Source organism: Acomys minous (genome assembly GCF_964271855.1).
Source record: "Acomys minous genome assembly, chromosome: 1".
NCBI lineage: Eukaryota > Metazoa > Chordata > Mammalia > Rodentia > Muridae > Acomys > Acomys minous.
This window is the reverse complement of record NC_140483.1, coordinates 26,962,513-27,106,691: the sequence shown is the minus strand read 5'-3', so window position 1 is coordinate 27,106,691 and position 144,179 is coordinate 26,962,513. Positions and strand designations below refer to the sequence as shown.

Sequence of the window (144,179 nt, the reverse complement as noted above, 5' to 3'; positions counted from 1 at the left end):
CCTAAACTTACAAGAATCTTCATTTAAAACCACAAAATGCTTCTAAATCTATGGTACCCCATTTAAAGTGGTACTGTTTAATTTGTTTTTTACTCACTTATTAATCTTATTCCACTAAACATAACAATCCTCCTAAAAATCTGAGTCTTTTCCTAAGTTAAAAAAAAATGCCTTCTATAAACCTGCCAAAAATCAGACCTGGTTTGTGTATTTTAAAAAATGCTTATTACCTATGTAACAGAGTGTAGGTGCCTATGGAGCCCAGGGGGGTCAGACTTGCTGGAACTGTAGTTACAAGCAGGTGTGAGCCATTCAACATGAGCTCTGGGACCTGAACTCTGGTCCTTTGGAAAAGCAGTATGTACCACCTTCTATCCCCTCTGTACTCTGGAGTCAATTTACCTATCAAGCTACTGATGCTGCCTCACCCACATATTTACAGTACAAAGCTATTTACACTCCGTTTTATTTAAAAAAATCCTGGTGATTGCTTCTTCCCCTGTTTCAGATTAGATTCTTCCTTCCAAGGAAAACTACCATTAGAATTTGCATCATCCTACCACTGTTCTAGTCAGACTCACTGGCTTCTCTTATAGCCCATGTACCCCCTCATCCCTGCATCACTACTGAGACTTCTTTCTATTGAAAATGTACTCTATTCAGCCCACATCACTGCTTATAAAAATTCTATCTAAAAGATAGACAAAATATTTACCCCATAAAGAATTTCTTAGTTTTAAAGCCATCGCAGTAAAGTAATTTGATGTTATTTGTCTCTAATCTGATCACACATCGCTCTTTGAAACCTTTTTCAGGCTTCTTAGAAGTCACCTTATGTAGTCTAGTACCTTCACACATCTTACTCGAGACTAAGGTAAGGACTATTGTGTCTATCTTCCCCACATTTCTCAACCTACTCTTGTATTATACAAGATCTGATCATATTTTTTAAATATAAAAAGCCCATTTAATTGAACTATGTAGGAAATTCTAAAGTGATGTCACAATATAAAACCTCACCTCTTAATAGTTCTATTGCCAAGGCTTTGATCAGGATGGAGAATTAAATACACATAATTTATTTCTTGTCCCCAAAGTCTTTTGAAAAACCACAGTCAAATAATTAAATTCTCTACAAAAGACGACAACATTGTAGGAATAAATGAAGGAATGATGACTTAAGTCACTGCTTTTGTAGCTCACAGAATAGGCATGAAAGAAAAAGATCTACCTGGTGATTCAACTATCACAACTTTAGATAGGTGCTGGACTCCAGGACATGCCCACACCAAAGAGCAGACAGGGGATGAAACATTTCCCATGTACATATGACAACCTGAGCTCCATCTCTGGATCCTAAAGTGGGAAAAAAGAAGGTTCTCTTATCTCCACATATGGCCCATCCACATCCTTTATGCACACAGACAAATAATAAGAAAGGGCTGATGCAGGTTATATGGGGCTGAATTTCTGTTCGAAGAGCTGTTGATCCCTCTAACACCATGCAAGGGAATGAGCTGACTGCTCTTGACTTGAGGATTCTGCCTCCAACTTACCAAGCTCCTTTGATGGTTCCCCTGCAGCAAAGCCCAACTAGCAGATAGTTCCTGCCTACTTGGTTTTGAAGCCTCATTTCTAAATATAAAGATAACCAAGGAGAACCAGGCATTCAAAGGAAGCCTGCAACAAGAAAAATGCCACAGAAAGAATTTATAGTCCTGAAGAATGTATCCCAAAGATAAACCAAGGAACAAGGGCAAAGGAACAGCCCTAACCCAGAAAATTGATCATGAACTGTGAGGTAACTACACAGGACATGGCTTCACTCCTCACCCTACCAGGCTTCATCATGGACACTGACAATGACTATAATTTGGGTAACATAGCAACTACAGGCCAGAGTGTGGACAGATCCAAAGCCACAACTCCCTTTGCCCAAGCTTTCTTATAGTAATGACACAGCCTACTAATGAGGGCTCTGCATTGAGCCTTCTTGTTCAGCCTCTGTAGGTGATCTCATCTACACACTGGGCTCATCAGACTCTCAGAATGTTCTATACTCAGTTCTTCATTCTTTGTCATTATGTTTCTATTCTTTCTCCCCAGCTCCAGTCCTCAAGCAAGATCTACTTATTTTTCTTTTTACCAACCTAAAACCACCTACTCCTCTCTGTCTCTGCTGCTACCACCCTAGTCTCTCATTTGTTGCCAGTTCATCCAATCATCATAGGCTCCACACCTCCTTTCTTATCTCAACACATCTGAAAAAAACCTTAGAGAGCTTTAAGAAACCTAATATATTTTCTTTCCTACTTGGTAAAATTACTATTCCTAACAAGGCTTTCTTCATTTTATTTTACTTCTGCTTCAGTTCTTAGCTTTCATATTACAATTAAATAGTCTCTTTGACCATTCATTTAAAAATATTTTATTAATTTATTCATATTACATCTCAACTGTTATCCCATCCCTTGTATCCTCCCATTCCTCCCTCCTTCCCATTTTCCCCTTACTTCCCTCCCCTACAAATGTGACTGAGGGAGTCCTCCTCCCCCTGTACATGCTCATAGGGTATCAAGTCTCTTCTTGGTGGCCTGCTATCCTTCCTCTGAGTGCGACCATTCATTTTTATAGTCTCCCCTTCCACACACTTCTTGATTACTTCAGCACTTACTACAAACTAAAATGTCAATTTTCTTCAATATGGACTGCACGTATCTTTCCTATGTTAGCTTCATGAGGTGGGGCACATTAATTCTTGCTATGTGCCTTCAGCATAAGTGCCTGGCACACAGAAAAGATGTGCAGTAATTTTTGTTTGGCTTTGACCAGGTCCTGGCTGGCCTGAAACTCCCTATGTAGATCAGGATAGCCTTGCGCTTAGAACACTCCTTCTGCCTCTGCCCCTGAGTGCTGGGGCTAAAGGTGTGTGCCACTATGCCGGGTCAGTGCTTGCTGATTAGAGAATGTCTATACTGTTTAGTTAGCAGGTCAAAGACTCTAAGTTAACCCACAGACAGCCTGACAAGAAACACTAGAAAAGGACTGTTACTAAAATTTAATATCTGAGCCTCTAAAATAGTATGATCGTTACAACTTTACTACTAAGTCTTTTAGTAGGTACTTAAAGGTTTAAAAATGAGTCATACTGACCTACATGAATACTTCCTAATTAGTTTCTATAGTTTATTAACCCGGAACTCCCTCGAAATCTCTTACTACTTTTGAAGTGCCCTGTGAAAGACAGAGGCATGTGGTCCCAGTGCTTCCTCACTAAGCTGGCTGCAGTACTATGTCATCAGTCTCTCTGAACCAACCCTGTAGCACAGGCCCACAGAAAGGTCCTATAGTAAAGCTACCTTAGTCTTGTTGAGCCTGCATTTACTTACTTTACATTGTATTTCTCCTAACTTAAAGACCCATGGACTTCATCTCCCACAGAAAGATAGTATACAGTTGCCATTAAAGTGTATAGAAATAATTACCTGACCTACGCTTACATAGTGGGTTTAAATTTTTTATTTTGTATTTTGTAACTATGGTTGCAGTCTTTCAACACTTTGGCCAATATTTAAACATTTTAGGAAATATTGTATTGATCTCTTCTGGTAAAGTGAAGAAAGGCCAGCACAGAAACATGCACCAAAGGTCAGTTATTTGGGAAGAAAATCCAAGACAACACTGGTAATCTTTTTAAATAAAAATGTTTTATCAATATCAGTGGCACAAAGGATAATACCGAATATAAATATAGACACCAAATACTTCTGAATGCAGTTTCAGAAATACTTTGGCCAGTAACTGAAGTAACTGCATTGAGTCTTACACACTTTAAAGATCAACAATGACAACAAAAAACAGTAGACAAGATTCTACACTGACAGTAGAGAGGACATAACACTAAACCCAATTACACTGCAATGGAGAAATTTCTCGGTCTCTCATTCCAAGTCTATATCTTCACTGTGGAGCGCAGAAAAAAAAAAAAAACTGCATGGAAGAGAGAAAAAGGGAACAGAAGCACCTGAGACTAAATTTAAATCATCCTCACAAAGAGGACAAGCACTCCAGGTAAAAACTGAACTACAGACTTACTGAGAGCAAACCCTTGCCTGCAATAAAGCTCCTGTGCAATCAGGGAGGCAGAGGGAGGCAAATTTCTGTGTGTTTGAGGCCAGCCTGGTCTACAAAACAAGTCCAGGATGCCAAGGGTACACAGAGAAACCCTGCATCGGAAAAACAACAGAAAGAAATAATCTGTATAGGGGTGGTAGCAGAAGAGCCCTTTAGCTACTGGGTGATGGTGATGAGGAGCCAAAGGAATAAACTTATCCTTTAGGACCAAACAAAATGGAATATCGGCTGCCTTCCATCTGTCATGTTAGTGAACCTGTACACTGGTTGCTACACTAACAGAAGAGGGAGCCCTTGAACTGAACTTGCAAATCTGTCAAAATCATCACCCAAGAGACAAAGGAAACAGCAGGCCTCATCCACAGAAAGCTATTAGAACACACAATAAGTATCAAAACACCTGTAACTTCCAAAAATCCATGGGAAATTCTAACACAAGAGTCCATACAGAATTAAATGTTCTCACACAAGCATGTGAGGACATGGAAACATACTCTAAAGAAAAATTTAAAACTAAGAACAATTTTAAAGATGAGAAATCGAACTGACTAGACTAAGAAATCAAAACAGAAGAAAATCATAAGTAGATTACAAAGTTCCCAAAGAAACACAGATTCATTTTGAAAGAGAGGCTAAGGAAACTGCCATGAAAGTAAATGATTAAAGAGTAAACAGAGAAAATAACCATAGTGAAAGATAATATAGTAGCATATATTATAGATTTCCTTAAAAGAAATTAAGCATGGAAGAAAAATTTCTACCCCAGAAAAATCTCTAGAGACAGATGCTAATTTTTCATCCTGAAATGGTTTATCAGGTACCTTGTAAAATGTAGCTCAACAACAAACTGAAAGGAGCTACTAACAGGATGGAAGGCAAACAGTGAAGTCTTTGAAGTCTCTAGGCTAAAAGGCCACACAGTTAAAGCTAAGAAAATGGTAAGCTTTGCAAAAGGAATACACAACACAATGGAGTTGTATGTTTCAGGAATTCACAGACACAAAGTATGACTATGGCAATCTTAATCATGCAAAAACCAGGAGATGCCTTGTAAGTCTCTCTTCAACCTATTATACACCAAGATTCACCAAATTTTTTCATGTATAGACATGTTTTAAGAGCAAATAGCTGAAAATTACAGAGTATGGGAAGAGGTATGGAAACATAGTAAAACACATTCTCAATGGGTGCTATATAAAGTGGACGAAGAGTTAACTGAGAGTAGGAAAATTTGCAGGCATGCAAACACATGCCTCTATTCCCAAGGAGTATGGGAAGGTGAGGCAGAATCATCGTGAGCTCAAGGCTCATAGTGAGACAACACAAGTCATCACTGTAGTGTCATCACTGCCAAGGCCCACGTGTCAACAGTCCTCAGCTTAATGTTCCTGGAAGATGATAGTTTATACTGGAAACAGGGTGTAGGGTGTGGTGGCTCACACCTGTAATTCCTGCACTCAGAGGCAGGAGGCAAATCTCTTGAATTTGAGGCCAGTGTGCTTGACACAGTGATTTCCAGGACAGCCTGGTTTACACAGTGAAACCTTATGTAAAAAGGAGGGAGGTTAAGTTAGAGGCCTTCAGGTAGTTGAGCCTAGGGTGTGTCTGTTAAGACAACTGTTGAACACCAGTCCCTGTCCCCTCCTTCCCAGTGAGTTCCCAGTAACTTCCCAGTGAGTTAAGGCAGGTTTGTTTGTTTGGTTTTTTTTTTTAACCACATAACACTCCCTACTGCAAGGCACTGCCCAGACACAGCCACAAAAGCAAAGGGGCCAACTGATCACAGAGTTGAAGCCTCCAAAATCAAAACACCATCCCTTTCTCTATATAGGCTAATTATCTTGAGTGTTAATTATATAACAGAAAACTGACTAGCCAACAGTCAGTGTAGACAGATCTTATGGGTAAATTCAAATCCTCCAATCTCCAAACAAAGGGAACAGAATATTCTCATGTGCTCACAGGACATAAATTTGTTTATATACTAAGTTATCCAAAAGCCCATTAACCTAAGTTTTGATATAGCAATCAACATAGTTTGGTCTTAATTCAAAGACCTATAACTTATGAAAATTAACATACAAGGAAGCCTTTAATATGCTAATTTAAAAGCCATACATTTATTAGAGTTATCAGAGAATGAAATAAACAGTTTTGCTCAAAATGATATTTCAGAATCTATAGGATGTAGCAAAACACTGTAACTTTAGAAACTGAAATTTTGAGGCTTCCTCCCTTGCAGGTATATAAACACTTAAAAAATCTATTTTACTATGTATAGCTTCCCAGAAATATACCAATTACCAAATTTACTCCATTAAAATTATGGAGCTTAATTAAACCAAGTTCCATAGAAGAAAATTTGCAAAGAAACTGCCCCCCACCCACAACACAGCAATAATAACACCTACAAAAACTAACCCAAGTCACTTTTGAGAAAATTCCTGTGATTCTATCCCTCAGACCAGGAAGGACAGGAGTCCTGAACTGTCCTGGTTCTACCAACACTGACTCCATTCCGTGCATACCAAGACGGTTCACATAGTAAGACACACATTGAGCAGATTTCTCACAGTCAGTCCCATCTGCCATTGGAAAGAACAGAGCCTATTAGAGAAACTGCATCCCAGGGTGGAGTGAAGCAATCAAAGATGAAGCTGGAATGTAGCAGAAAGCAAAAGGCACTCAGAGCAGGTGCTGGGAGAAGGATACAGAAATCACAGGAACTTCTACAGGCCACATGATTTTAGAGCTTAAAAGTAAGTTCCAATAACAATATGATTCACTGAATGACACAGGAATTCAAGTCTATACTCACATAAATACGTGAAAAATATGAAGGAGAAAAGAACTTTATTGTAGAATGCTAGCTAATAAATGGCAAGGAACAATAGAAAACCATGGCTACACAGCATGGCGGGAACCCTTCCAATTAAATCATCACTGGATGCCAGAACTGGAACTTGACACTTTAAGGAATTACATCTCTCTGCAAAAACACTTTATTTTTTTATTTTTTGGAGACTGAACCCAGGGCCATCTGTTATCTAGGCAGCACTCCACTGCTGACCTACATGTCATTATGAGGTAGGTACACTAAAGTAACAGTTCAAAGGTGACTCAACAGATCTACCTTAGACAAGTGTCTAAGTTCTCAATATCAGGAATGGGGCAAACTGACAAACCATACCATGCTTTCAAGTGTGACATACTGAAAGACATAGCATTTTTTTGTTTTGTTTTGTGGTATTCCTCCTAAAATGTATAATCTTAACTTAGTCATCAGGAAATATAAACCAACTCAAATTGAGAAACACTTGATAAACTAACTGGACTTCACTCTTCAAGATCATAAGAGACTAAAGTCACAGGAGTGGTGGTTCGTGCCTGTAACAGCAGCACTTGAGGAGACGGAAGCAGTGGGATCATCAGTTCCAGGTCAGCCCTAGCCACACACATGCGCAATAAAGGTTACACCAAAGTACTTGCAAGAGACATGCAATGTGACTCAGGACCAGACTCTAGATACTGCTTTCTGTATAAAAGACGCTATGGAAGAACTGGCAACCTATGAACTTCAGTTTAGAAAATAGTACTGTGTGTCATGGCAATATTCTCACTTTAGTAATTATACTACTGTAAGAAAATTACTGTTCTTAGGAAATATTGGCATACCTGGAAACAAAGAAGCAGGGTGACTAGTTTACTCTCAAGTGAAATAGAAAAAGTACATTTAGAGACACATTATAATGAAATGTGTTAATGTTAATTAAGGAAACCAAGAGAGTACTGTTTATTTTATACTAATCTTTTAACTTTTCAGCAAATCTATGATTATTTCAAAACAAAAATAAATATTTTTGCCAACTTAATTCACTATGTATTGCTTTGCATAAATTATATATGATGAAAGTAATTTAATAAAAATAAAGTCTTAATCTAGAAACAGAGAAATTCTAACTGGTAAAGATTAGTCAGTTTCTTTGGCAGGGATTTTTTAGTATATATATTTCCATTAATTACTGCATGCTAAAAAATATTAAAAATGGCATCTAAAAGTAAGTTTTCCCAGGCTGCAGAGCACCTGTAGAAGCCCTGGGTTTGGTTCCCAGCAACAGAGAATCTAACACCTTCTCCAGGCCTCCAGGATTACTAGGAACTCCTGTGGTGTACACACAGGCAAACACTCATACACATAAAAAAAATAGTTTTAGACATTTACAAGGTATAACTGAAAAGTACTCCACAAAAGGCAAATAAATAAACAAAACACAAAGCCTAAAACCTAGTCCAAGCTTATTTCCGCAGAATGTAGTTAAAAAAGGTATCAACATCAATGAATTACAAAACCTTTCTCAATACCTTGTGTTGCTAGAATAGTCCCACATGGCCACATCTAGGAGGCTTCGAACCCAGGTCTTAGAGGGCTCCTTGAGGAATTTCTGCTGGTAGATTCCCACTACAAGGTCCTCTACAGTGAGAAGCTCCAGATCTTGCTTGATTTCTTCAATTAGTGAATAGAAAAACACAGTGAGTGAATTTGAGCATTCAGAGCACATATCAAGACAAAGTGTACACTGTACTTCTCGCGGTGACACAGGTTCTACTCACCTGATGCCCGCTCCATGCGCTTTAAACACCAGTTGACTCTGGCTCTATCATCAGACTGTGGAAGGAAAATCACTACTTGTTATTTTTCACCTATTTTGAATTATTTTAATTAACAGTGTCCTTTTAAATTGGTGTATACAGGAAAGAGAGACACTAACTGAAAACTATTTTAAAAAGCATACATTAGAAAAACACTACTGCTATTATTAACATTCTTTCTCTTCTCTCTCTCTATATATACATGCATATACATATATATGTATATGTGTGTGTGTATATATGTATATATATGTAGTCTATGAAAGGCAAGTGAGACAGGGTAGACCAAGAGAGAAGTCAATGTTCAGATCATGTGATCTGGTCATTGTAATACAACTTAAACACGTTTAAGGCCCAATTCTTGACTACTATCCTAGAGGATTTAGATAAAAAGCTTTTCTAAATATCACAAAACAATGGGTAAGAGAATGTAACAAAACCAGCTTTCAACAGAAAGTAATCTTATGTAGCATGTAATCTTGTATATATACAAGAATCCACTTGTTGGACTAGAATGATATTGCAGGTATTTAAAAAGGGCTTTGGAAAAAAATACTATTTTCAGCTTCTGTAGCTTCCAAAATTAAGATCTTAAAGGCTATACTAGCTATACAAAAATCAATTCAGAATGTTGTTTTAAAATACACAACCAACAAAAAACTGAAATTCTTTTAGTATTTTTCAAGTCTTCTGGTGTTTAAAATGAGAAATCTTAAAAGAATGTCTTACTGGATATTACCTTGCAGTAAATAGGTGGCCAGTTCCCTGGGTTTGGATGAATAAATTTATAAAGGTTTTGTAACACAGTTGCTTGGTCATGCCCAAATTCAAAGTTTGAAATAGGAATCTTGTGACTAGAATCACCTGAGGGAAATAAAGAGTTGGAAATTCAACCACTGAGCAAGACAAGTATTACCAGCTAAGTGCGGGACAGGAGGAATACAGGAGGCCAGCAGTGGGTGGCTCACACGGAAGCACTGTGCCAAGCCTGGTTCCCATCAGATACTTTACACCCTTTAAACCAAAATCCTATGGTTACTCTAGAGGGTAGGAAGCACATATATAAATTAACAAGAGACCACAGAGACTCCCCGAGACTAAGTTAACAGTTAATCAACAATGGAGTCATTACTTGAACCCATGATTCTTATCAAGTCTACAGTGTTTGCACTATTCCCATGATGTTTTTCAAAAATGTTTTGTTAAAAGAAGGCTAGAGGATTTCATAGTAGTTGTATTTTTAAAATTTTTCATGTGTGTGTGTGTGTGTGTGAACACACATAGTTGTATATGTGGATGTTTGCCTGAACAGGGGCTGCAAAAGCATGTGTGTGCATGTGGAGAGCCTATCAGGAATCATACTTATCTCTTCCACCTTAATGCCTGAGGCAGGATCTTTCAAGCAAATCCCAAACTTGCTGATATGGCTAGTCTCTGGGGCTCCACTGTCTCTGCCTGAGGCTGGAATACAGACAGGCACTAGGCACTTAGGTAGCTTCTGGGGATCTAAACTCCAGCCGTCACACTTGTGTCACAAGCACTTTAACCAGTGAGCAGTTTCTCTAGCCTCTGCTTTTTTCATTAAAAAATTGTAACAAAATTCAGAACACTTCTCTTATAAAGACCTGGCCGGGGGTGAGGTGGGGGCAGGGGGTGGGTAAGGGACTGCCAATGGTACTGGTGATGTTCTGTTTTCAGCTGACTGGTGGGTACACTGCAGTTCATTAATATTCTACACTGTAGGTCAGAGTTTTTGGCTGAAGATGCATTTGAAAAGCTGATGGACCTTTCATATAGAAAGCTGTAGTAAGGATTCAGAGCTTTGCTTTTTTAAAAGTAGAACTTCTCTAAAGAAAAATCATTAACCAGTGAAATGAACAAGTCAAGCTCTTCTGCCTCAAGTGAGGGAAGAAAGTCAAGCCCTCTTAGTCCCAAGCTCAGATAGAACCTGAAGCACCTCTTTGTGAGGAAATTAAGTGTGCCACTAGACTCCATATTAAAATGCCTTTCAATCCTGAAATTCTTTACTGCTCTAACATGATAAACTGTAATGCCCATGAAGCAGTCACCTGACTTCACTTACACAATGTCTTTGAAAAGTATTTATTTGGGAAGGAGGTACATGTGGGTTCCTAGGGATCAGACTCAGACCATCAGCTTTGACAGCAAGCACTCTTACCCACCGAGCCATCTTGCTAGCCCTGAGAAATCTATGAGCACTGTTCCCTGGCTACTACTTGAACAGAGCACATCAGTATGTAAATTTAGCTTGGTAGGTCTTCTCCAAATCAGTACAATTACATTAGCACAGGCATTTTTAGGTACTCTGTCAACACAGCTGTCACTCTAACCGTCATTTATCTTACTTAATTGGCACATTTCCCAGGGTTATTTAATTGGCAACTTAAAACACACTTAAATTGGCAAGCTCCAAACATTTTAAGTTTGTCTGAATGAGAAACTGTGCTGTTTCAATTAGCTGGAATAATAAATTAAGAAGTCATTCCCAGCTGTGGACTCAGCTCAGCAGTAGTGCCTTTGCCTAGCTGAACAAAGACCTGCCTGGGTTTGATCCTCAGCATGAAAAAAAAGTTTTGGCTTTTAGTAAGATATAGATAAGATAAAGACAGCTTTGAAGAAAGGAGTATACCTTCTGTTAACTTGTTTAATGTGGCAGTACTGCAAAAACATGCAATTAAATATTTAAAGTTTTTTTTTTTTTACCATTATCAAAACAGCAAAGGCAAGCCACTGATACTCTCAATGAGTGAGTTGACACAGTGCAGGAAGGCAATGCATTAATTCAAATGATGAACCAACTGAGATGTTTTCGAGTTAAAACATGAAAATTAAATCAGAAACTAGGCACAGGCTGACAATGAATTCTCTGTCGCCCATGCTTGCTTCAACTGTGAGACCTTCCTGCCTTAAGTCTTTCATGCTCCTGAATTACAAGCATGAGCTGCTGTACCTGGCTCCGTTTATTGTTGACATAATGTTCTTGTGGACTGTGTACAGTTTACTCTGTTCTTTCAAATGCTGATCTCCCTACTCCACTATCTGGGGACATTGGATTCTGATATTTATTCTAAGTATCTCCTGTTTCAAGTTTGTGTAAACATGTCACCATTTTTCTCTGTCTTGCCAATAAAACCAACTAGCCAACATTGAGCAATAACAGAGAATAGGGTAGGACACCCTGACCCAGTGAAGGGAGGAGGAAGAGGAGGAAGGAGAGGGTGGAGCCATGAGGAGAAGACCAGGAAACACCAAGAGAAACGAACCAAGTCTAGGAAATGAAAATAAAGCAAGTGTAATGTGGGAAATCTGAATGGGAACAAACTATACAAGCATGGAGGTTTAAGATGGAGTAATTACTGCGCAACATTGTGCTATAGACTAATTAAATAGATTCTGGTCTCTCTGTGTGGTTATTTGGGTATAAAGCTGGTTAAGGAGTAACCATTGATTTTTACTAAAACAGTAATTCAATATTAAATATTAATAATCATTCAATAATTTATAGATTTTTTAAGAAGACATTTTTATTTGTGTCTATGTGTATGTCTGTATGTCCAGCTCCTCCACTTGTTTTTAACTACCATCTATTTAGTAGCACAATGACCTCAAATAATGTAACTTGTGAGGAAGATTATAAAACATTTTTCCGTATTATAAACTTCTTTTACTATTAAAAATATATGAGGTAGAACTTAAAAAAAGAAAAATCTTGTATATTTTTGGTTGTGAGCCTAGCCATTAATGGTTGCTCTTTTAGAAGACCAGGGTTCAATTCCCAGCACTCACATGGAGGCTCATAACTCTAGTCCCAGGGGTTCTAGAAGGATAGGCTCTTCTGGCCTCTGAGAGCACCAGACACACACATGATGTGCAGATACTCATGCAAGGCAAAACACCTACACACATTAAAAAACAAATCTCTTAAACTCCTTAGTCTACAGTCTACAATTTTGGTTCCTGGGCAACAACATATCCACATTACTTACACACACACACACACACACACACACACACACACACACACACACCAGACAAATTCAAAATATAAAGAAGAAGTACCAAAATTCTGTATTAAAAATAACAGCACTACAGAGCCAGAGGCAAGTCAACAGGTAGGTAAAAGCATTTGCCTTGTAGTCGTGGCATCTGACTTCAACCCCTAAAATCCACATCATTTAACAACAACAACAAAGCTGGATGTGGCAGTGGGCATCTGTTATCTTAGTACACCTACCTCAAGATGGAAGACAGAAGCAATAGAATCTGCCAGAAGCTCAAGATCCAGCTGGCCTGCTTCACAATGGCAGAACAAGAAAACATGCCTAACAAGGTGGAAGGCAACAACTGACTCCCCAAAGCTGTCCTCTGATCTGCACATGTGTATGGTGCGCTCTCTCTCTCTCTCCTCTCTCACACACACACACATACACAACTAGATTATAAAAGTTACAATATGCCTGTTAAAGTAGGCTTAACAAACATTTCTAATACTTCTACAAGTTAGTTAGCTATATTATAAAGTTAAACTATACAGGCAGTAATTAAATGGTCCCTTAAACAACATATTGAATTAATCTCAGTTTAATGTGATAATGTCATAATTTTCATTTTAATCAAGCAGTAAAGTGCTTAAACCCTTGTTTCTATGAGTTGTCCTCCAATTTTAGATAAGTTTAATCAGTCAAACTTTTTGGTTGCAAAAATACTTAAAAGCCTAATTTCCTTACCCAAACCTCAAAACTGAACTCTGAACTGTATTATTTTTAAAGCATGAATTCTAAGAAAAATGTTTTAAAATAGACACTGCTTATAAGTGGGTCTATGTCTGGATCACCTGAAACTTCTCATGACTTTCCTAAGAGCCTGGGCACTATACCAACAGCTAACCTTGGAAATCCATGGATATGTAGCAATAGGGAAATAAAATCGTATTGCTTTGGGAAAAAGAGAGCTCATACATACATACATACATGTCAGTAAAGGTTTTACAAGTTTTTGGTGGGGGGCCCAGCTCTGTGGCAGAGTGATCGCCTATCATGTGTGAGACACCAGTTCAGTCCCCAATACCAGGAGTGTGCGTATGTGCAGGTTAAAGGTTTTAAGGATTGTTCCCCATACCACCCCCCCCCCTGCCCGCAGTTTACACTTTCTAAGTTAAAGAAGTCTTAACAGGGCTGCACACACTCAGTCCCTCTTATCCCAATTCCTTTATACTTACTTGCAGCCTGGCAATGGAATCGAAATCCTCGTGGAATTTCACCTACAATACAAAGTGTTTTGCTGAGAAGCAGAAATCTGGATGTTCACTTACTTGTGCTATAGTAATACTATGCATGATGATCAAGTGTCAACGTAGGTTATTTTATGTTAAAATACAAAATTAAAACCTCCTAGTGTCATTTCTTGTTTTGTTTTGTTTTCTTTTGTCTTAGTGGTGGTGGCTGTTTGAAGATATGATAACTAAAAATAATATTTATGTATTTTCCAAACTACTTTTCACAGCAAATTGTTCCTTAATAGGGAAAGAAAACTCACTCCAAAGAGCTTCTATAACTAGGGGTCCATGAAGGCTTTGAGGTGGTAGAGCCTGTGATACTGCAAGCATACACAAAAGTTTCATCGAAGAATGTAACTAGCATGGATCCTCTTGCCTTAGTCACCCTCCTGTGTGAGTGCTGAGGTCAAAGGCTTGAGTCTCCCCTGGGTGAATGTTTTGCTTTTAGTGGGGGGTAGAATAGTAGAAAGGAGATGGCTAACAATGTTTAGAGTACTGGGTTACCTCCACACTGCTTCAATAGTTACTACATAAACTTTATGAATGAGCTAACTGGTGGTTACAAAGCGTATCAGATTCAAACTAAAGACTACTGCGGTGAAGGATGGGACAGTGAAAGAAAAGAAAGGCATAAAGCAGAAATATCCCAAGATGTATATGGTATTCTATCCTTGACTTCTAATGTTCACTTAAGGGAACTGCATCAATCAACCAGCCACGTCAACATCTAGTTCTTGACTGTTGGGTACTTAAGAATTCTGTCTATGTACTCTTTAAGAACTCAGCCATTACTTCAGCTTTTAAGAAAACTACTACTACTAAATAGAGCTGGTTTTTAAAAACTATACACTTTAGGATCTATCAAATACTGGCTACTTACCTGGATGGATAAAGCTGTGGAAATCTGCCATAATACCTTCCTGGAGGGAGTATTTAACACAGCCAATTTCACAAGGGAGGAAGCGCTGTTCACAATGAGGAGGTAGCTCACCATGACTAAAAATGTTCAGAAAATAAAAAATGCCTCCAAGGAGAGCTGAAAAACAAAACAAAACAAAAAAACCCCAAGACTGTTAAAACCATTTTTTGTACAGGAATGTGTTTTTTGTATTTGTTAGTGAATTACAAAAGATAAAACTGAATTATGCCAGATAAGTAAAAATTTTATAATCACATTAGTCAAGAATTTTAAGTAGCAACCATTCTTTACATAAAGTAACAAAATTACTCAGTCCTGCAATAGCCTCTACATAATTCAGCAATAGAGTAGCATTGGATTTCAGCAATGACTGACGTTGTGACATATGCAGCAAATAGGTTTGGGAAATAAAGTCCAACAGAGCAAATGAAATAGAACTGTAGCTATAGAACTTTTAGTTCTTTGCTTTTGTACTTTCTGCTAATATACAGAAGACCACCTATAATATAAGGGAAATATGCAGTACTAGTATTGGCCACTGGCCACTTAAGACCAATGTTAAAAGTCTGTGTTAAACAAAGGCAGAGCACAATAAAACCAGCTGGAAGGAACAGGAAAGGCCCTTTATTAGCCATGTTCTCTTCGAGGGCAGTGCAATGATTCATCCTTCATGCCTGCCCATCCCAGAATTCAAATTCTTTTTTTTTTTAATTCAAATTCTTAATTGGAAAATAATAACAACACATCTTTATGGGTTACCACAGGGTTTCAGTATTTATAAATTGTAGAATGATTAAATCAAGCTCATTAACATATCCATCAATCCATACTACTTCTTTCTGTAGTCCAAAATTTAAAGTCTACTCTCTTGCTAGGCTGTGTAATAAATAGGTCTATAAATATCTATAACCTAAGTGTAATAGGTAAAAGAAATCTAATTATGCTTAATGACGTATGAAGTGGTAGAAACTAAGAAAGATTTTTGTTACAAAAACTTTTCCAATATTATTTCAACAAATTCAAATTAGTTAATCCAGCATTACATTGGTGTATTAGTGTTTAAACCCTTATATCCAATTATTTTGAAATGTAAGATCAAAATGAACAAAATACATTTTGGGAGTGGGATGCACATGAATGGATCTGCCCTGGGGTGAGGCCACTCTTTAGTGCCATTGCTTACGAGCTATCTATGTCTATGAGAGATGAGACTTGAGGCTTGCTAATCAGGCCAGCCATCCCCAGCAGGGAGTATAAACCAGCACCACCACCTTTGCTGTTTATATGAGTGCTGGTCTTCACTGCTGCAGGGCAAACACTTTACTGCTATCTTCCCACACCATACAGAAACCTTTTAAAAACTTGCTCAATATGTCATCCAAATTTGAGTACAATATTTTAGGAATACTCTACCTTGATCACTTTTTATAGATAAGTTTGACATATCAGGGGGAGAAATGCTTGGTTTTGGTACAAGCATGCCTGGTCTTCTCAGTGGTGTAGATATGAGTTTCTGAAAGTAAGAGAATCACCAATCAAACACTTTTTTTTTTTTTTGTTTTTTTGAGACAGGGTTTCTCTGTGTAGCCTTGGCTGTCCTAGAAGCTTTGTAGACTAGGCTGGCCTCGAACTCACAGAAATCCATCTGCCTCTGTCTCCCAAGTGCTGGGATTAAATGTGTGCACCACCACACTCGGCTCCAATCAAACACTTTTAAACAGAGCTATTACTGAATACTTTACTTCCCATATTTAAATACAACGAAGTAACCACAAAATAGCCCATGGACTGAGTCAGCATTCCCTCAAGATCAATGAAGACAAATTTATCTTCAGTGATATCAGCAGCTAAAAGCAGACAACAGCAAATCTGTAAATAGTATGAACAGGAAGGTGAGTGGTAAACAAATGACAGCTGAAAGTCATTTGCTCACTACTGATCGTCTCATTTCACTAAGTCACTGTCAAACACCAGGCTGGTGGTCAAAATGTTTTTGAAAGAAAACAACAAAACCACAAACCCTGTAATGTTGTTTGTGGTTTTCACTTAAAAGTAAAAACTAGAACAAATTGTGTCTCCAACTGTCACAATATATTTAAGTTTGAGGAGACATTTGTATAAAAAAATATGTACAGACAGGTGTTTTCCTGCATGTATGTGTGCCACATGAGTGAGTGCAGCACTAGTGGAGGCCAGGTGAGGGCATCAGACTCCCCTGGAACTGCAGTTACAGATGGTTGTGAGCCACCACGTGGGTGCATCGACTTTAAAATGGGTCCTTAACCAATGACCCATCGCCAGCCCCTTGAGAAATGTTTTATAAGAAATTACAATGACAAGAAAAAACAAAGCTCACAGCACAAAACCTCTTAAGCCCACCTGAATCAAGCCATCAACTTCAAACATAAATCTACTGTATTTCTTTTTTTAAAGATTTATTATTATGTATACAATGCTCTGCCTGCATGTACACCTGCAGGCCAGAATAGGGCATCGGATCGCATTATAGATGGTTGTGAGCCACCATGTGGTTGCTGGGGATTGAACTCAGGACCTCTAGAAGAGCAGTCAGTGCTCTTAACCGCTGAACCATCTCTCCAGCCCCAAGCAACCATATTTAAAAAAAAAAAAATCCCGTAACTTTTGACTTTCAGTCCAATGTCACTAATTTAAGAATGAAATTCCAATATGTACAAATAATAAAACATAAGGGATAAAGGAAAACTTCATTAATTACCTTTCTGAACAGTAATGAGCAGAAAAAGAATTTCTATTTAGTACTTTACTATTCTATCACGCAGGAATTTGCCTAACTTCGTTGCCTGTATGCTCTGCAAACTTTAACTCAGGTTTTCACTCATATCTTACTCTGATATTTAAAGGGTTTGTTTTGTGTTTTTGTTTTGTTTTTTTTAAAGGCGCCTAACCGTTAAGAGTTGAAAGGAACTCTGGGAGGCCATTTAGCGTAAGCCTTGACCACCAGCCCTCCTGTCCCCCTGGGGTCTCTGCGCTACTTGGAAGCTTCCCGAGGGCGCCTCGGGCTCCACCTTGGCTGGGAGCCCACAGGCGGGGCGGGGGGGGGGGGGGAGCTACCCTTACCTGCTTCTCTGAAGGCCCAGAATCCTTTCCCTGGGCGGCTCTCCATTCTCGAGCCATTTCTGAATATTTCTCCTTCTCATCTTCTCTCAGGAGCTTTGGGAGAAGAGGGAGACAAGAGAGGGAGGTGGTGAGGCGTCCGTTCCACGCCCTGGTTCTGGAAGGTTCTGTCGGTTGGTCCGGCCCAAGGTTAGGGCGGCGCCCCCCCCCCCCGACGCTGTAAGCCGCGTCCCCACCACGCCCTCCCTGTTTCCCAACTGCCCGCAGCCTCACCGCCCAGTCGGCCGAGCAGTAAGGGATGGCGTCTGCCACACGGGCCACCGGCAGGCCTCGCCGGCGCAGTTCGGGAATCTTCTCCTGCACAAAGAAATAGTAGGCATTGCGGCTGGCTCTGCGGTTGGGCATGGCGTCGTAGGGCCTCGACGCCCTCCAGAGACACAGCAAGCAGCCGGCGCCCTCGCCGGGCTCCCGCCCTTAGTAACTGAGCCGGGTGGCTGCGCGCGCATCAGCCGTGTGCTTGGCCAATCAGGGCGCAGCGCGCAGTCGCATTGGCCCCCGTTAGGGGAGGGAAAAAATAAACAGCCTGAAACTGGAAGATTCCACCTCGTGCAGGAGGCGGAGGAGGCGGGGAGGGGGAGGAGCGAGGCGTAGGTGGGGAGCGCCGGGATTGGCTGGCTGGAATGCCTGGTAGGTGGGGATTGTCACGTGGAAGGCCTGGTGCTTTTTTCTGTTTATTGTTGCGTAGTACGCCCAGTTAGTAGAAAGAGGACCCGAAGGCGGTTTCAGTTCCCGGGTGTTTCGCAGCTGGAAATTGAAGCGTGTGCAAAGCACTGAGATGGAAAAGATGGGGACAGTAGGGTGTTTCCAAGACAACAATAATAAACCCAACGTAGTTTAAAACTTTTGTTACTTATTAGCATTTGGGGAGCTGAGGATTGAATTAGAGCCTTCAATGTGCTAGGCAAGGCCTCTACCACCAAGCTATATTCTCAACTTCTTCCCCCAATTTTTTTAAAAAAAGACTTATTTATTATGTATACAGTATGCATCAGATCACATTATAGATGGTTGTGAGCCATCATGTGGTTGCTGGGAATTGAACTCAGGACCTCTGGAAGCTCAGTCAGTGCCCTTAACCTCTGAGCCATCTCTCCAGCCCCCCTTCCCCCAATTTTTAAAGTGCAGTATACAATTAGTCTTAACAAGAAAGCACAAGAGGCTGATACTTTAAATAACGTCCTCGAACAAAGTTTTATAGGCTTTCTCATAAGGTCTGGATAATTTTGGCTGTCAGTTGCACTAGCAGGTGGCATTTTGGGAGTTATTGTAAAGTACTTTTCTCATAAGCTGCCTAATAACGGCTGACTCCAGGTTGAGCCTGTGTACTTAGTAATATTAAGTTCTCATCCTGGTTCAAATAGTGCTTGATTCACTTGGGTTTTCTCATTGTATTTCCCAACGAAATTTTTTTTCCTTTTTTAGTTTACTAACTTTGTGGATGTGTAGCATGTTTTTTTTTAAGCACTTGAAAATTAATATAAAAAATTCTATCTTCATAACCACATTTTTAATTGTTTGCTAATCATGTTGCTAGGTTTTTCAGGTATTGAACCAGCCTAATGTTTACAGCACACACTCTTCTTGCTGACACTTAAAAAAAAAGTTGTGCTTTCTCAGTAAATATAGAATTGGTTTTTTTTGTTTGTTTGTTTGTGTGTGTATGTGTTTTGGTTTTTTGTTTGTTTGTTTGTTTTGCAGTTTTTAGGGATCAGAGGAACATCTGAGTGAATGGCATCCTGAAAGAATGTGCTTTGTTTACATGGGCAGGACCTTGTCCCAAGATTTCCAACTGGTGAGAAACTGGCAGTGTTGTTACCCGTACAGGCCAGGCTTCAGAAATGATGACGCTTGCCTGGAGAGTGCGAGAATGAATGTTTTTTAATGATATACCAGTGTGAGCAACTATTGTGACTCCTTCCTTGTTGGATTTTACAGTCGAGACAGTTTACTTCCAGCGACCTCTATGGAGCTCTGCTCACTGCCTCTTCTGTAAGTAATAGTCACACTGAGGTTACAGATTGCTGAGGTTCTAGGTTTCAGCAGGTTAGAAAACACCCACCCAATCCCAGCTTCACTTGTGTGTGTGTGTGTGTGTGTGTGTGTGTGTGTGTGTGTGTCTGTCTGTCTGTCTGTCTGTCTGTCTGAGTGTGCCTGTGTCTCTGCCTCTGCTTAGGAAGGGTTCCAAGCCATAGAGTGATTGGCAGCTTTTCTTACTAAATATTGGTATTAGGGTTATTATTACCTCACGAAGTGAATGTCCTTTTTCGAAGAGAATTGGAACTGAATAAGAGATAATTACTTATCCTTTGAGAATTTGGTAGCTTTTCTCGTTTGCAGGGCAGCAGGGGGCTGAACCATGTCAGTATCTGGCACAGGTTGTCTTTGCAGTTTTCTTCAGCCATTTCCTCTTAGAAACCTATGTTACATTTGGGACTGCAAGTATATTGGTATAAAATTTAGTGAGGATATGAGGCTACTGAAACTTTCATAAATATTGATGCGGCATCAGCTTGATAGGATCTTCTTATCCTTAGCTGCATGACTCAGCAACTTCGTTCTTTGCAGAGGAATGGACTTACACAAAGGCCTGTAGATGAATTCATAATAGCTCTGTTCATGAAAAGCCCCGTACCAAATGACTCAAATCCAACAACAGTTCAATTGGTAAATCACGGAGTATGATATGGTAGACTACAGAGGAATAAAAAGAAATGAGCTAGTCTTGACAGTTGATATGAATTCTGAAATGTTGCTGAGTGGAAGAAAGCATATATAAAAATGTGCATTCTCTATGGCACAGAGGCTACAACCCTTGAGAAATGTGGGGAACCATGTTAAATTCAGCCATGTTAGAAATCCTGTACTCAGGTTACATGCTGGGATCTTTGAGTTGTTGACCTTTGCTGACGTAGTTCAGGCTATTTTTGGATTATTTACCTTTGAAAAGAAATAAGGAAATTCTTACAGGGAACTACCCAGAGGATTAAGAAAGTTCTTATAGGGAACTTCTCAAAGGATTGTATTCTTGCCTGGGGGCTAGGGGAAGTGGGATTGTTATAGAGCTTGTGGTACCCTTGCTATATAAACCGTACTTGCTTTTTAATAAAGTGGGCCTTGATCGGAATCCATCTTGGCCTCATACCCCATGTGTCTCTGTCTCTTCCAATTCGCACCCCCTCTTTCAGATGAACCCTGGCTTGATATATCCCGTGGACCAGGACAGAGAAAGGCAAGACCATAGTCAGCAGCCTGAGACCTGGGGTTAGGGGAAGGAATACAACGAACATAGAAACCTTTGGGGTGGCGAACTATTTTGTCCTTTGCAGTGTGGGTGGTTATAAGCCAGACAAGCAAACTTAATCAAATTGTAGTTTGAGACATATGCATTTTCAAAAGTTATTACTTTATGTGTATTGGTGTGTTCCCTGCATATATGTCTATGCACCATGTGCGTGCCTGGTACCCTTAGATGACATTGGATCCTCTGGAACTGGAGTTACAGATGGCTGTGAACTGTCATGTAGGTCCTGGGAATTGAACTTAGGTCCTCTGGGAAGAACAGTTAGAATTCCTAATCCTTGAGGCATCTCTCCAGCCCCTACATTATGTGTATTTTATTCTGTGCAAACTATACTTTAATAAAATTTATTTTACAGATTGGCATAAAAATAAATTCAACACTTATTTATATTTTTAAAAATTATATAACATCTCCATTTTTCCATAATGTTATGTAAACTTTCCAAGTCTTCTCTTTCTTTCTTTTAAAGATTTATTTATTTATTTTATGTATATGACTGCTCTGTTTTCATGCATGCCAGAAGAGGGGATCAACAGTTGTGAGCCACCATGTCTGGGAATTGAACTCAGGACTTTAGGAAAAGCAGCAAGTGCTCTTGACCACAGAGCCAGCTCTCCAGCCCCCCAAGCCTTTTATTAATATATGTTAAACTGTTTTATTAATCATTTAAATAATCTGAACTTTGTTCTATTGAGAAACATTTTTCTTTTCACCCCTTTCTGCTTTAAATATATCCATCCTTTCTTATTTCAGCCTGTTTTACATTTCTTTTTCTAGTTTCTGGAATAATATATTTTATTCTTTTCAATGTCTATTTTTATAGGTTTATTTCTCTCACTTCTGCTTTACTTGGATTGATCAGTATTTCTGCTCTACTTCTCTGCTGACTTCAAAGTTACTTACTTTGTTTTTCTTCATTCCATAGATAGGGTGTGGGGGCCAGAGGACAACTTTCAAGAGTCGGTTCACATGTGGGATCTGGAGATTGATTTCAGGTCATCAGGCCCGTACAGGCTCCTCTTTCTGCTGAGCCATCTCTCCAGCCCTCTCCTAAAAGGCAGCATAACAGATCCCTTTCTGACCCCTTTCTTGTGCTCAGTTGTTGAAGGGAGCTGTTACCGAAGCAGCCATCGGGATGACCCAATGGATGGTCATCCTGGTACCCTCACTGCAGAATGCTACACAGATGTCTTGAGGCAACTACATTCCAGCTGCAACCCTGGCCACTGCTGTGGTCACAATTTCTTCTTCAGGAGGGCTCACTCCAGCACACCTGTGCCAGTTTACATCAGTAATAGGACCATCAATCAGCAATGACAAGGTTTCTTTTCCTGTGTCTGTTCTTGCTCAGGATGGGAAGGTTATTGGTGATTCAGAAGAAAAAAAAAAAGCAAGTTGTGATTTGATGCTTTGGTAAAGCTTAGGTGGGGTGAGAAGCACAGGTTAGGCCGTGATTGGAAGAACGGCAATCTACGCATAAGCACGTTACACCCATCACTGGTGACCTAAGCAGGCTGATTTCCAGATCTTTGGAGTTCACTGCAGCATTGAGCCCAGTGAGGCTCCTCTGAATGGCCTTTGGCTGGTACGTGGTCTTTATCACTGATATAATGGGCAGAACGAGTTTCAAGAAGAGCAGAGTCAACAATAGCAACCACAGAAAAGAGGCCCAGGTGAGCCACTGTGAGCTGAGAGCCCTGGTACCCAGGCTCTGAGACACATTATCAAGAGGCCACCGAGAGTTCCAGATAGTCATCAAGGGCTGAAGCTACATAAGCTAATACTAGGAAGAATGCTGGAATGATTGTGGTAAAGCCAAGCTCAGTCTCTAGAAGTGTCTGAAAAATCCACCAAAGGTGAAAGAGTCAAACGCCAGCCTCTGAGCATTGGTCTTCTAAGCCCAGAAAATTGCTCATTTTGAGCACACCCAACAATAAGCCTTTGTCACTGAAAGACTGGAACCATAACTGTTTTGGGGCTGTCAGTCTCTGCTAGAAGCCTAGTCTGCAAGCCTCCAGAACTCAGGCCCAGCCATATCAGAGAGCTGCCTCCTACTCCCTGCATTGGATTTGGACAAAGCAAAAAAAGCCCATAGCCAACTCCTTCTGACAGTTTCAAGGTGTTGTGGGTTTAGAAAAAAAAAAACCAATATTGATAAAGGATCAACATACAACAAAGTGAACATATCTAAAATATGAAGTTTGAAGAGTTTTGACATATGTACACTTGTAAATCTGTGCCTGAAAGTAAGATGATAAAGAATATATCCATCTCTATCTTCTCCTCACCCCCTCATACTGCATGAAGATCCCACAGTTCTCTACTAAGTTTTCCCTCAGTCTTTTTCTGTCTCATTGTGCATGCTTTCCTTCCATTGCTATGTCCTCATGTTCACTCATATTTTCTTCTATATCTGATGCTAGTCCTACCAGTATATTTTCATACCAGATTATTCTGTTTCTATCAGCAAGAGTTAATTGAATCTCTTAAAAAATATCTTCTGTTTCTCTGCTTAGCATAGCCATTTATTTTTTTTTTACTTTCCTTCATACAGAATTGAGTTATAATATATAGAAGGTACAGTAACAACTAATTGTCCTTGTCTACTCTTTTGTCATCTGAGTCATTTCTGGACCTGTCTCAACAGGTTGGTTTCTTTTACATACTAAGTAGTGTTAATACCTTATGTCTTTGCTTGGTAATTTTTGATTGGATGCTGGTCATTTTGCTTTGCTAAATGATGCCTATTTCTATATTCTCCTGCTTTGCTCTAGGGCACGGTTGGTTACTTGGAAACAGTTAAATGCTCACTCTTGCTCCTTCTGCTCTGTGCTCTTATGCCTTGTTATCTGAGGGCAGAGCAACAGCTAGGACCAATTTTCCCTTCTACTAATGTGACGCCCTTCTGAGCACTCCACCTGATGGCCCATGAATCTGGAGGCTTTTCCATTTTGGCTGACAAGAACACAAACTATTTCCAGCCCTGTGTGAATTCCAAGGATTGTTCCTTCTAATCCTTTCAAGTTGTTCTTTCCCTGGCACCGTGTAGTTTCCTCCCACACAGGCAGTGATCAGTATTCAGCGGAGGCTTCAAGGGAGATCCTCACCAGAACTCCAGGGTGCTTTGGGCTTTCTTTTTCTTCATGCTGTTTCCTCTTTCCTGGTACTCTGCTGGCAAACTCTTCTTGCCCTGGATGACCTGGACACTTGCCTCCATTTTCTCAACTCGAGGAGATGCTAGGGTTCTGAGGGCTGCTTCTTCGTGCTGCTCCATTCTGGGTTCCCCCACCCTGCAGCAATCGGTGCAGCCACAGAGCTTGTTCTTTTCTGGTCTGTCAGTGATAGCCACCTTGGCTCCCTGATGTCCAGTGCCTGAAGTCATTTCTATTCCATATATCTGGCCAGGGTTTTAGTGGCCTCAGGCTGTTGGATAAATCTGTGTTCTCTGTTACTCTACCTTGATCCAAATTACTTTCTTTTATTTTAATGCCTAAAAAAAATAGCATTTTATTTAATTACTAAATTTTTAGATAAGGTGGTCAGGACAGAACACCCTGAAGAGTGGGTGACTTTGAAAATGGCAAAGAATAGAAATGAACAGAGAGAAAATAATTCCAGGCAAAGGGAGTGGGCGCCACAGAGGCTTAGATGATAAGGGTCTGGCCATGTCCTCGGTACAGAGAAGCGCCTGCTTGGGAGTGGTGTGATGATGCTATTCAGGTGGACGAATGAGATTGGAAAAATGAACAAGGGCTTGGGCGTGGCCATTAGGAAGCCTTCAAATTGTAATCTCAATAAAATGGTCATTCAAGGGTTTTATTTTACTTTATTTTAATCAACAGATGCATACATTTATTGTATATGCACATGCTATTTTGATAAATGCACACACCATGAAATGACTAATTGAGCATATATATATATATATATATATATATATATATATATATATATATATATATATATATATAACCTTGTTACTTATTTTTTGTAGTGAGAACACCTTAAATCTCTTTCTAAAATTTCATTTATTTGTTTGGGGGGAATGTGCATGTGCTATAGTGTATAAGGAAAACCAGGACAACTTGTGGGAATCCATTCTCTCCTTTTAGTGTGTGGGTTCTGAGGGTCAAATGCAGGTGGTCAGGCTTGGTGGCAAATGCCTTTACCTGCTGAGCTATCTCTCTGGACCAGAAATCTATTATTATTTACATGCTTAAAAAAAAAAACAAGTCATGGTATGATGTATAGTTTAAGGTCAGTGTCACTGCTATCTGGAGAATGACTCAGAGCGGTAAGGGTGAGGGCACGTGAGCTAGCTCCTTGGTAAAGATCCTAAGAAGCCTAGTAACCTGAGTTCAACCCTTAGAATCCACATGGTAGTAGAAAAGAATTGACTCTGACAACTAGTCCTCACACCTCCATGTGTGCACCGCGTCCCCTTCCCCCAAATAAAGATTTATAAAAGAGCAGGAAGAATGGGCACTGTAGGGCTGGAGAGATGGCTCAGTGGTTCAGACCCCTGGCTGCTTCTCTAGAGGACCGACATTTGACTCTCAGCACTCTCACGGCTTCTCACAACCGTCTGTCCCTCCAGTCCCGTGAATCTGATTCTTCCGGTCTCTGGGGGCACACACAGGCTACACAGACATACATGCAGGCCAATACCTATATATATATATATATATATATATATATATATATATATATATATATATATATATATATATAAAATAAAAAATTTAAAAAAAGAATGGGCAGGGTAAGCTCTGTTAAGAGGTTCCTTCAGGCATCAAGGGATAGGAGCTGTGGGGTACCTGAGTGGTAGGACGCTTACCACTGTTCCCGGTGTCCCCAGTATCACGAGGTGCAGAAACGGAGTCTAGGTGAATACCACATGAGGCAGGACGGTCGGTCACAAGCTCAAGTCCACTGGAATCGCTTATGGAAACCTAGACTCAAACGTTTCAAAGTTGAAAAATGACTGAAAATAGAGCTTAACGGTGAAGTTCTTGCCTAGCATGTGTAAGACCGTAGGATCCTGAGGATTCAGTCGCCAGTCCCCAGAGGACTTAAGAAAGACTAGGTGCAAGTGAGCCTAGATGGTGACCTAGAAGAGAGATGCACCGGGGGATGCAAGGGATGGCTAGAATTGAGTTTCAGAGAAAGAAAGAAAAAAAAAACCCAACAACTTACAGATGTAAGAACAAGAGAAATGGAGTAACCTAAAGGTATATGGTTGGATAACCAAGTGCAAGTAGCACTTTTACTATGTTCTGGAGGTGGAGGACCAGGGTCAGGGCGGGGGAAGACAATGCTGGTGCCAAGGAGGGGCCAAAACACTACAGAGCTTATTGTATGTGCTCCTCTCATTCTTTGGTATTTTTTTTCCCATTCTTAAGTCCCAAATAAACACAACAACTTGATCTAATTTTCAGCCAGATCAGTTATGCTATTCAGAAATCTTACAGGGTGGCCGACTTTGATGGGGGCGAGCTGGGGACTAAGGGTTTCATTATGATCCCGTTAATTTCTAAATGCCAATTATATATTCAAGTGAAGATAGTCAGTGGGCAAGAGGCCATGTAAGCTTGGAGTTCCGGCCTTGAGATAGGAGCTTGGAAGGAGGCCATATAAAGATGGTATTTAAGCTGGAAATGGATGAGATAATGCAAAGAGAGAGCGGAGGGGCAAAAAGAGAGAGTAAGAAGACCAAAGATGGAGGACCGAGGAGCACGAGCATTTAGAAGTCATAGATAGAAGACCAGGTAAGGGTGACTAAGGAGGAGTATAGGGAGGAGTAGAAAGGAAATTATGAGAACCAGGAGATGAGTGACTCCAGTAGGCAGCGGTCCGTTTACTCAATACAGGCAAAATAAGAGCCAGTTCTGTTACAGGCAAAGGAATAGGTTGGATAAAAACAAAGGTGATAGTGAGGAAAGTCGGCAATAAAGAAATAAACAAGTATGTTTCTAATTAGATGTCAGAACATTGTTTTGGGAAAGTCTGACGAAGAAAAACAGAATAAGTGAATAGTAACGGACAGAGCCTGAAACTTCAGGAAAGCCCCTGGATGAGACCGCAGAGCGTGAGCAGACTAGAAGCGGTTGGAAAGCCAGACCACGAAAGTCCTGGAGACTCTTCCAGGCAGGAGGAGCAGCAAGCATGCCGGTGAGATGGGAGTGATGGGCAGGTTTCAATAGCAAAGCCACTCTTACAGCTAGAACAAGGTGGAAGGTATGGACATAGGCTATTAGGTGTGAGTGCATGCCAAGCCATGTGAGACTTACACCAGGAAGACTTTGATTTCAGTCTAAATGAAGGAAAGCCACTGGAGATGTGGGTAGGCTTTTTTTATTTTTAAATGAACATAGAAGGTGTAATTTTCAGCTAAGTGTGCTGAAAAGCACCTGAGGACAGTATAGTAGTTCTTGGGAAATGCTGCTTTGTATTAAATGCCTGATACTGTTTGTGTACAGCCTCCATCCTGCTCTGATAAAGTAACAGTTAATGTCCTTTGAAAGCTACTATACTGGCCTGGCCTAAACACTCCGTGAGAGTTATTCCCTAGCCCCCTCACAACTGTCAGGAACAGATTCGTTCATTAGCTCTGTTTGTAGACTGGGAAATTGGAGCCTGGAGTAGAAACCTGACTTCTCCAGCTGGCGTTGCTCATGACTGAGGTCTGCGGGGTCCCATGACACTGCAACACTCTCATATCAACATGTGTATTACAGACGCTCTGGGATGTTTGTGATCTGAAATTTTACCAAAACAAACCCAGGGATTTCTGAGTCCCTTCTAGACGTTGCCTGAATGTGTTCATGCACGCTGAGTAATGGACCCCAAGCTCCTCAGTTCCTCCTGCAGGCTGAGTCTGTATCTCTATGACCTTCTGTGGGTCACATGGACTTTGCCTCTTGCATTGTCCTGTAATATCTCTCTCAACTCCTACCCATGGCGTACCATGGCCCTTCCAAGCCTTTCGAAATACACTCCCCTGTGGAGAATGCCTGCTTTCTCTCTCCTCAACTCTTCCTATAGTCTGTGGCCAGAAACACAATCTGCCGAAACACAAGCCTGATGTCCCTCTTCTTAGAAGTTCTCGTGAGTTCCTTTGCCTTGAAGTGCAGACCTGGAAACCCAGTTTCCCTTGTCTGATCTCAGCATTGTTGCTCCTCGGCCCACGTGAGCACGTGCTTGGGAAGCAAGGCCCACTCTCCCCTCTGCTTGCTGCTTATGTCTCTGTATCTCTGGCTTCCCTTCTGCACTAAGAGGTCCTGTCCCAGCGATGCTTACGATTTAAGATCGGGGGTTACCTTTCAATGAAAATGCTTCTGAGCTGCACAAACTGCCCATTCCCTCTGTTTTTATCCCCACACCATACCTGATACATTCCCTAACATAATCCCTGTCACACCATTGAATTTGCACCCCTCCCCACACACGGGCTGTCATGCAGCTGAATTCCTACTCATCTTAAATTTGATTTCATGGAAGAGAGAAGAAGAAGGTAAAGGGAAGGTGACTGTGCTGGAGCTGCTGGGGATACGTATCGATCCTCTCCATGTGTAAGGCATCTGGAGTGGGTGAAGATGGGCACAGTGCACACACTCGTACAACACATCCTCACCCCACATTCCAACACCAAGTTCCAAGTGGAGGCTCTATAATACTCCCTTTGCTTATTTCAGCTGCTTCCTTTCATGAAGCTCAGTTCTCTGCCTTTGTGTTACGTCTTACCTGATCCCTGCGTATGGGGAACAGAGGAAGCCTTGCGTGAATGAATCCCTGAGTGAATGTATGCTGTTGACATTGGCATGGCCGTGCCAAGGACCATAGCCTCAGACCCATGGGAAGATTGCAAAGCCTTCTCCCCATAACCCAAGCTGAGGCTTAGAGGGATGGTGCCCCGGCCAGCGGGGTTCGACTAACGCTCGGGAGGAGAATTCTCCTGTATAGGGACAGAACACAAGACACGAAGAAAGAGAGCAAGTCTTTGATCAAGCTCTCAAATTTTATTTTTCAGGTAGAAGGTTTTATAAGGCAGGAGGCAGGGAAGCATGTTCCTATGGCAACCCAGCTGCAGGCTATCTCAAGATGCAAGGAATTCCAAGCAGGTCACAACGTTCTGCCACACCAAATATTTTGCTATCTTTATCTAATCTAACTGCTAAACTACAACAAGGTGACTCCGTCTAAATTTTATCTTTAATTTAACTGCCAAACCACCACAGGGTCAGCTGGTTTCTGGTAAATGACAGGCTGCTGGAGATATAGGAACCTAGGCTCTGACAAGATGGCTGAACATTGGCCATATGGCCTGTCCCCAACAGGATGGGAAAACCTTCCTTTGGTCCATGTGTGGATATTAACAGTGTGTACAGAAAATGTCCCTCATAGCTTTCTCTCCATGGATACTTACAGCTAAGGACTGCTCCCCTATTGAGACTGCTCCTACCAAGGCCAGACCTTGTAGCCCAATTTCCCTAGTCTGACCCCAGCTCACCTTCAGCTGGGATTGTTGCCCCCCGGGCCCTTGTGAACACACACTCTGGGAAGCAAGCCCCACTCCCACTCATTTGAGCTAAGGCAGTCTTAGCTCCAGGAGTAAGCCACAAGTCCTGCTTTCTTGCGTATCTGTAGTTTAGAACCCAGCCTCTGTGTCCAGCTGTATATAATAAACACACTGAGGTTGCACTGTGCTGAGGTTTCTCCATCTGAGAGCCCAATCCAGCCCATCCAACATTTCTGTCCACGTGTCTCTCTCTTCCCTAGTGAGTCTGACCTTGGAGCTACCCTGTATGAGGCATCTACCCATATTCTGGGGGTGAGGTCATCAGATGATGTATTTTTGTAGCTCACTTCTATCCCTTGGGTTCTTTCTGTCTGTGGCTGAGGTCAGGGAAGGCCTCTAGAAAAAAATTCTTAGGCTTCTGAGCAAGAACCCTTCACCTTAATTGTCAAGATCCTAGTGCACAAGACCCTAAAGCACGTTGGCCTTGTGAAATCCAACTGGCCAGGTCCCCCTTTCTTCTTTTTCCATGGGGCTGTCAGACGCCGCCTGCTCACTGAGATCAGAATCACTCTGTTCCCCATTTTGGGAGTTGCCAATGTTACCCAGGTTTCCAAAGATGTTAATATTGGAACAGAAATAGAAACGCAAGCCAAAATCAGAATCAGGGCTCATAACAGAGAAATCGCCTTACTTCATCTCTGGCCCTGTAAATTACAAACAATTTATGGGTTGAAGTATTAGTCAAAGTGTTCCCAGGGCTTCAAATCCTCATAATTAACTTGATTAGTGGATCACAATTGAGACATAATGAGAGCAGGTGTACATTTGGGAGCTTTGTATCTGGCTAAAAATACAGGCCTGACAAAACACCTGCCACTCCTCTCTGCCTTTCCCTTCCTCCGGGGAAGTCCCAGACACTGAATAAATTTTAGGAGGGGCATATCTTTAGTCAGAAATGGTTCCACTTTGTAGAAATAACAGTGTATAGAAAATTATAAAGAAGGTCTAAATGAATTAAAATATTACCTAGGGATCATCTTTTTTGTTGTTTTTAAAAGGTATATTTTCCATATTTGATATCACACTGCTCCGTTCTCCTTTTCTGCACATTATTCTTGGGTGGACCCTTTTGGGAAAAGTATTCAGAGAGCTCTTTCACATGGAGTGGGTTCTGACCCCAGGTAGACCACAAAAGCATCACTTAATTCAGCATCCGGTATCGCCCAAATTGGGCATCTGAGACAGCAGGCTCTAAGATGAAACATAGCACCAACACACAGACTATGGCATATTCTCCCAGTCTTTTGCTTATGATATAATTACCTCTGTTCTTGGCAGTTGACATGGAGGGCGCCATGAACTTTATATTTACAATGCTGGTCTTTAAAGCTTTTAAAAAGATGAAACAATGTATCCCCTATTTACAAAAGAGCCTCTAGATTTGAAGTGCTTCCATTTCCAGTAAAGCCCTTGGTTTAGGATTTTTTTTTTTTTAACTCAGAATTCACCGGGGTGATTTTGATGGTATGAGGGTGGGGAGAAAAACAAACCCAATAGGTGGCAAAGAAAAAAAAAACACGGGTGGGCCACACTTAGGGTCTTTTTTTTTTTTTTAATATAAGCTTTGAAGTCCTACCTCATCTATTCCTCCTGGAATAAAGATCAGAAAGAGGCAGAAATACGATTTTTATCTGTGTGCTTTAAAAAGACCCACATTAAACAGGATTCGTGCGCATGCATGCCTGTGTGCCTGCAATGAAATCACGTTTTAAAGAGGATTCAGCTGCATTATTTTATAACCATGTCTTCCTGTGGTGGCTCACGTCTCTACTCTCTGTGTCCTGATTTCCATTCTAAAGTATGCAGCTTTGAAGAAAGTGGACTATTTGTCCATCCCTTCTCTCCACCAAACCCAATCCTAGTTTGTGACTGTCTGAGACCCCTACTCTGGTCCACTGTAGGATCTTGTTCGGACATGCTGGGCTCATTGCAGGAGGAAGTGTGACATGTTGGGGGGTTCAGGCCCCTCCTTTTGTTGTAACCAACCAATCTCTACCGAGAGTCCTGCTCTGCTTGGCTAGTAGTGACAGTGAGGATTTAGCCACAGCATGGGCTAATGTGCAAATATGAACAACTTTCTAGGAAAAGAAAAAGTATTACTTCTTAAAAGCTAAACTTTATTGAAAGTACTCAAGGAAGGGTTTAAAATGCAGATTTCCAGGTTGCATGGTGATTTTGATTTTTATTCTTTTTAATTGAATGTGGAATCTCCCTTTTAAGGAGACTCTGTGCAGAAATTCTGCTGTGCTGAGTGCAAAAAATTAAAGACAATGGGTGCCTCGCTTTTTACTATCCACTGGCAATATGACAAAAGTAGCCCCATTGTCACAGCATCCTCTGCTCTATCCTTTAGGCTGTATGCTCTGGATCACTATAGGTAGCATTAATGTTTTCATATCAACTGTTTATCACCTTGATAGTGATTTGCATTTGGAAGGGGCACATAGTTCAATTTAGACTGTAGCCCAGGGCCCCACCCAAGAACATTTGAGATAGACCACTATGTCTAGTTGTAAAATAAGCATGCTGTATGATACACTGACGACAGTTTCTGGGATGACAGACAGGGCACCGGCATCCTACACTTACTGTGTTATAGCTATTTGGCAATACTCCTGATTCCTGTTGACATATACAAAGGGACATACTCTGAGCACATAACCAAGCTTCACCTCTGTGAGCCTTCACGTCTCATTCAGCCCATCTCCCTATTTCCTTTCTGGATAAACTTGTTCATGTGTCTGTGTCTAAGTTTTGCACAAAATTCTCAATCAGGCATTTTATGTACATACATAGGCATGCAATAAATAGCAGTGCATAATGGAAATACATTGATACTTCAACCCTTTCATGTAGATAAACTTTTTGCAGTGGAAAGCATACATTTTCCCAGGAGACCTAAGGTCAAATTCTAGCTCTGCCATTTACTGGCTTCTTGATCTTAAAGGCAGTAGCTACAATCTTTATGTCCAAGTTTCCTCACTAGGATTAAACGAGGAATCTTGTACAACATCCACAGCCATGCCTAGACCCTCATAAGAAACCTGCAGGTGTTAAGTGCCACTTTTATTTTGAGTATTCTGAGTGCTAAAGATTTCTCTCATAGAGCTTATTAGTCAGTGTTCTTAATGGCATACATTAGAAATCACATTCAAATTAAGTGAAAAGACCATTCATGAAAACGTAGTGAGTGGCTCTAAGACTTACTATGTATGAGTGCTGAAGATACAGATGCAGGCGACTGAGCTGGAACCCAGAGAGGCTACATTGGGACTGCAGCTCAGGTCACACCCCTGCAGTGTGGCCACCTGACCTCCATGCACCACCTCTGGCCCTGGCTCCAGATGTTGTTGCTACCTCATGGCAAAACCAATTCTCCAGTGTCCCTGCTTCTTGCTCCACTTGCTCCAGATGTGAGTGAGAGGTCACCCTGCCCGTGCTGGGGCCAGGGCCTATGCTCCAGCTTTGGTGGTCAGGAGGTGACTAGATTGTCTGGCTTCTGTATTTGGAACTATTCCGATATGCAAAAGCATCTCCCAAGACAAGTTGTGGCAAAAGGCCACCATCCTACCTGTTCCACACACGTCCCTGTGTGCATCACCCCCACTTTCACATGTGTCATTCTTAGGGTGAGGGTATTTCTGCTTCAGGTATTCAAGGTCTCTTTTGGGTCCCTCAGGGCTCTCTCCCTTCCTATAGCCAGAACATGGGTGCCTGCTTCTTAACCACCACCAACCCTGAGCAGCCCAAATCTTGTCTCATCTTTCAAGTGCCATCCTCAGGACTAACGTGCTCCTTCCCTTTTCCAGGAGGTCCTTTCCCTAAGTCTCCCAAGGCTCAATCTCTACAGTGAATATGCATTATGCCACTTACAGTTTGGGCTTCCCCCTCCTGTGGGCCCCAGATGAGGCTTCTCAAGGACCCCGCCCGTAGCCTTAGGTCTTAGCTCTAGGAGAGCCTTGTTATGTATTTGGCAATCCAAGCACTCATTTCTCAGCTCTTTCTCAACATATTGTGACTCCTTTCCAATAGACAGGAGAGACAACTCCATTTTAAAAATGGGCATAACCCATGTAAATGTGTTCTGCAAGTGGCGAATATATAGGTGCCATTTCACTCTCCTTTTTACTCATTTTCCATTAAAAGGCCCTTAAACCACACATGTTTTATCAGAAAGAAATGTTGCATAGTGGGTTTCTCCCTTTGGAGTCCACTTTGGCTGAGTCCTCTTGGTGGGCGAGGGCACAGGAAAACACACACAACAACAACAACAACAACCCAAAACACTGTTCTGCCAAAAGGAGTTGCTAGTCTAAGCCCCAAGAGAAGTTATGCCAAGCCCTTGTAGGCAGTCCCTATCATTCAGTACAGGTGCAAGGCGGTGAGCATCCGCAGACATCGAGTTCCAGCCTGCGAGGTTGCCCGAGCAAAGCGCGGGTGGCAGCCCTCACACGGTCCGCCCTCAAGGGTGGACTTCGCTGCTCCGCGCTGACCTGCGGGGCCCCAGAGGCGGCACGTGACCAAGAAACTTTGGCGGGCGGCGGCGCAGGCGGAGGCGCGGCGGCCGAGCTCCCCCGCGCGGCGAGCTCTGCTGCGGGGAGGCGCTCGCCCCGCGCGCCGCGCTGCCTGTGCGTGCGGGAACGGCCCCCGCAGCCCAAGTGGACTCTGGAGCCGGCGGCAGCGCGCGTCTCGCAGGCGGCGGCGTCCAGCGCCCCGGTCCGGCTGCTCGGCCAGCCCCGAGGGCTGTGGCGCCAGGGACGCGCGGAGCACCGCGCTCCGCCGCCGCCTGCTGTCGCGAGGTCATCAGGTCCTAGCGTGCCAGCAGCTGCCCACTTTTCCTACTCTGGATCTGGATGGGAAGTTGGGGAAGATGGGTAGGGTCATGTTGGGGTGGACCGCTGTCTTCTGGTTCACAGGTAAGGGTCGGTTGCTACAGCGACGGATAACTTTATATGTATTCACATAGTGGTGGTCCACTCCACCCCATTTTCCTCTTTTTTTGACTCTTAAAGGGGCTTAGCCTGCATGGGTGGTGGTGGTGGTGGTGGTGGTGGCGGCGGCGGCGGCGGCGGCGGTGGTGGTGTGTGTGTGTTGGAGGAGGCAGTGGAGAAGCCCAATTGCAAAGGAGCTGGATGGAGATGCAGGTGTTGACTCACTAGACCTATGAGGCTGTTCTTAGGATGTGTGTTTCCCCTCCCGACCATGGTTCTTCCTCGCTCTTTCCTTGAGTTTGTTAGGCTCTCTGAGCCCTGATCAGAGACTGGGGAAAGCTCAGAAGGGGTTGATTCATTAGGAACACTTGTTTTCTGGAGGCGGGGGCAGGGGAGTGTCTCCCCAGCTACTTCTCTACAGAAGGAGGGAGACCGAGGGTCATTCTCTGGGGCTCTCTGGCTGCAGGGGAAGGGGTTTGGGAAGATGAAGAACAGGCTTGATTGGTCCTGGAATTTAAGGCCCCATCAGTCTCACTGGAGCCATTTGGAGAAGATAAAAGACAGCAGATCAAACGCCCCTCCCCCCAGCAGGCTAATTTGTATGGCGGTTCAGAGGTACTGAACTTTGGTGGTGTCTCTGATGCACCTCTTCCTCCTTTTGTGAACTTTCTTCCGTCTGTCTTCTGGTTTTAGAAGAGGCCCGTGTTTGTAACGCTTTGTCTAATTCTGGGTAAAGGAACAAGTGGCCCTGGGGTGGCCACCTCAGAGAGATTTCCCAGAGCAGCCCTGCTGAAAGATAGATGGGACAGGGCTTGGCGTGGGTCAGAGGCAACCAAAGAGATAGAGTGGTCTAGGAAAAAGAATAAGGCGTCAAAAGGTCACGCAGACAGGATCGGGGGAAAGAGAAAAGAGCAAAGAGCAGCAAGAAATAAAAAAAAGTTTGTGTCCTCTGGGGTATCCACCAGGTCCAGGGGTGGGTTGGGGGATAAGAGGGAGTGGGTAGAGATCAAGACCCTAGGGAAATGGGAACCAGCTTAAAAACACCCGGAGTAAATCACCCGAAGCAGGAGAAAAGACATTTAAACAGAAAGAAAGGCAAATGCTCCCCCCCCCATCTTCTTTTACCTTCAGGATGAAATTATCAGCTGCCTGAGCTATTTCCCCATTGCAAATGATAGGCCCTAACCCTCCTCTTGCCCCCCAGCTGGGATAAGGGGGGGGCACCCTCAGCAGAGTTACCCTCTTATCTTGACTGCTCCGAGTTCATCCCTCCCACATTATTCAAATATGAATCATCTAATTCCAGGGTTTGGCTGATCCATGCTTCTCCTTCCTCTGGCCCTCCCAGTGCTTTCAGCCGCCACCCTACGGATCCTAACTCTGTCTCTGTCTCTGTTGCTCAGTTGCCATCTTCAAGGGGGGGGGGAGATTGGGGCTTGCAGCCAGGGCCATGGCTTCTCTGGAGTCAGGCGGTCATCTTAGGAGGGTCCATGAGTCAGAGGTGCTTTTTTGGACCACCCACCCCCTACTGGATCTGCCCAAAGAGGAGTACTCTGGGACCCACAGAGAGTGGGAGAACAACATATGGTCTCCCTAGATGGCTAACAGTTTCTTATGAAGTGAAATCCTATTAGTGGAGGGACCACAGGCAATCTAGTTCAGCCCACCCCTCCCCTAGTTTATAGAAATAGAAGTGCATATCTGAGGTTGTTGGGGGCGCAATCTCAGGCCTCCCAGACCCCAGCCAGCCTTATGTGCGCCAGCTCCACCTGCTTCACTGGGCTTCTTGCAGGGAGGGCTCTGTGGCTTTATTTTTGTTTGGAGGGAGGTGCTGGATTGTCTGCGCCTTCTGCCATCTGCACCTGGAGAGCTGGCTCTTGCCTGGAAACAGGCAACAGGTTACTTATCCGTGTCTCAGCTGTCAGATGGCAGAGGTGATCTGCAAGTGAGGCTGACCCCTGTGATGTCATGGACTAGCCACCCCCCTCCCCACATGCCCTGACCCTTCCCTCCTTCCTGATGTCAGAGGCACTGCTGGACAAGGCGCCTCTCAGCCTCTGCAAAGTATAAGGAGCTAACAATGGCTGCCTGCCGGGGAGGGGGTCTGAAGAGAGACGAGCAGTCAAAAAGCTGGGGAGGATTTAGAGCGTACAAGGAAAGGTAAGAAATGTCAGTCCAGCCCAATCAGTGAATTCTTTCTTGAGACATGGTCAAAAGGGAGGGAGAAGGGGGAAAACGCAGATTAAAACTGAAACAACCAAGGACAAAACACATTCATTCTCTTCCTCCTTCCCTCCCTCCTTCCTTCCCTCTCTCCCTCCCTCCTTCCCTCTCTCCCCTCCTCCTCCATCTCCTCCTCCTCCTCTCTCTCTCTCCCTCTCTTCACTATTCTACTCCCCTGTTTCTGCTTTAAGGCAGGCTGAGCAATTTCTAATCAACACTTCGGTTCTTTCCCTTAGGCCGTAACAGCTCTCTCCTCGCTGAAATCCAGTACTCCTTCCTGCTGTGTATTTAGCCTCATGATTTCTTATTGTCATTGTTAGCACTACTTCCTGCACTAGATTGCTTTTGTTGTTGTTGTTGTTTTGGACAAAACAAGAAGCTTAGCAGCTGCTATTTTAGCAACAGGTGCCATCTAGCAATGAGACTTGAAGGAGGGTTCATTCAGTCTTTGTTCCCGAGCAACGGTGGTGACATTTCGTCATCTTCCCTGGCAGCAGAGGCTGCGAGGAACGACGCCGTGGCTCCGCTCTGGAGACTCTTTCTGTCGGCACTCTTTCATTCACGTTATCAACCCATCCTGAAGGCATGGGCTCAGTTCACGTGGTCTGCGTGCCGGGAAGAAAGCGCCAACAGACACAATCCTTACCCTGAGAGAAGGGGTCAATCTAGTCGGTGGGTGATTCCAACAAGCACTCAGGTTATGTTCTGACGGTTGATGGACCCGTAAGAGCCACACAGGTAGCGATGGCACACAGAATAGGCATATTCAACCCAAAACATGGGATTCCAACCCAAACTGACTCTGAAATGAAGAGGTCGTGGCCGCACTGAGACCTGATTTTCATGCAGTCAGTGGGTTATAGCCATGTCCTAGGTATTGTGCTGGGATTAGTGAAATGAGTAAGACACAGCCTCTGCCTTCAAGGAGCCCTGTCCAGAGGCAGAGACACCGGTTGTGGGACTGAGGACAACAGTACTAGCATTGTGCGAAAGCGGGTAAGAGAAATCTTCCCTAAGAATTGTAAGGTACCTCAGAAAACCTCCTAGCTCAGTCTGGAGGAGGAAGGGAGGGATTGAGGCATGGGCTGTCACCTGCACCCCTTTGTTGGCTGATGACTATGTAAGGATAGTGGGTATCGCAACTTAGAGTGTTATTAATCCCACGAAAAGAAGACCCTCTTTCAGAGATTGCTGGTACCTCAGCTTCCATTATCCCCTTTCATGTCCTGTCTGGTGCCTACGCTCCCTTCCTTCTGTGTTCTGCCTTCTCCCACAGAAGCGACATTGCTTATACCAAAACTTATTTAATACTTTGTCGTCCCCAGCCCCACACTCACCATTGCCCCACCTGGATGTTCCTTGCCGGATTAGAAGAGGGTGGCTATTTCAATACCCTTATCACTCCCTTCAGTTAGGACACATCAGTCCGTTGAGTGACAGATTTACAAAGACTTGAATACTGATGCTATATGTGTTATTATAAGCTCTGGGCTCCTATGTGCTAGTAGTTTTACTCTAGGTACATAGTGCTTTGTTAGCAGTCTTAGTCCTGGAACTTGGTGGATGGAAAGATCCCTGACCTGGGAGGGGAGGGTTGGGTTCAAGGACTAGGTCTTTCTGGGCAGGTTTCTGTCTTGGTCTTATGGTCCGTTAGATGGGTGATCTAGGGTGACTTTATCTGTGTGATTCTGAGTCTGGACTTTTTCTCCATTTAATTTTGATGACCTGGATACCAAACGTCAAGAGTGACCGGTCCATTCATCCTTTGATAATTCTCCCAGTGAAGGAAACTGAGATAATCTCAGTTTTTTTTCAGTGTTTTTCCATCCTAATTTATGATTAGAATGGAAAAAAAAAAACGCCAGCTAGGGAGGAAGATCTATTGTTGAGATTTTCAGAAGGACCAATTATATTTTTACATTTTTGGAAGATAGGGTTGGATGATCTCCAAGGGGACTGATAGAGTGAGGCGAATACTTTGGACCAGGTGGCCTGAATCCAGGCTAGCACGGCCCTGGAATATCCCTTCGCTTTGCAGGATGCACTTATCTTTTCACACCTTTTGGCATGAACCCTTCCTTTGCTATAGTCAGAAACATACAGAGAGGTAATGGCTTGTGGTAGCTCACTCTTTGTGCTATGATGTTTTTCCCTGTGTTGGATGGCTTTCATATACATTAATCTCATTTGATATGTAAGGTCATTATCACCTATTTATGCCCAGGAAGGCCAAAGTTCAGAAAAAATAAGGGACTTATATGTCCCTGGGCTTTTATTTATTACAAAGTTCATGAGATACAATGTGTTACTGCTTTAGCATAACCTGGCTGTTTCAAGTGCCAGAATCCAAGCAGTCATTCTGTTTTGGTTAAGATGCATCAAGCTATAACTCCTGACTTTGGCGAATATACATGGCGACTATTGTGGCATCTTGGGGTTTTGGGTTACAGTTTTTGGAATTCAGGAAAATAGTGCAGGGGAAATAAGAAAACATGGCTGTTGGCTTTCCCTAAATTAAGTCCTGAGGTGTGTGTGTGTGTGTGTGTGTGTGTGTGTGTAGGGGGGAGTGTATGGAGAGTACTCCAGAAAGGGAAGAGCTGTGTCCCGGGGAAGGAGCAGACACTGGTGAGCATTTGGAACTAGGCGTTGGTGTTATACACCCAGGAGCCATGCAAGATGTGGCTGTGCTATATGCATGCTCAAAATCGTGGCTGCTGAGATAGGTTTTTGGCTCTCTGAAAATGAAAGAAAGCATTTTGGAAGACAGGAGTTCTTTAAGGGCCAAGAAACAAGAAAGAACCCAGAAGAACATGCTACTTCCTCTGTCTTCCTTCCATGTCTGGGGCTTACAGGATGCAGTGCTTCTGGCTCAGGAGCAGGGCCCTCTTCACACTGTTACCCCTTCTGTACCCGGGCTTGCCAAGGGGCTGATACAGAGGCAATGTGCATGTGTTGTATGCATGTGTGCATGTATGCACGCTTGCACTCATATGCGTACATGCATGTTTAGGGGTAGGGTTAGAACTAACTGACTTGGATTTATATGCTAAATTAGTATTTTATCTTCTCTCCTTTGACTTTGACATGGAAGGCTAACTCATCTCACAGTGCTAGTTAGATGACTAAAAGAAACCATGTAAAAACTCGAGAATAGTGTTGGGCCTGTAGTAATAACTAAGTACTTCTCGTGAGCCTAGTTAGGCATCTTCCTTAGCATTTTGATGTAGCATCAAGAAATAAATCTCAATCGCTCACTGTTGTTTATCTTTATTTCTTAATCATGTCACATGGAAGCTGTGGGTAGCTGTGGGTAGCTGATGTTGGTAGGCTTGGTGGACTTGACTCAGTACCAGTTGTCTTTCCATTCCAATGATACCCAGTATGGAGGAACAGGCACTAACTGGTTATGATGCTCCACAGTGGAGGGCATATGCTTGGGAGGGGGGGCCTTGGGGGGGGGGAGTACAGAGGCTGTGTGTAGCACCAAACCACACAAGTGCCTTTAAAACTTCTATTGGACATGCCTTATGACCTATCTGCTCATAGGAAAAGGAAATCCTGTGGCCCAGTGGGTAGTCTGTGGAGTTGGAACGGTACTTGTGCCTGGAGAGACCAAGGTGAGATTGGAGAGGGAGCGGACAGTAAAATCTACCACCTGGACTAAGTCAGCTGACGACTGTAATCTTGTCCTTACTATGTAGCAGAATCTTTAGGGAACCTGCAGAATGGAACTATTGCTAACAAAAGCCCCAGGTGACTGAATAGGAGATTCTCAGGCAGTGAGATGTGATTCTGCTGTGCTGTGACTGCAGTGAGAGCAGGAAGCAGCCTGAGGAGACAGCGATGCTTGAGGAGTTAGAAGGGAAGGAGTGCCACGGGGGACAGAGAGATGTGCAGAGGGAGCAGGCTGAGCAAAGGCCGAGAGCCAAGGGAGGACGTGATGTTTCCTAAAAACTGCAAATATTTATCTGTGGTTGAAGCATTTAGTGCTGTAGGAGCAAAGACAAGAGAAATCCCTTTGTCCTTCAGAAGGCTAAAAGGAGTGTTGAAAAAAGAGTCAGAGCCAGGGGAGTGCCATGATCAAGTGTGCATTTTAGAAAGAGCATTTGTGCTCAAGGTAGGGAATAGATTAGATGTCGGTAAGGAACCCTGTAAGGGAAGATTCTGTGTGATACAGAGATATAAGAGATAGATCTGGGGGGGCTGGAGAGATGGCTCAGATCTTAAGAGCACTGGCTGCTCTTCCAGAAGTCCTGAGTTCAATTCCCAGCACCCACATGACAGCTCACAACCATCTATAATGAGATCTGAGACCCTCTTCTGGCATATGGGCATACATACATACAGAACACTATATATCTATAATAAATAAATAAACCTGAGAGAGAGAGAGAGAGAGAGAGAGAGAGAGAGAGAGAGAGAGAGAGAGAGGAAAGAGAGAGAGAGAGAGAGAGAGAGAGAGAGAGGAAAGAGAGAGAGAGAGAGAGAGACAGACAGACAGACAGACAGACAGACAGAGACAGGAAGACAGATAGAGAGACAGACAGACAGAGGGACAGACAGAGGGACAGACATGGACAGACTGACATGATGGTGGAAGTCGGACTGGCTGGATGCAGAGGTTGAAGGGAAAGGAATGTTAGAGATGTGTCCATATTTCTAGCTTGGGATTTCTAGAAATACTATGCGTGGACATGAATTAATATGGAAGGGGAAACACATAAGGGGAGGGGCATGAAAACCCCTCCACTCTCTTTCTCCTGATTATATTCTAATCTGGGCTGCTATAATTAAGGTACCCTAAAACATACTATATCAGTTACTTTATGCAGTGCCGGGACAAAACACCTGACCGAGCACCGTAAGGAGGAATTTGTTTTAGCACACAGTTCAAGGCTTCAGTAGGGAAGTCATGGTGGCAGGAACCTGAGACACTGGCCACATTGTGTCTGTTGTCAGAGGCAAAGGGAGATGAATGCTTGGACTGAGCTCTGTCACCCTTTTATGTAGTCTCTCCAGCCTATGGCATAATTTGGTCTTTAGGTTGGATCTTCCCACCTCCCTTAACATCATCTCAATAATTCCTCCCACACATGTCCCGGAGTCTTACCTCCTCAGTAATTTTGGGTCTTATAAAGTTGATGATCTTACCCATCACACATGGTAGCTAATATAAAGCACTTTATTTTTCCTCTCTCATTACGGTTTGAATCTGTGGGGCTCGGGCTACCATTTCCAGCATGTGATTCCTAGCTGTAGGCATTTCTTCGGAAGAACACGGAAAGTAGAGTTGAAGGCAAACAGCTTGCTAGCAGAGAGGTGACCTAGAAGCTGTACACCTTACTTTTTTACTTCTTAAATGTAGACACACGGCCACAGTTAGCTGCAAGAGAGTCCAGGAAATATGTAGTTCCTCATGGTTTGTCTAGCCAAATGAAAACCCGGGATGTTCTATTACTAAAAGAGAAGAAATAGTTGTGTCTCCTTCTTTAGCAGGATGAACTTGGATGTGCTCGTGTACTACCAAAACAGAGACTAAAGCTATGTATTTGGGCTCAGGGCTCAGGGGGAGATCTAGACAGGAAATACAGACAAGTTGATAAAGGTTGATAGGGGCTTTCTTACATGTTCCCTACCCTGTCGAAATGGCTGATGTTTGACCCACCTGAAAGGTCCAGGGTGGTTGCTAAGGTCCCTCTGCACTGCAGGATAAAGACTGACCCTTTTCAGCACTGCTTTGGTCCCATGGGAACAGCACACAAGCCAGCTAGACATCAACCCTAGTTCATTTCAGATCTTTGGATGATGAAACAAATCAAATGGAGGTGTCTGTTTTTTATCTGCATAGTGGTGGCAGAATGGGAAAGCATGGCCCAGCTGGGGGCATAGGAAGTTTGCTTAATGAGTGGCAAGCGCTTTGTACACAGGCATTAGAGCCATTAGCAGCAAATAATAACCAGGCCATGAGCAAGGCCTCCCTGGGTGTCATTGACCACAGTCCTATCTGAAATGGAGACATGGTGTTATCCCTTAAAATTTTAAAAAGGAAAACATACTAGAATGCTAGCAAAAATAAATAAATAAATGTCTTAAAATGTTTTACTTGGTATTCCCCTGACTAATGTAGATAAAGGATTCAGGAACTGAGGTAGTAAAGAAGAGACCCTGGTTCTAGCTGGTTTAAGCACAGAAGAAAGACTTTTTTTTTTTTTGAAAGAATCTGATACTTAGGGAGCCAGTGGGAAACTTAGAGAACAAAGCTCAGAAAGTAGGCAGGCATTAACATGACGTCTACTATTCTTAGCAAAGACTTTTTATTTTACTTTTTAACCTTCGTTGATCAAGAAGATGGCTTCTACTTCCAGAATAAAATCACCAAGCTGCGTTTTCTTTGTCTTTAAAGGTTGAATGCGCAGTCTTACTTGGCTGGGCTATGGGGCTGGCCCCACTGGAGATACGTGCATCCCTTCCATTCATTTGCCTATATTTAGAAAGCCTGCCCACTAGTTGTCTCTAATAAAAACTGTTTTGGGAGATCGAGGCAACATGTTTAAGGTGTGAGGCCGGACGTGGTGGCGCACGCCTTTAATCCCAGCACTCGGGAGGCAGAGGCAGGCGGATCGCTGTGAGTTCGAGGCCAGCCTGGTCTACAAAGCGAGTCTAGGACAGCCAAGGCTACACAGAGAAACCTTGTCTCAAAAAACCAAAAAAAAAAAACATGTTTAAGGTGTGAAAACAAGTGATACATTTCTTAAGTCTTAACTTGAAGGCAGGAGAAGGAAGGCTTGAATTGCCGTATTGGACGAAGACGCACCTTAGCCTGTGGGGTGCTCTGGGGAACGAGAAACTCGTGGAGTCTGCCTTGGAGACTCGAAGACTTAAGGGATGGGTAAGCTTCATACAAAACCTCCAAAGGTGCTTGTCAGTGACGTCAGTGACCTTTAGCGGCGAGTTTGCTTCCCTAAAATGGGGGTGCGCTTATAGAGCCGCTGCTCAAAGATGCTGGAAGAATAGCTAACAAGTGGGGAATGGGAATTTGACTTGAAAAAAATAAAAGGGGGTGCTAAAATAAGAAGAGCTCTGCTTTAGAGTCTGCTTTTGTTACTTGCAAACACAGTTTGTCATATATAGAATTCCTTTCTTCACATGAGAATTGGGGCAGGACCCTAGTTTGCAGGCACTGTGTGTACTTGGAGATGACGTTCCCCATCTGAAAATAAACCAGGAGGGTTGCTACTGTTTTGAGCTGTCACTACCCACTTTTACTTTTAGGCAGCTGCCTAGGTGTTGGCCAGAATCTGTGCTCTGCACTGAGGCCCACCTGCTAAGAAAGATGTTCAGACTCACGGGTTCGTGTGTGCATTCATTTGTAGATTCACTCCACGTTTTCTTAGACCTAAGCTACATTCTATGGCTTTGCTATATGTTGGAGTTACAGACTCAGTGAAATCCTGGCAACTAACCTCAGGGACCTTAGAGTTGAAAAAAAAAAAAAAAAGGTTTGGATTAAGTGTACCAAGATCTGGAATTTGTCTTTTCTTTGTGTTGCTAGAACTTCATGAAGTGTTTTGAATGCATTTTGACAGAATTAAAATACTCTAGGTCAAAGTTTTCTGGAGACCAAGGGGACAAAGTACATGCAAGAAGAGTTTAAGAGTGATGATCCCTCCTTTGTGAATGTAGAAAACTGTCTGTGATCTTCGACAGCCCTGTAGTGCTCCCTTTAGTCCGGGATTAACTTTTTAAAGGAGACCTGACTTTTACAGGTGTGTTCTGTGCCACACCCACTTCCCTGCCCCCCTTCACTTATTTCTTTGTCTTTTATCACTTTCTTCTGCCTCTTGTCAGTTTTCTGGAATGTCTACCTTAGTTTGGAGGGTGGAACAGATTCTCTGCCTCTAAAATGATTACGAAAACTAAGTTGCTATCAGTGCCAGAACTCAGGACATCAGCCTTCCTACTGTGTGCTGGTGGCCCTCTCAGAACATCAGCCTTCCTAGTGTGTGCTGGCACCCTGCTCAGAACATCAGCCTTTCTACTGTGTGCTGGTGCCCTGCTTAGAACATCAGCCTTCCTACTGTGTGCTGGTGCTCTGCTCAGAACATCAGCCTTCCTAGTGTGTGCTGGTGCCCTGCTCAGAACATCAGCCTTCCCACTGTGTGCCAGAGCCCAAGCTCAGAATGCCTGTCCTCCCACTGTGTCCCAGTACCTGTTTCTGTGTTTGCCACACTCCCCGCCCCCAGTGCTTCTCTATGGCCCCAGGAACGCCTTTCAGCCACGTGCCCTTATTTTATAGACAGTGCATGAAGAATGTATAGCTGGAGTACAATGGGACCAATCATGGATAAGATCTGTCTTTAAGTTTGAGCTTGTATATGTGTCTGCCATGTGTATGTGGGTGTACCTAAAGGCCAGAAAAGGGCATTGGATCCTCTGGAGCTGGAGATAAAGGTGGTTGTGAGCTGCCCAATGTGGGTATTGGGGACTGAACTCAGGTCCTTTGGAAGAGCAGCAAGTGCTCTTAACTGTTGAGCCATCTCTTGAGACCCATGGATAAGATCTTATATCATACCAAGGCATTGGGATTTGGGGATTTTATCCTGGAGAGAAAGAGGAATGAGTAGTCTATAAAGCAGGAAACTGAAATGCTTAGATGATAATGTATTTTTAAAAAATACTCTAGAAACGGTGTGACATGTAGATTGGGCTAGAAGTAGGGGGAGATGCTCAGGACACAGTTCTCATACCCAGGTGGCAAACACTCCCTTTATAAAGTGATGGTTAAGAACTTCAGAGACAGTCAGCCTGGGCCTCAGGCTGCTTGTCACCTGCCACCCTGATATATTAAGCAAGGTATGCATATTCTCAGAGCATCAGTCTTTCACATGTAAAACGAGCATGGCAATAACGTCTGTTTTATAGGCTTTTGAAAGAATTCATTCAAATGCCTAGGAGAGGGGCTTAGCACATGACGTCATACAGCTATTATCTGGGAGGATGAACCAGAAACTTGGTTATAGTGGGAACAGAGAAAATTCAAGTTTGAGAGGTAATTACACTTAGACTAACTGAAAGGGGTCAAAGGCAGTGAACGAACCATCAAAGCTGAGGCTTTGGCCTGGCCTGTATTCCTTACTTTTGGCTTGCTGTGACCACAATTAAATGAGGGCCAGAACATTTTATTTTAGCTCATAGTTTCACAGGGTGTCAATCCATTGTGGGAGGGAAGGGACAGAATCGTCACGTGACTCAGATGTGACTCAACTATGCATAAAGCGTTATAAAAAACATGCAAAACCCTTTAGAGAAGTGGCTGCTATGGGGATCTGGGGAAAGAGAGTTGAAGTTCAAGGTAGGGCGACCAGGTTGCAAATTAGCACGCCAAAGAGGGAACAGTTTCTGTATGAGGCAAGCACAGGGTAACAACAAGAGATGCCGTCAAGTGGGCACAAGGAATCCAGCCTCTCACCCTAGGCATTAGGGTTAGGGCCAGAAGAGAAGTTCTAGATCTTTGTCCAATTCCTGATGAGTTGGAAATTGAATGCTACTCACCTTTCCACTGGAAACCTACAAAGTGGAGACAGGGACTGTCATTTTTTAGCCTTAAATCTTAACAGCTGTGGTCCTCAAAAGTCTGATAAACAGACACTCAGAACTCCTGGCCCTGTCCCTTCAATTAACCCAGCTCTGTCTTTAGTACACGGTCCCATTGCACCTGCATGTGCATCTGTGCCCATAGAGTGTGCATGCATGTATACACACACACACACACACACACACACACACACACACACACACACACGGCACTAGCTAGTCTGACTTCAAGGACATGCACTAGTGAGGTGATAAGCATAGCCTGACACTATCCCTGTGGAACTCCTGACATATTCCAGCATGCGTGTGCATTTTCTGCCTGCACTTCCCTTTTCACAGCCAGCATCTCATGGCTATCTGCTCTTACCTGGCTTGGGGACCACAACTCCATGGAAGCCAAGATACTTCTTGATAGTCATAGCAACAGCAAAAGCGGTTGCATACCATCAGTGCTTAATATATATCAGCTGATACCATAAGTATTTAAGATAAAATGTCATCTAGCCTTCAAACAGCCCAATAAGACTGTTACTATTATTATGGTTTTACTCATGAGAAATTTGATGCTCATGGGTTGAGTAACTTGCCTAAGGCCATGTAGCTGGTTCTAATTTAGGACTTGACTCCCAAATCCAGGCCTTTCACCAGCATGCTGCAGAAAGGCAAATGTTTCTGGGAATATATTTCTTATTCTTTGGAGCATGAGTTTGTGTGTCTGTCATGGAAGAAGCTGAGATCTGACTAACCTCTATTAATAATTGATTAAGAGAGTTCAATGGCTTGGCTCACTCAAATGGCTAATCTCATTAACAGAGGACACAGCTGCTGAGGATGGTATTCTCAACAATCATCTCCTGAACAAAAACCCAAGCTTGATACCCTCTTTAAAAAAAAAAAAAAAGAATAAATAACATTTAAATCCTCAAGAAGGCTTTTATGTAGCACTCGTCCCCCTTGCTGATTTTATTTACTCCACAGAGGCTGGGAACTACAATTCTCCCAAGTAGAACCTCAGCAGGGCACAGAGCAGGGAACTAGCCTGATCAAGTGCATGATGTGTCCTGAGAAAATGCCTGCGCCTCCTTACCCAAACCCAACCGTTATTAACTGAATTTCCTTCCCCTCTCTGTTTCCATTTATGTCACCTGGAAAGCTGGGATGGGAATAAAGATGTGAAGAATTACAGGGCTGAAAATTGGTGCTGTGTAACTTAAGGAGCTACTGTAAAGCAGCGTACTTTCCTATCGCAGCTGTGCGAGTCAGGGAGAGTGGAAATAGCTGCATCCACATTGGGGATGGGAGGGCGCAACTGAGCTTCCAGACGGAGGCTGTTTGCCCCCTGATGGAGGCTGATCTGCAGAACGTGGCTATTATCAAGCCTGGTGGCGGGAGACAGCCATTGAGGGCCAGTAGCATCAGAGCGGGAAGTGAGGACAGATGGTGAGGGGGAATTGTCATGACCCTCATGTCTACTCCTCAGTGAACCTCTGTTGAGTCTGCTCCCTGAAGGAGCCCAGTGAGACAACATATTTGTTAGTGTTGTGCTCCCTGGGGGGTGGGGAGGGGGGAGAAGATGAGCATTATGACACTTACTAGGTAGGTGAGGAAAAATGGATCTCAGATTGCTACACAGACTTCAAGGCCTTGCCACTGGTGTGTCGCCAGATGATATTCCAAGCCCTTCCTGCTTGGTGCCAACACTATTTTAATATACGTTGCAATCTATGAGTCACTTACTACTTTTCCTCTGCAAAGCCCTTGAAACTCTCCTACTAATAGTCATGTGTTTGCTCATCCATTCCTTTATTTATTCATGGGCAGCCTCCAAGCGCTTGGCTGGTCCAAAACCCGTGCTCACTACCAAATTCCATGGGCTGCTAGGAATCAATTTCTCATAACAAGAATGAGGCCCCGTGTTTACTACTGTGCGTTTCATGGAGGAGGGGTGATGGGAATCAGGAGACACGCCCACACCTTGTCCTTGTTAAGGCTGCCTTCGGTAAGGGGGCGTGTTCCTAAGAAGTGTGTGTTTGTGACTGTGAGGGCGAGCGGTTTGCGCTGTAGACAGGGGGAGAAGGCACTCAATGAAAAGGGAGCCTTTGTCACCTACCTCAGGTCCATGCTGCAGTTCTAAAGCAAAGCCTTCTGCCCAGTGCGGGATGTGGTGGCTCACAGGCAGGCGGATCGCTGAGTTCGAGGCCAGCCTGGTCTACAGAGTGAGTGCTGGGGATGGCCAGGGCTGCCCGGGGAAACCATGGCTCAGAACACAAAACAAAAGAAAAGCCTTCTGTTCCAAGCTACCTGAAGCCAACTTGGCAATTCTTGCACTCAGCTCAGAAGCGTTTCCATTTATCTTCATATTCCTTTTGTCTGCCTCTCATCACAGCTCTGGCTTTGTTTCTAACAGAAGACTCTAGAAACTCTGGACTCTGCCATTTGCTTAGGAGATTCTGTTCTCATTGCTGAGAACTTCTAGACTTTAACCAATGGTTCTCTCAGGCCCTTTGCCTCTCAAACTCTCTCTCGGTCTTTCATTCACTGAAATTCTCCTTTCTCCCTGATGACCAGACCTCAGGGGACTTCTCATCTGGTTTTTGGTCTCTTTTCTTCTTTTGGTTACTCTTAAAAGTTGTTCAACCTAGTCTTTTGAGCTGAGATCTCTTTTCATAAAAAGACGTCTTTCCTCCTTCATCTCTTCCCCTTTGCTTGGTCTCCATCCGGGAAGCCAGTTCCTCCTGAAGTCATACTCTCTGCTGTCACTGTCATTTACCGTGCATTTGTCCAGCACCCACGGGCTTCATAATCCGGGCAGTAAGTATTCCATCTTTTCCTGGAATGGCATGAAAAGAAATATTCTCAGGATTGTCACGATAACTGTGTACAGGAGACTGCTAAGTACGTTGCCAACACAAAGAGGGAAGGGACAGACTGACCAAAGAAGGCGCTCTAAGAGGCCCTCGAATTGGGTTTTGAAAGATGGAAAACTATTTTCCAAGGGAAGTGATGGAAAGCATTCCAAAACCAAGGATCGTTGGGCGCAAAGACCTAGAGATGTAGAAAAGCATGGCTCAAACGGAGAAACTCTAAGTTGTTTTGTGTTTGCCGGGCTTGGTACTCAAATAGTTAATTCAAAGGTGCAAGGCTGAAGGTGAGAAGCTAAATGACAGACTATTAGGATGTCTCCTCAAATGTGGTGGTTAGTTTCAGTTAGGAGCTTGAGGATGGCCTGAGATATAGGCTCTGGCCATGCCTTCAGGGGTTATCTTGATTAGGCTGAGGGAGAAGGCCGATGCATTGTGGGTAGAATCTCCATCCTCGCCGCCTCCGCCCCGCCCCTCCCCCCAACCTGGACTGTATAAAGAGAATGTGAGCTACGCACACGCATTGGTTGCTCTGCTTCTTGACTGGGGCGCAGTGAGACGAGCTGCCTTAGGCGCCTGCTGCTCTTTCTTCCTTATCTGGACTGTAACCTGGAACTGTGAACCCGAGTAGATGCCGACTAAGGATGTGAGGAGGGAAGATGGGGTCGTGCAGGAGGTGAGGACCATGACCAGGGAACGCTGCCTAGACACGTGCGTTCTGTTTTGCAGCCATGGTCGAAGGCCTTCAGGTCACGGTGCCTGACAAGAAGAAGGTGGCCATGCTCTTCCAGCCCACCGTGCTTCGCTGCCACTTCTCCACGTCCTCCCACCAGCCCGCCGTGGTGCAATGGAAGTTCAAATCCTACTGCCAGGACCGCATGGGAGAATCCTTGGGCATGTCTTCTCCCAGGGCCCAAGCCCTCAGCAAAAGGAACCTGGAATGGGACCCCTACTTGGATTGTTTAGACAGCAGAAGGACCGTCCGAGTGGTGGCTTCCAAACAGGGCTCGACTGTCACCCTGGGAGATTTCTACAGGGGCAGAGAGATCACGATAGTTCATGGTACTGAGGCTCTTGTTCGGAGTCTAGGGAGCAGGAGGGAGGTTCAGGCGCCCCCACCCCCAACCCCAGCACAAGGGGAAGTCAACCTCTTTTCAGTTCTTTAAGGACCTGATTTTGTGGGATATGCAAAGATCAGGAGTCCTTGCAAATTGCCTGAATGACAGGGGAGGGAACGCAGACTACACAGTAGTACCCAGGGGCACACAGAGCCTTGGAGAAACCTTCCAGAACTTGACCTCCAATCCCACAGAGTGTTGTCAGGACTATCTGAAACGAGCTTTAGTGAAAGAACTTGAGGAAACAATTCTGCACCTCAGCATTGCTTTTCCTGCCCCTAGTGGAATTCCCGACAAATTCCTTTTCCTGGAGAAGGGATATGTGCATACAAGCTGCAGAGCTGTGAAGATGAATCCATTCCGCTTTCTCTCCAGCTCCTTAAAGTTTTAGATAAGAAAAGGTCACAACTTTCATGACCAGCTTGATTATTAAATTATTTGAAGAAATCAGTTTATTTCTAGGAACCCAGAATTATTTGGGAAAATTGCCCAACTGTTAGGTCCCATTGTAGATCTGGTTCAAAGCCATCAACTGTTCAAGGAAGTAGATTGGAAGTAGACCTGTTTGTGCCTGCAAACTCATTCTCTTGCCTTAAGGATAGTGGTTTGTATTATTTTGTCTGAAATAAAGCAAGCGTTTTCCTACTGCTATCTGCACAAAACAGACAGATAAAATAAGTACATAAATAAAATTTAAAAATTAAATTAAGAAAAATAAATTGCATAGATGTTCTGGAAGGATGCTCCCGTCCCAGGCCCTGTTGTTCAGCATCTTTCTTCCAGAGGACAGAGATTTAGGACCGGCTTCCCCTTTTTGTGATAACAGATGCAGATCTTCAGATCGGAAAGCTCATGTGGGGAGACAGCGGACTCTACTACTGCATCATCACCACCCCGGATGACTTGGAGGGCAAAAATGAGGGCTCCGTGGAACTGCTGGTGCTGGGTAAGTGAGAGCCAGGGCCACCATTTTTATCATAGGCTGCTTGCAATGCGTTCCTTTCCTCCCTGCCTGTATCAGGAGACTGCCAACATGATCCTCATCTTTTGCGCACAGACAGGTCTGCTGTAGGATATTCTCTTTCTGAGGAGCAGCTGTGTTTACCATGCCTTGCTTCTGGAAGGCTATGGGTCTTTCTGGAGCAGTGTCAGAAATGTTTGTTTCCCTAGTGCTCCTTCCTTTCCTACTTTCACCTTTCACCCCGTGTCTCCCTTGCCTTGTCTTTTTGTAAGGCCTTTGAAGTACGGTAGAGACTAAAGAAGAGATAAGAACCCATTGGTGTGTGAGCACCTCCGAAGATCCCCAGGGGTCTTTTCTCACTCAGTTCTCTCCACTTAAGATAATGATGAGGCAAGATGTTTGTAAACCACAGAGTCTGGTAATAAAAATGCATCCAGTGAGAAGAGCTGTTTAGAGGGGTTTTAAGTTTAACTGGAGGTGTCTGAGTTATTCTCAAGCAAATAATTTTAATCCTTATTAATATTAACTACTTCATAATGGAAAACTCCTGACTTTTCCTCTTGTGGATGCAGGAATGTTAGTGGAAAGGATCGCCTTGGAAACCGAGCGCACAACGTGTGCTTTATAAATTTTGGTTAGATTTAAAAAAAAAAACAAAACTTATATTAAACCAACACAGAAAACAAGAAAACACCCTATATCAATTGTAAGGAAAAAAATAATTGAGGATGTACCCTTTAAGCCATGATTCAGAAGACATTGCTTTTTTGTTTTCGTTTTTCTTGTAGCTTCCAAAAGTTAGCTGACAGTAATTTGTGGGAGTGCCTTGTTTGAAATGAAAATGAAGTTTAAGACTCTCCCCCTAACCCTCATCTCTGTGAGAAACCCAATACCCAGGGATAAAGTGACATTTTCTACTTAGAAGTTTTAGATTTTGTCATGACTGATAAAGCAATTGTTCTCATGCCTTAGTCTTACATTTTACAAACTAAACTAAGGCATGTATAGTCTTCCTTGTTAGAAAGCTGACTTAAACATAATCCTTAGGGCCAACATATAAACCATAACTGCCGTGGCTTGTAGGAAAGGGGAAATATGAGTTATTCAGAGGAAATTAAATGAGTAAAAATCTTACTGACGATGTCAAGAACACAGAGAGGTAAGTCTTGAGATCTGCTGTGGCTTGTTAAATCAGACAGCATCCAAGAGATACATTTTTACCTAATATCAGAACTCTAATGACCAAGTCTGCAGGAACAAGAAGTTTGTTTGAGCCTGCAGTTAGGTAATTGTGAGCACAGCTATTGGACCGAGGCAGCCATCTGCAGAGAAGTAATTGTGTGTGCAGGGAAAGGAGGCCAGGTAAAAAACCACTTTAGATAATTTGTCCCACTTCCGCAGGTGTGGGGGAAGTGGATGGAGGGAAAGCTTTGTCATCTGAGGACACACTAAAGTACACTGTGGACATTCCCCTGGATCAAATCCAATCTAACTGTGCGCTGACAAAGCCTTTCTTAGGGGCAAAAGGGCTCAGCAGCTGGTGAACCAGGGAAGGCTCAATGACAGTGGTCACCAGTGATGTGGGGAGAGATGGGGAAGAGGAATCAGCATCATTGCTCTGAGAACTGTGAACACAAGTGAGGGACTCTGCAGTCAGAGCTCTACATAAAAGCAGGACCACTAAACCCATGCACCTGAGGGGCAAGTGAAGCCCTGCTCTGCTCTGCTCCACACTAATTAGAAATGTCTACAGTGTGATAATTTACCATGGACAATTTTGGGCAAGACACTTATGCTAATTATTTGAAGGAATCAGTTTCAAATCTATGAATATTTTTGAGTGCATTAAAATACTAGATGCAAAATTCTGAGCCTTTTTCTTGACACCCCTTTATAAAAATTTTCCAAAATACTCCCACAATTAAAAAAAAAAATTAGAGTTGTTTGGTTGTTACTGTCTGCAGGTCACTTTGTTTGATACTTTATTTTTCCCTGTGAGTCTAGGAAAGCAACCTGATTTCTGGGTTCTATGTCAAAGAATGGGGTCACCTGGGAAGATTACTGGGGTTCACGGTTTACTAATTACATCATCATGGGCTAATGGTTTTCTGTGAGGCATGGCTAGGCAATTTATTCTAGTAAAAACAAAACAAAAACAAAAACAAAAACAAAAAAAAGTGTGTGGGGGTGGGTGGGGGTGGGAGTGGGAACTTAAAGACCAAGCGACGTGTTTTCAAATATTTGGAATGAAGGTTTCTACAAGAGGCACTGGAAACATACTCTGTATGCCTGGCAAGTGGGTCATTAGAGGGAGGGGAGCAGGGGGTTGGTTATAGAGGCTACTGCAGAAGCACGGATGAAAGGTATAAGATGCTAAAGCAGAACCGGAACCAGAACAGGACCCTAACAACAGTCCTGAGAGCAAAGCAGTCCATCTTGGGTAAGGGAGAGAGATGAGTATTTCTGACTAGGTGGGTAACCAGCCATCCCTTTAACTAGGAAAGGGGACCCAGGTGGAAATGCCGGTTAGACACAGAATTTAAGATGTCTCTGGACACCAACAGGGCACCCGGGCATTTGTTTCATTGGGACATAAACCAATTACGTTAAGGATGTAATGTAAGTGCTTACTTGGTCACAATCATTGGTCACAATCTTCATCTAGGTATTTAAGTGGTTATTAGTGATGGATCCATCAGAGACTATGGTTGATGGCACTGGTTCCGGTTAATTTAAGCCAAAATGAAGGAGGAGGAGGGGAGAGAAGGAGGAGAAAGAGGAAGAAGGAAGAAAAGAAAAAGGATGCATTGGAAGGTATCAAAAAATTGAAAAAAGAGAGAAAGAATATACTTTTTTGAGAAGAATTTATTGGCCCCTAAACAACAGATATCCTCCAACCTCAGTGACTTCTCTGCCCAAAAGTTTATCTCTACACTACTTGTCACAGTTGGATGCATAGTCCCCCTCCAAGTGGTGGCGCGGGGCTCTAGGCTTCTCTCTTGTTTGGCTTGGCTATGTTGGCCTTTTGCTTCCAGCTGAAGGGAGAGTGGGGAAGAGGGATGAAAACGAGAATAGATAAATATATGAATGGTCATCTGGGGCGTAAGGCTCTAGATCTAGTAATGACGTGGAGCACTTCTTTAGTCATTTTGGAAGACGATAGTGAGGTTAACACAGTAGTTAGTCTCAGCACTGTCAGAGATGCTCCAGGGTTACTACTGGCTTTATGTTGCAGAAACTGTTGAAAAATATCTCCAGGGCTTCCTTAGTAGAAAAAAAAAAACTTAAATGTCATTTTTCATTCTTGTATTTTCCCAACAAAAAAAAAATTAGCCTTAAGACAGAAAGCCCAATTGGCCCAATTAGATCAGTTGTCCACTGCTTAGCACTGGGAAGTTGGAGGTTCTTGGAGACAGCCCACCAATATAAGAAGAATGAATAGCCGGGCGTGGTGGCGCACGCCTTTAATCCCAGTACTCGGGAGGCAGAGGCGGGTGGATCGCTGTGAGTTCAAGGCCAGCCTGGTCTACAAAGTGAGTCCAGGACAGCCAAGGCTACAGAGAGACCCTGTCTCGAAAAACCAAAAAAAAAAAAAAAAAAAAAAAAGAAGAAGAAGAAGAATGAACACAGGAATACCACCCCCACAGCAAGAAAATATCAGCTGAAGTGATGCCAGCACTGTGCCCACCACTGATGTTCTTATACTGAAAGTTAAGTTGTAAGTCACAATGCTTTCCTGTAATGGGGTAGGAGAGAGGGATTCCCATCTCATTTTCCAAATTACAGAAAAATCAATGCCCTGCTCTTAAGACTGGACTCAAATTGTTTTTCTTTTTCTTTTTTTTAAAGTGTCAATGATTAAACCCAATTATTTTAAATCCCTAACTTTATCTGCTTTCACAATACCACAAGTCCTGTGTGGACTAAGATGCTACAGATTAAGCTATGTACTAAAATAAATAAATAAATAAATAAATCTGTTTGCTGCTAGGGACTGTAGGTCATGGTTTTTACTTACCCCAGGCTTGCTTCTCTGCATTTCTTCCTTAAACTCTCCATAACAGTTGACCTAGGCCTTCACTTCAAAGGCACAGTTGCTCTTGTCTAGATTGAATGCCTCCCCAGTGAGCATGCATGACTCACCCCCTCCTTCCACTCGTACATCTGAGCCTCAGTGGCTGTGGATGCGTCCTTCAGAGGTTTCAGAAATAGCCAAAGACACGTGATTCAGAGAAACGGGAGGACAACCACCGTTTCAACATTGAACAGGAAAACTATCCCAAACACCCTTTGCTGTCTTTTTGATGACTCAGAAGGTAAAGTCATTCTGAAGTTGGAAAAGCACACAGTGTTTTGGTGCTTTGAGATGACAGTGACAGATACCTCAGAAATATTTAGACAGAGTGGATGATGGTAGGGCTGTACCGGTAGACAGTCACAGAAGGTGGGAGGTGTCCAGAAATAAGCCACCTGGGGTTAGACACTGGTTTGGGATCGCTGGCAAGGATGGCCATTTGTAACCTGGAACCATGCCACTGTTTGGATAGGAATAAAGTTCCCTGGGGGCAGCTCCAGCTGGCAAGAAAGGAACTTCATCATTTCAGGAAGGCCCATGCAGGGGAGTTATTATTTTAAAAATCTAAAAGCAGCTCGCCTTGATCTTACTTCTCTCCATGTACAATATAAGGGCCTGACCTTTTCTTTCTGATGTCCCTTGACGTAGCTTGTTGTTTAAAGACCTTTAAATTGAAAGGGAGGACAGGACCCCTATGGAAATGAGGCTAAGTGTACACTCCCGCCTCTAGCCGGGGGTTAGAGTAAGGACATGAGCCAAAGTGTCCTATGTTCAAGCTAAGGGAGTCGTTCCTAATGGCAAATAGCAGGTTGGTTGGTTTTTGTTTTTGTTTTTTTCAAATTTGAAATTACAGGTGATTGAGAGAAGCCACAGAAACTCCTTGTCTGGTGAGAACAAGTTCAATCCATGTCACCTAGATACAAGGACAACAATATGCCTTTCCACAGGCCTCTCAATTATTATTATTATTATTATTTTACTTCATTTCAAAGACCCCTGGACTTAAAGATTAATTCTCCACAGAAGGTAATTCCTCAAATACCATTCACTGCTTTGTTTTGTTTTAATATCGTTTCTGTGGAAAGAAAAGACTTTGCTTACTGATCACGCTTCCAACCAAACAGAACAAGAAATTGCCAGTGCAAAGCTCACTCTTTTGGCTTGTCACTTTTCCCACAATTACTTTGATCGCAAGGAATGGAGGTTCCAGCCACCTGAGGTGTCTCTTTTGGCTTAGGTGACATGTGAATCCCAGGGGCAGTCCCAGATTCAATAAATGAGTCCTGGTGGCAGACCAGTGTGCCAAAGAGCCGGCCACTCCTTGCCTCTGCCTCCTGCTCTGTGCCTCAGCTTCATTTTTCAGGCACGTTGCCCTCACATGAAGAAAAAAAAAATCGACCTGGACCGGCCCCTGCTTCCACTTACCTCAGGAGGACAGACCTCTGTCCATCTAGTCTCTCTGCATAGTCCCTGTAACAGCCCTGCTGTTGGAGGGACTCAGTCAACCCCCAGTGGGGCTGCAGAGGGGAAGCAGTTTCCTGAAGGAAGCTAAGCAGTTGTTTCCAAATGAAGACGAAAGGAATGCCAGGCAGGCAAAAACACACACTGCTAACATTTTGTGGAATTCATCATCCATTTCTGCTTCTTTATGGGCCAAATGTAGTGCTAACTGAGAAGGCCAGAAACAGGTGTGTTCTCAGCAGGTCCTTGTGAGTAGGCACTAATTTGGGACTGACTCTTTCCCATAAATACAATGCTGCAGAATTACCTTTGTTTTCCTGTCATGTTCCTCTTTTAAAAAATTTTTTTCTTCCATCTCCTCTTGTGACTTACCCAAGAGTACAGCATATATTACCTAGACAAGTGAAGGAATGGGCGGGCATGGATTTATTTTATTTTATTCAATCTACTCACAGCCCTGTGTCTGGTATAACTAAATGTCTCTGTTCACTGCTATTTTAAAAAGCCATTAAGAGCTGAATAAGTAGTGAATGAATTTTGGGGAAGGCATATCTCCTACAAGGTGACTCCGGGGCTATTTAATGGGAATATTTCCTAAGTTGTGCAGAAATGCTCCAGCGCCGCCCACCCCTGCATTCCTGCAGTTCCAGTTTGAATCCTGTCCCACATCCCAGTGATTTCAGCTCAGGCTGTTGAGAGAGGCTACTTGTTGCCAAGGCTTCCCCTCCCCCTCCTCTCCCTCTTTGCCAGCCACAGCCTGGTGCTGCTAACCAAGGAGATTTGCCTATTAGAAGGGCCTCAGCTCCCAGAGTTCCCATGGCAACAGCCTCCTTGGAGGTCTTTGTTGCCTGCTAAAACTTTGATCTCAGAGAGTGGTTGCTGCTGTTTCTCTCTGGAAGATTTACAAACAGAGGAAGAAGGGCAAAAGAATTGGGGAAGAAAAAAAAAGTTTACTTCTGGCAGAAGAGAGAGAGAGAGAGAGAGAGAGAGAGAGAGAGAGAGAGAGAGAGAGAGAGAGAGAGAGAAAGAATTACTGAACCACACTCTGGTCATAACGTGAAGAGAACATCTAAAGGTCTCAGTGGTGCCCACATTTCAATGGCAGAGGGGATCTTGCTTTTTCATTGTTTTGGCCACGCCTGTAGCAGGGCGGAAGCATCCGACTTCAGCACACATCTGCACCTTCAGGATTCTCAGGTGCTAAGGCAGCCCCAAAGACTCCCATGAACAGAGGGACAGAAAGCAAGTGAAGAGTGCTTTTCTGAGCAATGCCCTAATCCCCCTGTTCCAACCTCTTTGTCCTAGCCCCAGACTGCCTTGGCCTAGCCTTATTTAGATGTGTCTATTGTTCTTGTTTTTATGAAAAGAAGAGAAAATGTATTGAAAAGGCAGAGGAGAGAGGAGAGCCAGAAAGGAGTTCCTGAACCATCAAATGGAGCCTAACTGCCCTTAGAAACCATAGCTAGGAGGAGAAGGGGTTTGATTCCTTCAAAGATAGAGGACCAAGCCTTTTGCTCTCTGCAAGAGCTTCTATTAGCCTCAAGAATTCATTGCATAATTCCACTATTGCTCACCAATAGACAACACAGAGTGGATCAATATTGCTCCAATTATGATTTCTATTGAAATTATGATAAAAATTTTAACGAGTATTTTTAGCTGTCTTGGGTTCCCACACAATGAAGATACAAAATACATAAATGGCATCATCTCATCCCTATTAACATTTTGTGTCTTTTATGAAGATAAAAGTTACGGTTTGGTGGCAACGAAAAAAAAACCAGCACAAGGAAAGATTAAAGCTCTGCTTGGATAGTAATTATCTAGGCCACAGATTCTCAACAGAGGGGGGCTTTGCCCTCCAGGATACATTTGGCAATGCGTGGACATCTGCTTTGCTTTTGACACATGTGGGGAGTTATAATCCAGTGAGTAGAGGCTGGGGAAGCTTTGGACCCTACTACATTACAGGCCAACTCACCGATTTTCACTCTCTTACACTCTGAATGCCAACGGTGTTAAGTAAATGTCTAGTTGGATACTGGACATGGTTCAGCGTGAACATGGCTTGGGAGCTTTAGGGCCAGACAGCCCTGTTGTCCTTCTCTGAGCTCAGTTTCCCAATCTCTAGGAATAGGAGAGGGGGGTCATAAAAATCACCCTGAAGACCCAGTGTTAAGATTAAAAATCAGTGGGTGTTAGTTCCTTCTCCTACCCTTGCCATTTTCCACGAGTCCCAGCAGTGTGTCATTCCTAAGCCGAGGGAACTCTCTTTTGGGAAATCTACGTTGAAGACTCCTGCTAAACTGTGGGTTTTCCTTAAGTAGATTTAATGGGCCATTTGCGAACTGACCCGTTAAGAAGAGACTCACATTTTCTCAGTGTTTGAACTCGTCCTCAGGGCGTTAGGCTTGGGACAGCCTGACCCGGCACCCTTCCTGCCTGTGGGTTGCCTCAGTTTGGTTGCTGTTGGAAGCCCCTATTTTCTGAGAGGATGGCCCTAAGATAACAGCAAAGATTAGATTGTATAGCTATTTGGTGATGTCTGGTAGCATTAGGAGGGAGAAGACCCATGACTTGAATTAGGGTATATCTGAATGGGCCCCGGGAAAACAGTGACAAAATTTATAATTTAAACGAGGACACACTTAAGAGTAGAAGATGAGGGAGAATTTCCAAGTAATTTATGGCGAAGTCCTGGCGCAAAATTTATTATGGTGGTTACCTGTCTCAAGAGTCTCCTGTGGTTTGAGCAAAACAGAATCCTGCTTGCCTCCTTTGGCCAACCCAGCCCTTACTGCTCACTGTCATTTCATTTATGAGAGACTTAGGGATGTACGTCTCCCTTAATCTACATGAATCAAGCACTGCGGCCCAGTGGAAGACGGGTGCCTTCACGGATGGTAAATGGTTGGAAAATAAGTCCAAAGATTTCTAACCTGTCACAGCTTTTCACTGCCCTGTGTCTTTTAATAAACCAAGGAGGCTTGGCAGGCGTTCTTCATGGGTCCCCAGTCCCTCAGCTACTGCGTTAGCGCTGGGACTGTACCTGCCCTCCCCCTCCTCCTCACACGCAGCCCGGCTCACTATTTTTGCCTCACTTGTGGCTCATCCCTGTGGGAGGAACAGGGCCTTCAATTAGCGTGCATTCCTGACCATCACGGTTGCCGTGGTTACCCTGGGTGGCGCTGGAGCAGCTAGGTCAACCTGTGTGCTCCCTTTGTGGTCCGAAGAGCCTGAGTGGGGGGAGGAGACTCGGGGCCCCGCGCTCCAGTGGGTGGTTCTGGGAAATCGGCTCAGCCCAGAGAGGAAAGAATGGCAGCCCCTCAAAGCGGGTCAAGAAAACAGTTCCATTTTCTCCAAAGCCAGCTGCCGCTATTCAAGCGTGCAGGTTTAGTTCACACGGGGACTGCGCCTCGGATTTGGTTGAATTGGCTTCTCAGAGAGGGCTCTGGGAAAGGGCCCTTGATAGAAGTCCCTTATAATACCAGAGAGGGCTGGACAGCAAGGAAAACGCAGGAACTCAAGCTGTGTACCCTTGTGCCTGCCTGCGACCTCAGGGCTTTTGTTGTTGCCATTAGGGAAAGTAGTGGTCCCTGAATATTGGATCTAGTCGGGTGTATATCTTTGTGCTAATCTGTTTTACCCAGCACAATAAAGTGCAAGAAGCCACACTGGTCCCCCAAAACTCAATTTCCTCCTTCAGTGGCATCCCACCACCCTCAATTTTGAGTCACGCTAGCTGTCTTCTGCGTTCCATCGCAGACCAAGTCAAGCATGTTATATTACTGACGATATTTTCCATCTATTCACTCTCTGGGCGTGTGGGGGGCGGGGTGGGGTGGGGTGGGAGGTTGGATCACTATAGCACTTTGCACAGGCTAAGTACCTTCCCAATCAGTTTTATTATTGTTTATTAGTTTGCAACAGCGGTGAATGCCTTTTAATTAGATCACACTGTGCTCTGATGTATCCAGTAATCATTTTCTAGTTGCCAACTATAAGAGGTGCTGAGATTTCTTTTTTTAAACAATCCCCAGCGTTTTCTACATCCAAAAATTATACTTTCATTATGTGAGTAGAGGAATTCCACAAGCACAAGCTGACTTCAGCCGGTTCCGTGCAAACACCAGGAGGCTAGGAAGCACAGTGACGTAATGGGGGTGGGGACAAGTGAAGTAAGCCCTGGTTTGGTTTTTAGTCAATGTATGACTTTCCTTAAAATTCTTAACCTCTCTGGCTTTCTACAGATATCAGGTGGGGGCTGTGGTATGTACTAACCTTTGTGGTCCTTTTCAGCCATAAAATATGTTTTAAAAATGTGTAAATAGAAGAACTCAATGCCTTCCACCAAGCTTACAACCCACTGTCAAAGAGCTGGAAGCACTTATTAACAGGTAATTGCAGAAGATCCAATAATAGGTCATCTTATAGAGAGAATTCACAGAATTGTTCTCCTCCACGTCTGTAAGTTAAAATGAACTAAAATATAAAAGACACACAAGAAATAAACACACGGAACAGTTAAATGCTTAGTTTATAAATATATGTAAAGGAAAGGGAGGTTTTCTCCACACTTGTGACAGATAGTTATAAGCTATATTTATTGGAAGCATGGTTGCCATGGGGATATAGAATAAAATCAGGCATGTGTGTGCCCCTGGGAAATTTCCAATATATTTGGTATTTTAAATAGCCATAGAAACAACCCTTAAAGCATGGCTGTAGAAACATCTTTGCACGTACATACAAGGGCCAGAGAAAGGGATCTGCTCTCCTCAGAGATGTAGGAAAGCAGTGTTTTTGGAGGATTTGGAGCGGGGAGCACAGAGGGTGGATACAGTACAGGCCTGGGGACGGCTGCGGAGCATCTGCTTGGAAGCAGATGAAGCTGAGAGATGCATTCCACAGAAAGAGGAAGCAGGAAACGCAGTGCTGGGAAGGCACATGCTATATCCTCAAGAGAAAGTTCACTCTCACACAGTGCATCGGCATGCCTGAGTGTCCTCCCTGCATTCCGGGCAGCACAGGACGGAAGAAGCTCTGTCATTTCACCCTCACGGGAGTTTCTCAACACCCCGTCTTTGCCCGTTACGTGCTAAGGAGCCAGATTTAGTCTCTGAAAACAAGTTTGTATGAGATCCAGAACTTTGCCTTCCTTTCCACTTTGAAGGCTTGAACTATCAGAACTTGAGTGGGAATATGCGAGGCATAGACAAAAGCGATCTCTTGGGGGGCAAAATTCATATTCATATTACGTCTCTATAACGAATTCTTTGAAAATACATGAGGTTGCTCTGTTTTCACTGGCATGGAGTGAGGTGGTGCTTCCAGTCTCTTAGATGACAAGATGTTCTATTGCCTGGAGTGCATCCTCGGCGATGAACACTGATTCCAGGATGCTAAATATTTTGCTGTATGTTGAAAAGTGATGCGTGCATGAGTTGACAACTGAACAGTTCCTTTATCCTTTCTATTAAGGGCCTACTGGGTTGAGTAGAAGGTTCTGTAATGAGCAACACATCAGAAGCCCAGCTAGACGTGCAGCCTCCCAAACCATGGGAATTTACTATTGTAAGGTTCTTACGGATCAGTGAGGGGCCTCCCGGTGCTAGGCTGCCGAGGGTATAGCCCCTGCTCTAATGGGCCTGCTAATGTAGGCACAGGCAAAGGAGTCTCTGCTGAGATATAAATGCTCCCCTAAAGGTGGGTTCAGTGTTCCCGGGGAGCTTGGAAGAGGAAACATCTTATTGTAGCAGACATACAGGGCTCTGTCAGAACATATTTTGGAGCCTAGAAGACCGAGTAATAAGTACTTGATTAGTGCAATTCAAATGCTTGGTTTGCTAAAGAAAGTGATGCCCTTCTACCTTGAGGTCCTTGGCTATCAAGAAAAGGAATTAGCACCTTGGGTGAAATGCCACTAAGAAGTAGGCTATGAAAAGTGCAAAGACAAAGCTATGGGATAGAGAAGTAGGAAGTGTGACAAGGACTATGTCTGTGGCTAAGGTCCCGCGACCAAATGGATCTCGGTCTCCAAAAGGCAAAGGAGATGGCTGCTTGGTAGAAGCACTTGCTGGGCAAGTGTGAGGACCAAGAATCCCTGTAAATGCCAGCTGGACAGACTGCCTATCATCCCAGCACATGGAAGGCGTATTCAGAGGACACCAGAGGGAGCTGGCTAGTTAGAGGAACCAAGTCAGTGAGTTCTAGGTTCAAGTGAGAGAACTGCCTAAAAAAATAAGGTCAAGAGGAATTGAGTAAGACATCTGATGTCAACCTCTGGCCTCCATGCGCATATGCACCTGTGCACAGATACCTACACACGCACATTTGCCAAGCACATGTGAACGAGTATATGCACATGCACAGCACACATACATACAAAGAGGTTGATAAAAACAGACATAGGAGGAAGAAAGTCCTTTGAGATTGGTAAGTCTTATGACAAAGAACCAATTAGCTAAACTGGAGTTCCAGTGTTGGTGTTTGAACTGCATGGGTGGATGGGGCTAGAGTGAGCCTCGCCGGTGACCTTGCTCGGTTCCCGCATCTAACTCCACCTGACAAAATATATACATCTTTGCTGAGTGAATGAATGAATGAGCGAGCAGGAGACATTTGGAAGTGAGCTGGTTTCCAGGAATATGTACAAACAGCTCAACTGGGGATAACTTGAAAGTGGCTGTGTGAGGAAACAGCTGGCTTTGACAATTAGGAGGTAAGATATGCAAATCGTGCATTCACAGAGCATGCTCCTAATTCAACCTAAGGAACACGTGTGGCTGTGGAGCGTATGCCAGCATGCTATGAAACTGGTGCTTGGATGTGTGCATGCACAAGCTCTTAGTGTGCTTTATGCATTTGGCTTATTCATGTGGAAATTTCCTTAAAGTAAAATGGATTTTGCAAGCTTCGCAGAAAACAGACTGCCTGCATGAAAACCGTATTTTCTCCTGATAGCTTGAGCTGTGATTTGAAAGGAGTAAATATGGCCTTCTGTCCACAGGGCCTGCTTCCCCTCTTCCCTTCAGACATTAAAGTGACTTGTAATTACCTCTCTTAAGCTGAATTCTGGAAGAATAACAGTGATTCAAAAGCGTGGCGAAGTGCTGCTGAAATCCAGGGTGTGCTTGCTGCTGCTGTTTCCATACTCCAAGATCAGATGTGGTAGGATAGGAAGAAACGAGAGTGCATTTCTAACTGACAGTAGCATTTGTTAGGAATTGTTAGGGCCGGAGCTGGAAGCAAAATGGTTTTCAGAAATATAAGATTCCAGCATAAATTCAATTTTTTAAAATGCCTTTAGCGCCAATAAAATCAGAGCCACGGTGCCAAAGCCAGAGGGCTTTGTACTTTTGTGCTGTTGATATAGTGGTGTTGTCTGTTATACGCAAACTCTTACTATGTCTTGAATTCTAAAGACATTTAATTTCACCCACTTTACTGCCAGACTCCCTCACCCACACTTCCCCCGCAGAGGAGGGGGGTAAAGGGGGCTAACTCTATTCAAGGGCATTATGGGAAACCTTTACCTCTGGGAGCATCAGCTATTGACTGTTGCTTCAGGGAAAATGAAAAGGTTGATGTAGGTGTCTCTGTTTGAGTGTCAACGTTTGTGAATTTCCTATCCATATTTCTGATGCAATCTCTCTTTAGTTTATAGTTTTCAGTTACAAAAGAAAAAGAAAAAGTCTAGAGTGCAAACTAAAGGGCTCTTCATTGTTCTGTTCTCCTATGATGCCCGTTCTGGTTCTCCAGAGGTCTTAAATTGAACATTGGTAACCAGAGCTGTCAGTCTGCATGGGGAGGGACAGGGGGAAGCAATGTTAGAGTGCCGTCAAGGGGAAATTCAGCCTATGGGGAAATCCAGATTTTGGTATGTAGTTACTGTTTGGAGATTGTGTTCTCTGTTGTGGTTTCACAGATACCCAGCTGCGCTCGCTTGCATCACCAGGTAGTTCCTATGGATATCTGAGTTTGAAATCCCATTCACTAGCCAGGTGGTGGCACACACCTTTAATCTCAGCACTCAGGAGGCAGAGGCAGGTGGATTGCTGTGAGTTCGAGGCCAGCCTGGTCTACAAAGTGAGTCCAGGACAGCCTAGGCTACACAGAGAAACCCTGTCTCAAAAAACAAAAACAAAAACAAAAAAAACAAAAACAAAAAAAAAAAAAAAAAAAAAAAGAAGAAAGAAAGAAAGAAAGAAAGAAAGAAAGAAAGAAATCTCATTCACTGAGTATCAGGCTTGAGAACTAAATATGGTGACCATATCATTAATTGTCCAAATGAGGATAATTTGCTAGTAAAAATTGGTGCTTATTAGTAATTACATGAAGACCATGGGTATAAATCAGGACTCTTTCAGAAGAAAAAAAAATGGTATATATATACCATTACAGCCCACATTTTCCATCTAATATGAGAAAACTGAGACCTGGTTGGAAGAGATTTGCATGAAGTGGTGGCAATATAAATCAATGGCAAATCATCCCCAACCACCTTGACTCTTATTTCAGTGTTTTTATGACGTAACAAATGGAATAAGTATGGAAACCATATCCTTTTTGCCTATGTGTATGTATTATAGTTAATAGCTATCACAGCCAGACGTGGTGACACACATCTGTAATCTAGGCACTCAAAAGCAGAGGCAGGAGCATCATACGTGGTGGGCTAGGCTGGGTTACATAGCAAGACTCTGTCTCCAGAAAACCCGTCAATGAGTGAATAAATAATTTAAAATTATACACCCACACATATATGCTTATCTATCATCTGTAAATAATATGGCTAATGTCATGAGGCAGCCTCCAAATTGGGAGCTTATGTAAAGAGTAAATTTATATTAAGATTCTAATTAGTCATGTGGCCCACAGTGCACCTGGGGAGGTTTTAAACACTGGTAGACTTAAGATCTGTCGAATAAACATAAGCACAATTTCTCATTTAGCTAGATACAAGAGATATATATAGAAACACCGATTGTCTCAGGGAGGGAACCACAGCAGATCTACCATCAAGCATCTGATGACTGTTATGTTAACAAACCTTGTTTATTCCTCTCTTGGTCATTGGCTATTCTATGGTAATGAACACTAAGTATGTGTGACAGAAACACTAAGATCCCAATTTCTTAAGTCCTTGACCATCTGTTTATTCCCTTGTTGAGTTTCCAAGACATATTTTTAGAGAACATTCCGGCTGAGATCGGTGTGAGTGCTTTTAATCATGTGTTGAGATTTTAGTCTCAAACTCTGTCGCATCTCTTACCTAGGGTGTGTATAAGCCTTGGAGCCACCTCTTAGTGTTTTGTGAAAGAAATCTCCTACAAAACACCTTTCTTTCTTTCTTTCTTTCTTTCTTTCTTTCTTTCTTTCTTTCTTTCTTCTTCTCTCAGACAATATACCCCTCCCTCCACTCTTCCCAGTCCTCTCTCTACCTTCTCTCTCCCCTAGATCCAATCCTCCTGTTTTTCCTTCCAAAACAAAAGCAAAACCAAACCAAAACAGCAACAACAACAACAACAAGAAAAAACCCAACCACCATGACCACCACCACCACTAACAAAACAGAGCAGGCCTATCAGGGACATTACATAACAAGTTACAATAAGACTATGTGCAAACCCTCATTTCAAGGCTGGATGAGGCCACCCGGTAGAAGGAAAAGGGTCCCAAGAGCAGACAAAAGAGTCAGAGACAGCTTCCCACTGTTAGGAGTCCCATGATAACAGCTATAACATATATGCAGAGGACTCAGCTCAGACCCATACAGTGTCCCTTGATTGCTGTGTCAGCCCCTATGAGCCCCTATGCTTAATTGGTTTTGCATGCTGTGTTCTGATTGCAGGCCACCTTTCTTAGTGCCCATTTGTCCTTCCTTCTAAGAGACCTTGCAAGCCTGAGAACCATCTTCCCATGTCAGCTGTGCAAAAATGGAGGTTCAAGAAGAGAGCTCTTCTTGCCAAGGTGTGCTATATCAGAGCCAGCCTAAAGCATCAGCCAAGGATAATATTCCTTTGGAATATGCATGTAGCTCTCCAAATGTGGACCTGTCGCCCTTGCAGGAGGCTTGACCAGGATGCATGTTACCATGGCATCCTCCTGCTCTTGTGGAGAGTCAAGGGAACAGAGCAATCAAGGAGTGATTTCTCCCTACTCACTACTGGATCCTGCCCTAGTGTCCCAGAATGCCTTTTCCCCTTTTACGTTTGTCAGAGCTCCTTTTCAGTGGACTTCCTTGTAGAAGAAGAAAAAAGTAACTGACTATGACTTCTAGGCTCAAAATGTAAAACTGTTTTCTGTGCTTGGTCTTAGCCAAAAGGCTGAGAAGCAACAGAGTCATTTTCTAAATGGGCAAAATTCATGTCAACAAGTTTTTTCTTATATGGAAGTAGGACTGTGGATGGATGGATGGATGGAAAGTTATAGTGTACTCCCCATTCATGTCTCTGTGTCTGTCTGTCTGTCTGTCTGTCTATCTCTCTCTCTTTCCCTCTCTCTCTCTCTCTCCAACCTGGACTAGTAGTATTTCCAAATATACCTCTTGTTGCATTTAGTTAAACGAGAACATTTGTTTGCCTTTACCATTTAGAGCTAAAGCCTACCAATGTTTTAAGCATCTCTAGATATGTTGTGATCCAAGTCATTAACTAGATTCATAATGGACTATCACCCTTAGTATAAGATATGGCACCGTGCTACCAAGAAGAGACTTAATACCCTATGGGCATATAAAGGGGGAGGAAGTCCCCCTCAGGCACAGTCATAGGGGAGGGGAGTAAGGGGAAAATGGGAGGGAGGGAAGAATGGGAGGATACAAGGGATTGGATAACCATTGAGATGTAACAAGAATAAATTAATAAAAAAATAGAAAAAAAAAGATATGGCACCATGGACCCGTAGAAATGTCTAACAGCTACACGTGGTTACTGAGCCCTTGAACTGACAATGTGGTGTGGATACTGGTGTTAATGAAAAAAATGATATTAAGTTAATTGTTTCTATTTATCTGTACATTCTTAATGTTATTTCTAAAAAAGCTAAAATTACCCATGCTGTTATTGCTGCAGTGCTGTCATCGGATGGTTCTGTCCTCGAGATGTTTGCCATGCGCTGAAATAAAGGATTCGGTTGCATGCCTTAGATGTATCACAGTGATCTTTTATCATTAGAAGACAGAGAGAAAGGACATTTGCTTACTTGCATCCTGATACAGCTTTCTACTTGGTTAGCAAAGCTCCAGGGCGGCAGGGATATCACAGGCCTTTCCCTTGATATAAGAGTATGGTGACCCGCTCAGAGTACCTCCTGTAAGTCAGAGTCACCTCCTCCCTCACACCTTCTAGCATCGTATTTCCTGCACAGCTCTTCCCTTCCCAGAGTGCCCGAGAAGCACCTGTTCTGACACCACTCTTGAGGTTTCTTTCGGCGCAGTATCACACAGAAGGCACTTGGGTACGTACAACGCCAGCTGTGGGTGCCATATGGAAAAACCATACCATATACATATGTACAGAGTATTTCTGAAGCCAGAAGGAGGGTAGAGAAGTGTGCAGCCAGTCTCGCGTTATCTTTTCATCGCCTTTGAACATTTTAATCATTGAGATATCTTTGAGCCGTAAATAGAATCATGTGGCTGGTTAATTCTAAGTTAAAACCAAATATGTACTTCTGTTTTGATATGGACATGGGCCTGTGTATGGGCTGTATGAAAATGCAGATTGAGTGTTTAGATACAGACGGGTTTGACTTCCCGCCGACGTGTGTGGAGAAGGCTGTGCGAAGGCACGGAGATGACGCGTGTCAGTCTGCTCAAACAGGCTTTCTCCTATGGAGGCAGACATTTCCTCTTCCTATAAATAGTCAGAGATAAGGTCCCCTCTCTGCTTCCCCACCTGGGATAGCTGCACCCTTCCCTTGGGTGGCTGCCAAAAGGTGCGTGGTGCAGTCATTCTCGTTGGCAGAGCGTAGCCTTGATGTACCTCCCCTGTCAGGGAGCATAAGGTGCAGCGGGGCCCCGCGAGGGCATGGCGTCGGAGGGGGGGGGTGCCAGGCAGGGGGCTGCGTTCTTCTCTGGAGTAACTGCTTTCCTTCTTCTTTCCCTTCTGCTTCTTCTAGGCAGGACAGGGCTGCTTGCTGATCTCTTGCCCAGTTTTGCTGTGGAGATTATGCCAGGTACTCGGCCATTTAACTCTTTATCTGCTGTCACTGCGTCTGTCTGCTTCTGCATTAGTCACTAATTATATGTTTGGATTTTTGGGGGGGAGGGCACGTTTATCTGTATAATGTTTGTTGTCTTTTTACAGGGTGAACTAAGCCCCTTGGCTAAGCCTTTTTTGTATGCCTTCCATTCCTAGGGCCTAAAAAGACTAATGAGAATTAAGAATAAGTGGAGATGCGGACCCAGTCCCTCCATGTCACGCATGCATTATCATTGGTGATCTTGAGGCCCATCTTAGTATTTCACTTGTGTCCTTAAGTATTATCTATTTGTACTCTTTATTTTCTAAATTATATGCTTACCCACTCACTATTATACAACCATGTTACGATGAAGTGCCTTTTGTAACATTACCAAAAATTTTTTTTTAAAGTTAGGAAAGGCATGTCTTCTTTCCTAGCATGTATTCATGGACCTGTATATTAGGTCCTGGAAGTCCCTAGGCATCCATGGGCCATATGTGAAGATCACTTGTCCCAAATACAAATCTGCATCTTTTCTTGTAGCTGCCGGTGATGGCACCAGCCAGTCAAACCAATCCTGTGCTGAACTCTAGCTTGTAACTGAAGGAGGTTCAGGGAGAACTAAAAATGAACTCTAGAAAGGATGATACCCATAAAAAGAACAGCAAAGTTCTTTGATTTCTGCCAGATCTTTAAGGTCGTCCTAATAGCAGCAGAGAGATACAAAATAGCCTTGGCCATTGGCTTTGGATTGATTGAAATTTTAAGAAATATACAGAGTCTTCAAAATCCAGCTTCAGCAATTGTTCTATGACTCTATTGGGCCCTTTACCAGTTGGCCTACCAGACTCAGACTTTTTCCTTATTGATGTTGCCCTTAGAGCACAGACATTCTTCTTGTAACTGCCCTTATCAAGAGTCCCCTCAACTTTGAAGCATTTGTTTACACAGATAATGCCACATGGGATGTTTCAAAGGAAAATCTCCCAAGTCCAAGAAAGAGGTTCTGTATTTTAAATCTAGTCCTGTTCACCTTAATTTCCTTCTCTTTGACTCCAAGAGAACCCTTTCGTTGCTTTGTTTACTTATTTACCTATTTGTTTATTGAGACGTAGTCTTGCTACTATAGGCATGGCAATCGTCTTTCCAAGGAAAACAAGCACGGTCCAAGTGCTGGGAACGCAGGCCTAACCAAGTTCAGACAGCATTCTCTTGCTTGTACCCTCTTACTCATGCACTCTTGCTGAGTACAACCTTTTATCCTTAACTGCTTCTATTCCTATAGTTGACCTAAAGCACCTCAAAGACAAACCCCCACCTTGTTATGTCATGTGACTTATAAGGCTTGGGCTAAAGCTTCGTGTTCTTCATTACCCTCAGCAAGAATGCTCTCCTCACAGTTCAGGTCAGACCCAAAGCCTTCCCAGTCCCTAGCTGAAGAGAGGTTGGCCTGGATTTGAATGTACTGCAGATGGATAAGTGGGGCCCATTCAGAAAACATGAGCTGTTTGTTTTCTCTCTGGGGAAATGATGTTCTAACCAAAGGCCATATGACTCAACCACTGTCATAAAACTCTTTACATGTAAAAGTCATATTCTCAAATTACCAAATAGAATATTCATTTAATGGAAGGGAGTGTTGATAACCAAACTTTAAGAAAAACAGTATCTACTGACGCTCATGATAAGAAGGGATTTTGAATGGATGGCTATCAACTATTTTGATGGTTTGACTTTTAAGGAAAGCATGGCTCATGCCAGTCTGTCCGAGTCTCCAGGAAAGACATGGACTCATGCCACGCTCAGTAGCATGACATTGAGACGAGTCACCTGAGAGTCACAGTCACTTTTATGTAAGCCTGACAGAATCTGCTTCCTTTTAAATCTTTTGGATGAGCAAATTAAAGAAAATTCGTGTCTAGCCTCAGAGAGAGCTATGACACGAATTATGGAAGTTGACAAACATATTACCTATGCTCATTTCAGCCTTGCTATTAATTGGCGTTCTGAGCTAGTTAATTCTTATCCATGGTGGCTGGCTGACATGGTCATCTTGAGTGTGATGAAACCAAACCTCTACCCTAGGGATGGGAGCTGTATCTTTTCTATTGGAAACTAAGTCTCTTCCCCCACCCCCAGCCCTGCCCCTCCCCCAAACCATGGATAGTTACTGAGGTATAAGCAAGAGTTTTGGATCTCTGCCCTGGTGCTAGGGACAGGAAAGGTGACCTAGGAAAGCGGATTAATACACACTGAGTCTGGACCACATAAAGGTGGTCTACGTAGGCCATGGAGGCACATAGGCCTCCCCCACCTCCTGCCTTACAGATTTTGTGTGAGGTAGGGTCTCCCTTGTAGTTCAGGTTGCTTTGATCTTTCTGTCTCAGCCTTCCGAGTGCTGAAACTGTAGGCGTGGCCACCATGTAAGGCAAGGACTTCTGACTTATAAACAAGATGAACTTCACTATAGAAGGCAAGCATTTACAGAATCCACCTGCTAGGAGCCCAGCACACAAGACCCCTCAGCTTTTGTTCTACCTTGTTCTAATACAGTCAGTAGTTGAACCTTTTCTCTAGTTAGGAACCCCCAAAGTCTTCAGTCACAGGGCTGGTTGCACCCCTAAAAGATACAGGTCACCTGTCTCTGTGCCCTAGCATTTTTCACTCTGAGTTCTTCATGAGTCTGGGTCCTCTGTTTCCTAGTTAGATGTCCTTTTTTCCCCCAGGTCCTCCTCACTCACCTCTTTTGCAGGGAGATACCCATCCATGTTTGCCATGTCCCGAAGCCGGGGGCTACCTCGAGTAGATTTCTTTGTGCATCCTTCCAGAGTGGGTGTTTGTCGGCCTGGTGATGCTGGGGATCCTTCTCTTCTTCGTGCTGGTGGGGATCTGCTGGTGCCAATGCTGCCCTCACAGCTGCTGCTGCTATGTGCGCTGCCCGTGCTGCCCAGATTCCTGCTGCTGCCCTCAGGCCTGTGAGTAGGGATCTATGTGTGCTTGGGGGGTGGGGGGGATGTGGAGCAAGCCAGAGAAATGTCACCTCTCTATCTGACAGCCACGTGCCCTGAGTTCCTCCTCCACCACCCCCCCTTGCCTCTGGCTTCAAGGAAGATCATTCTTGTCTCCCTCCTCACCTCCATGCACATCTGCATGCTGTTTCTCCGCACCCATCACGCATCCCTAATGCTCATGGACATCACAGATGAAAGGAAGGGCAGGATCAGAATGGTGACGTTGTGTGTGTGGGGTAAAGCTTCACTCTCTCCCTGGAGCATGCAAACGGAGAAAAACCTGCACTGGTCCTCCCTTTATAAGTGGAGTAGAAAAACTGTGACTTTGGGTCACCATCCAGCAGACACCCACAGGCTTATTTTCTCACGTGATGAAAATGACCACGCTAGGGGTCAGTTCACATTTGAGGATTCACAGGTTTAGCTTACTGGCCAAGCCCATGAAGGCATCGAGTTTGACATCCAAACCATAAACTAAATACGCCTTGAAAGAGAGGGGCACATTCTATCTTTAGACTCTTGAGGAATGAACCGGCGTTGGAAGGAACTGGGTTATTGGCTCTGCTTTTGAAAACACAGACATGGGCTATGTGCATCCCCGGTGCTTGCTTTGCTCCTCCTGGAAACATCCCTGAATGACCCTTATGGTAACCTCCTCTGGAGGGACCACGGTAGCTTCCAGACAGGACAGTTCCAAGTGAGGATACTGCCGCCACAGCTCCTAGATCCAGTGTTGTTCAGCTGCCAGATTTTAAACACTGTAGGTCCTCATCTTGCTGCCTTTTTCATGGATCTGGAGGAATCCGGGGTGGGGGTGGGGGTGTGCGGGTTGGCTCTGGTGATTCCAGTGGTTAGTTCAGCCCTGGAAGAATAAGCGTACATTTGTCTAGGAGCTCCCTTGAAGGAATGGAACCTCAGGGATTCCGGGTCTGAGGGCTGTGGAGGGTGGGACTACATAATCTCTCTTGCTCTTCATCTCCCTCCACAGTGTATGAAGCAGGGAAAGCAGCCAAGGCCGGGTACCCTCCCTCTGTCTCCGGTGTCCCTGGCCCCTACTCCATCCCCTCTGTCCCTTTGGGAGGAGCCCCCTCTTCTGGCATGCTGATGGACAAGCCGCATCCACCTCCCTTGGCACCAAGTGACTCCACTGGAGGAAGCCACAGTGGTAAATGTAGTCCCAGAGTGCTCTACCCGACCCTAACCGCTTCCCTCATTCCTTGCTGATAAGCACCGTCCTTCAGTAATTTATCTTTGGGGAAACAGTGATATCCTTTCCAGAAATGGCACCCTTCCTGCTGAGGCAGATATCTTTTGGGGTGCACAGCAGGCTTTTCAAGGGCTACAGGACACTCTGACCCTTGCTTTCCTTTTAATGTCCTTAGTAACCAATACTTATAATGAGAAGGAGTTTGCAACTTAAACTATGATCATGTGGTTAATAGTGATGCCATGTCCACCTTGTTTAGGACTGGTACTGGGCAGTGTGAGGGGCAGTAGGCTGTGTAGAATATGGTTTCTTAAAGGAAGGAGTGGACCTCTATTAAGACAATTAGATGCTTAAGAATATGGTACTTACAGTCGAATGATTAAAGGACTGGAGCTATTACAGTATCTTCATGGGGGAGATGAGATCTGAACAGAACCAGGAGGAACGGGGGGGGGGGGCAGGGAAGGGGTGGAGGTGGGAGATATAGGAAAACTGTGTGGCTGTAGACAGTCCTAAGGAAGGAATGTCTGTAGTATAGCAAAACCCCAGAGCACACAGTGTGGGCATTTCAGTGTCCAGCTTGTCAGGATGCCTGGAAGAAGATGATAGACGGGTTTGATGGAGATTACAGTGGGCCTTGATACCTCTCCAAAGGAGCAAGTGAGAGTCACCAGAGGCAGATTGTTGAGTGGAGAGCTGGCAGGTGGTAAGGTGGAAGAGGAGCTCAGAGACAGAGAACAAAGCTCTGAATACATTGTTCAGTCGTACGAGCATCTGGTTTATGTTGGACACAGCAGGAGTCGAAACGCCAAGGTAAATCTGAGAAGTACTTTGGAAGAAATGAGATGCTAAGAGATGAGGCAAAGAAAGATTTCAGGATGGCCGCAAGTTATCCAGCACAGCAGACCATAGGTGGGGAATAGGTAATTGGCAACGAAGGCTGATTAGAGGGACCATGCACTTTATTCAGGATAAGATGGATTCGTGCAGAGAGTACAGGCCATGGGGCAAAAGAGTGGAGAGTAGAAGATGCTGAGATACACCTTGCTTGGAGGCATTTGAACAGGATTCCAGGCCTGTGAAGGTTAAGCCTGTATGCCCAGTTGATTTGGTGACGGTAGTTCGTCTACGTGGGAGGTGAGAAAGGGCAGCCAGCCCACATAATGACCCCCACTGCATAGCTGCGGAGGGAGAGGGGATCCTCAATGAGTAACTGGTATTTGTGCTTTTCCTTTCCCTGCAACTATTAGTAGAATTCTGACGTCTGAGGGTGAGAATGAGTCACAAACTGAGAAGGAAACGCTAATGATCAAGGACGTGCTGGGAAAGGAAAAGACAGACAGCACAGTTCATTTCCCTGGAGGAGGGATGGGCAGAGGAGACTGAATGGAGCCTCAGCACATGTGCTCACTTGCTGCGTTCCCTATGTCCCAGCTTTCTTCTTCCTGTCTCAACTGACCTCACCTTCCTCTTTACTTAATGGAGTATCACAGTAAAACAATCTTATTAATTATCTAGCAAGTTCTCTCTCTCTCTCTCTCTCTCTCTCTCTCTCTCTCTCTCTCTCTCTCTCTCTCTCTCTCTCTCTCTCTCTCTCCCCTAGTTCATTGTATAGCTCTGCCTAGCCTGGAACTTGCTATGTAGAGCAGGCTGGCCCTAATCTTTCTTCCATCTCTGCTTCCTGCAGTTTTAATCACTTTGGCCCCATCCCACCACATTAACCAACCTCATTTAGAAGTAGAAAAATATATTATGACAAGAATGTCCAAGACACAGTAATTGCTGACTTCATTGCTCACACAGCCTGGTGGCATCTGTGTAGGACAGAGTTCTTTGTGTCTAGGACATGCTTTGTCCCTTTGGCTGACTCCCTGATGACAGCAGTAGTTCTGGGCGTTAGATCCCCTTGGAGAGACAGAAAGGTGTGTTTCATCTTCGTGCAACTTTCCCCAAAGTGAGAGAGTGTTTCCCAGGAGCTCGTCCCTCTTCTAACATGCTTTCCTCCAGCACTTCCATCTCAAAGAATTATGTCCCACAGCCATTCCTAAACCCGACGGGCCTGAGCTCACGAGGACTCACCTCTCAGGCCCAAGCAACTCTTCACTTTGGAAGTGAGCGAAGCCAGAGTTCATTCTGTTGGCCAGGAAAGGAGGCAACCAGAGGTGACCACAGCTACTCAGAGACCATGTTATCATGATACGTCCATCATGATCCAGTCTCCAGAAGCACACTCCTAGGCTCAGGGCAGCATTACTGATGGTGTTTGGCCAAGTAGATTGGGCCAATGTAGATTATTCTTTAAGGAACACTGAAAATGTTAAGAGATGCTGGTTTGTAAAAATATGAACTCCACCTTTTTATATTTGCCTGCCACCTCAACATTAGGCTAATCATCCCGCAACAGTGACCCTCAGGTAGCATTTGTACACAACACTGTTTTGAATGTTACTTAGGAAAGACATCTGTGATGGGATGTGCAGAAAAGAGCGAGCCCTTTGGTTACCCACTGTTTACAGCTCTGTTGCCCTAACAAAAAAATGGGTATCTCCTATGCTGCTCTGGATCCATCTTGTTTGGGCTCTCTGGTGAATATCACACTTCATCTGGCTTTACACCTCACAGCTCCAACTTTCTGTCTTAGTGTCTCTTCCCTATTACTGTTCAATGCATGCTCAGGTCTCTTCTGTAGCAATACAACCATTTGTAAAACATCCCTGATGTTGCCGCTCTATTCTTCTTCTCCTCCCCTGCTCCTCCCAGCCAAACTTCGTGAAAGAGCTTTTACTACTCAACGTTCCTGTTTCCTTCCCTCTCAGCAACTCAAGTCACTTCCATCTTGCTCCTGCCACGATGCCCAAAGGCTAAATCTGATGGCTGCTTCTCAACCCTCAACCTCGCTCGACTTCTTTAAAGTGCTGGCCATGTCTGATGCCATTGTCCTTCTGTGCCTGTCTCGCTCAGCACTCTGCTTGTTTCTCTACCTGCCCTGACAGTGCTGCCTTGCTCCTCTGTGCATCTTCCTGATAGTGCTGTTCTCGCTGTGTTTGTGGGCTGCTCTCTGGGAAATCCCATCTACTCCCATGGCTCCAGCTGTTGTCTATATGCTGATACTCCCCAGTCATGATTTTCCTGACTTCTCTCTCCTCTGCTGCTGGGTCCCACATATCCCACTGTCGCTCAGTGTCTCCAGGTGGGGATGTCTTACAGGCGTTTAAATCTTAGTTTCTAGGAATTCAGTCTACTGCTTCCAGGCTTTCTCTACTTTAAACCAGAGTGAATATAATTCACTTCGTGGCTAGCATCATTGGGTGCCTAGCAGCTCAAATCAGAAACAGGAATTGCAGTCTTACTCCTGATTTTGCACTTCTCTTGGTCCAGTTGGTCACCAAGGCCTTCCGACTACACTTTAACCTTGACTTGTTTTATTTTCCTCCTGTTGTGGTTCTCACTGCCACTAACTCCTGTCTGACTTACTGAAATCAACTCCTACCCCCTACTCTTGCCTTGCTCTATTTCATTTTATCTCAGTATACCTGGACTCTAGTCATCCTTCTAAAAGTAGACAGGATTTTGAAATTTTATTTTAAAATTAATAGAAATGTGTGTCTATATATATATATATATGCCTACTGTATGTACACAGAATATGCAAATTTTAAGACTCACTTCTCTCACAGTTGAGCTACTGTCACCCTGGGGGTGGAATCTGGCAGCTGTTCCATCATCCATAAACAGCCTTACTGAGCTCATTAAGATAGGACAGGAAGAACAAACGTACATCAGTGGAAGTACACCTTGGAGACTTCCTGTGCAGGTTTTCTAAGTCAGATTTGGGCTATAAATGGGGGAATTGATTGAAAAATAATCCAACCCTAATTAGGTCAAAATAGCAGCATAAGTTCTTTAATAATAAGTTTTTGAGAATATAGTTTGGCATCACAGGGGATTTTTCTAATGTCCTCTCCCTAATCAAGTTAGAATTAGAGGACTCTAGGAGAGGAGCTGGGGTGTGAAGAACCATGCCAACTAAAGGACTTGGGCAAGGCTGAACTGGAAAACAGACGTAAATCACCAGTGGCCCTGAGCTGAAACATCACCAGGAAAAAAAGTCATTTTCCTACATATGCTGAACTTCAGCCAATAGTCTAGGTCATTTCTTACTAAAATACCACCACACTTCAAAGAGTTCTCTTGCCTTTAAATTATAGATACAAACCAACCTGACACCATTCCATGATACATACCAACTTAGGGCAATCTCTGGCCTCAGTACCCGGTCGTAGGCATGTGCCACAACACATGGCTCTCCGTGTTCTCGTGGAGATAGTCTATAGCCAAGGCTGAGCACACACACTTATAACCCCAGCATTCAGGAGGCTGAGGCAAGAGGAGCCATGAGTTTGAGACCAACCTGGCCTGCATAACAAGGCCCAAGCCAGCCATTTCAAAAAATTTACAAATTTCCCCTGCCCTCAAGGAAACTAGAAAGTTATAGTCCAGCAGGATGGCTACTGGAGGCTTGTTAAAGGAGATAAAATGGGTCAGAGATACAGAGCAGTATATAGAGAAACTGTGATGCAGCCCGCAAGGAAAACCACACTGTAGGGAGAGGATGAGCAAAGGCTTTCTGGTGACTCATACGCTCTTGAGCACATATGTGACACAGAGCCAGATTCTATGGAAATGTGAGAAGAATTTAGTGAGCTCTACAATCAAACTTGCAGCTTATAGTTTTATATAAAAATACCCACACCCTTTAAAGGGAGAATTGTCTTGATTTTTAGCAACTAAAACCGAACGGATGATGCTCCTAAAGTCTGAAGAGCAATCAGTTGCCTCTGTCTTTTGACAAATTAGAAGAATTTAAATCTCTGAAGTCCCGAGGTGGCTGTGATGGAGAAGTCAAAGCTGAAATACTCTGGCATGGTAGAGTCTCTTTTTAATGCCAATATTGAAAGCTAAAGCTCTCCTCTTCCCAGGAGGCTGTAGTTACTGTAACTTCTCAGAGATTGATAACCCATGCACACAATCCAATCTGTATCATAATGAGGAGTGTAATTTTTTCTAATGACACTGAAAACAATCTAAGCTCTAGTCTAAGCTCCTCCAGCTGTTCCTTGGCATTGCTTCTCCCCCCCCCTCTCCCTCCCTCCCTCCCTCCTTCTCTCTCTCTCCCTCCTTCCCTCCCTCCCTCCCTCTCCTCCTCCTCCTCCTTCTTCTTCCCCTTCTCCTTCTCCTTCTCCTTCTCCTTCTCCTTCTCCTTCTCCTTCTTCTTCTTCTTCTTCTTCTTCTTCTTCTTCTTCTTTTCTCTCTCTCTCTCTCTCTCTCTCTCTCTCTCTCTCTCTCTCTCTCTCCTCTCTTCTCGTCTCTTCCTTCTCTCTCTCTCCTGGCAGACAGCTGGTATCTAGTTACACATAGCCCTCTCTGACCCATGCCCTTTATTTTGGTAAAGTGCCTCCCATATTAAGAACACGTAGGCAGAGCCGTGGATGCAGGTAGAGAAAAACCCTCCTTAATGCCTACAGTGATGCTGGTGCTCTTTCCTTAGCAAATGGCCATCAGTAATGTCAGTCACAAAACCTTCCCTGGCTGCCTTGGGCTACCATTCAAGCCCTTCCTTTCCTGGTTAAAATTCTCCTGTAAATCACCCGCATCGATTCCTATGCCATACTTTGCAATGCACAAAAACACTCGCTAGTCACAGTTTTTATCCATTCATTCACCCATTTAATCATGCCATCATCCATTCATTTGAACATGCATGTTTTGAGTGTCTAAAGTGTGCCAGGCTCTGTGCCAGATGCTAGAGAGTCATAGGTGACCAGAGAAATCTATTAGTTATCTTCAGGGAGAGTGTGGCCTGTGGATTAACAATGGAAAACAAGAATACACTTTCCAAAGAAGCCATGGTCCTTTTCCATTCCTAGGCTGGGAATAAGTCAACAAACATTTACTACTTGCTGTATGTAAGACACAGTCTTAGGCACATGGAAATCTTAAATTATAATATATTCAAAAAATTTAAAGAAGATTATAGACTTCTATATAAAGAGCTTGGAGCGAACTAGAATATGTTCAGACCTATAATTCAAATTCAAATCAAGTGATTTTTTTTTTTAAGTTCGGAAAAAGATCGGAAGAGAAAAAGACAGAATCATGAGAACCAAAGGCAGCTCTTTGGATGAGGTGGTTTTTGCGATACCCCAGCACTAAAGTGCCCCACTAATTTCTAATCTCTCTCCTTGAATTAATCACATGGAAACTGGGTCCTGATGGGTCTTCAGTCTCTAGTGCTCCCTCACTGAGCTAGCATCAGCATGCCCAGACCCTTGTTTCTCAGCCCTGCACCTCACCCATCAGCCATCACTGCCTCAGTGCAGACATAGCAGTTCTGTGGGATAATTGCGTTTTAATTGAACTGTCTGTACCACTCTGTAAACGCCTCTGCAGAGATGGAAGAAACCTGTAGCTTGATAAATAAAGTCATCTCTGCTAATAATCCCTTCTGCATAGGCACCATGTGTGGACCTAGCCTCTGGGAGAAGGTGCCACTGAAAAGCATGTGCTGAGGACTCATTTGGCTTTTTATTCTAAGTCATTTCACAATTTGAGATCGATGTGGCCTGCCCAGTATTTTCTCACATGGAAAAAAAAAATCTGTGCACCTGCAAAAAGGGTGTGTGGGCGGCTTTTTTCTCCAGTGCTTGGATTGTGATTAGAGCCCTATCGAATGTTATACTTTAATCTTCCATGTAAATAGCTTGGGGCAGTGGAGTGGGGGGGGGGGGAAGGACGCTGGGGACGGAGGGGGTGGGCTTTGTCCACAGAGCAATGCATCCAGAGACAGGAAACACCATTGTCATTGGATGCATATACGTTTCTGTGTTTTCTGTATTTTTATTATGGGCACCACTTTGGGGACAGGGCATGTTGGAATGGGATTTTTCGCTGCCAGTTTATATTCCCGCTGGGTGGAAGATAGGGCCATGCTGCGTTCTCTGAAGACCACACCTACTGCCTACTTTTGGCTTTACTCTCCTGCCTTCTTCAACTACCTCTTTGAAAAAAAAAAAAAAAAAAAAACAACCAACCAGCCAAGCAAAAGCAAACCCCGTATCTCTGTCTACACTTTAGAGAGCTACGCTGCCCTGATCCCAGTCAGGCTTCAGTTGATGAGACCGCGTGATTCCATGCCTGGTGCTGCCAGTCATTCCTACTCTGGCTTCCTTGGCCAGAGGTTTTTCAACCACAAAATGTGGCTGACAGCAGTCCCTACTTGCGTGGCAGTGAGACACAAGCATCCTTGAAAACACTCAGTACAGTGCCTGGCACATTGTCATTGTCTAGTGTAAGCATTGTCTAGCTGTCCCTCATGCCCTCTTCTCATCTTCATTTGCCCCTCCCCCCATTTGTCCGTTATGCCTGTTGTCTTATGACCCTTTGGGCTGGTGTTGGGCTTGACTGAAGTGACACAAGACATAAACAGCATTTGTCTCTGACAGTGTGAGTGATGGAAATATAGGAGATGATTTTTATTTTTGCTTTTGCTTTAGTTTTGGGCATTTTTTTTTTTAATTATTAAGCCCTGAAAAATAACACCTGTCTCTAACCACAAAGCAGCAGGTCGAATTAAATTAGTCACATCTAAAATATGGCATCCCTTTTCCTAAAAGGAAAACGTGAAGGAAGTAAAATGGAAGCATGATTGGAAACCTGTGTGTTGTGAGCTTGTTTTGTACTACTGTGTATGCAGTCTAGAATCTAATATTAGCTGTTAGGCAAGCACCATCCAGCTAAAGGGATTCTTTTCCCCCACCACCTCCCAGGCAACTAGAGGCTTTCGGTCTGCCTTTGTGAAGGTCCCTGATCCTTGGAGATGTGTCTCCCAAGTGACGCTGCGACCCTCATGCTGGAGAGTGACATGTGCCCCCAACCTAGAATGGGGTCTCTTTCTCTTCTTTTTAGCGTGAGCTTGCTTCCCCCAGTGGAACTCAGAAGCTAGGCCAAGATGAGCCTTCAGTATAGCTCTAGGCCCGTAGACAGTCAGACAGCGGGAAGGAAAGGGTAACACAAGACTGAAAGTACACTGCAGCCGGGTTTGGTTGTTGACTTCCAGGCCCTTTGTTCCAATGGCACCCCCTGATAGAGGATCTCAAGTGTACCCCCTGTGTCTAAACTCTAGTTTTATTATTTCCGGGTGATTCCAAAAGAATTGTTCTAACTAGGAACCGTCTTTGCTGCTTGGTTAAATGGATGGAGGCTTCTGTTTCTTGACTTTCCGCTTGTACCTCACTCTCCTGTGCTTTCCTCAACAGTTCGCAAAGGTTACCGGATCCAAGCTGACAAAGAGAGAGACTCCATGAAGGTCCTGTACTATGTGGAGAAGGAGCTGGCTCAGTTTGATCCAGCCAGAAGGATGAGGGGCAGATGTGAGCATCTGTTAGTTTCATGTGATCTGTGCTTCATTAAGATGCGGTAGCTAAAGGGGACACAGGAGGCGGGGTGGGGATGGGTGGGGGGGAGGGGTTATCAGATGTGAAGCTCTGACCAGCAGGTGTGTGCTTGTGACACAACCACAAGAAGCAGCTCTGGGAACATGGAAGGGGATAGAAGGGCCTTCTGGGTGGGAAAGGTGGAACAGCCATGTGTGGCTTATGTTGTCTCCCTGTGGGGCAGTCTGGGTCGATTGCTGTGCCGTTGTAATCCTGGGTTTAAAATGTTTCGTAACAGTCCCCTTACAATACTCAAAATAGGTACACATGGGTCAGTCAGTAAAGTCATTGCTGAGCAAGCATGAGCACCCATGCTCAGATCCCCAGCGTGAGGGCAAGCAGAGCACCCGTGTTTGGATCCCCAGCAGCACCCATGTAAAACCTGGGCCAACAGACAGACCAACCACATCTACAACCCCAGCCCTGAGCTGGCAGAGACAAGCCGCTCCCTGCCTCTCAATGGGCACCCATTCTAGCCAGCCAGTCAACTTCAAATTTACTGAGAGACTCTTTCTCAAAAAAAAAAAAAAAAATAAGGTGGAGAGTATCAAGGAAGATACTTTGTCAACCTCTTGCATTTACATAAATGAGCATCCTCGCATGCACATGCACATGCACACAGACACATGTGCACGCTCAAGAAGTAAATATTCAGCTTCCGTTTTCTCCAACCCAGACGCTGAGTTGCCACATGAAGGCTTCAGTGAAGGGGGTGGGGGGAAAGTCTGGTAAATGAGTCTAGGAAAAAAGTCTGGCATTGCTCTGAGATGCCCAAACCACAGAGATTTGGGGGTGAGCAAAGAGGCTGCGCTTCTTGTCAAAGGACGCTTTAATTACTAAGTCTGCTGGTGGCAAGGCCCCAACCCTTAACTTATCCACAGCCCTTTGGAGGCTGCAGCTGACACTGCTGGTTCTTTAGAGTGGGCTCCAAATTACTGTCTATCATGAGAGGCAGAACAGGGCAGGTCTGACTCGGATGGGCTGATTATCAAGTGGGTGCTGGCATGCCTGGCAGTGAGGTCACTAGGCACTTTCTTTGAACCCTGTTCTTCTGGGAATCAATAAGAGACTTGATGGAGCTGTTGGGAAAACAGTCCCAGACTAGAGGAACTTTATTCAGACGAAGGACAACATATTCCACCCAGTTTACAATTCTAAATTCATCCTGTCTGTGTTGCAGCCATTGCGGCATCCTCCCACCGCAGGGACTATAAAAAGACCATCTCCAGATTGGGGTGTCAGGAATACAGATGTCACTGCACTTGACAAGTTGTAACAGTGCTATCATGGATCTCTGTAAAGGGGACAGAGACAGAGAGAGTCCTAGATCAAGGAGAAGCTCGGCAAGAAATCACCAGTATTGAGGCTTAGAGGAAAAGTTAATGGCGAGGATCAAATATAAAGAATGGACTTGAGTGTATGTGACGTCTCTTGGCTGACTACCTTGATCCTAAAGGTTCAGGCGCTGGCTGGTCTCCGTGTGGTGGCGGCATCTTAGAGTTGAAAGGGATCTTAGAGATCCTCAACCACGAGGGGAGTGTAGTAATGGAGTTAGAAGGACTCACATGATTCCCAGTCTTGCGACTTATATACAGAAGCTTTTGAGCTGAAGGGAAACTGCCCTCCTTGCCGTCCTATGACCAGTGCCAGCATGTGGGCCAGGGCCGAGGCAGGAACCCAGGCCTAGTGCCTGCAGATTGACCGTACAACAACTGCGTGGAACGACACGGGAACATGGTTCCCTCCAGAGGTTGGCTCCATGCTGAAGAGCAGAGCAGAGAATGGGATGGGGACATCTTGAAAGTCTCATTACAAAACAGGGGTCTTGGTTTCACAGAGTCTGTAAGAACCGGGGCGTGAGGTCCAGGTTCATGGATGTGCTGGCCACTGTAAGTGGTAGTCACAGCTGAAGGCTTACCTTCGCTCTGCAGAGCGAGAGACTGCAAACAGCATTTCCCGGACACGGACATTTCACATTCTGTTTCCTTTTTCTTTTTCTTTCTTTCTTTCTTTCTTTCTTTCTTTCTTTCTTTTTTTTCCTTTTTTAAAAGTTTTATCGGAACACAGCCAAGCTAATTTGCTTCTGTGTCTTCTATAACTTCTCGCTGAATGGCAGAACTGAATGGTTATAACCAGTGTGGCTCACAAAGCCTAAAATATTTATTCCCTGGATGGTCCTTTACAGAAAGTGTTGCTGTACCTCTGCCCCAGACTGGCAGTATTATATGCCTGTCAAGGAGTACTTTGGTTTTCATGCTCAGTTTTGGCAGAAATTTTAGTGTAACATACACCCTGGACAGCTTGTTACTGTGAGTGGTCAAATAGTGATGCTTCTTACAATCTGGAGAAGTGAAAAAGGCCAAGAATTCCCTGAAATTGATGGAAAGTTCTGAGCCAGCAATATTGTTTTGCAACAGGCTCATCAAATGTGTTTTAAAGCTTCCCCTCCCCCTGCCCCCCCCCCCATGCCTACTAGGAAACTGAAATTCAGGAGGATTGTGAGGGAACATTCTAAATTTTAGCTACTGTCTGTGTGAGCTGTTTTCTTTTAAAATAGGCATAAGGACTTGAGAGATGGCTCAGTGGGTAAGAGTGTTTACTGTGCAGACATGAGGACCTCAGTTTGGATCTTGGCATTTGTGTAAAAAGCTGGACATGGCTAAGATTTCCTGTAAGCCCAGGGCTGTAAGGGAGCATAGATGAGAGGGTCACATGGGCTTGCTGGTCCCCAGCCTGCCTCCAAATTCAGTGGGAGGAGAAGGTGAGTACATACAATCATCTGGCTTCCAGATACATACACACAGGCATGCACCATGCCATGCACACAGACAGACAGACAGACAGACAGACACACACACACAGACACAGACACAGACACACACACACACACACACAGTCACATATGTATGCATACATTAGCCTATCTCTTTAAGAGGTATGTAAGAGATATTACGTTTTTATTATAATTTAACACCAAATGATCCCATGAGTAAATTGTCATTCCTGTGTGTTCTCAGCAAAACAAGGCTAGGCGGTCCTGCTGTTGTACAAAATTCCTCTGCCCCTCCCAGTACCACAGGGGGATGGGGGGAAAGCAGAGGGAACCTGAGATACACATCTCTGCCTCCCACATCTAATTTTGGCTTACGTTTCACTCAGCAGCAAGGGCTTATGCTAGTAAATGTTGTCTTTAATAATATTTTTGAAGTCTCAATGAAAAGATTCAGAAAACAAGCGGATTCAGTTTCACTGCAAATATGTTCACTAGATTTGTTTTTTAAGTAAAATGAAATTCAATACATTTCTAAGTTCTAGAAATAATCAAATTTTCTGTTATTTTTTTTTCCAGCCCAGAACATAATTCTGGTCCTAGTTCATACATGCTCTGCACAAAACTGCTTAGGAAATGAGAAAGTCATGACCGGGCACCTTTCTTACATTTTTTTAAGGCTGAGGCCAGAGTTCAAGCTACAGCCCGGTGGACACAAAGACAAAGTCCATCTTCCAAACTTCTGGCCTGGCCACTCACGACCACATACACACTGCTTTGGTAGGGAGGGGAGCAAGTCTTCCCAGGCCTTAGACATAGCTCTGGTGCTACCTGGGCAGGATATTATAGGTCCCTACAGGAGCGTGGTCTAAAAGGTAAGTGTACCGAAGCCAGTGTATCCATCCTCTTGACCTTGACTTCGTGCTACCTGGGGAACGGAATGGCTGAAGTAGAGCAGAATAGGTCTGGTTTGGTTTGGGTTTTCCAAGACAGGTTTCTCTGTTGTAGCCTTGGCTGCCCTAGACTCGCCTCGTAGACCAGGCTGGCCTCAGACTCACAGAGCTCCGCCTGCCTCTGCCTCCCAAGTGCTGGGATTATGGGAGTGTCTACTGCGCCTGGCCTGGGCCTCTTCTATGATAAGGTGTTGATACTGGACCTTCTTGGGTCTGGCCAGCAAGTAGGAAAGATGCTATGATTGATGGGTTTTGTTTTTTGTTTTGTTTTGTTTTTTCCTCTTTGTCTTTTTTGGCCCAACATGCTGGGATTGTTGAAGTTCATCACAGAAATTACAGAGAACAGAGAAACCCGTTTGAACAAGGGTGGTGATGTTCTAGGAGGCCAGCTGCAGACAGCCCGAGTTCTGGGAATCCTGCCTTAGGTGGAACAAAGACGGTTGTGTTCCTATTCCAAGAACAGCCTGTGGGAAGCCCCCCTCTCTGTAAGCACGCTGGGTTTGAGCTGGAGCCATTCCCTGCTGAGCCGGGAACACAGGTATACCTGTGCAGGCGTATGGCACACACTGGTCAGGACCAAGACCCCTAGGCAGGAGCTTCTGCACCATGCGATCTCCCAGGCCTTAATCGCATCCCCTCCCTAACATTTAGAAAACCGTGATGCCTGCTTTTTTGTCCCTGCAGATAACAACACCATCTCGGAACTCAGCTCCCTGCACGATGATGACAGCAATTTCCGACAGTCTTACCACCAGATGCGGAACAAACAGTTCCCCATGTCTGGGGACTTGGAGAGCAATCCTGACTACTGGTCAGGTGTCATGGGAGGCAACAGTGGGACCAACCGGGGCCCCGCCCTGGAGTATAACAAAGACGACCGTGAGAGCTTCAGGCACAGGTGATGGCTGTGAGTGGGCAGGGGCCGCTGTGCATCTATTCTGCCATGTCTCTTTCTATACTCTACGGAATATCTCTTTCTTACATATGTGTGAGGTACAGTGCGTGAGAAGTAATCACTTAAGGCTTTTTGAAATGTGTTTCTTGGGTCCCCTAATGAAGCCGGACATTGATCTCTTCATGTATTTTACCCTATAAGCTTAGATTCCTACCCACCATCTCCATTGTCCCAATCATTTTTCATGTGAATGGTAATCATGCCGTCATATTAGCACTCTTATAATTAGTCCCTATGCGGCTGAAAGGCGGCTACTGTTAAAGGGCCTATTTTAAGGCAAGGATACAAAGTTCCAGATGCTAAGGCATTTGCCCAGAGTGAAAAGTCCAACCAACGTTTAGAAGTTTAGTTAGCTTCGTCCCTGAGTGGCACCTTCAACCATCATCTGTCCTTGAAGGACAGCAGACCCCCACTTTTCCTTTACCCACTACAGAGAGAGGTCTTTGGCCTCCTGGCTTAACAGGTAACTTGATCCCTGCCTCTGAGAGAGGAACTGTCCCCAAATGTCACCAAGTAGTCCAGTCTCCTGGGACCAGAGAGCTGTGTGCTGCTGTTTGCTGTGGCTGGGAGAGTGGGTGGAGGCTCTGTGGCTGTCACCCAAGGGTCTCACCATGATCAAAAGGTGATCTGTGCACTTCAGCACTACACAGATCACAAGGTATTTTCAGATATACAACTCTATTCTGGTCTTACACACAAACTCATGAGAGAGCCAGTGTTGCTCTCTCTGGACCTGCAGCATGAAAGGTGCCAAAGGTTAGAGGGTAGTGTCTGGGCCCCCTTGAGCTCTGGGGGTGCCCTGCAAGGGTTCCATGCAGATGCAGTAACCAGTGACCATCTGCCCACAGCCAGCCGCGCTCCAAATCCGAGATGCTGTCGCGGAAGAATTTTGCCACGGGCGTGCCAGCCGTGTCGATGGATGAGCTAGCGGCCTTCGCAGACTCGTACGGCCAGCGGTCGCGGCGCGCCAATGGCAACAGCCATGAGGCGCGGGCCGGGAGCCGCTTCGAGCGCTCGGAGTCTCGGGCCCACGGAGCCTTCTACCAGGATGGCTCACTGGACGAGTACTATGGGCGCAGCCGCAGCCGCGAGCAGCCGGGAGACGGGGAGCGCGGCTGGACCTACAGCCCGGCTCGCCGCCGGCCAGCCGAGGACGCACCGCTGCCGCGCCTGGTGAGCCGGACCCCGGGCACTGCGCCCAAGTATGACCACTCGTACCTGAGCAGCGTGCTGGAGCGCCAGGTTCGGCCCGAGAGCACCAGCCGCGGCGGCAGCCTGGAGACACCGTCCAAGGTAGGCGCACAGCTCGGTCGCAGCGCCTCCTACTACGCCTGGTCGCCGCCAGCCACCTATAAGGCCGAGGCCAGCGAGGGCGAAGACGAGGACGAAGCAGCAGACGAGGACGCGCTGCCTCCCTACAGCGAGCTGGAGCTGAGCCGGGGCGAGCTGAGCCGGGGCCCTTCCTATCGCGGGCGCGACCTGCCCTTCCACAGCAACTCGGAGAAGAGGAGGAAAAAGGAGCCCGCCAAGAAAACTGTGAGGGTGCTCCCCGAATTCCTCCGGAGCTGGGGAGGTTGGGTGGGGTTGCAGGGCTCCTGGTGGGAAAAACGGGCATGGAGGGACAGCAAGAAGCACCCTGTTATCAATTTCATTCCATCCCATGTCAAGTTGCAGAAGTAAGGGTGGGACCCTCAAGAGACAACGACAACAACAAAACATTTTTTAAAGTAGATTGTAGGCTGGTGGCTCAGAGGTTAAGAACACTGACTGATCTTCCAGAGGCCCTGAGTTCAATTCCCAGCAACCACAAGGTGGCTCACAACCATCTATATAGTAATCTGATGCCCTCTTGTGGCCTGTAGATGTATATGTAGACCACTGTATCAATAATAAATAAATCTTAAAAAAAATAAAAAAGTAAAAATAATGTAGATTGTAGGAGAGACCTTCAAAAGGCTACTATCCCTGCTAGCCTTTACTCAGGTTTCTGTGGACTGCACACAAAATATTTTATGCATGCTTACATGGGCCTTCTTTTCTTCCAAAGAGCACACATCTCAAAGACACAGGAGCCAGGGCTATTTACAAATGACAGCTTACCTGCTTCTGCTGACTGTGGGATGAGTCCAGGCTGGGTACACTCAGTCAGTACCTTGCATATGTGAAGGAAAGCCTTTGCTTATGCTCAGTCCTCTTGTAAATGGACCTACATAGACTCTTACTGTTTTCTCTGTAAATGCAAGGGCAGTCTGCTATTCCTTCACCTGCGAAGGTGAGCTCTGGACTTCAGAAACATTGGGGGAACAGTCACGTGCATACAGTGGGGCATCAAAGTACTTGTGTACACACACACACACGCGCGCGCGCGCGCGCGCGCGTGCGCGCGCATGCATGATATCACTCTCGGTGCCCAAGGGTTTCTGCATTTGAGTTTCCCAGACTCTAAGCTGGGCAGGCCTGCCTACCCTCCTGCCTTCTTTCATTTTTTTAAGCAGCGCTCAAACACAGGGCTATGCCCATGCTGTACAAGCCCTCTCCCAATGAGCTACATCCTCAGCTCTGGGCCTTTTGTGAGTATGCAACACGCAGAGAAGGACACTTAACAGGAGAAAGGTGTTTGACTTTATATTCACTTCTCCCATGCAGCTAAGTGCCCTGTTGTTTCTAACTAGAGAGCTGCAGTGACTGTGAGTGAGGAAGAAACTCTCAGGCTAATGGGACACCACCCACACTCGGCACTGTAGAGTTCTAACGGTCGTTATTCTTAAGACAGTGGGAAGTCATTGCCATGGAACTGGGCTCTATCTGATATATGTTGGCTTTAGTGTTTTCTGGGCTTTGGAGTGATCATTAGAAGTCTAGCAAAGCCCTAAGTTAAGATGCACCTGGTTTTGAGCAGTTTTTCATCTCTGTCCAGTTAGCAGTCAGTTACGTCTGTTGTTTTATCAGTCTGTGGTTGAATGATGGGCTCTTTCTGCTTTCCCCTAGAGTGACTTTCCAACCAGGATGTCCCTTGTGGTCTGAGACTTTCAAGATACCTCTCTGGATTACTAGAAATCAGATGCAAACTACCAGGATAAGACACAAATCTGAGAGCCGGCAAGCCTAGGACCTTCTCTGGCCAGCAACCACCTTGGAAGATTTGCTGATCTCTGCCTTGGCAAGGGACAGGAGGCTGATTTCAAACCTCAGTGCCCATCTGTCTTGAGAAACTTACCAAGAAAACAATGCTGTGTGAGAACACACCATGTAACAACAGACTGCCAAGTTGATCTTGCCCCACCCACCATTTCTTTAGCAGAATCAAGACTCTATTCAGTTCTAAAGCGGGTAGCTTTGGAGCCCTGATCTCTATGCCGATGCCTGCGGTATGTTTTTCTATAAGTGCTGTTCTGTGCTTAGAGACAGAAGAATTTATGACTACTGTTAGGAGACCTTCTGCTCACAAGAGAGAGAACTTCAAGGTAAAATGTACCATCCCCTCTCATCACTTCCAGTCACTGGTCAATGAGCCTTGTTATGCTAAAATCAGAAGGCCTTTAGTGAGCTTAGTGGCAGTGACCTCCTGGGCAATCATAGAAATGACTTCAGTTTGCTGCTCTGACTCACAGTTCTAAGTGGCTGGGACGAACGGAGGATGGCGTTTTGAAGAGCTGTTTAGGTGGTCTTTCTTCTTCCACTCGGAGGACACAAACTGCTTTCCATCTTTCTGTGGCACACAGTGACATCCAGGCCCCGAGCCCCTGAGGTGTCTCCCTCTCCCTCTCCCTTTCCTGGTCTCTTCAGGGCTTGTGCCTCTGCCTCTGAGGGTGTTCCACTCCACTCGCCAGTGTGAATAGCTTGTCACCAGGTGCCTTTGACAGATGTTTAAAACACACACGTGAAAGAGGAGAAAGGGATAAAGCAGTGACGCACAGTGAAGAATGAGAAAGGATTGGAGAGGGAAATAATATGTAGTCACATTGTATCTTGAATGTGGGTTGTTTTTCCCCACAAACACTCAGATTTTTTTTTTTTAATTTGTACTTCATTTAAGGATTATTTTTGCCATCCTGATTCTGCCACTGCAGGGCACCAAAGATATGGTGTCCTCATCTTTTGGCCTCGTTGCCTGCCACTGTAGATACTTCGGGGACAAGAAAGGTACAGCTTTCTCAGCAAGAAGCACTTCCTCTTCCTACCCTTGCCAAAAAAAAATTTTTTTTTGGTTTTGCCTAAATTCCAAATTGAGAACGCTCGGGACTTTGTAATGTGTGTCAACTGCAAAAGTGGCCATAATTTATTCCCTTCTCAAATTTCTGTGCCTGGAGTCTGTTCTCTCGCTGCTCATGGATGGGTCAAATGCACCTGGAAAATGCACCTGAAGTATCCTACACGAAGAGAGAAGAGCCTGGCCACTACTGTCATTATGTGTGACCATTTTGTCAACTCTAAGCAGATACGAAGATCATCTAGCTGACCTACAAAAGGACTGCCTAGCTGAGCCCAGCCCAGACTGGGGATTCCCACTTGAGAGAAGTTTGGTATTCCTCCTACGTGTTCATTATCATCAAGGATAAACCTCTCTCTTGTCGGAATGTTTGGCCTTGAACTGGTTACTCACCCGACCTTAGGTGTCGAACACCTTCACTTTCTTTGGCCGACTACTCAGTCTCCATCATTATGGTGAGACGCTTGAGTGGGTGACATGGCTGGAGGAAAACGATGCTTCCTATCCCCTAATCCAGCGCGGTCTGTTCTCCATGTACTAATCTGCGGCTAGCCGCTGAGGAAGGCTGGTCAGCATTTCCTCAGACTCTTCCAGGGCCACGTGACTGGAGTTCCAGAGTCCTTTCTGCTAGCATCCATTGTTACTTCCCGACACTCTCCCCACCGCACCCCCCCCCAAAGATCCTATATGTGTGATGTAAGAAGATGCTGGGTCAGGGTTGGAGGGTGAGCTAGTATCATTTCTTGGAGAAGAACCGGCCTGCCAGAGGACTTCAAAGTTGCTTTGGCCTGCCCTAGATGGATCAGGAGGCTACTTCAGCTCAGTGCTGGCACTTCCAAGGGCTTGAAGACAAAAGCCATAACCCTGGTGCTGAGTTGTAGACTTGCTAGTGTCCCCTGGCCTCAGAAAACCTAGGTCTGGTCTGTCTCTTTGGGCTGTAAAATCAGTATGACAAAAAACATCATTTCTTAATCACCAGCTTTTGATTTCAACTTGCTCAGGCACTTTTGAAGAACATCGGAAAGCTGCAGTAGCCACTGTTATACTGAGCACTGTGTCAGGCTTCTTACCACCAAAGAGCCCCATAGCACAGGCTGTGAAGACCAAATATATTGCTTTTTAAAGCCAGGGGCATGTACGAGCTTGGTGAAAGTTGAGGGTAGCAATAGGGAGGAAAAACCGTTAAAATTGGAAACATAAAGTTCCAAAGACAGCAAGACTATAGGCTGACAATTTTTTTTAAAAAAAATCAATGTATGGAAGACAACAGGCTTTTGAAATAACTGGGGAAAGTGGGGCACAGATTGCTCTTTGTAGGGCTGCACAAATCACATGGGCTTCCGGACAATCAGTAGAGAAGAGCAATTGCTTCTGGGTGTGTGGTTAGGAGAAACGGTGATCAGAACAAGGCGAAGCTGGTTGTCCTCTGTGCCCTCGACTTTTCTTTACACATCCCAAATACTGTGCCCTGCATAGGAAGTGCCTATACAGATTTAGTTCCTTTCCTGTTTTTCTAGGGCATACAGAATGTTTTGCATAAGATGTAATCTCCATCCACTGAGTCCCTACAGTCTGATAAGGAAGATAAGAGATGCCCAAGAAAAGATGAGTATATTTTATGCATATGATAGGAAATAGTGCTATGGATAAATTATAATAAACCCAGAGATTTAAAGTTTTTTTTTTTAAAAAAAAAAAACTTAAATGGGAATATTTTGATATTTAAGTGTTGTATGTTTGTCCATCCGTTCTGGTTTTTTTTTTTTTTTTTTTTTTTTTTTTAGGACATGCTCAGTGACCTGCAAAGCCAGGCTGTAAAAGTCTGAGCTGTGAAGAGGTGAAGGAGAACACAGAAAGATGAGTAGCAGGGGACCCAGAGGCCTGACGCAGGCGCTTCTGTCTTTGCCTGTGACTCACAGCTGAGCCAGGGACAGGCTGGAGGAGCGAGTGTGGGAGCAGGTGGCGGGAGGTGTCCCTGTTGCTCAGAGTTCTTCCCTAGGCCACATATAGACTCATTAGGAGACCGAGGACAGCATTCAGTTCTTCTGCTAAGCAAGCCTGGGGAGCTCAGGATCTGGTCCTCCACGCACTTGGGATGCAGCAGCAGTCTGACGTAGGTTGGGCATCTCATCGCCTTTCTCACTGCCCTCACTTTGCGCTTGGTATAGGGCTGGGCACACCAGGGTGAGAGCGGGCTGGCACTACATGTAAAAAATCTGCTTGGCTCTTAGTCAGTCTTTGAGAGGAGTGAAGTAATGGATGCCACTTTAGTTCATCCAGTCCCTACCCCCTTTTAAATAGATGGATGAGCCATCACTTCATTTATGAAGTCACAAACCTGTCAGAGCTTTAGAGCCTTTCCTGTTGGTTCTGTGTCTTCCAAAATTGCCTGGCCATAAGAATTACTTGCCTGGGGACCAGAGAGAGATGGCTCAGTAGTCAAGAACACTTGCTGCTCTATCAGAGTACCTGAGTTTGGTTCCCAACATCTTCATGATGGCTCACAACTGTCCATAACGTCACTTTCAGGAGACCCAAAGATCTCTTAGGGCATCTGGGAGCACTATACTGCATATGGTACACTTATATGTAGGCAGCATTACTCAGATGCACAAAAGAAAAATAAAAACTTTTTTTAAAAGGAAAAAAGGGCTGGCGAGATGGTTCTGTGGTCAAGGGTACCGGCTAGTCTTCCAGAGAACCCACAGTCATTTCTCAGCACATGAGTTCGCTGAGCTCCTGCTCTAGGGGATCTGATACCCTCTTCTTGCCTCTGCAGGTACTGCAGACATGTGGTGCACAGACACCCATGCAGGCAAAATACATGCATCAAAAAGAAATAAAGCATTAAAAAAAATAGTTGGTAAAATAATTACTTGCGTGTGGGGCTGGGAATATGACTCCGTTGGTAGATGCTTGCTTAGCATCTCCAAAGCCCTGGGTTCAATCCCCAACACTATAGACTAAGGGTAATGGCACATGCCTGTAACTCCAACATTTGTGAGGTAGAGGCAAGAGGGCTAGAAGTTTAAGGTCATCTGTTGCTACATAGTAAGTTCAAAGCCAACCTGAGCTATGTGATACTCTCTCTGTCTTAAAGAACTAAACATGAGCAACAACAAGTGAAAAACACAAGGATTACTGACTGTCGCTGTTCTAAAAAAAAATGTTGGGCTGTGCCTTAGGAGTAAAGATTTGTACTGTGAACATGTCTTTTCAGAGAACCTTGCGGTGGATACCTTTGGGTATTTTTGCACTGAGTCGTAGCTCTGCTGCGCCCCTAACTCTTGGCCAGGAGCATTGTTTGGGCTGTGGATTATTTTATTAAAATATCCCAGTGAGGTCCATCTAGCTCCCTGGGGGCTGGCACTGGTGAGGCACCCAGCAGTCTGTCTGTGACGCTGGAGCCTGGCTCCTTAGAGTCCAGCTGAAAGGAAACATTTTCAGGGAGGTAGTTGAAAGCCCTCCGCCAGGAGCTTGCTTCTGATGTTCCAACTCCCAGAATAGTGATCTGTTGTGACAGGCTCAGATCAAACAACAGGAATTACAGGTAATTTTCTTATTCCCTTGATGCCATCCTGAATAAAACTTAGATCATGAATAGAAAGAAAGGAGCCATCAGGGAAAATGGCAAATGCAAATCATTTTTAAAGGGTGCAAATCAACAGCCTTGCTAATAACTTTCATGTCAGGACCAAAAGTGGGTGGAGGAAAATAATAAAATATACAATGTTACCCCTTCCAAAATCAGCTTTAATTGCAGCCTGAATCTTATGGGAGTTTAGACGCAATGCATAAGAGTGCAGAAATCATCCATGGAAAGTCTAAGGTCCTAGAAGCAAAATGACGCCTAGTTTTCCCTGCCAGGACCCTACCTCCTAGTCACTTGAGAAGACCAGTGAATCTTAAATGCCCTAGTGTCATCCAAGCCGAGTAAGGAGAGAAGCTGGGTTGCTTTAAGCAACAGCCTGAGGTTGGCATTGCTGGGGTGGTATGGTCAGACTTTAATGCTATGCGTGTTACTTTTGTGATACAAACATTGCTGTTTACAGACCAATTCCACAAGCACCCTTTCACTTGTTCTTCACAGCGAGCCCTGTGATCGAGGCAGGGTGGGTGTGAATGCGGAGCGGAGCCGAGGCTGTGTATACCAAGTGACTCAACTATTGCCCAAGAGCTTTTAGGGTCTTTAGAGCTGTCTAGGGTTCTTTCCTGCTCCTGTAGCACTCACAGGTCCAGACTCTAGCTTATGGTCTTTGTTTCCACACGTTGTAGCGAGGAGAGCCCTGCAGCCAGGTGCTCATTGATATGTCATTGGTGAAAAGAAGCCACGAAGACAGGCATTTGCCACTTCACCTAGCCACATGCTACCCCCTGAAGTCTGCCCTGAGAGGGAGGTGCCTTTGCCGTGGAGAGGTTCGTCCTCAGCGCGGAGCCGTGGGCTCTGAGTGGGAAAGGCTTTGGCAAAAAATGTGTTGCAACTTTCTGCACTCTTCTTGAAGAGGAATTTCTAAGCCAAGCTACAGGTTCATCCAGGATCAGAACTGCATAGTCGCTGGCAGGAGCCGCCACCTTCACTACGTTTGGCGATTTGTTGTAGGTAGAACTGGGGATCCAGATCTAGAGGGAGCCGACTCCTTGTACACAGAAGGCTGGAAAGATACCTACACTCTCCTGTCATGTCTACTAACAAAGGTGTTAGACACAACTCCATGAGGATTTTCTTTGTGAGAATGAAGAACAGGACATTAAAACAATGGAGTGAAAAGCCACCTATTTCATCTGAGTCACCTGCCCAGTTGTTTTCGTGCCTTGTCTGTGACATCAAAACAGAAGTGTTTATATCACTGTCACCTGTGACTTTTTTCCTATGTGAGACATACAAAGTGCACATGATTGTATGTTAAAGTAAATAAAGCATTTTCATCTACTTTTGTTATAAAGAACTCAGTTAATTATGTTATGATCTTACGGTAAGTACTTTCTCCATGATAAAAATCATACAAAGTGACATATGTATGGAAACAGCATTATGAAGCCTAGTATTTAGTACTGCTATTTTATTATTACTATTATTATTATTATTATTATTATTATTATTATTATTATTATTATTATTATTATAAATTCCCAGTACACATGCCCCAGAGAATGGTCTAAGTACTATATTGTAGAGGCAGACATTCCCAGCTAATGTGTGTTCTACCAGACTTTAATGAGCTTCAGGCTGGATAAATTCTGTGGACACTTGATGTGACATCAGGACACAAGGCAGATGTGGTTCTTGGACAATGGTGGTATCTGGCTCATTTTCAAGAAAGGAGTCAGCATCTGCCTGATAGAACTTACATTTGGGGAAGGGAGGAGGGAAGCCATTCGTGGGAGGACATTTTAGTTTCTGAAGAGATGTGAGAAATTGCACAGCACCATAATTAAGGGAAGGCAATTAAAAACCTTTGTGAGCATGAACAGCGGTCGATACCTTGTGGAGCTATTAATCCCTTTGATGGCCAGGCCCTGTCAAGGGATTCCAGAAAACCTGTCTTTGCTTGAAAGATTTGGGCTTAACTCTATTCATTTAGTAATTCTGTTAAAATATTTCTATGTAGGTTTAATCTAAAAATAGACTCTAGGCAGTCGAACTCTTACACCTATTCTGGACTTCCTGCTATTTGGTTAATGTTTTAACTCCATCTTGGTTTTTCCAGCCCTTACAGAATAGTTTTTTAAAAATTCTCAAGTATGTTTAGGATCCCCTACCCCCTTCCCTCAATAAATTTATTCTGGCTGCATTTTAGATCTTCTTTATGAACAGTCTTTCTTCCTGGAGGAAGTTTTCTTTCACGCTGGTCCCTTGGTAGGATATGCTGTTGGGTTTTGTTGCTCTCAATCAAAGTGTTTTGTTATCATCTCTGAAAGAGAATCTCACTGATTAAAAAAGTCACGTCCCTTCATCAAACCAAAGTCATTATTTCACTTCCTCCTGACGTCCTTTTGAGAAGTCTATCACCAACCCAATTGTTCTTCCTTTGCCAGTAATCTGTTTGTCCTTCCGGCTCCATTTAAGCTTTCACCTTTGTCGCTAAGTGTCCTTAGGTTTTCAGGAACATGCCACTGTGGGTTTCTTCCTAGTTATTCCAACTGGGGCTGTGCTTCCTCTGTCTGTGGGTTGGCTTTTCATTAAATATGGAAAATGTTTAAGCTATTAACACATCAGATATTTCATCTTTAAGCTCTCTTTTGACAAATCCAATTAAATGTTACATTCTTTTGTTCTATTCTCTGTGTGTCTTAACATAGTTCCCGTGTTTTCTTTTTGTCTTCTGCTCTATTCTGGGTAATGTCTTTACATTTATTTTACAATTTACTAATTCTCTCATCAGCTCATTCCAGCCCTTGTTCTAATATGCTTTTCAGTTCTGGGTGTTCAAGTTAGCTTTTTTTTTTTAATCTACATAGTCATTTTTATAGTGTCACCTTATTCTTATATACAATTCCCTTTTGTTTTTTGTGACTATCAATTTAATAATATTAAATTTTAATTTTGGAGATCATATATTAATACCTGTCTTGTTTGTAGCTTTAATTTTGGAGATTGCTAATTTGCTAACTGTTGCCCATGATTTCTTGCACTTTATGCTTTTTAATTTTGAACATGTATGGTGGAATATCATGATATGTTGGTGTCAATCAAGAAAAAACTTTCCTAAATTTTTTCCTTTCCTAATTTTTAATGTGCCCTGCTCTCCTAGATCTATATATACAATAACCAAAAAGTCCAAGACTCAGGGGCAATGGAGTAAAAAACTGTACATGCTAAGCAGAAAACAACAACAACAACAAAGTATATTTCTAATTATTTCAGATTTCTAATAAGATAAAACAGGATAGTAAGGAGTCTTGGATTTACATATGGTTCAGAATTGGATCTCTATAAGAGAATGACTCTTTAAGTAGTTGATAAGAGACTACTTTAGGGGCTAAACGTGAACAGGTCACTAATTGTGAGGTGTGACTACAGAAATCATGGATCTAGATTTCAGTCAAGAAACAAAGAGAGACTAGACCCTGTGAGATAGAAGAAGGAGAAGCAAAATAACTATTTTCCTTCACTTTGGCTAAATCTAATTCAAGGTTTACATATATATAAATTCAAAGAAATAAGAAGTAGGCTGAGTTCAGTTTCCTGGCAGAGACGTTCTCTTGGCAGAGGCATCCTAATGCTTATCATGCATGCAGGTGAAAGCGCCACTCTCCGCTGACTTGGTTTTAAGCTTTTCCTAAATGCCTTCCAGGTAGCGGAGATGATGACTCACAGAGCAGGAGCAGAGGGCTAGCAAGTCCAGCTAGGGACATGGTTTAGCATGACACGCCATCTAGTGGCAGGCATTCACCAGAACGTGCTGGACAGAGGCAGGAATCCTGGTGTTATTTTACTAAGAGGTGTGTGGTGTTTGGTTTGTTTGTTTGGTTGGTTGGTTGATTGGTTGGTTGGTTGGTTTTTTGGGATAGGATTTCTCTGTGTAACAGAACCCTGGCTGTCCTGGACCTAACTTTATAGACCAGGCTGGCCTTGAACTCACAGAGGTTCATCCTCCTGCCTCTGTCTTCTGAGTACGGAGGTTAAAGATGTGGGCCACCGTGTCCAGTTTAAGAGGTGTGTTCTTAAAAAGCAGTATGCATGCCATCCTTAGATGAGGAGCTACACGTCATCAGTTGCTACTGGGAGAGGGAGCGTTTGTTTTCGCCAAGGATGTGCGCCCACATAGGGTGTGCTTCACACAGGACCCAGAAGAGTCTGCCTAGAGAACAAGATGGAAGATCCTAAACTCAGAAACTGCACAGAAGAATTCACCACCTCCACATGAATAGCTCTCGGTAAGCTTCATACGATTTGCCAAAAGTCAGTTCACATATATCTTTCATACATGAGCACTGTGTCTGTATCACTCCCACTCCTTCCTCCCCCACCTCCAAAATTCATGATCTCTAACTATCATTTGTATGCACACCACATGTACTCGCATGCGTGCTCACACACACACACACACACACACACACACACACACACACACACGTATATAAACATATCGAGCCTATTTGGCATTGCTCATGTGTACACGTGTCCAGAGGGCACTGTTTCACTAGCACCTCTCACAGGCAGACCATCATTTGTAGACTGAAAAGTTTATAGCTAGGTTGGTGTTTTCTCCTCTGGGAGCATTAAGAGTATCTTCCAGTACCATGAATATCAGTTCAAAGGGGTGAAGGCTCTAGGTAGGCACCAGCTCAACTTCTTCTCCATGTTCAATAAGTTATATAGGTGATATCTTCAGCAATAGGGCCTTACCATCAGTCTGCAGAGGCAACCAAAACCTTTGGCAATAGCCTAGGTTGTTCAGGGTGTCCATGGGGCCTTTTTGGCCAACAACTCAATTAGACATAGCCCATTCCCAGTGCTGAAAGCTTCTTTTGGTGATGAGAGGTGTCCACTTAAGGTTCCATCTCTCCTGTTATTTGGTGTTTCCATTTAGATTCATTTTATATATTTCAAGAAGCTTCTACTGTATTAGGTTTCCACAAGGGTCTTAAATTGGCCCTTGTATTTAATTGCCCTTCCCTGTATTCTCTCCTTTACTCCCTTCTTTCTTTGCCTCCCCATTTAAACATTCTATTCCAGTCTTTCTCTGCCCCAACCCCACTGGTGTGTGTGTGTGTGTGTGTGTATGTGTGTGTGTGTGTGTGTGTGTGTGTGTGTGTGTGTGTGTGTGTGTGTTGGTTGATTTGAATAAGAATGCCCCCCCCCCATAGGATTTTTGTTTGAATGCTTAGTCATTAGGTAGTAGCACTACTTGGAAGGGATTAGAAAGTATGGCCTTGTTGATGTAGGTGTGGTCTTGTTTGAGGAAGTGTCACTGAGGTGATCTGCTGCCTGTAGATCCAGATGTAGAACTCTCAGCTCTTTCTCCAGCACTGTGTCTGCAACATGCTTCCTGCCAGGCTGGTAATGGACTATACCTCTGAAACTGTAAGCAGCCCCCAATGAAATGTTTTCCTTTGTAAGAGTTGCCATGGTCATAGTGTCTCCTCACAGCAACAGAACAGTGACTAGGACAATACCATATCTGTCTTTTTGGGTCTGTGTTACTTCATTCAGAATAACTTTTTTCTAGTTCCATCCATTCACCTGAGAATTTTATGATTCCTCTTTCTCTACCTTCTCTTCCTCCTCTTCTTCTTGGTTGGTTGGTTGTTGGTTTTTTGGTTTGTTTTAATGGCTAAGTAATATCCTACTGTGTAAATGTGCCACATTTTCAGGAAATCCAGTAATCCATTGACAGACATGTAGGCTGTTTCCAATTTCTGGCTCTTATGAGTAGAGCAACAGTAAACATGAGTGAGCAAGTGTCTCTGTGGTAGGTGTAGAGTATTTTGGGTATATGCCCAAGAGTGGTGTAGTTGGATCTTGAAGTAGATCTATTTCCAGCTTTCTGAGGAACTGCCACACTGATTCCCACAATGGATGTACAAATTTTTACTCCCTCCAGGAGGGGTGAATGTACCCCTTGCTCTGCATCCGAGGCAGCATGCCATTTGTTTCACTGATCTTACCATTTTGATTGGTGTAAGGTGAAATCTCAATGTAGCTTTGATTTATGTTTCCCTGATGACTAAGGATAAGTTTCTTAGTCATTTGTATTTCACCTTTTTAGAACTCTCTGTTTAGATCTGTACCTCATTTTTAATTGCATTATTTGTTTTCTTGATGTCCACTCTTTCAAGTTCTTTATATATTTTAGATGTTGACCCTCTATCCTATGTGTAGTTGTTTAAGTTTTTCCCCATTCTCTAGGCTGCTGCTTTATCCAAATGATGGTGTCCTTTGCTGTGTAAAAGCTTTTTAGTTTCATGAAGTACCATTTATTGATTGTTGAGCTTGGTGCATGTGCTGTTGTTCTTCTGTTCAGAAAGCCTTTGCCTTCTCTGACACTGCTCCAGTGACCAAGGACCTGGGACTAGAAAGGCCAGAGACCTAAGGGCAAACCAAATACTATTTTTCTGCTAAGGAAACATAGCAATAAAACAACTCCTAAAGACGTTTTGCTATACTCACAGGTCAGTGCCTTGTGCATTCATCATCAGAGATGTTTCCTCCTGCAGCAGATGGGAACAAATACAGAGACCCACAACTGGACACTGTGCAGAGTGAGAAAACTTAGAACACTCAGTCCTAAGTGGGATGTCCTCATCAAGTCCCTCCCCTCTGAGCTCAAGCAACTGATATTGTAAGAGCCAGTGGTGACGGAAGACACTGAGGAAAGAAGACCTAGACACAACCGGGTTGATGATACCCTGGACCTGCAAGAGTCTAAGCCAACCGGGATCCCCACGCTGAGAGGAGACATGGACACAAGCCCCATCCTCATCTCAGAAAAGGGGAAAACTAATTTTTTTCCCAACAGAATCTCACTGGGTACACAAACCACACTAAAGGACAGGCCCCATGCCCCCAGTAGATGGCTGACACAAAATCATGTCAATGGGAATTTTGAAGGTTTTTGTTGTTTGCTTGTTTGTTTTTAGTCTCATAATGCTTTGTCTGGCCTTTTATCTTTAACCTTTACAGGTCTTTTGCTTATATGTTATGTTTTCCAGTTTTATGTTTTTATGGAACTTCTATGTATGAATATGAGTGTTCCTGCATCTCTATGTATTTCTTTGGTTTTTTTTTTTCTGCTTGTTTGTTTGTCTTGTCCTTGTCTAGTTTTCTATTTTTTTATTCTAGTTTGTTCATTTGGGTTTTTTTTTTTTTAGAAACCTGTCTGTTTTCTAATAAGAGAGAGGGAGAAAGGGTGTGGATTTGGGTGTTGGGGAAGTAGAGAGATCTGGGAAAAGTTGGGAGAGGAGAAGTCACAATCACAAAATACTGTGTGAAATCTATTTTCAATGAAAAGAAAAGGCCATAAAATATTTTGGCTACAAATGATAGAAAGCCAATTCATTCTAACATAACTTTTTTTTTTTTAAAGGAAAAGGGTTGGAAGTAGCTTATGAGAAAAATCCTGGAGTGACTGAAGAAGGAAGGTCCTTAGGAGCTGTGTATGCATCTCATACACAATCTCACCGTCACCCATATGCACTTGTCCCTGCATCTGTGTTTTCCTCCAGGGAGAATAGACTTTCTCTACAAGGCAGAGATATGGCCACTAGCAGCCCACGAGAAACCTTTTGCCAATATATTTAACCGGGCAGAAGGACTTCACTTAAAAGGACAATCCTAGGTTGTGATCTACTCATATTGAGTCACATGCTCATATATGAGATAAACATGGTAATCAGAAAGAGACAAATCCACTTACGACCAGGGATGTCACCCAAAGGCTCTAGTTTCAAATGCTTTTGGAACTGTTGGGAGGCACAGGAACTGTGAGAGACAACGTCTTCTGGGAAAGGTCCGTTTGATCATTAGGGGTGTTTTCTTTAAGGGAATTGTGGGTGCCTAGTTAAGCATTTCTTTGCTTCCTGGCCTGTGATGTCACAGTTTTGCACAGCTACATGTTTCTGTCAAGATGTGGTAGGCATCAAAACAAGAGGGCCAACTGACCATGGGCTGGGACTCTCTTTATAAATTCATTATTTCTAGTATTTTCATTACAGCGACGATAATCTAATACAGTGGGATATAAACACTCATGCAAAGAAAGTAAAGGATATTAATAGAAATGGGAAAGACAAAACACAATAGTGGACTGTCTTAAAAATATGAAAAAGCAGCCACCTCGCTGTGCTTGGCTGGCAGACTTCTCAGAGCATCCTCCCCTGGGATGGGCAGGGCGGGGTGTCCCAGGGAGACTATTTTCACTGCAGCTCAGTGAAAAAAAACTCCCACCAAACCCTTCCACACATCCACACACCTCCTTGGTTTCACTCGGCTTATTCTGAACTTAGAAACCCATCTGTGTCACCACCTTATTTAGAAGAGACCTTTAATCCCCTCCCTTAACTGTTGCAGTGTCTCCAGGCATCCTATTCCATCTCAGGCATCATTTCCAACATGTTTATTTTCTCTTCTGTTGCCAGGGGTGCTAGTTTTGTGGTTCTCAAACCTGTGGGTCATAACCCCTTTGGCAAACCTCTATCTCCAAAAAAACATTTACATTACAATTCATGACAGTAGCAAAACTGCAGTTATGAAGTAGCAGCAGAAGTGATTTTATGGTTAGGGGTCACCACAACACAAAGAACTGTATTAAAGGGTCACAGCATTAGGAAGGTTGAGAACCACTGCTCTAGAGGGTTTTGAGAAAAATCCTGGATGCTGGGCAAGGTGCCTTCTCTCTTCCCAAGTTTCGCAGAACAGAAGAATTCTTTGTTTCTCTGGTTCCATGGACGGTTTGTGCCCCTAATCCTGGTCCTCTCGTCACACAGGCTGGAACACTAATCCTGAATGTCACGGTTTTGGTCTTGGGATATGTAGACCTTTGAGAGGTGTGCTGGTTCCCTTCTGCTGTGCTAAAGCTCTCAGGCCAAAGGCAACTTAGGGGAGGGACGGACTTGTTTTGCTTACACTTCCAGATCACAATCCATCCCTCGGGGAAGTCAGGGAAGGAACTCGAAAGAGGAGCCTGGAGACAGAAGCTGTGGAAGAACAGCTTGCCAGCTCACTGTCAGCATCAGGCCAGCTCTCTTATACAGCCCAGGACTATCTGACCATGTGATAGCCATGGGCTAGGCTGTCCTATCACTTAACAAAGAGGACAGTTCCCCATAGAGGTACCCACAAGCCAATCTGACTCCTTGTCTGATGACTCTGGGCTCTGCCAAGTTGACAATTAAAGCTAGCCAGGATAGGAGGTAACATCTCAATGGGGGAGACAGGGGAAAGCTTACTTTGTCTCTGTCATGTGACGGGGAGGCACAGCAACAGAACTAGATCCTTCTCTGGGAATGAATGTACAACATCCTCACCCTGAACTTCTGGGCCTCTACAACTGGGGGAGATAAATTTACAAAGTTTAGGTCACAGAATCTGTGATGTTTCTGTCTTACCGTAACCCACCTGCGTGGTCTTTTCAGTACAAGTAGGAGAGACATCCTGAGCTCGTGAGAGTGTGAGGTTTGTTGCGCTATATCCCCAGTGTCAAATTGAGTGCTCCTGCACCCCACGCACCTTTTCTGGCTCCATATCCTTTAATCTTTTTCTTCTCAGAGGCAACTAATACCCTCGGGCTTCCTTCCTCATGTGGACAACGCACTTGGGCAGAATTTCTGTGTGTCTCAGCTTTAGATCAAAAGCTTCCTTTTCAAACATGGTCATGGGAAACCTTATACTGGGAAGGGATTTATCCTCGGTGAGTTCCCTCCCACTGAGCTGGTAAATTATAACTGAACTCACATATAATTTAATTTGTGAAACACACACACACACACACACACACACACACACACACACACACACACACACACTCTCTCTCTCTCTCTCTCCTCAGACTAACCTGACCAAAGTTTTCTATAATGTTACATCTTCTTTCCATTTGATACCAAAATTCAAACAGCACTTTGGACAAATTCTTAATGAACCCACAGCAGCAAATTCTTGGAGGAAAAGGCCATTTATTAAGAGAGGATGGCCTCAAGAGAAGCGAATTCTGTGCTCCACGTGTGAGTACGAGGAGTGCACGTTTTTCCCACGGTGACTCTTCAGATTTGAGTGGCTAAGAAATGATGTGGGCTTTCATAATGAGTCAAGCCGAGGCTCTCAGAGCGGGCCGTGGCGGTTGTCAGAAGATAGCTCTCCTGACCTCGGAGGGCTTTGCATACAGCTCTAGTGCTTCAGAGGAAGAGCCGACAAACTGCTCTTCCTCCTGGCACATGCACCTCTCACTCCAAGGCACTCAGTGCATATTCTCAGCTTCTCAAGGAAGTTCCAGATGAAATTGGATGCTTTACTTTTTTTTTTTTTTAACTTAAGGAGAATAGCGTTTTGATAAAATTGCCAAGTGCATCTCATGCTTTAAAAAGAATCTCAAGGAAGGCAACTCCTTAGCATTAGGTTATGACAGGAGGGCAGCAGTGGACAGCACTCACATGGTAGACTTGGCCCCTGGACACGTGTGCAGTGATGGCCCTAACTGCATGGGCAAATGGGTCCACTGGATGCCTGTGAGCACCATACAGGTCACCCAGGAGGGTGAGCCCTAACTTCATGTCATATCCATTTCCCTCCGTGATAACATTCAAGATGTGGAACAGAAAACTCAAATAACCTGTAGTTCAACCGGCAATTCAATTGACCGTTTCTGGCAAAGACTGAACTCTGGTTTGTCATCGTCTGCCTGCAAGCCACCTGGACCTCTGCCCCCTGTCTGATGCAGCCAAGTGACTTAGGATGTACACAGGCTCTTTGTGATCTGAGCTCACTGCTTTCACAGCTTACCGACAGCTTCTGCATTCATTTTTTTCTCTTCCAGTTCCTTGCTATGCTGCATCACAAAGGCCATGCATAACACTTGAATACCTTGCATAGGTTTTTGTGTGTGTGTGTGTGTGTGTGTTGACCCTTTACTCCAGAATGCTTTCTGTGCCATCCTTGAGCATTTTCTTGAACTGTTCCATTCCAGTGCCATATACTCCAGGTTCAGCTAAAAGTTCCAGTGCCATGTGTCCACATGAGTGTGTGTTCTGTCACCAAGTTCAGCACATGCATTCAAAACTTTTTCTGTTTATGTACTCGCTGTTCTAAAAGGAATCTTGTTTTTGCTTTGGTTTCATTTCTGATGCTGTGATAAGATACAACACCACAAGGGAAAAAGCTCTTTTGTGTAGAGAAAGGGGTTAGCTTAGTGAACTACTGAATGTGATGGTCTGTCACAGCAGAGACGTCAAGGCAGTGGGAACTTCAAATATCTAGACATTTTACAGTCAGGAGCAGAGAGACATGAACACACACGTGCTTGCTTGCCAGCCCCACCTTTCACTTTTATATAGTTAGTTTATGGCCTTGCTCACAAAACGGTCCCATCCACACTCATGGCGAGTCTTCCCACATTGATTAAACCAAGTAAGGAAATTCTTTGCAGGCTTGTCTGTGGGCTAACCTGATCTAGTCAGTCCCTCATTAGGACCCCCTTTCCAGGTGACTCTAGACTGTGGCCAGTCCACAATGAAAACTAAGCACCTCATACTACCATGGTATGAAGCATGCAACAGATTCTCACCCATTAGCTTAATTAAATGCAAATGAAGTCATTTCGTAACATCCCAGAAGCCTCACCTTAGAAGGGCAGGCGGAATCACTCCCAGAGAGGTTGGACACCCAGACACTTTTCTAGCTAGGTCATCTCCTCGGCCACTACAGATGATGACAGACACTTTGAGGCTTTCAGCCTAGCTATGCGTGAAGCAGAGTTCTCAAAACTTTTCAAAGGGACTTGCCGAGAGGCAGCCTGCCTTCCTCAGTGACACAGGAGGGCAGGGTGTGGGTCTTAGCTTTATTTCCCTGTTTCTTACAAGCAAGAAGCCCTGTCATAGTAGGGCAATGCCTGAGGCAGTACAGCAGCACCAGCCCTGGCTCCTCACCCCTACTGAGAATGTTTTGCTTTGGAGATTGTTGATGGTGCTGTGGGGGAGGCCAGCTTGCCCATCCATTTGCTCTCCTCCCTCTCTCTCTCCCTTTCCCTCTCTCTCCATCCCCTCCCCCTCTTCTGTTTTAATCAGCACCTAGTCGTGTAACTAGTATCCCTAAATCCCTAACCTTAAGAGAATCACAAGAGTAAAAGCATTCATGACATCAGGGTTGGACACACACGCCCCTCCCGGAGGATTTGGAAAGCACCATCCCCAGATAGAGGGGAGGTACCAAGACAGAGGGCCAAAAGTACCTGGTCTCAGGAAGACATGCTCTTCTCTCAGCTTCTCTGAGACTCAATTTCTCTCCATAGAAAAGGCAAGAAATCCAGGTGCTAAGCGGAAAAGCTGATGAGCAGCCAGCTCAACTCTTCCTACTTAGGGTGTAAAATGAAGTCCTGGGTGAAGGGGGGAGCTCTGAGGCATCTGTATGACTTGATCAATTTAGGAATAGCTGACTGCAGGAGACGCCTAGATTAGGGGATTTGGGAGATAAAAACAAAACAAAACAGGGCACTTTGAGGCACAAACACCATTTACATATGTGATTTCTGAGACACATGTGAAGAGGATTTTAAGGGTTTGTTTGTTGTGAGTGTCACACTCTCAGGCGTTTTTTTTTGAGAGACTGTGTCAGCACAAAATGCTTGGGTTAAACTGACTGTGCTGGCATTTTAACACTCCCCTCCTTATGAAGGCCTCTGTCTTTTCATTTAGCACAGGAGGATTTTTTTTTCTTCCACAGCTTCTTTGAGGATGCATCTATGTTCAGCATCAAAACCAAGGGAGAGGCCAGGACTCTTATCCTGCACAGTGAGGGGCATTGCTAGATCTGCAAACAGGCTCACTGTGGAAGAGCCTGCTGGTCCAAGAGCAGTGAGTGGATGGAGGCAGAATCAAATCCAAAGAGAGATCTAGACCCAAATAACGAGCCAGAGGAAATCAGGGCTTGTTAAGGCAAAGTCTACAAGAAAACTGTGCAAAGACAAGATGGGAGACATACTGGCTAGAATCCTTTTGTCTAACTTAACAAGTGTTTGTTGGGCAGTCAGTATGTCTGTGCAATGTTCTTGGCACTCAGGTTACAGCAGTGAATAAGAATTAGACAAATAAAGCCTCCCCACACAGACCTCAGCCCCCAGTGAGGAGCTAGCTGACAAACGCTTGGTGTCATAAAATCTAGTGCCAGTAAAATAATAATAATAATAATAATAATAAAGTGAGGTTCCAATAAAGACATGGGCTCACAAGGAGTAGGATGACTTTGGGGGGGTGGGGCTCAGCAACGACCTCTCAGAGGAGGGAGTAATTTTCAAGTTGTTACCTGAAGGAAAGAGAAACGAAAGGTTATTAAGGAGCACAGAGCAGCATTCCAGGGAGAGAGCAATCAAGATGCTTGTAGTAGGCGTGACTCGGACTGTGTAAGGAGCGGAAGGGAAGCCACCATGTCTCGGAATCAGAGAAAGAAGGAAGACATTGGACGTGTCTGAGGGATTTCAGGGCCTGGGGAATTGGGCTGTGATGATACACTGATGGTGACAGACTTTCAGCCATTCTCCCCAAATCAGGCTTCCTTTCCTTCCTTGGTGAAGGACTTATTTGGGCGCTTAGATACTGAATTTCCCACCATTCCTTGTGGTGGAGTGAAATATGACAAAAGCTATTACCAGGGGAATGTGAGCAGGAAAGATGTAATAGCCCCCTCACCTGATTGAAGGGCAATTGTTTGTGCTTAACTTCCGTTCTTCTTCCTGCCTTGAGCAACAACCATTCAAATAAAGACAGTGTACTAGTCAGAGGGACAGAGGACAGGATGGGCGGGACCTAGCTCCCAAATGAGTATGTAGAATTATCCTGCCATGCGTCATGGTTAATTTTAATTGTCAACACGCCACAACCTAGAGTCACCTGAGAGGAGAGCCTCAGTTGAGGACTGTTCTGGATAAAGCGAAGAACCCAACCCATGATGGGCAGCGCTATTGCAGGGCCAAGGTCCTGAACTGCCTAAGAGTAAAGAACACTGGGCTGGAGAGACGGCTGCATGCGCTGCTCTTGCAGAGGTCCTGGGTTCGATTCCCAGCTGTCACAGTGCAGCTCACAACTATCTGTAATGCCAGTTCCAGAAGCTCTGATGTCCTTTTCTGGCGTCGGTGGGCACTGCAATGCACATGCTGCACAGGCATACACACAGGGAAACACCCAAACACAGAAAATAAAAATAAGTTAGCATGTGAGTGACTAGAGAATGCTAGCAGCAAGCGAGCAAGAAAACAAGGATATCTGTGCACTCTCTTTTGACTGTGGGTGTGATGTGACTAGCTGCTTGAATTCCTGCCTCGACTTCCCCAGAATGATGGATGGTAATTGGAACTGTAAGCCAGACAAACCCTTTCCTCCCTTTATCTGCTCGTTGTCAAGGTATTCTATCCTAGCAACAAAAATAAAAATAGAACATCAGGCTGGACTGTTAGGTGAGAGAAAAATAAATTATCTTATTTAAACTCCGGTATTTTGAGGCCCTTTATTACAACAATGTAGCTCTTACTATAATTAAACCGATGAGGCATTTGTCCTTTTTGAAGCTAGAAGCCGCTAGAAACGTTCAAACAGATGACTGCTGTGGCCTGTGCTTTAAAAAGATCCTTCTGCGTCCTGTATGGAGAACAGATGGCAGGAAGCCAGCAGTGGAAGGGGGCAGATCTGCTGCGTGAGATCACGGGGCGAGGTGGTAGAGTAGAGGGGAGATGCTGGGTGGAATATGAACATTTTGGCAGTAGTACAAGTAGGCTGGCTGATTTCTTAAATTTTGGAGAGGAAAAGGAAAGGAAAAAAAATGATGATTCTGAGGAATCAGCCTTGAATGACTGGTGAGACTGTGGTGGAATTTTCTACAGTGTGGAAAACTAAGCCCAGGAGAAGTGGGAATGAGATGGCTGCAAAAACCTATAAAACTGGACATAAACTGCCACAAGCTGTAAGAAGACGACGCTGGATGGCTGCAGTAGCCGTGGCTGTGAGATCCTGTCCCTCACCTGAAGAAAGTGGACAGCAACCCAGGAAGACTTCCAATATTAGCCTTGGGTCTCCACACTCATGTGCACATAGATGGTCACACACTAGCACACACATGTAAACATGTACACACCCTCTCACATCTACACAATCACAGACATGCCATATACTCAGATTTGTGCACACTCTTACACATTCAGACACACATTCTCACACTCACACACATTTACAAACTGTCAAAACACATTGGCACATCCATACACAGACACACTGACGCATTTGGACACAGACAATAAACTCTAACACAGATACACACTTCCCCATATACATTCTCACATTCATGCTCACATTCCCACACTTGAACACACTCAGACACACCACATTCCCTGACACATGCCAGATAGACCCACTTACATTCACACACTAAGGTACTTCAGACACCTGAACACATATATGCAGACACCCAATCAGACTCACAATCACATACAACCACTTACTTCCTAACACATTCACATAAACTCACAATCATTGTTTCATACACTCACACAGTCAAGTTCCCATGATTTCAATTTCTCACACACTTGTACACATTCATACTCACACTCATTCTCATAGGCTCACATAAAATACCTGTCTATATGCCCACATCTGCACTGGTAAATATGTTCACACATTCACATTCACAGACACACACACAAAACCGAAACTCACTTCTGCAAATGGACAATCACATATGCATATTCACTTTCACATGCTCACACTGTCACCAACGCTTGCCTATATTCACATACTTACACACTCAAATATGTCCAGATACGTACACTTGCACACTCATGTATGTCCAGACACACACTTTCACTTAGCTCTGACTTACACAATAAACACACTCACACTTTCACATTCAAACACATTCACAGTTAAACATACACGTTTTCACAGACACAAACTATTCTAATAGTCTTACAGTCTCTCAGACATTCACACTCAGTCACACGCTGACACACACATTCTCACATGGTCAGCACTGACCTACATTCACATTCACTCACATAATCACACTTGCACACACACACCTTTACATTCATGCTCCCACTCACACATATAAAACACACTTGAACACTTATAGATCACACTTTTACATCACAAACACACTCAACACACACACTTTCACAAACCCATATATTTGCATTTCATATCCACCAAACTTGCACTCAAAATCTCAATTATACACATTCATACATTCAGATACATTCACACACCCAAGAACACTCATACACACTCATTCATATGTACACCCAAACACAAACAAGCTCACACATTATATATACATACTCGCAATTTCAAACACACACATATATACTCACACTCATAAATGACCAACTCTGACTCACATTCTCTCACACTCAAACACACTTTCATACACACTCACACATGGACACCTTCACACACACTCAAACTCAGATAAAATCATACTTGCCCATGTTTTTACAATCATATGCTCACACACTTCCACACAAAACCTTACACTCAGACTCAATCACATACTCATTTACTCTCACACATGCACACTCTCTCACTCACAATCACAATCATACAAATGGCACACACACTCACATTCACATATCCATATTTACACACTAATCCTCATATACTAATACATGCTCACTCATTCACACACAATTGCACCAACATGCTCACACACACTAGTACACTCAAATACACCACATACCGATACACACAAACTCACACATTCATTCCCATCTACACACTCACATATATTCACATAGACTCACCCTCAGACACACAGACACACATTCACACTCACACAATTGGACACATTCATGAACACATTCACTAAATTACTTGTCCACATGCCCACACATACTCACACACTCCCACAACACACAAATACAGAATACATCCATCATCTTATGCCCAAACACTCACACATGCACACTATTACACCCTGAGACTCACCTTCTTACACATTTATGTTCTTACACTCACACATCCACACAAACACTTCACTAACACACAAGTTTATGTTCATGTTGTTTATTTCCTTTGTGAGTGTGTGTGTGTGCGTGTGTGTGTGTGTGTAATTCTGGGATTAATTCCAAGGTAAACACATGTTCATATACACTCACACATGGACACTCACACATACTTAAACTCAAGACCAAATCACACTTGCCCATGCTTTTATACTCACACGCTCACACAGTTCCACACAAAACCTCACACTCAGACTCAACCACATACACATTTACATTTACATATGCACACTTTCCAAGGTAAAGACAATGGTTTTTGAGGGAAGTTCTCACTACATAGCCTACGGTGGTCCCCAGGTAGTCTAGGCTAGTCCCTTAAGTAGTCCAGGCTGGTCTGCAATTATCACTCTTCTTGTTTCATCCCCCCCAGTGCAGGAGTTATTCAAGCTTGTCTCAGTCTGAAAAAGAGATATACGCATTGCCATGACGGAAGAGAAGGAGCACAGAGAAAATTTGTGTTTGTCAAAAGAAAAATCAATCCTCCTCCAACATTTCACTGGCACCAGTAAAGAGACTTTTCACATCAAAGTGACCCACATTATAAGAGTGCAATAGGGGCGAATCAATGCGAGCAGGGACTATGTTTGGCGATGCAGGTGAGTTGTCTGTGACTGATGGGTCTGGGGTGCTCTGCAGGGAACCAAAGCAAAAGAGCAAAATCAAAACTCTTGCTGGTCCTAGCTTTTGTGCTGTAAAGATGCAGGCTTCGGTGTGCTGGAGACTGATCACAAAGGTTTCTAAAATGGTCTCCCTTGCATAAGTCAGCTCTGTGACACTTGGAGAAAGGAAGCCTTGAATATGAAAAGCAAACTGGGACAGTGCCAGTGAGGGCAAAGGTAGCATCGGTCCAGGCAGGATGAGGATGACAAGAAGAGTCAGCAATGGTGATGAGCCATCAAAGGCCTCACTGCTGTGTTAGGGGGGTGGTTCCCTGGACTGGCATTTTTTTCCTGCTGGTCGTTGTGTGAATAAGAAAATGGTCCAAAATTGTTTACGGTTGGAGTCACAGAGGTGAAGGTCTCAGTCACCCTCCATGATGGTGAGGGAGTGGGGATTGAAAGTAGGATACAGAGACGCAAGAAATAACAAATGAAGTCAGAAGATTTCTGATCAAGATTACTCCTTAATGTGGACGAGTAAGACTTTATATAGTAAGGCCAATAGGATCTATTCTGATCCCTCTCTCCCTAGCTCCCAAGGCAAGAACACAATAGCCTGAATAGCTCTCTGTAAGAACTTCCTTAACCCTCCAGGTGTTTCTCAGTAGGAATTTCCCTACTTCTTTCAAAGGTATATAGTCCAAGGATGGCCTGGAACACAAAGACCACCTCCGGCAGAGATCAGCAGCTGGAAGGTCACAGCATGCAGCTTAAGCACGGGATTTCTGACGTGGCAGAATTTGGCATGGTTTCCCACAGATGGTCCCAGAGCAGGAAATGACTCCAGCTTGATGTGGGTCATGGCTATAGCTTTAGCTCAACAGGAAGGGGAGTGGCTTCTCCTACTGTGAATGTTTCTGACAGGACAACTCAGGCACAGAACAGTTAGGGTACTACCCAATTAGCTTTGATCAGATATGCAGAATCTGAATTTCTTTTGCTTCCAAAATGAACAGTAGCTAAATGCTCAGAACAAGTGACCAGTACTTCCTTTGCTTGCCAGGGTGCTTTTGTTGTCCTCCCTTGACTGTCTTGTCTTCCTGCAGAAAGAATTTAGAGTACTGAATTTAAAAGGTCCGGAGGGAGAATTCAGTCGGCCTGCCCTTCCTCACTGAAGAACATTATTGCAGTGGTTCTATGCCTGCATTATAAAAGATTCCCTTCCCATTACTAAATAAAATTAAAATTAACATCAGATATAATTGTTATAAAGGTAGAACAAAGAAAGTAGAAGGTAGAAAGTAGGCAATTTCTGAAAATAGCCTAAGAAATAATTTGGGAATTACGGGGCTGGAGAGATGGCTCTGTGCCTAAGAAGAGGCACTGCTTTCACAGAGGTCCCTGGTTCAGTTCCCTACACCCAAGCTGAGGGCTCACAACCACCTGTAACTCTAGCTCCGGGGATACAGTGCCCTCTTCTGGCCTCTGTGGGCAACTGCACTTATACACACATACATGTAATTGAATATAGTTTTAAAAGAGAAAACCTGAGTTTTAACAGGTGAGTAATTGTAAACTAGATCAAACAAAGATCTGTTCTCTCACCTCTTTTCCCCGTCTCTCTTTGTGGCCTTATGAGCTCAGTTCAGCTGAGTCCCAGGAATCACAATTCTCTTACTCTCTCATCCCAACACGAGGGGGCAGGGGGGCTGGGGGGGGGAACTGTATAGTTCTGAGATGTTTTATATGTTTAAATCCCATATTTGCCACTTTACAATTTAGTGCATTTAGGCACGTTAGAGATATTTTTCTGTTGCTGTGATAAAACACTCAGACAAAAGTAATTTAAGGGGAAAATGGTTTATTTTAACCTATAATTCAAGGTTATAGGCCAAATTGTTAGGGCAGGTGTTTGAGGCAACTGGTCTCGTGGCAGCCCTAGTAGATGAGCATGGGTAGAGTGTGCTGCTCCAAAACGACATGGGATATTAAATGAAACTTTCAGAGCCAGTCATGAGCTGTCTCCCTAGGAATTACTGGTAGAAAAGGCCAAGAAGCTCTCAAATGACAGAAACTCTCTCATCATTGCTCTTAGGTGCCCACTATCACTAGACTGGTAAAGCCCTGTTGCTGAAGACACTACACACGTTGGCTGCAGGACAAGGAGAAATCAATCTGGAACTGACTAGGAAACTTCCTCCCTGTTTAGCTTTCTAATACCGGAAGGTGCCACACAGGCTACTTGGGAAGAAAATATGTCAATGGTCTTACATGGGGCTGGACCCAGGATGCTGTAATACTGACCTACCAGACGATGTTGGCCACTGGGACAATTGTGGTATGAAGATTATTGGGGCACCAAGTTATTTCCTGATTGGACTTAAGGCCTTTCCACAGGAGGGAATTTATGAATGGCATTGAAAACCTGTAAAATCCCCTAGCTACAAGGTCATAGAGCCCACTAACTGTACACTAAACGTTCTGAAATCGTGAGCCCAATCAAAGTTTCCCTTATTTTAAGACACACAAACAAGAGCCTGAACAAACAGGCCTTGCTAAGTCTCTCTTAGTATTTCATCATCCGTAAGATCACACTGTCTCATTTTCCAATCACATTTCCCAACTGTCTGTCATCAACTCTTAAAATAAGAAGGCATGTGTTTGTTTCCTTAGGACTTCCTCTCTTTACTTTCTGATAATTTCCATGTTAAGATAACATATTTAAAAGAATCACCCCCGAGACAGGATCTCACTATAAACTCCCATCTAGCCCATAGCTTGCTATGTAAACCAGGCTGGCCTCAAACGTGCAAAGATCTGCCCACTTCCACTTTTCCAGTTCTGAGGTTAATGACTTGTACCACTGTGCCTGGCTATTTTCCCTCTTATTAATTTGCCTTTCATTATAGGATCCTCTGTTGGTTGTTGGCTCTGTTTTTTAACAATTAAACTTTATTATACAACCCAACTATCATACACAAGAAGGAAAAGAAAGGTTAAAGGGACAAAAGAGTGAACCTTCCAGTATCCGTTCCACGGGACGGGTCCTTAGGTGTTTCTCTGTCCTGCCTGCTGGTCCGCCCGGTTGCTCTCCCTTGCCTCCACTTGTTGTTTTTCTTTTCCCCACCTTCCCAGTCACATGCAAAGGGCGGTTTCCTTCTCCCTTCAAGGGTCAATTAGGAAAACAATAGCCACGGTGGGGTTCCCAGGTCGGCTTCCTGAATTCTAAGCCCAGGAAGGCTCCAAACAGTCTGTCACAAGGTATTTATGGGGTGCCCCAAGGGTAAAGCCCGCCAAGATTGCTTCCACCTGTGACAAAGCTTAATCTTTCCCACAGTTGGTCTGATATATATTGATGCTAATTAATAAAGATCCATCACACCTGGGCAGATCAAATGAGATATAGGCGTGGCTAAGGTTTCTGGGTGTGGCGAGACAGAGAGAATCTTGGCAAGAAGATCCGAGGAGAGACCGGAGGAAAGCAGGAAGAAGGAAGGCTGCCATGGGTTAGATGGAGGAGAAGCACATGGCTGGCGTGGATGGAGGATTTGGCCCAGATGAACAACATTAGCAAGTATATGTGATTATGGATGGGAGGTAGCTTGATAGAAATTACTAGAAGCAGATGGCATGGGATTGGGGGCAGCTATCCCATACTTGCCCCACTATGGTAAGTAGTTTAGAGGATTAGTGTCTGCCCTGTCCCAAGTTAACTAAGGCTATTTTAAAACATAACAGGTGTCTGTGTCGTGATTGATTGCTAGCCGGTTAGAAAACACTGCCATAATAATAATTATAGGCCTGATAATTTACCATACTGGTAAATTAATGACAATAATCCACAGCTCTGAGACTAAACTGGAAAGAAAAAGCATTCTTCTGTCTTGTATGGCATTAAATCCTAGCTTGATCTCTTCCGTGCAAGCCAAGCCCGTCAGAGTCAACTCTGAGCTTCAGTGCTCGTGATAGTAAACTGTTGTTTTTCTGCATCAGAGATTGCAACACATGACTTAACACGGTGACAACTAGACAGACTATTTGAGAATCAAGGAAAAATGGTTTTGTGATTATAGTTCTTATCCTGTTATAATGAATTGTGTTTGCACACGCCTGGATGATAAACTTCTCAAGGTCACATCTATTTCTCTTCACCTTCAAGTCCTATGTTCTAGCTCAATGCCTCTCTCTCTCTCTCTCTCTCTGTCTCTCTCTCTCTCTCTGTCTCTCTCTCTCTCTCTTTCTCTCTCTCTCTGTGTACATGTGCTATACTCATGTGCATGTGTGTGTCTGAGGGGTACACTTCCCTTTGTGGATATGTGTAGAGGCTAGAAGTTGATATCAGGCTGTCCCCCATCACTTTTTTATCTCATATTTTTGAGACAAGGTCTCTCACTGGGCCTGGAATTTGTCATTTCCATAGACTGGTTGGCCCAAGAGACCCCAGAATACACGTGCCTGGGACCTGCCTGCCCCCTGCATGCTGTGGTATAGCACATATGGGTATGCTTGTCCTTTTTACATGATTGCGAGAAACATCAATGTGGGGAGCCATGCCAAATTCTGCCATGTCAGAAATCCTGTGCTTAGGCTGCACGCTGTTGAGGGGAACTGCGGCTGTGCTGGTCCTGACCATCACTTGTTTTTGTCCCCAGTTGAAACCTTGTTTTTGCCCACAGTTGAAACCTTGTTTTTGCCTGCAGTTGAAACATCACTTGTTTTTCTCTGCAGTTGAAACATTGTGCTCCACTGGTTGCCTTCATTTTTCTTGTTTTGAGTCTCCCTCCCCTATAAAAGAAGTTCTGTTACTCCTAATAAATGGCACTAGGCATTCTCTTAGCAGGAATGACCCACTGTTATGTTGTCTTTTCAATGCGCAAACCCTTGCCATAGCCTAGACTAGCAGTGCTGGCGCAGCATATGAACTTGGGTCTTCATGCTTGAGCAGTCAGCACATTACCCGCGGAGTCACCTCTCCCCAGTCCATATGGTGACTAACTCTTGTCTCACTTACTCCACTCCATGTGGCTCTCCCTGTGGCCACAGTAGATACTCCTGGGAGAAGCAGCATACACACCAGCTGCATACACTGTTTCTTCTAACTGTTGAGATCTCCTCCATTTGCTCCAAGACACTCTTACACTGTTGATCTGTTCCAGGGACATATAACCCGATGACCATGAAGATATTACCCACCACCCAAGGCTTTCATCTTGACAAGGATTCAAAGGCTTATAGGAAGCGGTCACAGGAAGCACAGAAGAGGTGTCTCCTGACAAGAGGGAAGGATTTGGCTGAGCGGAGAGGCCTTCTGGAGTCACTGAAGGCATACCTCCTATAGGTAATTCTTGTACAGAATTAGATAGTTTTAGCAATGTGTGACAGAATAGCCACTTTGGAAGATGGTTTGGCTGTTTCCTACAAAACTAAACATGCTTTTGCCATATGATCCAGCAATCATATTCCTTGGTATTTACCCAAATGAGATGAAAACATATCCACACAAAAATCTGCACATGGATGTTTATAGCAACTTTATTCATAATTGCCAAAATCTGGAGGCATCCAGGATGCTGTCAGTAGGTAAATGGATGAGTAAACTATAGTACGTTTAGACAATGGATTACTGTTCAGTGCTTAAGTGATTAACAATGTAAAAAGAAGCCAGTCTGAAAAGCTACATGTGGTAAGAGCCTAACTTAACAGAGCATTCTAGAAAAAGGTGAAAGGACAGAGACCACTTATATCAGTATTGCCCAGGGGTAGGTCTGGAAAGAGGGATGAATGGGCAGATACAGAGGACTTTTAAGGCAGTGAGAGCATTTTTGTGAGATCATTATATGTTTTCCTGAGTGGATGTCCACTAATGTAGACTATGGACTTTGGTTTGTACGTTCACTGTGACAAATGTGCTGTGGGGAGAGGTGACAGTGGGGCAGTTAGATGTACACGGATAAGAGAAGGAACTCCCCAAACTGCTCTAAGCATAAAGACTATTAAAACACAGGGACACACAGTATGGAATGAGAACAGCATTGTTTACTGTGGTGATTAAGGGAAAATTAGCCTTCTGCATGCTCCATCACTCGTAAGACTCCCCGTGTCTCAAGCTGCGCACAATAGGTACTCACTCACTGCACCCCAAAAAGCACTGTGTTGTAGAAAATTTAAAATATTTAATGATGTTTATTATTAAGACCTATAATTATTACAGTGGCAATATCTAACCCACTATCATAATTAAAAAAAAAAAAAGACACAGATACATGTTGTATTTTAGAATAGCCTCATTTACTTGGGGCTGGGCAGATATTAACCCCCTAAACCACCTTCCACTATCTCCCAATCCCCCTCCCATGCTATCGGCTTCAATCGTTTCTGTCTGGGCTGTTTCCCATCCATATCCCAAAGTACTTGCTTATGTTGTTCGTCTGGGCCACTTCTTTCCATGCGGAACTTCAGAGTTCCTCCTCCTGGTCCTCATGGCTCTTTCCTATCCCACGGTGATGCTGCTCCTTCTTCTCCTGTCCCTGTCTCCTACCCAAGATCCTTCTCTCCCATAAGCCACACCCCCTTCGCTCTGCCCTGCCCAGGTGCGTAGGCATTTATTCAGCCAATCGGGGGATAACTTGGAAGCAAGGATTACAAACATCATTTTAGGGTATGTGGGTCTACTCATTAAAGTCAGCAGGCAGACCTCAGGGGGGAAATAATTAGCAATCAAACACAAAGCGCCAGGCCATGCCTCAACCACATTGCATCCTCATTGCTTGGTACGAGGTCTGGCATTTGGTAGTGCTGACTGCCCGTGGGCACAATCAGTGATCCAGAACGCATGGCAACTGGTCGGCTGCCAGGCACAGTGCTTGGCTCCCCCCTGACACTGCATGCTTTGTGCAGTGTGGTCATTGGGTTGCGCCCTTAGCATCACCGTAGCCTGTTGCTCCAGGTGACGTGTTCAGCCACGAAGATGGGGCGTGGTCCCTGTGGCGTGCTGAGTTCTTCAGGACAGGTGCTCTGGAAGCCTTCCTCGTGGAGACAGCATAGAGTGGAGAGACTCTCCAGTAGGGTAAAGTTCTTGACTGATTGAAATATTTCTGGAAGGAGAAAAATATTACAGTAGCCAGTGGAAACCCAGTGAGGATTGGTGTCAGGCCAGTCCTTTCGCTCTCTGATTGTGTGGAAGTGAGCCTGTGTGCAAATGCTGCTAGCCTGATACAGAAGGAGCACGTGCTTGCCGTGGTAATGTCTTGTGCTCTCTTTGCCGTTGTGACTTAGAAAAACCCCATGGCAAAGGAGTTGCTTTTAGACTTCAGTGTCTGGCTCTTCTTTGAAGCATGTCATCGGCTGTGTCTGCTGTGCTTCTTTTCGTCACCTTTCATTGTCCCGGACAATGATTTCTGTTTCGTCATGGTGCCCATGCTCAGCGTAGACCACCCTAGACCACTGTGTGCCTTTCTCCTTAGGCTGCTTCTTCTGTGTTTGCTGCTGTTGGGACTGAGCAGAAGCCAGAGGGCCAGAGGCATGTCTTCCCAGGCCTTTCCAACTATATTGGCTCCCTGAAGCTATCAGAGCCAATAATTACCACAAATTAGGTAACAACAAAACAAAACCAACAACAAAAACAAAGAAACAAGCAAACAAACAAAAACCCCAGAACTTTGCTATGTCCACAGCCTAGGAGATCAGAAACCCAAGATCAAGCTGTTAATGGTTTCTGGCTCTTTCTGGAGGCTTTCAGAAAGACTCTTCCCCCATATCTTGATGCTCCCAGTAGCTTTTGGCAACCAACAGCAATGCTTGTCTGATAGACACATTCATCTCTGCCTTCCTTTTCAGATTTCTTTTCCTTGTATGTGAGGACTCTGTACTTACTCCCTACACCTTTCACCCCTGTTTCTCTCTCCTATATTTAGCTAAAAGCTGCTTCTGAGGATACGGACTCTGCAGCGCACCGTGCTCATCATCTGATCAGCGGTTTTGACTTTTGAAGAAAGTCGGGGGTTTTGATCGTGAATATGTTGCCTTGGACAAGAAGATACTGAGGACACAAATGAGGCACCGTCTTAGTAACTGTTTGACTACCATGAAGAAACACCAAGACCAACCTTTAATTGAAGCTTTAGAAGATTAGTCCATGATCATAATGATGGGGGGAGGGGTGTGGTGGCAGGAAGGCATGGTGAGAGAGAGTAGATGAGAGCTACATCCTGATCCTTAGACAGCATGGGGTGGAGAGAGAGAGAGAGAGAGACAGACAGACAGACAGATAGACAGACAAGTTCTGGCATAGGGGTTTGAAACCTCAAAGCTCACTCCCAGTGACACTTTTTCCAACAAAGTCATGCCTCCTAATCCTTCCCAAACAGTTCCACTAACTAGGGACCAAGTATTCAAACATATGGGACTCTGGCAACCACTCTCATTCAAATCACCACAGACACCAATAGCACTAATTTAATGTCATTAAGGAAAAAGGAAGTCGGATTATATCCTATACCCCGAAGTCCTCCTTCCCCCCCCTGCCCTTGCCGTGGATAAATGGCTGGCAGTGTGATCCCCTAAATCCGGTTTCAGTGTATCGTGTGTTATGTAATGTGAGGTTATCAGATGTAAGATATAAGACGGTGTAAAAGTTGGAGCTTCTGATGATTCATACGGTTTGGTTTGACCTCCTCGGGTTGCATCATCCACATTTTTAACTAGAGTTCTATATTGGGATTCATCCTAACACTGACATGCGTTGAAATATAGACACACAGATAAGTTATGGAAAATGTAGTTATTGCAGAATTTATTGCAGAGGTAAATTTTTAGAAAGAACAGAAGAAAGGTGATTAAGTTACAGCATCTCCTTACTATGGAATTTTATGATGTCTTTACATGGAGAGCTGTGAATGGTATAAACCAGAAAAAGCAATTTCCAGAACTATAGATGGTTCCATTTTTGTAGCAATGAAAATTGTAATTATGCATAATCAAAGATACAAATTTGCATCTTTATTATATACACAGAGAAAAAAGGATGAGTGCAGAGTGTCTCCGGCCGTTGCAGTAGAGAAAAGGGAACCTCGGCTGGCAGATTCTGAAATGCTGTACATGGGAGCGTGTATAAGATATTAATGTGTGAAAGATATGAAATTATCATAAAAGGTGCTTTCATTTTGCACACCAGCTTCCATCTCTCTGATATAACTGTGGTTCATTTGAGAAGCTCTTTCAGTGCATGCAGGCACCTCATACATGCATCTACTTGTTTCTCTTCATTATAATGGAACCAGTTCCTTTGCCTCTTGAGAATTCAGAGCCAACGTATTGTCCACACAGACGCATCACAAGGTCACCATCTGAACTTTCTATTAGTCAACTTGTCCCTGCTAATGAATATTGGGTGCTTCCAGCATTTTAACTTTTCTTTTCTTTCTTTAAAAATTTTTTTTAGGTTTTTATTTATTTATTTTATGTATATGAGTGCTCTATCTGCATCTATGCCTGCAGGCCAGAATAGGGCATCAGATCACATTATAGATGGTTGCGAGCCACCATGTGGTTACCTGGAATTGAACTCAGGACCTGTGGAAGAGTAGACAGTGCTCTTAACTGCTGAGCCATCTCTCCAGCCCCAACATTTCACTTTTTTAAAAGCAATAAAGCAGAACCATTCTTGTGAATACATTTTGGCTAGTCATACCCAGCTATATCTTCCAGGAACACTTTTGTCAAAGGGGTCACTAGTGGAAAAAGACGTGCATTTAAAACTCTGACACACATTGCCAAATTCTCCAGAGAGGTCACACCAATATCCATTTCCACCAGCAATCTGTGAGAGCATTTGCTTTCCCCTTTGGGCTTGTAACACTGGGTACCATCTTATAGCTGTTTTGTCAGTCTGAGAAGCAAGAAAAAGTATTTATTTATAGCTTTGTTTAATAATTATGAGAGATAATGTTCCCTTTTCTCAAACAGGCCTTGGGCCATTCTCTTCTATCCTTTTCACAGTGACTTGTAAAGGCTCTTGAAGAAGTTTGACACTTTGTTGTTTATTTTCTAGATACCTTGTTCCAGTTTGTCATTAGTCTTTTGACTTTGTGGCTTTTTCCATGAAGCTTTGAAGCACTATATGAACATTGATTATATTTTATCATGTCTGATTTTGTGCCTAACTTAAAACAACTTCATCACAGAGGACAAATTCTTATGATTTAAAGTATTTTCTGCTTAAGTCATTAATCCACCAAGCACTGATTTTAGCAGGGAAAGAAATATTTACTTTAACTTTGTAGCCACTTTTATTGTCTGACTTTTCTAAAATGAGTGTGTATTTGCTTCTATAATTTAAAAAGTCCAGTAAATCAAAACGGACAACAAGGCATTATGACCATAGAGTGAAGCCTGGAGCCAGAAAAGCTGGGCTACTTTAATAGAAGTGATTATTTAGTGTATTGACCACATAATTTATCAGGCATAGTACTAGGTCCTGGTGACATAATAAAAGCTCAGATTCAAGAACTGACAATTGTAATTAGAAGGAGGGGAGGCATTGATGGAAGTATTTTAGACCACGAACAGTTACCATGGCAACGAGAGCCTGAACCATCACCATGGAGGTACAATGCTTGAAATTATGACTGCATAGAGAGTGTGACATTGTTGGTCAGGATTTTGAAACAGGTACATGGATGTGTTATAAATGTTGCGAAGTCATGCTTTTATTTGCCAGGCCTTTATTCTCTTCCCTTTCCTTAGTGTTCTCTTTTGGGAAGACAGAGATAAACTAATTTAAAAACAATGCAGATTAAAAACAAGTACAGGCTTTACAAGGTCATTGCATCTCATGACTGCCCCAGCTAGGGAGCAAACTGCTTTTGACTTCAAGAATCACTACGCACTATAACAATGGATTGCATGTGCAGTGCCCCTGTGCCTTGAAGCTCTTGCTGCGCATTGGAGAGTCCGGATTCTTTGTCTGTTTGTTTTTGTTTTTTGTTTTAAAGATGTATTTACTTATTTATTATGTATACAGTGCTTTGCCTGCATGTACACCTGCAGGCCAGAAGAGGGTGTCAGATCACATTATAGATGGTTGTGAGCCACCATGTGGTTGCTGGGTATTGAACTCAGGACCTCTGGAAGAGCAGTCAGTGTTCTTAACTTCTGAGTCATCTCTCCAGATCCCCTTGCTTTTGTTTTTAAAGACAGGATTTTCTTTTTTCTTTTTTTTCATAGCCTGTACCCCTGGCTGTCCTAGAACTTGCTCTGTAGCCCAGGCTGGTATCCAACACAGAGATCCGCCTGCTTCTGCCTCCCGAGAGATGGGATTAAAAATGTGGGCCGCCACTTTTCTTCCTACAGCAATCATAAGATTTCTGCCCAGCATTTAAAGCCAAAGGGAAACTGACACGTGTGCGTGGGGGGCTTGGTTTCAATGGTGAAACTTGATCAGGATTTGAATCAGCAGGAGTCTCCAACATGTTGACATTGCAGAAGCATGTCATTACCTACAAGTTTGTTAGGTCACATTCACAACTATCCTGGGTCACAAACAGCCCCTGGGTCCCAGGTTGGACATGCATATTTGGCTATTCTGTTATGTGGCAGATTTTATTTTTTTATTAACACAAGTGAAGTCGCATTTATCATGACCAAATGATAATATCTTTCACCCTCTGTCATCCCTTTCCCTTCACTTGAAACTTCCAAGCTCAATATGGGGGCCAGCTCCAGGGTGGATGGGGTCACACTAGCCCTGTCAGTCTAAGACAACACTCTACTTCTGCCACTCATGTTCTGGGCCTTGCTCCCTGGTGTCCCTCCTGGTTACTGTTCCTGTCACTGCTGACCTATTCCTATACTGCCCAGCTGCCATTTCAGCCTAAGCACCAGTGTTTGCCCCTCTTAGACTTTGCACTGATTTGCCCAGCACAAACCACGACTGGTTGTGACTTTGAGAGCTATCTATCCTAAAGCTCACAGGCCTGAGAGGAAAATGGAAGAAGCCAAATGTATGAACTTTTTTTTTTTTTTACATTATGTCTCTTCATCTACAAATATAGCTAAAGGCATAGCCTTCCAATGTAGCACAGCTTCCTGTGTTCTTTCAAAGTTTCTGTTCTTACTGGGAAACAGCCAAATGCATCACTTCTCTGAGGAAAGACCATTTCTCATCCTGGAGGTAACTATTAAGATACATGAATGATGGGGTTTCAGAGAGCTGGCATATTGTGAGGGTGGCTGTAAGATGACATCAGCTGCACTGACTGTAGCACATCACACCATCTCAGTCTCATCTTGCATTAGGGGAATCTGTGAGCAGCGTATCTTCTCATCTGTAGTAGGCTTCACAGTAGAACATAGGCACTCCTGTGTGAACTCTGGAGCAAGACTGCTTGGGCCAAAGCACAGCCTTATCAGTTGCTAGACGTGGACTAGTGGGAAAACTTCTTAATTTCCTATGACTTCTTAGTATTTCCCTGATAACAGGAAAGATGACAGACTTTTCTGTGAAGCAGGAATTATGAAGGACTGGTCTACCTTGTCACAGCAAAGTTGGGCAGTCAGCTTACCAGTGTCCTGCTTATCCATAGTTTGGGCAGCATGCTGTCAGCAGCTGAGGTAAGGACAGTTTTTGGTCCAGTGGCTAGCTTTGCTGCATCTGAAGGAAGCTCCATGTGGAGGTTCTTTGGTGTCCATCATCTTCTTCAGAGTAGAATGGGATGCTGCCAGGAGCCGATGTGTCTCTTTGTCATTAAAAGCCTTTGTTATTAAAACATCTTAAATGCCATATTCTGCAGGTCTCTTAAGTGTTTGAGGACCATCTATCTATCTAACAAATGTTGCTTGTTTCTTGCTATTTACTATCTGCTTAACTTTGAAAACATTTCCAGGAAGCTAAATAAAGCTTAATTCTGTAATTAACTAAACTAGTGCCTAACATGACTACAGTTTGATTGTTATAGGTGACTAAGTACTAACTTGAATTTTTTAATTATCCTAGAACTCTATATTACATTTTAAATGAGTTCCATAAGTACAATACCTTAAACAAGGGTTAAAACATATATACAGTACATTGTAGCAAACATAACCTTAAATTTCTATCAATATACAATAATCCATATCAATGTAAATATTTGAGACTTTGTGGTTGCTTTTTTGACTAAAAGTAGATACAATAATCCATCTTGCTTTTTTCTTTTTCAAAGAGTTACAATAATCTATCCCTTTTTTGTCCTTTCATCCTATATCCCCCCTTTTGTCTTTTTATCCCCTAACCCCCCATTCACCCTAATACTAGACAGGAGAGAAGGAAGGATAGAGGAGAAAAATAGAGAAAGAAATCCCTGAATCTAATCTCCTTTACTTTGTTTCCTCTCTAACTATGACCAATAACACTTGCAACCAACCCCCCTAAATGACAACAAACATCCATAACCCACTGAACAACCAATAACCACACACCCCACCTCTCAGGAGTGAGGATGTCATTCTCTTAAAATTGCTTCCTGCTGTCTTGGGGCAAAGGCATTTTTAGGTGACTCTAAAAAACATTGGGATATTGGCCAAGTCCTAGGAGATACACATGTATCATTTGCTGTTCAGGTTCTGTGTGATAGGAAAGTGCACGGCTTAACTGAAGTCATGACTGAAGCAGTCTTTGAGGCTGGACCATTTGGGCAAGTTGCTTTGAAGCTGTCCTGGGTGCAACTTTTAGGAAATGTCTGTGAGGCTAGGTCACCTGGGCTACTTGCTTTGCCTTCATTGGCATCTGGTCTTTTTGCTCTGAAAACATGCAAACTTTTAAAGGTAACATACATTTCTCCATAAACACAAATATAGTGCATCGCCTGCGCCGCTAATCTAGGCTAATCTAGGCTATGGCCAGGGTCTGCGGATTGAAAAAAACGACACAACAATGGGTCATTAGTGCTAGGAGAATGCTGTTTATTGAGAGTAACAGAGCTGCTTATATAGGGGAGGAAGCAACACTGTGGGAGGGAGCAAACCGAGGGCCAAATAATGAGACTCAAAACAAGGAAAATGAAGGCAACCAGTGGCGCACAATGTTTCAACTGCAGAGAAAAACAAGTAAGGTCAGTACCAGCACAGCTGCAGTTCCCCACAGTGCAGAACGTGTGGGAAACATATCAGCTAATGATGATTCTCTGCTATATGCATAAGCAGGTAGAAGACACCTGTAACTTTATAAGCGTGTTTGGACTGTAAAATCACACTGTTATATAAATCCCCATCCATGCCATATGAAAGGATGGTATGTAATAACAAATCATGAGGCCCAGGTAGCCATTAAGATTTACTGGCTGCACGAAGACATTTATGTCTCAGCTAGTCTCCTGAGCTATTTCCATGTGGAAATAGTGCTTATGTCACCTGTTTGGTTGTTCTCAGTTTCTTCCTTCATGTCTGCAGTCAAGATTTTCAGGAGATTGGTCAAATCTACTCTTAACTAATATGGAGGAATCCACAGATTTTCATGGCCTGTTGAAACAAAGTCATATTCTCTCCCCAAGGGCCACAGATGTCCTAACTTCCATTCTGAAGTTAGCACATTCTTAAGATGTAGGGGTTGATTTAATTCAGCAGCCCTTTCTAAAATCAAATGTTTTTCAGCAGCTGTGCTACCTGTCTCGTTGAGATTTTAAAAGTTAAAGTAAAGAAAGCATTGTTTAATTTTTCCCTGGGAGATCCCCCTGTCTCCTTCTATTTTATGAGTACCTCCTTTTAAAAGTGCAGTTAAATCTTTCCACAACTGCTTGACCTATAGGATTGAAAAGTATATTAGGAACATGTTTTATGTTATAACACCTAAAGAATTGTTGCATTTTACTGGATACATATGATAGAGAATTATCAGTTTTAATCTATAAAGGTATCTCTCTAATATATTCATCATTTCTAATAAATTAAAAATTACAGAATCAGCCTTTTCAGAACTCAAGGCAGAAGCCCATTGAAATACTGAATAGGTATCAATTGTATGAAGTGTATACTTTAATTTACCAAGCTATGCAAAATGAAATACATCCATCTGCCAAATGTCATTTCTTTGGTTATTTTTAGTGTTGCTCCCAGCAGGTATTGGAGCAGGAAATTTTTTTATAGTTTACTTGCCTTGTTACCAGGTTATAGAAACAATTTCTTTAAATGTCTACTATTTACATGTCTTAGGAAAATTTGAAGCCCCTGATACATTCTTACTAATAACTGATCTGTATCCTCATTTCCTAATGCCAATGGTCTTAGCAAACCTTTATGAGATCAAATATTAGATGATTTTTTTTAACTACTTGTAGTTGTATAAATAACAAAGTTATTTCTGAATCCTCTGGAATAAGCTCAGCAGTTTCTATTTGTAAAACAACTCTTTCTGCATATTGAGTCAGTAACTATATTAAGAGGATCTGGAAAACCTAATAGAAGCATGAGAATAGCATATAATTCTGATTTTTGAACTGAAGCATATGAACTTTGCATTATTTTTTTATATTCTCTGACTTATAACCTGCTATTCCTGATTTATTGGCATCTGTATAAAAGGTAGAAGCTTTAGAAATTGGTGTTCCTCTCACTGTGCAAGGAAGAATCCAATTAATTATTTTAATAAACTGAAGTTGCTTGCTTTGGGAGTATCTGTTGTTAATTTCTCCCAAATATCACTGCAAGCTTTTTGCCTGTCCTCATTGTATACCCATACTGAGGTAATTTCAGCATTAGTATATAACAATTATAATATCTGCTGAGTCTGTTCCTGCTAATTGACAAAGTCTTGTTCTCCCTTTCACAATCAAATCAGAAACCTTTTCTATATAGGTTTTTAGTTTTTTACTCTCTTTATGTGTTGAAGACAAACATTCTAAGATATTATCTTCTCTTTGCATAAGAATTCCCATGGGAAAATGGGTTGAGGGCAAAATAACTGAAAGGCAGTCCAGCTTTGGATCCCAGTGATCCACACACGCATCCTGTAATTTCTTTCCTGCCAGAGCCAATTCTTTTTCAGCTTCAGCTGATGATTTTCTTTAACTATATAAATCTGAATCACCTTGTAAGGTTTGACATAAATTACTTAGCTCTTGAGTAATTAATCCAATTGTGGGCCTCGGGCAATTAACATCTCCTAGCAATATTTGAAAATCATCAAGTATTTTTAATTAGTTCCCTCTGATCTGTATCTATTGTGGCTGGATTTTCTGTAGACCTATCTTATATCCTAGATAATTAATAGAATCTCCTTTTTGTATTTTTTTCTGGAGCAATTTGTAATCCCCAACAAGGCAAAATTCCCTTAGTCAAATATTTTTTTCCTAAGGTATCTACATCTGAATCAACCAGCAAGATGTCATTCACATAGTGATAAATTATAGATTGATGAGACTTTTAATGAATTATTTCTAATGGCTGTTGTATTGCTATAAGGTGGGACTGTTTAACATTTCCTATGGCCAGACCTTCCAGTGATCTCTCTTAGCTTGCTTGGCATGATTAAATGTGAACACAGTGAAAGCAAATTTTTCCCTATCTTGTTCCTCAAGGGGTACTGAGAAAAAAAAATCTTTTAAATCAATCACTATATTAGGCCAAGCATTAGGTAACAAGGACGTTAAAGGGATTCCAGGTTGTAAGGAATCAATAGGCTGAATGACTTTCTTGGTTGTTCCCAGATTTGTCAGCATCTTCCATTTTCCAGATTTCTGTTTAATGACAAATACAGGGGAATTCCAAATTCTGGTGGACTCATCTTTATGTTGAGCCTCCATTTGCTCTTGAACCAGCTGTTCTAATGCCTGTAACTTTGCTTCACTTAGGGGCCATTGATCTACCCAAACAGGCTTGCCAGTTAAACCATTGTAATGGTAAGGCAGTTGGTACTCTACCAGCAGTGGCCTTCCTCATAAATTTAGAGAGCCAGCCTCTGCTGTGCCCTGCTTATGGACAGCTTGGACAATCTGTGTGGTCTTTGATAACACTTTTCAATACCTTTATCAGAAACATCTCCTATTTTACAGCTTGTCTCTGAAGTTGGAGGAACACTAATTTGTACTTTCTACTGTTTTAGTAGATCTCTTCCCCGTAAATTTATAGCTATATCTGCCATGTATGGCTTTTTTCTACCTGGCCTTCTGGTTTTGTACATGCAATCCATTTTAGACCTCTTTTTTTTTTTTAACCTGAGGCAATGCTCCAATCCCTAAGAGCTGTGTTGTTTTTTTTTTTTTTTTTTTTTTTTTGAAGTGGCCAAGCTGGATCCCAACAGTCCTGTGAAATTATTGTTACATCCTTTCCTCTATCCAATAAGCCTTCCATCTAGTTTGCCAAAATATTTATTTGGTTTTCAAAATCTCTTGTTTTATCTATAGGAGCTGCTCTATTTCTGTTAAATGGTTTAGCTAGGTTTTGAGCAGCACTGTTTGTCCTATCGGGCTTTAATTTTTCTAGCTGACAGAAAAAATGTCTCCTGTCATGTTTCCCTCCCCCAACCGCCCCTCTCATGGTCAAGGAAAGTCCCTTAGTCAGTTTTCTGACATTAAGGAATTGCCTCGAATATCTCAGGATGATCTACATTCATAGTCCCTGTGCCCATTCTCAGGATGATGTACATTCATAGTCCCTGTGCCCATTCTCAGGATGATGTACATTCATAGTCCCTGTGCCCATTCCTTCCGCATCTCTTCTACATCCCAGAAAACGTCCTCCCTGGATTATCATTAGGGAAAATTTTATCCTTAGGAACTGCTTGTCTCCAGTCCTTTAGGAAATGACCTGGTCTTTCACAGCCACAGAAATGGACATTTTGAGCTCTCGTGTCTTTTGTAATTATCTTTCCAACCACAGCTGAATTGTGAGCATTAGGTTCAATATCCACAGTAGTTTTAATCCATTCATAAATAAGTGCGACTCTGCCTCTTAAAGGTCTAAGAGTCTTTTTTTTGCGCTCAGCATTAGCATTTTCAAGAGCTAAAGAATCAATTAAATTTCTATAGCTTCTGGATCTGATACTGCTCTATCTTTGTAGAAAGTCGGTGAAAGATTCGTCTGAACCCTGGGTTTTCTTTGTAAATGATTTCCCCGCCATTCAACCTTGTCCCAAGCATTTAAAATTATTGTACAGCATTATTCTAAGATTCCATCGTAACACATAATGTGCACTCTTAATTCAGCATATTGACCTTCCCCTAGCAACTGATCCTTGACAATATTAATGCCTCTAGCCCTATTTCATTGCTCCATAACTGAGGCCTCATCTTTCCACTATATTAGCCATTGCAGTGGAGGGCTGGGCTCTAAAATGGCTAACATCAAATCTCTCCAATCTTTTGGAATTATACGATATTCCATGGCCCAGTTATGATGTATCTGTCTTACATAGGGTGAATGCAAGCCATGGGATGTTTCCACTTCTTCACATTTCTTTAAGTCTAGCGCCTCTATGGGCTGCCGCCCAAATTGTTCAAGCCCTGTGGATTTCTCCCATCTGTGGGTTTTCTAATGGGTCTGGACTGCCATTTTGAGGGCTTGTCATAAGGTGGCACTGTAGGTTTCAGACTGGACTCCTCTGAAGATTCTTCTTCTGATTCAAAGGACTGTCCAACTTCAGTTCTATCGCCTCCAATCTGGCATTTAATTTTTCAGTCTTCTCCAAGTCTGCTTTATTCTGATCTTTATTAAATAAGATATATAAAACTACAATCTTTACTGGACATATTGTAATTAATTCCACATAGATAGTCAAAACAAACTACAGGGGGTCCAAAATGCTCTCTGTATGGTGTTTTTCATTTTTTTTAAACACAGAAAACAATTTCTTTCTTTTTTTCTTTTTTCTTTTTTCCGAGACAGGGTTTCTCTGTATAGCCTTGGCTGTCCTGAACTCACTTTGTAGACCAGGCTGGCCTCAAACTCACGAGATCTGCCCACGAGATCCAAACTACGAGATCCAAACTACGAGATCCAAGTGCTGGGATTAAAGGCATGCACCACCACCAATAATTTCTTTTTGAATCTAACTCTGTCCTTCCTCTGGAGACTTCGCCTTATTATTTTCAAACTAAATATTTGTTTCTCTTTTACTGTTTTCACACTTAATACATTACCCGTTCAGAAGTTTGGGACTTCATCTTTTTAGTCACATCTGGGCTCTGGGAAGGTGTTCCTTCTGCTTAGCTTAGCATAGGGGGAAGAGAAGGCAGGATGGTAGCTGGCTCCACCCCTCGGGTCAGTCCAGCAGGCTGCCTATTGGTTCCATTTTCTGCCAGCCCTGGTTCTGGCATGGTGTCAGGCTTTCACCCATGGGCACCCACCCCAGCTCTGGGAAGGTGTTTGCCGGTGGCGGTACCAGGCACTAGGCTGTGGTGCTGTTTGGGTTGGGTACACCATTGGCCTAGACTGGGGCCTGCAGTCTCTGCCTGCCACTCTGCAGCAGCTGGCCTGAGAAACTGTGGACTCTACTCTGCCTGCTGCAAGTGTCAGGACTTGCCCTAAAAACTGAGGCAGGAAGTGTTTCCCTGTAGGGTACAGTGTGCATATTCCTTTCCGGCTGGACCAGCTACCTGCCTGTCCCAGGACCCACCTACACTGGGCCACAGTAGCCTACCGGCTCTTCTCACAGAGAAGCAGGGTCCACCAGGACACATGCTGCCTGCTTGGTTGTTAGGAAACCGCATCCCGTCCCTGAGCCTGGAACTATTCTCAGGCCCTATGCTTAAATCTAGTGTCCTAAACTTGGTATTTGCCTGCTCTCATGTTGGGTGTCAAATATAGTGGGATTTTCTTGAACCCGCCAGACAAGTATTATAAATATATTATTATTTATAAGAGCTTAGGCACTATAGCTGGGCAGATTTCCAGCTATTCTAACCCAACAAATCCTAGCCTACGTCTTACCACGTGGCACCTGTTTTTTTCCTGTGTCATGCCGGTGATTTCCCCCACGTCTGATTCCTGTCACAGAGACCCTCTTTCTGCCCAGAAGTGCAGCCTTTCTTCTCCTGCCTAGATATTAGCCCTCAGCTCTTTATTAAGCCAATCAAAATGTGAGGGAGAAAGAGTGTTTACAAAATATGAGGCAGGTGATGAGCCATAAGACCAACAATACCAAAGTCCGGACAGTATTCAGCTCTCTGCAGGTTTAGCAATCAGCAATTGAAAACACAGAGACAACAAAGCACAAAAAGATTACCCCAACAGTCGTGAGCCACCCTGTGGGTCTGGGAATCAAACTCAAGTCCTCTGACTGCTTTTAACCGCTGAGCAATCTCTTCAAGCCTTGAGCAACCTGCTCCCCATTCCCCCACGGTTCTTTTTTGTTTTTTGTTTTTGTTGTTGTTGTTTTTTGTTTTGGTTTTTTTTTTTTTGAGACAAGTTTTCTCTGTGTAGCCTTGGCTGTCCTGGACTTACTTTATAGACCAGGCTAGCCTCAAACTCACAAAAATCCACCTGCCTCTGCCTCCCTGAGTGCTGGGATTGTAGGCATGTGCCATCACATTTTGCTGAGCAACCTATTTTTTGACAAAAAAAAATTTTAAAACATATATTTGGGGAAAGTAACCTATTGAATAAATGGTGCTGAGAAAATTGCACATCCATTCATAGAAGAGTGAAAGACCCATCTCTCAGCCTTCCAAAAGTCAATGTAAAATAGATCAAAGACCTTAATATAAGACCTGGGACTTTGAAGCTGCTGAACAGTGGTTTTCACCTGTGGGACACGACCTCTCCAGGGGGTTGAACAATCTTTTCACAGGGTCTTATATCAGATATCCTGCATATCAGGTATTTACGTTATAACTCATAACAGCAGCAAAATTCCAGCTGGGAAGTAGCAATGAAAATAACTTTATGGTTGAGGTCATCACAACATGAGGAACTATAGGAAAGGGTCGCAGCAATAGGAAGGTTGAGAACCGTTGTGCTACATGAAAACACAGACGAAACAGCTCAAGACACAGGCCTGGGCAAGGACGTTAAAGCCCAGGATTGGCAGACAGCATGGTATGAAATGGAAAAGGTTCAGCACAGTGAGGAAAAGAACCACTAGGATAACGGAGTCCCGCAGTCGTGTTTACCACGTCCAAATGTTTCAGGATGGGGTCTTTGCCAACTACACATCCAAAGGGAATTAGTTTCGCCTAGATAAAGGACTGCAAAAATCTAAAACCAACAACCCCCACCCCCCAAGTCAGCCAGTCATTAAATAGGTTGATAATCTGAATGGGCAGTCCTGAAAAGAAGTATAAATGGCCAATTATGTTCTTTAAAAAGTGTTCAACATTCTTAGTTATCGGGGAAATGCAATTGAAACTAGTGTGAGTCCATCTCACTGTGGTCAAAAACCAAACCAGCTGACTACTTGAGCTGGTGAGGACGTAGGGGGAAAGGAACCCTTATTCCTGGTTGATGAGACTGTAAACTACTGCAGCCATTATGGAAACTGTGGCTGTTCCTCGGGAAAACTGGAAACAGACCTGCCACACGGCACAGCTGTGTACCCCTGGGGCATATGCCTAAAGGGCTCTGAGTCAATACATCACAGAGACACTTGTACACCCATGCTTACTGCTGCACTGTTCACAATAGCCAGGAAATTGGATCCACCTTGATATTCATCAACAGGTGGATGAATAAAGAAAATGTGGTCCATGTACACAATGGATATTTATGCACTGTAAAGAGAAGTGAAATCATGACATTTTCAGGGAGATAGATGGAATGGGAAATCGTTATGTGCAGCGAAATAAGGCAGACTCAGAAGAGAGATACCACGTGCTCAATCTTATATGCAGAACTGAGGCCTAAAATGACGTTATGTGTTTGCCTTTATATCCATGCATGGAAATCACCCAACTAAAAAAGGGGGTTGTAAGAGGGAAAAAAGAGATATAAGGTGGAGTTAGTAATGAATAGGTGTGTTAAGAGTGCAGAAGAGGGGCTGGAGAGATGGCTCAGAGGCTAAGAATACTGGCTGTTCTTCCAGAGGTCCTGAGTTCAATTCCCAGCAACCACATGGTGGCTTACAACCATCTGTCATGTGATCTGATGTCCTTTTCTGGTGGGCAGGTATACATGCAGGAAGAGCACTGTATACATAATCATAAATAAATAAATCTTGAAAAAAATAAGGCAGAAGGAAACACTTTATGGAGGAATGTACAGAACAAGCCAGCGTCAGGCACAGGACACATGGGAAAGCAATGATGGAGGGGAATAATTGAAAGCAAAATTTAATGATATGTTTGTATGAAAAATGGCATAATGAAGCTTATTGCTTTACATGCTAACCTGATATTTTACTTTTTAAAATGTGCTACAAAGATAGCTCAGTATGCAAAGTGCTGGCTGAGTAAGTAGGATGGCCCGAGTTTGATCCTCGGAGCTCATACAAAACCCTGGGACACGATATATGCTTGTAATCCCAGCACTGGGGAGGCAGAGGCAGGAGGATGCCAGGCCTCATTAGCCAGGCAGCAGAGCTTAATTTACCTGCCTGTGGTCTCAGTGAGAGACTGTTTTAAAATACAAAGTGGGCAGCTCCTGAGGAAAAATATCTGAGATTGACCTCTGAGCTCTGTACCCACATAGGCAAGAACATGAACACACACACACACACACACACACACACACACACACACACACACACACACACACACAGAGTCTTAGGCAGTGTTCTATTTCTGTGAAGAAACACCATGACATGGCAACTCTCATAAAAGAAAACATTGAACTGGGGCTGGCTTACAGTTCAGAAGTTTAGTTCTTGTCATCACGGCAGGAGCTTGGCGACACGCAGGCAGACACAGTGCTGGAGAAGGAGCTGAGAGCTGTACATCAAGACCTGCAGGCAGCAGCAAGAGAGAGACACTGGGCCTGGTTTAGGTCCTTGAAACCTCAAAGTCCACTATTCCCCGGTGACACACTTCCTCCAATAGGATCGCACCTACTCCAACAAAGCCACAACTCTTAATCCCTCCCAAGTAGTGCCATTCCCTAGTGACTAAGCATTAAACAGAAGCCTAGGGGGGCCATTCTTATTCAAACACACACACACACACACACACACACACACACACACACACGTAGTGGGGTGTAAAAAAAACTGCACTGAACAAGGGGAGACATTTTCTTATTTTTATGCCCTAAACAATATAGTAGAAAAACTATTTACATAGTGCTTTTATATTACCTATTATAAGGAATCCAGATTTAAAGTTTATATGTGATATATATATATATATATATATATATATATATATATATATATATATATATATATATTCATAGTCATTTCCAATTTTGACTTATGTTATGAATCCTGCAGTCAGTCCCCCGTGTCGTGGCATCTGAGTGACAACAATATTCAGTTTAGTGACTGGCAGATATGAACCATGTTGGCCTGAGTAAGATATAAAAGCAGATAAGCCAGTGGAGTCCGATGGCATCGGGATGGAGTTTCCCCATTTTATTTATGGCGGGAATTTTAGACAAATTCCCAGCCAGGTTTCTACTTAACCTGACTAATCCTGGTACTATGTGCAACCGTGCGGCCAGCTCTACCTCGCTGCTCTGTTCACACCTGTCCGTTCATCACTGTGTCCCGCTGGCAAATCTCCCGCCTATGCGTTCTTCTCCCAGAGCCCTCTCTCTCCCGGAAGTCCAGCCCTCCACTTCCTGCCCAAACATTGGCCGTCAGCTCTTTATTATATCCAAAAGGCAAGTCTAGAAGGTGAATGTTTACAAACTATGAGACCATAGAAATAGCAATGCCAAGATCTGGCTAGTAGGTTAGCACTTAGCTCTCCACAGGTTTAGCAACCAACAATCGAATAGCCAGAGACAGACCCTCACACAATGTACTCCGATACTTCTGTCATTTTTTTTGTGTACTTTTGTGCAACTGAACTTTATGGAGAGTCAGTTTCCTCGTCTGTGGCATGAAGATAACAGAAGTTTACCTTCCAGTGTGCTACAATTTGGGTTGATGGGAGTGATACTTGGCCCTGGCTTTAGGTGGGCACCCAATACGTCTTATCATTATTCATGGGGCCTGATGAGGAAGCGCCCTCACAAAGGCTTCTATTTCCCCATCATTAGGTGGGACAATATATGTAAGGCCTCCCCTGTCTGCATCGCTCAGTTGTTCCTAAGTACGAATAATTGTTCAATTTCTTCCTGTAAAATTCAGTTTTGAGTTAAAGTCCAGAAATGTTACATTTTGGAAATGAAAAAAATTTCATCTTTGGATTGCCTGGTGTGTCAGTCCAAAGGTCAAGGCTTCCTATAGTCTTACCTGAGATTACCTGGTCTCCATTGGGGCCATCCTGGCTTGGGAGGTGACCAGAGAGCTAAGGTCGTAGCCGGAATCTAGCATCCTGGAGCAAAGATGGGGAGGCATCGCCCCCTGGTGGCCATTGGGTAGACAGCAGCTAGCTCAGCTGTGGGTCTGGAGCCTCCTGTTCATTCAGCACTGAACTATGGACCAGGAAACAAGGTTTGAGTCTCTGCCTGTTCTTTCAGGAAATAGCTGTTAACCCCTGAACTCCCGTCTTAGGACAAAAATTTTCTTTTTGGCAGACAATATAATAAACCACATAAAACATCTCAGAAAATCTTCAGCGGAACTATTAGGATAAAAAAAGTAGGGGGTACATAATGGTTCTCCTTTTTTAAAATCACATCTTATTTATTTTGTGTGCACCTTAGTATGTGTGTCCTTGTGTTTGTGTGAAGACAAAGGGCAACTTGTGGGAGTCTGTTTTCTCCTTCCATCGTGTAGGACTCAAGGAACGGAACCCAGGTCCACAGGGCTGGTGGCAAGCACCTCTACCTGCTGAACCATCTTGTTGGTCCCACATGTTGATTCTTAGTTGTCAAGAACTTTCATCAATGCTTATCTGCTAGAAAAATGCCTCACAACAACCCTCAGGCAAGCAGTTTTACGTTCCTAGTTTGTAGATGTAGAAACTGAGGCAGAGTGGTTGAGTAACAGCGAACACAGGAAAAATACAACTCAAACCTCAGCTAAAACATCCCTGGATATTACCAGCGTTAAAGTGTCCATTACCACTTTTCCCTCCGCTGCATTCTGGTGCTCTAACAAAACAACGTGGGCAGTATAACAGGAGAAAAGCAACAGACAACAAGAAGGCATCTTTATAACAGACAGTCTGATTTTAAAAAGGAAATTAGGCAGCGAGCCAGTACAAGATGTAAGTAAGACTGGCTTTCTCGTCTTGGCTCATCCCAGCTCCCAAGGACACAGTAAGCTCAGCAGCAGATGGCTGCTTAATGCTATCCTAATACAGCTGTAACTCCAGGCAGCAAACGGCCTCCCTGATTTTGGCCAATGAGCCTTGACCAAATCTTGTAAAATTCATTTACTGTGTTGCTTCCGCAAGGTTGGATTTTCCTGGGGAACACCAGAGAGCAGTTTTTCTTCCTGGGCCAACAAGGGCTTTTTTTTTTTTCCTTCTCTGGAAGGTGAGTATCCAACAGATTATCCCCACATCATGAGCAACTCTGGTGGCAGTTTGAAAGCTTGGGACAGCCTCTGCCACAGTGCCAGGCATCTCTCCAATGACTGAGCACCATCACCACCAGAGTATCACCCACATGGTGAGCAGTGGTGATAGTGTGTACCTCTTTCTCCAAATTCCAATTTTAGCTCACTGCTAAGGTTACGGAGGTGGGGATGGGCTCCTTTTTAATAGGTGCAATTCAATAACTCATGCTTGAGACAGTTTTTGGAGACCGCATAAATATCTTTCATTATCATGTCCAGGACCAGCTTCACCTTCACCTGTAGCTCTTTAGCTCACCTATCCGTTCAGCTTCATTGCAGATGCTGGAGTTTTTACTATCATGTAGGACCAAGGAGACGTTGGTTACCAGGCTCCCGTAGTGAGAAGGAGAACAGAAAGATGCTTCTGAGATTGACTTCATGGGACAGGAACAGTCTAGGGAGACTAAGCGTCCATGCTTATAGTTGGCACATTAATCAGTTTTCTGATACTGTACCAAACACCAAAAATGAAAAAGACCAAATATTATTTTGGCTCACAACTTCGGTGACGTCAATTCATGCTCAGTTGGTCCATTTAATCTAGCAGGAAGGATGGCACGTGGTTCATGGTAGAGCAAAACCATTCACTTCACAGTTGTGAACAAAAAAGACGAAGAATGGGCTGGATTCCCTGTAGCCCTCCTAAGGGCACTCACTCAGTGACCTGACCGCTTTCCACAAGGCCCCACGTCTAGGAGATTCCACCATCTCCCAGTCGCATGAAGCTGAGGACCAAGCCTGCAACATAGGGGTCCCTGGGGGTTGCTTACTTCAGTCGTGGCAGTTAGCTGTCCTGCATTCTCAGAAGCTACACCTCCCAGCACATCCCGCATTCTGTCCGGTGGGCTGAGAAAATGCGAGTGCATCTCTGCTTGCAGTGAGTTGTCCTAATGCCGTCTTTCGCTTTTAGCACTTGTACTTCTGTTTCTCCTACTACCTGCAAGGAAAGACTTCAAATGATATCTCAAAGAACACGGGAAAGCCTAACCAAACACCCGCAGTGTTCGTTGAATCTATTGAATGAGGATTCCGTGCTTGTTTGACTTCTAATGTCTTAACGTGCAGAGACCGTGCATTGGCCTTCAATTCCCTAAATGTCTTTCCTTCTATTTTAGGATTCACTAATCCAGAAAAAGAGGCTTCGATCAAGTTATTCACAACCGCAACGGTAACAAGACAGTTCGGGAACACAGGGTTACTTTTCAGTGCTGGGGGTTGGGTAGTCAGTCTTCATTCTGTAAAACCCCTAGGCCCCTTCCATCTCTCAGTCCGAGAAGCCGATCTCCGAGCGCTTCTGAGAAAAGGAAACCAAACGAAACGTGCAGTCATTTCTGTCAGAGACTCCATGGGTGTCCCCCAAACATAGATGTTGGAGCTCTAACCCTTAGCATGGCTTTATTTGGAGATGGGGCCTCTAAGGAGGCAGCTAATGTTATGTGAAGTTAGTAAGGTGGGTCGCTCATATGCTGGGGTTAGTGTGTGTCTTGGTTTGCTCTACATTGCTGTGATAAAACACCATGACCGAAAGCAACTTGGGGGTGGGCGGGTGGGAGGGGTTGATTTCAGGTTAACAGCTGTAGTCCATCATGAAGGCAAGTGGGGGGAGCAGGAACTTGGAGGCAGGAACCTTCTGGTCAGAGTTGGGGTGGAAAGGTCTCTGTGAGGCCTGTGGAAGAGTGAGTCTGTAGGACGTGAGAAGGCAGTTCAGGCAGCTGGGCTCAGCAGAGCTCAGTAGCTGCTGTTGGTTCAAATGTGAGAGTCTGAGCTTGCGGAGTTTATTTTAGGCATGCTTAAGTACAATACAATTTGGTGAAAAATTTCCTGGTGATAATTAACTTAGTTCTGTGTGCTCAGTAGCTGGCATCAGTTCAAACCTTGAGAATTTAGGCATATTTAAGCACAGTGCAATTTGGTTAAACCTTATTCCAGTGATAATTAACTCAATCCCATGTTCACAGCAAAGCATACCTAGATCTCTTTGGGGAACAACGAAAGCTAAATACAGATCGGACAAGGACTACGTTGAAGCTCTTTGTAAAGTCCATAAAGGCAGGTCCTATACATTTACAGAGAAAAACAAATTTATGAGAAGGCTGTAGGGGGAAGGTCTGGTGCAGGAAAAGTCTCTAGACACGCAGTATAGCAGTAACCATGCCGGCTCCCAGCCTTCTGGGTGGATAACTGGTATTGCATTCCTTCCCTTGAAGGAGCAAGCCTGTGTGCTTAACATTACAGGTTGTGCTGTTGCTTCTCTGTGAGCACAAAGACCCCTGCGCCTCCTACAGGAAGCGAAGCAGAAGCCATGGAGGAATGAAGGCTGCTTACTGGCTTGCTCCGTCCGATTTCCTATATCACCCAGAACTACCTGCCCAGGTGTAGGCTCAATTTCCTTAACAAGTATACTTTATTATGAACTTATTAAACGAGTGTACCTCCCTTACAACCGGACTACCCTAAACAAGAGGGGAAGGAGATTAAGGAAAACAAGAGTGAAACCTTCTGGGTATCAGTTCCTAGGATCGATTCCCCTGGTGTAGTCAGCAGGATTTCAGCAACTCCATCGATGTTGCTGCTGGAACCTGGAGCAACCGGAACTGGGGCCTCAACAGGAGCCCAAAGCCTTGAAGCCTTCCCTGGAGCTGTTCTCTCTAGGAGCGTCTCAAAGTGGGGCAACGAATAGCCAAAAAGTAGCAAGACCCAAAAAAGCCCCAGCCTTCTGTTTTGGGCTCAGATATAGACTCCTCTCAGAGTCTGTACTATGATGTTTTTCAGCTGTCAACAACCAAGCCCCGCAACGAATCGATTGGACTTCTAAGAGGATAAACATCACCTGCTCTCTCACAAGTCTGTTCCCCATCCCACACTTGGGATCAAAACAAAAACATGTTTGTATCCACTACACCCAGGAACAGCACTACTCACAGTGGCCTGGGACGTCCCTCCTACATCAATCATTAATCAAGAACACGTCTTACAGATACGCCCACAGGCAATCTGATGGAGGCGCTTTCTCAGTGGATGGTTCTCTTCCCAGATGCATCTATCTAGGTTTGCTGTAACTTGACAAAACCCAGCCAGCACAGCGTCCTTGTAAGGAAAACCACCAGAGACTGCTGTTGTCTCTCCTCTTGAGAACTCACTGTGGAAAGGCTAGAACGCAGGGAGAATGCAAGTGTGCAAGCAAGGGACAGAGCTACTGCGGAAGTGAAGTTTTCTAGCATCTTGATTAAGGGCTTCTAGCAGCCTTCAGGAGTGTGAGAGCCCAGCGTGACCCAGGTTTCACCCTTTTTCATTCCCTCCCGACTCCTAGACAGGGTTCCAGCATCCAGGGCACACGGGATGCTAGCAGGCAGTCGGAGCAGAGCGGGGCAAGTGCCTGCAAGCTTTATAAGGTACATGGTTTCTAAAGGGTCTGAGGAGAGAACTGTGTTTTAATAAAAACTGTGTCAAGTGTAAACATACCTATGTAGGCATTTAAACACATTATTCTTAGAATAACTTCAAAGGCATTACCAGACTGCCAGCAAGGTCCACAGTGCAAACCCAAACAAACAAACAAAAAACAAAAACAAAAACCAGACAAAAACAAAGCAAAAACCCTTTCATCGCTTTCTGTGGTTCTTGGTATGTCTCTCAACTTGTAAACCATAAGCTTTACTAGGGCCAAATGTAACCTGTCTATAACTTTTAACTATATTCCACTCTATTGATTGATACAGTCAGATGGGGAAGAACATTATACAAAAATCTTTAAGTTATTCAATTTTACTACGCATTTATATTGCTCATGAGACACTAAATAATACCACGTAACCTTACGTATAGATAGCATATGTTTATTTGACATATGCATGTACCAGACGTGCTGTGGCGCACCATGTCTTTCAAATGGCAGCTGATATCACAGTAAGTTTAACAAGCAAAGCAGAGCTGCCGATGTCTGAAATGGAAACAGCCCCATACCCTTGGTGACAATGTGTAGAGAAGATGGCCCCCTAAACTGTGAAGTGGGGAAGTGGGTGTTTTTCCTGTACTGGGCCCTGTAAGGGGTCAGTGTGGAGAAACTGGGACACCGACCTTTCGATGAGGATGCAAAACTGGTGTAGCCACTTGTGGTGCTGGAGATTCCTCCAAAAGTGAAAGTGAAATACTCACGATAGTTATGATATTAGGATGCGGTCTAGCCTAAGACTCTGCTGATAGGAGAAAGTTTCGTGTGTGTGTGTGTGTGTGTGTGTGTGTGTGTGTGTGTGTGTGTGTGTGTGTGTGTATAGTCTTGAAAAAGCAGGACGGTCTACAAAGTATGACAACACAGTTGAATATTGAGAACACAGTATGTGAAATGTGGAATAAAGACACTCACAAAAAAGGCAAGTATGCCACAATTCCATTTATAGGCGGTATTTAACACGCTCATAGAGTGAACGGTCAGTAGGGCCTGGGAGACAGAGAAATGGGAGTTAATAATCAGTTTCAATCCAGCAAGGTGAGCAAGTAGACTTGAGAGGTCTGCTGTCCGCTGTCAGTCGCACACACAGGGATATACACTTCAAAGTTCTGTTCCGAGTAGATCTCATGTTGTGTTCTGACAAAAAAAAAAAAAAAAAAAAGTTAAACCCAAACCAAACGAAAGCAGTGCTGTATAAGATGACAAAAACTGAGAAATAAACAGAGACAAAGCTCTTATGAATCTGTAAGTAAAACAGCTGTAGAAATCAGGCAGTGAAACGGCTTGGTGGGTAAAGGTGCTTACTGCCAAATCTGATCCCATGAGTTCAATTGCTGGAATGTACATGGCGGGGCGGAGGGAGGGCAGAGCTGAGCCCTGCAGGTTGTACCTGGAATCCCTACACACGTCCATCTGTAAATTATACATAATAATAAATAAATAAATAAATAAATTTTTGCTATATTTTCATAGACTTTGGCAGAGCTTTTCTTTGTATTGTGTTGGCTTATGGAAATAAATAGCAGAAAACAGCCAACATGTAAGAGTGAACTTATCTGCCTCCAAAGAATTACCCATCCTAATGAAAGGGAACAAGTGCCAGCCAGGTGCATGGCAGCAGCCATTTAATCACCTGAAGGGAAGTGGGCAGCCCAACCAACTCTGCAAGCACATGGAAGGCTGGTGGGGTTAAATCAGGCCTTCCTTTTGATTATATGGAGGATTGTTTGAAATTTGGGGAGGCACTTGATCTTAGGGACATTCATAAAGCGTCCCATCATTTGATCTCATGATCTCCAAACGGGGAGAATCTGCATAGAGATGCCTGTCATAGCATTGCTTTTAATACAGAAAAATAATTTAGTAATCAGGAAACAAGTCATCGCATTCATGTTACCTGTGCAGTGTTTAATACGCTATCACCGGGGCCACGGAGAGAGCTCAGGGGGTAAGAGAGCGTGGCGTGTCGCTCTTCCAGGGGACCAGAGCTCTGTCCTAGCACCCAGTTCCTGGGTCCTGCTCACGACCACCTGTAACTCCAGATCCCTCCTCTGAGCTCAGGGAGGCACGCGCGCGCGCGCGCACACACACACACACACACACAAACAGTGTACACTCACAAAAACACATATGCATTAAATAAAATCTTAAAAAATTATGCTGTTACTAAAAGTATGAACATTAAGACAAAATATATAGGGTCTATATAGAGTTTCAGGACAGCCAGGGTTACACAGAGAGACCTGTCTCAAGAAAACAAAACAAGGTGGGCGCCACACATGGCTTTAATCCCAGCACTCAGGAGACAGAGGCAGAACGATCTCTGTGAGTTCAAGGCCAGCCTACGCTACAAAGTGAGTTCCAGGACTGTCTGGGCTGTTACACAGAGAAACCCTGTCTCGAAGCTGGGAGAAAAAGACAACAAACAAACAAACAAAAGTAAGAATTTACTTTTAAAAGCTGCACATTGAACATAGCTATGGCTTTCATGTGTAGTATATACATGTGTGTATTCGTGTGTGGATACACACAGGGAGGTCAGAGGACAAACTGGAGTGTGGGTCCTTGCACCTGACTTTGATTTGAAAAAGGGTTTCTTTGCGTTTTTCCTCTGTGGGTCAGGCTTGCTGGACCTTGAGGGTCCTAGTAGCTCTCGGTTTCCTGTTTGGGAATTATTTGATTAGAGCAACAAATATTGAATGATCAGGACTTGAATAACACAAATTCTGCCTTCAGGGAACTTGCGTTTTAGTTGAGATAGAAAACAAGATAAACCAACTAAACGTCACAATAGGTAATGAGCACTAGGCAAAAAAAAAAAAAAATT

General features: G+C 43.8%; 2 protein-coding genes and 1 long non-coding RNA gene across 6 annotated transcripts in view; 2 read left to right on the top strand and 1 right to left on the bottom strand.

Moving 5' to 3' along the window:
• The window catches only part of MAEL (maelstrom spermatogenic transposon silencer), a 23,363-nt gene extending 4,732 nt beyond the window's left edge, over positions 1–18,631 (bottom strand). The window contains exons 1-8 of the mRNA XM_084797620.1: positions 18,369–18,631; positions 18,099–18,191; positions 16,413–16,512; positions 14,961–15,116; positions 14,024–14,065; positions 9,524–9,648; positions 8,746–8,800; positions 8,497–8,638 (exon numbers count right to left, since the gene is read on the bottom strand). Of these exons, the coding sequence (XP_084653746.1) occupies positions 8,497–8,638; positions 8,746–8,800; positions 9,524–9,648; positions 14,024–14,065; positions 14,961–15,116; positions 16,413–16,512; positions 18,099–18,191; positions 18,369–18,500 (845 nt within the window). The 5' untranslated portion in view covers positions 18,501–18,631. The remainder of the gene's footprint in view (positions 1–8,496; positions 8,639–8,745; positions 8,801–9,523; positions 9,649–14,023; positions 14,066–14,960; positions 15,117–16,412; positions 16,513–18,098; positions 18,192–18,368) is intronic.
• Positions 18,632–34,577: 15,946 nt separating this feature from the next.
• ILDR2 (immunoglobulin like domain containing receptor 2) lies at positions 34,578–95,975 on the top strand. 4 transcript variants are annotated; one of them, XM_084790174.1, is made up of 10 exons: positions 34,578–34,950; positions 50,373–50,705; positions 51,588–51,707; positions 69,382–69,438; positions 72,276–72,422; positions 73,447–73,623; positions 81,981–82,094; positions 86,565–86,778; positions 87,684–88,371; positions 89,824–95,975. In XM_084790174.1, the coding sequence occupies exons 1-10, from the start codon at positions 34,905–34,907 to the stop codon at positions 89,857–89,859; spliced, it is 1,932 nt and encodes a 643-aa protein (XP_084646300.1). In that variant the 5' UTR covers positions 34,578–34,904; the 3' UTR covers positions 89,860–95,975. The 4 variants fall into 4 exon arrangements, with proteins under 4 accessions (XP_084646300.1, XP_084646301.1, XP_084646302.1 ...); XM_084790175.1 differs by lacking the exon at positions 69,382–69,438; XM_084790173.1 differs by lacking the exon at positions 73,447–73,623 and having other exon boundaries at positions 34,758–34,950.
• Positions 95,976–117,412: 21,437 nt separating this feature from the next.
• LOC311592017 lies at positions 117,413–121,501 on the top strand. The gene is made up of 2 exons (XR_014777270.1): positions 117,413–117,675; positions 120,251–121,501. It is a non-coding gene; the product is annotated as an uncharacterized lncRNA (long non-coding RNA).
• Positions 121,502–144,179: the final 22,678 nt, after the last annotated feature.

Excerpts from the sequence above, each read along its gene's own strand:
- ILDR2 (XM_084790174.1), top strand. The coding sequence starts at position 34,905 with ATGGGTAGGGTCATGTTGGGGTGGACCGCTGTCTTCTGGTTCACAG. Across the intron at positions 51,708-69,381 it reads CGTGGAACTGCTGGTGCTGG|GCAGGACAGGGCTGCTTGCT; the intron begins GTAAGTGAGAGC and ends TGCTTCTTCTAG. Across the intron at positions 82,095-86,564 it reads CAGAAGGATGAGGGGCAGAT|ATAACAACACCATCTCGGAA; the intron begins GTGAGCATCTGT and ends TTGTCCCTGCAG.